At 38.8% G+C, this 144,179-nt stretch overlaps 2 protein-coding genes and 1 pseudogene across 6 annotated transcripts in view; 1 reads left to right on the top strand and 2 right to left on the bottom strand.

The window, feature by feature from the left end:
- LOC135216414 (muscle calcium channel subunit alpha-1-like) overlaps nt 1-23,729 on the bottom strand; it is an 821,008-nt gene extending 797,279 nt beyond the window's left edge. For 2 of the 5 annotated variants that reach the window (XM_064251747.1, XM_064251748.1), the window contains exon 1: nt 22,348-22,760. The gene's annotated coding sequence lies outside the window, so the exon portion shown is untranslated. Of the gene's footprint in view, nt 1-22,347; nt 22,761-23,688 lie in introns of those variants that run through there. The other 3 variants (XM_064251735.1, XM_064251736.1, XM_064251743.1) reach the window with 3 other exon arrangements.
- A 12,076-nt stretch (nt 23,730-35,805) lies between these two features.
- On the top strand, nt 35,806-133,449 carry LOC135216765 (uncharacterized). Its single transcript, XM_064252241.1, has 9 exons — nt 35,806-36,156; nt 43,754-43,864; nt 49,609-49,730; nt 50,528-50,658; nt 80,133-80,358; nt 94,268-97,143; nt 125,291-125,460; nt 126,931-127,080; nt 128,709-133,449. Exons 1-9 carry the CDS (start codon nt 36,127-36,129, stop codon nt 128,838-128,840), a joined length of 3,948 nt encoding a protein of 1,315 aa, XP_064108311.1. The 5' UTR covers nt 35,806-36,126; the 3' UTR covers nt 128,841-133,449.
- A 7,105-nt stretch (nt 133,450-140,554) lies between these two features.
- The window catches only part of LOC135216378 (protein suppressor of forked-like), an 85,223-nt pseudogene continuing 81,598 nt past the window's right edge, over nt 140,555-144,179 (bottom strand).

The following is a 144,179-nucleotide window of genomic DNA, read 5'->3' as shown; positions in this document are numbered from 1 at the left end:
CTGCGACCACCGAGGTGAAAAGCAAACACCATACTAACCACGCCACTGAGGCGCTTTCTTTTTTTTTCATGTCTTTTATCACATTTTTGCAAGGCCTGTGGTACGTTCAACCAAAAGCATTATCTGGGGAATCTATGTGTTTGTTTGTTTAGTGTTTTTACGTTGCTTGGAACCAGTGATTATTCAGCAACGAGACCAACGGCTTTACGTGACTTCCGAACTCGAGAGTGAAATTCTACCACCAGAAATACACATCCCTCACACTTCAGTGGAATGCCCGAGAATCGAACACGCAGACACCGAGGTGACAGGCCAAGACTATACCGATCACGCCACTGAGGCGCTCTGGGGAATCTATTGGGATTCCTTTAACTCTTAATTTAATTGAAAGCTCCAAAATCTCATGGATATTTTAACAGTTTTTTGTCGTATTAGTTTTAATATGTTTCGTATTAAAATCTAGTCTGGTGTGTAATCTATGAAAACTCGTCTCTGGGGCACCTGAGATTCAAAGCAATGTTGTGAAGAGGGTTTATCTTAGAATCAGTTTTCTGTGCAGCGTGTACTGCTGTATGAAACCCTAAGCCACGGCCCATGAAACTCTCACCCACGGCCCGTGAAACTTTCAGCTACGGCCCAGTGGTTGCCTGTGTTGTTGGCACCTTCATCATGGGTAACTTTACTTTAAATATAAATAAAATCAAAACTACCGAGGCTAGAGGGCTGCAATTTGGTATGTTAGATGACTGGAGGGGGGATGATCAAACTACCAAATTGCAGCCCTCTAGCCTCAGTAGTTTTTAAGACCTGAGGGCGGACAGAAAATAGTGCGGTCGGGACGGACAGACAAATAGCCATCTCAAGTTTTCTTTGACAGGAAATAAAAACAGAGTTTAAAGATTCCAGGGGAAACTTTTAAAAAATGGACAAACGAACCACCTACTCGTGAATTTTCGATAAATCGAAGAGGTGAATATTATATCACGCCGATGGCCAGTGACAGTGCCTTCCTCTACGGTGGATTTGACAGTAGGGATAAAAAGTTATTCCAAAAGATTTCTGAACCAAATTCTTGCTAGAATATTTTTTTACCATGAGACTTCCGTGAAAACGTTGCTAAGAGAAAGAGATAAAAGGATTAAGAATTACCACACCGAACTTATACTTAGATTTCTTACTCTTGTCCAATTTCTCAAGGATCGTCGTCATCAGCAGCAGATACATTTGTGAGGAAACTTTACACATTAAAGTCAAATTGATTAAAAAAAAAAAAAAAAAATTAAAAATTCGCCAAAATTTTATCAGTGCAATCCAGTTTTCTGTACAGCGCATAATGATGTATGACACGCGGTCCAAGAAGCTTTTAGCCTGTCCTTTAGCGTTGCCAGACGCACGATCATGACCAACTTTAACCTTGCATAAAATAAAAACTATTGAGGCTAGAGGACTGCAATTTGGTGTGTTTGATGAGTGGGGTGGATGATCAACATACCAATTGGCAGCCCTCTAGTCTACGTAGTTTTTAAGATCTGAGGGTGCACAGTAAAAGTGCAGACGGACAAAGTCGGCACAATAGTTTTTTTCCATAAAACTAAAAAAAAAAAAAAAAAAAAACTGATCGGCAAAATACATACTGCAAAATTCTGCCAATTTAGAGCACATGAGTAATACCAACCCAGGACCCACTAAGATTTAGTGAACAGGAAAGAATACAGAATTTAGACGATAGCTAAGCTGGGACCTATGAGGGCATTCAACTCTGTACCGAGTAAAAAAATAAAAATAAATATCAGTCATTTTCACATTCGTCCTTTAACTGCTGAATAAAAAGCCATAATATCATATATATATATATATATATATATATATATCTATATATATATATATAATATATATGTATATAATATATATATATATATATATATATATATATATATATATATATACACACACAAGACCTTTTCTCCTAATTATACATCTGCACCTCAAACAAACTGCACAAACTCTTTCTTGACTTCACTAACCCTAAGTTTCCTACCCAGCCCACGAATTGCTATATTCATTCCTTCCCCCTGCCCGCCCATACCCGGAACCAAGTGTGTCACTGTCTTGGTAACTTCACCCTTGAACCTTGTATAGTCCTCGCAAACTTCTCCATTTTTGAGTTATATTTAACCATGGACATTTTTCACGGATCTCAGGCTTACTTATTACTTTTATTTCTTGTCTTATTGAATTCTATTGTATCAAACATATACCCAAGCTTGTACTAAACGTATACCCAAGCTTGTATTAAGCATATACACAAGCTTGTATTAAGCATATACCCAAGCTGTCATTAAACATACACCCATGCTTGTATTAAGCATATACAAAAGCTTGCATTAAACAAATACTCAAGCTTGTATTAACCATATACCCAAGCTTGCATTGAACATATATAGCTATACCAAATCGTGTATTAAGCATATACACAAGCTTGCATTAAACATATACCCAATCTTGTATTAAGCATATACCCAAGCATGTAATAAACAGATACCCAAGCTTGTATTACACATATACCCAAGCTTGCAATAAACATATACCCAAGCTTGCATTAAACATATACCCAGCTTTACTAAGCATATACCCAAGCTTGCATCAAACGTATACCCGAGCTTGCATTAAACAATACCCAAGCTTGCATAGAGCATATACCCAAGCTTGCATTAAACATATACCCAAGCATGTATATACTAAACATATACCCAAACTAGTATGATGCAACTTTAAAATGACAAAAACGCCAAGTCACTGCACAAAGTCTTTCATCTGTTCATGTTAACAGAAAAAAAAGAAATAAACAATTCTTAAACCAGGAAATAAAAGAACAAAATTGGATAAATGAGAAAAGCACCAGAATGCCTTTAGTAGACCTTTTTTTTAAAACTGAATGCCCCTATAGAAGAAGAAAGAAGAGCTCGAGAGGGGGGGGGGGGGGCTTTTTTCAACAGGACAAAGGGCGAGAGGAGAGGAATCACGTTCACTTAAGAATAAGCCGTTTCCTTCGCCGTAACTTCGATAAGAATTGGGATATGTAACGGAGCCCTATTGCCCTGCCGTTAGAGCCTGAATTGAGAAAAATACAGAGCCCAATTCTGGGACAGTGGTTTAGAGCCTAATTCTGGGAAAGGGATCAATTAATAATAATAATAATAATAATAATAATAATAATAATAATAATATCAGTGGATCTAGTTTGTCCTCTCTCGGGTGACAGTAGGGGGAGACATGACACCGCCACCCACCCGCTGCAAAACTGGTTTGTCCGCCACTGGTTTGGGATATGTAGGTAGGGAAACGGGAGGGTAGGGGAGTAATCAACCATCCTCCTGCAAATCTGTCTGTCTACCCTGATTTAGGGTAGGGTAGGTTGGGGGGACGGCAGCCATGGGTTCCGGCACGCGTAGCGTGCTCTAATTTCTTCTCGCCATTCACTTTTTTGCAACGCTGATTTCTGCTTATGTGCCAGGCTTGAAAAAAAAAGAGAGAACATGAGAATTGGGGAGATATTGTTTAAAATAATAATAATAATACTCCTAGTAGCTTGACTCTTGAATTCGAGAAACAAATCCACGGTCATGTATGTGTATATCTTACTATAATGGGCGTTATGTCTGTCCGTCCGTCTGTCATTCAATCACGGCCAAACGGCTGGTCCGATGGGCATGGAACATGGCAGGGTTATTAGTGGGGACTCCTAAGATGGTTTAGAATGGGGTTACAGCCTAACCCCCATAGAGATTTACCTTTAAATATAGTACATATACACAACTACTGTTTTGTTTTCCCATCATATAATAACAATAATAATAAAATGTTTGTTTGTTTTTGAGCAGGGTTGAGGATAAAGTTACGCGTTGATTTTTAAAAAACTTTTACTAAAGGTTGACCTTAAGACTTGGGAGCAGCGATAAGTTTTTTATTATTATTATTTTCAGCCTTTGCTTCATCATTCTTAAAGCCAATTCTGTCAAATTCGATCTTGAGGGAACTTATACTTTTCAGGAATAATGTACATTATTTACTTTTTGAGAGAGAGAGAGAGAGAGAGAGAGAGAGAGAGAGAGAGAGAGAGAGAGAGAGAGAGGTCGATTTAATAACCCCAGACTCAGGATTCCTCACTGCCTCCGGAGACCGGGCGATTTGCAACGAAGAACTTTTGCAGATTGGATGTCTCGTCCCCCACAACTCTGGGGGCGGGGGGTTAAGGGTGGGGCGGGAGCTTCATTACAAGTTTTTACAAGGGGGGAATTTTACCCAAAAGTAGAGCTCGATATTCCCAATCGCGAATCACTGAGGCTGAATGAGACGAGGTGTTGCCCCTTTTCAAGTTTGTCTTTTCCAGTGTATTTTTTCCAGTTGCCCTTTTTCCAGTTGTTCCTTTTCCAGTTTCCAGTTTGTCTTTTCCGGTTGCCCCTTTTCCAGTTTGATTTTTCCAGTTGTCCCTATTTTCCCTTTTTTAGTTTTTCCAAGTGTTTTGTTCCCCCCCCCCTTTTCCAAGTTTTGGCCCGTTTTCAGTTTCCAGTTTGTCTTTTCAGTTGCCTCTTTTCCAGTATCCAAGTTTGTCTTTTCCAGTTGCCTCTTTTCCAGTTGTCCCTTTTCCAGATTCTAGTTTGTCTTTTCCAGTTGGCCCTTTCTCAGTTTCCAGTTTGTCTTTTCAGTTGCCTCTTTTCCAGTTTCCAGTTTGTCTTTTCCAGCTGCCCCTTTTCCAGTTTCCAGTGAGTCTTTTCCAGTTGCCTCTTTTCCAGTTTCCAGTTAGTCTTTTCCAGTTACCATTTATCTTTTCCAGCTGCCCCTTTTCCAGTTTCCAGTTAGTCTTTTCCAGTTGCCTCTTTTCCAGTTTCCAGTTAGTCTTTTCCAGTTTCCAGTTTGTCTTTTCCAGTTTCCAGTTAGTCTTCTCCAGTTCCCCCTTTTCCAGTTTCCAGTTAGTCTTTTCCAGTTGCCCCTTTTCCGGATTCCAGTTTGTCTTTTTCAGTTTCCAGTTTGTCTTTTCGAGTTGCACCTTTTCCAGTTCCCAGATTGTCTTTCTCAGTTGCTCCTTTTCCAGTTTCCAGTTTGTCTTTTCCAGTTGCCCTTCTTCCAATTTGTCTTTTCCAGTTGCCCCTTTTCCATTTTCCAGTTTGTCTTTTCCAGTTTCCAGTTTGTCCGGATTCGTATTTTAAATTCATCGTTCGTATATTTTGAAATTTCTTAGCGATATTAGAAAGCAAAAACTGCATGAAAATAGGCTATAGCAAAGATTCAATACCAAAGCACAACACAATATGATCTATGGTTTTATAAACTGGAATTGGGACACGGGACGTAATAAGGTCATTCAGCACTGAAACGACTGTCGAAACCATTGTTAGGAGAGGGTGGACAGCAAGATAGAAGAGAGATAATATGAACAGAGGTATAGTAAAAGAAATGAAATGGGTTGCAGCTAGGGGCCGAAAGGACGCTGCAAAGAACCTTAAGTCATGCCTACCGCGCACCACGTGAGGTGCACTGATGGCAATCGTCTCATCTGGACATTACTTAAAAGGAAAACATTAAAATGATGTTTACAGAGATACAATAAAAAGGCACAACAACGCATATATAGGTAACCACTGACTTCAACAGAAAAAAATGTTGACTGTTCAGCACGGGTAAGAAATGAAACAGACCACTCTGACGATGAGGTAAAAGCACCCATGGCCCTGTGGTGGCCTGTGTTGTTGGCACCGCTAACTTTAACATTAAAAAAAGAAAAAAAAACTACTGAAGCTAGAGGGCTGCAATCTGGTACATTTGATGACTGGAGGTTGGATGATCAACATACTAACTTGCAGCCGCATAGCCTCAATAGCTTTCAAGATCTGAGGGCGGACAGAAAAAGTGCGGACGGACAGACAAATAGCCATCTCAATAGTTTCTTTTACATAAAACTAAATATACAAATTAAATAACACTTCTAAAACAATGAAACTGAGCGCATGTGAAAACAGGACTCGCACAGAGTCGTAGTAAAAAAAATTAATTAAATCCTCTACCGTAGCTAAAAGTCATAAATTATCATCAACAAAATAAAAGAATCAATGCGATTTCTTTCAAAGATACCTTCTTGCTAAATAAAGGCCCTTCTAATATATAATAGATATATATATATCTATATATATATTATATATGCTGATAAGTATTATTATTACCTGACTTATACCCGAAACGTGCTCTCTCAACAGGACAGAAGCCTGCCGTGGTATGGCCATGTGATGAGAAAGGGTGAGACATGTGTAGTAGGAAGGAGAATGAGAGAGAGAGAGAGAGAGAGAGAGAGAGAGAGAGAGAGAGAGAGAGAGAGAGAAAGTGGACGGATGCTGTTCAGGGAGCTCTGAGAGACTAGCAATTGCCAGAGGAATATGTGTCTGACAAAAGTGGGAAAGAAAAGATGCAGAGAAAGAAGAAGAAGAAGAAGAAGACTCCCCCTGTCCAAATAATCGAATACCGTCTGCAAAAGCAGTTAGTGACTGTACAGGTCATGGCTTGACCTGTCAGCTGCTCGCCTCCGGCAGCGAATACATTTTCGCAAAATGTCCATCCATCAAAATAACTCATCACTGGCGAGAAAAATCAACCCAATTCTACCGAACATGATCTGGAATTTGAACTGGAATTGGAATACAGAAAAATTACTGCGTCTCCCGAGAGAGAAATCAACCCACATTCGACCGAACATGACTTGGAATTGGAATAGGAATAGGAATACCAAAAATTACTGCGTCTCCCGGGAGAAAAATCAACCCAATTCTACCGAACATGATCTGGAACTGGAATACAAAATCCAGCCCAAAGACCAGGCACTGGTATCCATGAGGTCATTCAGCACTGAAAATAATGTTAGCACAACTGTTAGGAGAGGATAGAAAGTAAGACAGAAGAGAATAGGAACGGAGGTAGAGTAAAAGGAATGAACGGGGTTGCAGCTAGGGGCCGGGGGGACGCCGCGCTGCATAGAACCTTCAGTAATGCCTACAGTCCACCGCATGAGGTGCACTGACAGCATTTCCCCCCTTTCGGAGAGCATCATTCGAGCTGTGTGACTATGCCTGATTTAAACTGCATAATCTGGCATCGGCTAAACTTTCAAATTAATAACCAAGTAAATTAGTACCAGGATTATACCATTACGTTTATTCTATAAAAAAAACGTTTATTTTTAAAAATTAAAAATTACGTTTATTAAAAAAAATTACGTAGCTTACAAAATATTACGTTGTTTACAATCACACTACAAAAAAATATGTTTATTACATAAAACTACATTTATTAAAAGAATTATGTTGATAAAAAATCACATTTATTTTAAAAAATTATGTTGATTAAAAATATCAGGCTTTTTAAAAAATTACCTTCATTAAAAAGTTTTATAAAAAAAATTACGTTGATTAAAAAATTACGATTATGAAAAATTATGTTGATCAAAAAAATTATGTTTGCTAAAAGATTATGTTGATTAAATAATCACGTTTATAAAAAAATAACTTTATTACAAAAAAAATACGTTTATTAAAGGAATTACATTTATTACAAAAATCGCGTTTATTACCAAAAATTAAGTTGATTAAAAAATCACGTTCATTTAAAAATTACGTTGATTAAAAAATTATGTTGATAAAAAATTATGTTGATTAAAAAATTATGTTGATAAAAAATTATGTTGAAAAAAAATTATGTTGATTAAAAAATTATATTGATTAAAAATTGTTGTTAAAAAATCATCTTGATTAAAAAATTATATTGATTAAAAATTATGTTGATAAAAAATTATGTTGATTAAAAATAATGTTGATTAAAAATTATGTTGATTAAAAATTATATTGATTAAAAAATTACGTTGATTAAAAAATTACAATGATTTAAAATCATGTTGACTGAAAAATTAAGTTTTTTATAAAAAAATTACGTTTTACAACAAAATTACGTTACCAAAAAATTGCATTACAAAAAATTATTTATAAAAAAGGGGGGAGGGGGGTAATTAAATTTTGAGGTTCGGAATTAATTTTCCAAAATGAGCAAGATGTGGAAAACTACAAAAAAACGAGAATTTCATTTGTAGCGTCTGTGTCTGCATGTCTGTCACGGGGGCGGGGTACGGGTTTGAAACCTACCCTGTTATCTAGGCCAGGGGTACGGGTTTGAAACCTACCCTATTATCTAAGTTGGGTCAAATAATGGCCACCTACCAAAATTTTGTCTAGAACGGTCAGGTGTAACTGCGGGGGGCGGGGGCACGTTACCCCCCATTTGAAACTGGTGGCTCCCCCCATTTTGAGTTCTTGAAGCTTGTATTAAAAGACTAAGCTTAATTTTCATATTTTATTATTATTATTATTATTATTATTATTATTGTTGTTGTTGTTAAAGTTTCATACAAAAATTAGATTGGCTGGTTTTTTATACGAAGATAAGTGAAGTTTAACAATATTAACTGTAAGAAATAAATCAATTTTCTTTCTTTATCTCAAGAGTATACGTAGTATTCATTTTCCAAACGTTATGTAGGTGTGAAAGAAAAGTAATCAAATTCTGTACAGAAAACGATTTATGGCCAAAAAAAAAAAAAATCCGTGGATAATGTCAAATTTTGAAATTAAAATAGGATAGAAAATGAAAACCACGATTCATAAATTGATAGGTTTAAATATTTTTCAAATGACCTTAATATCTTTCAATACGACTTAAAATGAAAAGAAAGAGTATTAAAATTTGTGCATGCCCAGTGGCCCCCAGTTGCCCCGCCCTCCATTAATAGACTCCTAGTTACGCCTATGGCGTACAAACATACAGACATTAGAAGTACCAAAGTCTAAGCGAATAGGTCCAAAGATCTGCCTCTACATAAAAAAATATATATAAATAAATAAATGAAAACGAATTCAAGGTAAATGGTTTTGAAGAATAATTAGAACTACTTATAATAATAGAGTTTATTTGACGCACGTTCTTTGCATTAGAGTTAAGCTTGACTTCTAGTATAGGTTTGATTAAAAAAAAAGCTATGTATCTATAGCTTTGACATAATACAGCTAGATCTGGTCATTTAGATGCTTAATACATTAACACCGAGTTTCATGAAAAATTCCTCGTCCTGTCATCCATAAAAAGCAAATGATCAAAATTTTGACATTAATTTGTTTTGACATAATTCCGTAAACATAATAAACAAAGATCTAATCACTTAAATGCTGAAAACATTAACGCCAGTTTCATGAATAATCTCTCGTAATGTCATCCATAAACAACAAATAGTCAAAATTTTGACATCATTTTGTTTTGACAGGATTTCGTAAACATACCGAAAAAAATATCTAGTCATTTAAATGGTGAAACCATAAACCCCCACTTTCATGAATAATTCCTCGTCCTGTCATCTAAAAACAGCAAATGATTAAATTTGGACATTATTTTGACATGATTCCTAAACATAATAAAAAAAAATCTGGTCAGATGCTGAAAACAGAAACGCCCACTTTCATGAATAATCCCTCGTTATGTCATCCATAAAAAGCAAATAATAAAAATTTTGACATGATTTCGTGAACGTAATAAAAACAGATCTGGTCAGATGCTGAAAGCATAAACGCCCACTTTTATGAATAATTCCTCGTCCTGTCACCTATAAACAGGTCATGATTAAAACTTCCATACGCCAATACGGTTCGGTAAATGGAGAGGGTCCTGGAGAGGACTACCTAACTTCCAGCTAAACACCTCATCGAGGCTTCCAGCTGAGGATGTCACCACCGTTTGAAAGCACCGATGATCTTCCAGAACTCCGAGTAGGTGAACCTTTTCAATTTCCATATTCCACTGCAAAGAATGGGATATAAAATTCAGGCCAAAGGCCAGGCGCTGGCACCTATGAGGTCGTTCAGCGCTAAAAGGGAAATTAAAAGTGAAAGGTTTGAAAGGTGTAATAGGAGGAAAACCTCAAAGCAGTTGCGCCACGAAACTTGAGGAAAGTAAGATGGAAGAAAGAGAATATGAACGGAGTTACGGCAAAAAGAATGAAAGGGGGTTGTAGCTTAGGGTCGAGGGGACGCTTGCGAAGAACCTCAAGTAATGCCTACAGCGCATCGCGCGAGGTACATTGACGGCACTACCCTGCTTCCATGATAAAGGACCCGAAGTGGTGGGTGTCATTATTCCGAGGTATAGTACACGAGCTCAGAATTCTTTGTTTTTTCTTTTCGTAACTTTGTTTTTTTAAGTGTTATTTAGCTCTCATTAATTAAGCGTAAATTGGACACACGCTGATTTATAGTCATAATAAAAGCGGGTACGTTAAAAACGAAATACCTGTATATATATATATATATATATATATATATATATATATATATATAATATATCTATATATTATATTATATATATATATATATATAATATTTATATATATAATATATATAATAACGTAGCGTAAAAAAATGATCAGTTAAATGAGTAAAATCTTATTGAAACTGTCATTCATATATATATATATATATAGATATATATATAAATTTAATATATATATATTATATATATATATATGTGTGTGTGTGTGTGTGTGTGTGTGTGCAGCTTCATGATACAATTTACATTACTACAAAATACCAAACAACCAAGATGGAGCAAAACGAAAACAAAAACAAAAAAACAACTACGAACGTAAAGCAGCGTGGAAAAAAAAAAAAAGACAGGGAGAAGAGAAAAAAAAAGTAGTAATGAAAGAACGACTCTTAAAAGCAGCGGCAAGCCACGACAGCGCATCATTAAGGACGACAGACACATTCACAACGACAAATCCTGCTGTCTCATAATGACCACATCAAAAACGTATTTTAATTAAATTGTCTTCAAGTGGAAACTTAAGATTTGACGTCAGTCTGGCAAGTCATGTTATACGGAGATTAGGCCAAAGCCCAAGCACTGGGAAATACGAGGTCATTCAGGGCTGAAAGGGAAATTGAGAGTGAAGAGGATTGAAAGGTGCAACAGGAGGAAAACCTCAAAGCAGGGTAGATAGCAAGATGGAAGAAAGATGATATGAACGGAGCTACAGTAAAAGGAACGAAAGGGGGTTGCAGTTAGGGGCCGAGGGCACACTGCAAAGAACCTCAAGTAATGCCTACAGTGCACCGCATGAGATGCGCTGATGGCACTACCCCCCTACAGATTTTTTTTTTTTTTTTTTTTTTGTATCAAAGTTGTTTACACCGTGAGTTACAATGTCCGCCCCCTCCCCCGGTGACTGCTTGCCGATATTCAAATCAGGTTTGTTTGCATGCATGTTATGGTTTGCATGATATGCAAATACATACACTGGCGCATGCGTAGACGTTTGCAATATCGAAAATACTTGTTGCATTCATTTGAACATTGAGAATAAGTTGCAAATATTCTCAAGTTCTTAGAAATAATAATAATAATTCTGGGTTTAAGGACGAAACGTTGCAAGAAGGAGAGAGAGAGAGAGAGAGAGAGAGAGAGAGAGAGAGAGAGAGAGAGAGAGAGAGAGAGAGACCCTTTAACAAGAGAAATCCAGAATGAGTCATTTGGTAAAATCATAATAATAATAATAATAATAATAATAATAATAATAATAATAAATAATAATAATAATAATAATCCTTTTCGGGTACTAAAATATAAAATTCAGGCCAGAGGCCAACCGGTGGGGACTATGAGGCCATTCAGCGCTGAAAATATTGGGGGATCAATTGTTAGGGGAGGGTGAAAATAGGTGGGATAAAAAGAATATGAATGGAGGTACAGTAAAGGGAATGAAAGAGGTTGCAGCTAGGGGCCAAAGGGACGGTGCAAAGACCCTTCAGTAAAGGCTACAGTGCACCACGTGAGGTGCACTGATGGCACTATCCCTTCTCCAGGAAGTATGATTTTTGAACATCTGAAATGGACAATGCAGCGGAATAGGTTAGAATAGATGGTAGACTTGCATCTGTCAACCAAATGCACCGACCATTCTATTACTGTAGTTAAAATGTCAGTTGCATAATCCCGTGAGCAGCTTATTTTATAATCTTCGATGTATTTTGTTGCAAAGAATCGGTAAACAAAGATGAAAAGGACGTTATCATTGACCAAACAGATTATAAATCAGTAATCAAACATATATCCGCTTTTGTTCTACTCTGGACAGATTACACTCCAAATAATGTCATTTTCATTTTACAAAACGCCAAACTACCGTCCAATTTCATTGTAGTTTTACAATGAAATTGGATGTAGTTTTACAATGAAACACCAAACTACCGTCCAATTTCATTGTAGTTTTACAATGAAATTCAAAATTAGTGCCATTTTATTGTAGTTTTACAAAAACCTGACGGTAGTTATACATAAAAAGCCAAAGTTACCGTCCAATTTCTTTGTAGTTGTACAAAAATCAAAACTACCGTCCAATCCCCGTATAGCTTTAGAAAACCCGACATAAAAAAAAAAGTGAGAAATTCCTTGTAGTTTGACAAAAACCGAAATTGGAAGGTAGTCTCGGTTTTTGTAAAACTACAAGGAACGTAATATTTCGTTACAATTTTCTTATACTTTTACAAAACCGAGATTTTTACTTCCAGTTTTCTTGTACTTTTTACAAAGCCGAAGCTACCTTCCAGTTTACTATAGTAGATTCACATCAACCGTGCATCTGATGTCTATAGGCCAGTCCCTTACAACGCTCCTCACTGGTTGTTGATAAGGCAATCACAGGGCTGGAAACTCTCAGCCTCTCGAGAGAGTTCATATAAGCAGAATGTATGTTCCACTTCTCCTGAGGGATACGTCTTTCAAAAGTATCCCTCAGGAGATGTGGAACATACACCCTACCTATGTGAACTCTCGAGAGAGAGACCGAGAGTTTCCAGCACTGTGATTGGCTTATCAACAGCCAATCAGAAGCGTCGTAAGGGACTGGCCTAGATATCGTATGCACGGTTGATGTGAATCTACTATAGTAGTTTTACAAAAACCGAGATCTTTACCTTCCAATTTTCTTGTACTTTTAACAAACCCGAAGGTAAAGTTTTGTTGTACTTTTACAATTAATTGTACTTTTACAATATCCGAGATCTTTACCTTCCAGTGTTATTGTACTTTTACAATATCCGAGATCTTTACCTTCCTGTGTTATTGTACTTTTACAATATCCGAGATCTTTACCTTCCAGTGCTATTGTACTTTTACAATATCCGAGATCTTTACCTTCCTGTGTTATTGTACTTTTACAATATCCGAGATCTTTACCTTCCTGTGTTATTGTAACTTTTTACAATGTAAAACCCCCCCCCCCGAGATCTTTACCTTCCAATGGGGTTATTGTTATTTTTTACTTTTACAATATCATTGAAATTGTGATCTTTCCCTTCCCAGCCCCCAAACTATTGTACTTTTTACAATATCCGAGATCTTTTTTACCTTCCTGTGTTATTGTACTTTTTTTTGCAATGTCCCGAGATCTTTACTTCCAGTGTTATTTGTACTTTTACAATATCCGGAGATCTTTACCTTTTCTATTGTTATTTGTACCTTTTTACAAATAGCCGAGATCTTTTACCTTCCAAGCACTATTGTACTTTTTTTTACAATATCCGAGATCTTTACCCTTCCTGTGCTATTGTACTTTTACAATGTTCCGAGATCTTACCTTCCTCAGTGCTATTGTACTTTTACAATATCCGAGATCTTTACCTTCCATTGTTATGTAATTTTTTACAATATCCGAGATCTTTACCTTCCATTGTTATTGTACTTTTACAATATCCGAGATCTTTACCTTCCTGTGTTTATTGTACTTTTTACAATAATCCGAGATCGTTTACCTTCCACCTTGTTTATTGTATTCTTTTTTTTTAACAATATCCGAGATCTTTACCTTCCATGTATTGTAGCTTTTACAATATCCGAGATCTTTACCTTCCTTGTGTTTTGTTACTTGGGTACTTTTTTACAATATCCGAGATCTTTACCTTCCTCACTGCTATTGTAGGCTTTTACAATATCCTAGATCCCTTTTACCCCCTTTCCCCCTGTGTATTGTACTTTTAACAATATCCGAGATTCTGTACCTTCCAGAGATATTGGACTTTTACAATATCCGAGATTCTTTAACCTTCAGTTGTTATTGTTTTTACTTTTATTTAATTATTCTAGATTTTCTTTACCTTCACCTTGTATTGTACTTTTACAATATCCCGAGATCTTTACCTTCCAGTGTTATTTACTTTTACAAATCCGAAGATCTTTACCTCCAGCACTATTGTACTTTTCAATATCCGAGATCTTTACCTTCCAGTGCTTATTGTAACTTTTAAAATATCCAGACTTTACCACTTCAGTTGCTATTATTACTTTTACAATATCGAGATCTTTACCTTCCAGTGCTTTAGTGTTACTTTTAAAATATTCCCCCCCCCCTTTCCTTCCGATCTTTACCTCCAGTGCTATGTACTTTTACAATATCCGAGATTTTACCTTCCAGGGGGTTTTTGTTATTGTTTCCTACTTTTACAATTTTAAAATCCCCGAGATCTTTACCTTCCCAGTTTATTATAATTTTACAAATATCCGAGATCTTTACCTTTTCCAGTGCTATTGTACTTTTACAATACGAGATCTTTACCTTCCAGTGTATTTGTTACCTTTTACATATCCGAGGATCTTTTACCTTCTTGTGTTATTGTTACTTTTTACAAATCCGAGATCTTTACCTTCACTGCTATTGTACTTTACATCCGAGATCTTTACCTTCCATTTGCTATTGTACTTTTACAATGTTTTCCTTAGATCTTTTTACTTCCAGTTTTTGCTATTGTACTTTTACAATATCCGAGATTTTACCTTCGGTTTATTGTACTTTTACACTTTATCCGAGTCCGTTTACCTTCCAGTTGTTTTAATATGATCTTTTACAAATATCCGAGATCTTTACCTTCCAGTGCTAGTACTTTACAATATCCGCGATATTTACCTTCCAGTGCTAATTGTACTTTACAAATATCCGAGATTCTTTACCTTCCCAGGTTATTGCATTTTTACAATATCCGAGATCTTTACCTTCCAGTGCTATGGTACTTTTACAATATCCGAGATCTTTACCTTCCAGTGTTATAGTTTTACTTTTACCAAATTTATCCGAGATCTTTACCTTCCAGTGCTATTGTACTCAATATCCGAGATTCTTTTACCTTCCAGTGCTATTGTACTTTTACCAATGTTCCAAGATTTTTACCTTCCAGTGCTATTTGGTTATTTTACAATATCCGAGATCTTTACCTTCCGGTGTTATTGTACTTTACAATATCCGAGATCTTTAACCTTCCAGTGTTTATTGACTTTTACAATATACAGATCTTTAAACCTCCAGTGCTATTGTACTTTTACAATATCATCCCGAGATCTTTACCTTCCAGTGCATTGTACTTTTTACAATATCCAGATCTTTAACCTTCCAGTGTTTATTGTATGTTTTACAATATCCGAGATTTTACTTCCAGTGCTATTGTACTTTTTACAATATCCGAGATCTTTTACCTTCCAGTGTTATAGTACTTTCAAATATTCCGAGGATCTTTGCCCTTCCAGTGCTTATTGTACTTTTACAATATTCGCCGAGATCTTTTACCAATTTCCAGTGTTTTAATTGTAATTTTTACCAATAATCCGAGATCTTTACCTTCCCGTTTTATTGTATTTTTACAATATCCGAGATCTTTACCTCCACAGTTTTTATTGTATTTTTACAATATCCGAGATTTACTTCCATTTTATTGTACTTTTACACTTCCAGTTTTATTGTACTTTTACAATATCCGAGATCTTTACCTCCCAGTTTTATTGTACTTTTACAATATCCGAGATCTTTACCTTCCAGTTTTATTGTGCTTTTTACAAAGCCGAAACCAGTTTACTGATAGTTTTACAAAAACTACCAGTTTTCTTGTACTTTAACAAAGCAAGAACTACTCCTACTTTACCGGTAGTTTTACGCAAAACATAGACGTCGTTCCACGCAGGAGAACTCCAGTTAGTCCAGTCCCTCCCAGGCCAGAAGTGATACGCACAAAAATTTGTATTTCGATCTGCTATTTTTGGGAGCACTTTACCAATGCTTTGGCAATCGTCAACGATTACCTTTCTGCTCTCCTGAACGGCTGGCTGCCTTTTGCAGTAAAGCCGAAAGAACATTTTCACTAGGAACAGTTTACGACATCTTTCTTCTTCTCCTTCTTCTTCTTACTGTGAGATCGCGGACTTCCAGATCTTATCTTTTTCGGTACCTGGAGCCGAGAGTCTCTCTCTCTCTCTGCGGGCTCTTCAACCGAAATTCTATCGCTTTCGTTTTTCGTCTTTTTTTATGGTACTGAAAACTTTACGTGGTTGTGAAGGAATATTATATTCAAAATTTATTCACTGAGAAATGATGAAACGCTTTGAAAAACTGTTGCAAGTATTACTCGGTGGATTTTAGATTTTGTTCTTATATTAACGTCTTGTAATAAAAGATTGGCATATCGTCTGTCTTTACTCATAAAAATATAAATACAGTTATGCATATATAATATATATATTATATATATATATATATATATATATATAAATATATATAATATATATGTGATTATACGGTAATCCCAAACGAGCTTGTACTAAACACGCCACAAAGGTGGTTACATACCGGGTTAATCCCCTTTGATGGTGTGGGGGAGGGGGGGGGGGGGTCACTATCTACGAAACATCCAAAATAAGTAAGAAGAGGTGGGGTTGTATCTACACACCAGCGTCATCGATCAAAATTGGGATTTCTTCAAGATGAGCGTCACATCAAATAACCTGATATGAGCACTCGAGAGAGAGAGAGAGAGAGAGAGGAGAGAGGGATGAGAAGGAAGTGAGAGAGAGAGAAGAGAGGGAGGAGAGAAGAAGGAAGAGAGAGACGAGAGAGAGAGAGAGAGAGAGAGAGAGAGAGAGAGAGAGAGAGAGAGAAGGGCTGTCCAATAGACCAGTGAAGCTGTGAATTCATCCCACATGCTATTAAAACGGCACTTATTAAATATGAATTCTAAACGCCATGACAAGATGGCCACATTTATCAAATCTTGGTTAGGGCATTTTACTTACGTATAAATTCCTCAGTGAGTAAGGTACTGACAATGTACAGTAAATTCGATATCAATGGATTATTGTTCTATAATATTTGAAAGTATAAACGTATCATACGTAAAATTAATGATTAGTGAGAAGTTATCACAAACGTGTGTAAATATGTTACATCAAGATTGAGAAAGCCAGGGATTCATCTACACTCGGAGGTCAAATACTCCCAAGTGAATTGGTGATTCCACGAATTCCCTGAAAATCAAATGCTAGCCCTTCAAAAGGCAGTGATTATCGTCTCGACAAGAAAGATGGTTCGCTGAACGCGTCTATGTTACTTTATACAAGTTTGCTTGTTTGTTTGTTTGTATGGTGTTTTTACTTTGCATGGAACCAGTGGTTATTCAGCAACGGGACCAACGGCTTTACGTGACTTCCGAACCACGTCGAGAGTAAACTTCTATTACCAGAAATACACATCTCTAACTCCTCAATGGAATGCTCGAGAATCGAACTCGCGGCCACCAAGGTGGCAGGCCAAGACCAAACCGACCACGCCACTGAGGTGCTCTTACTTTGAACACCGAAAGAGACGTGACTACTCATGCTTAGAACTGCACCTCACGCGGTGCACTGTAAGCATTACTTCAAGGTTCTCTATTCATTCCATCTAACTTTCCTAACATCCCTTAACGACTGATTCATAGTGCAGCTGCTTTGAGATTTTCCTCCTGTTACGACTTTCAAACCTTCTCTGCTCTTTCAGCGATGAATGACCTAGTAGGCCCTAGCGCTTGGCCTTCTGACCTTTGGCCTAAATTTCAAATTCCAATTTCAATGTTTAAAAAACGAGAACACTCTAAATTTCGATCGGTTAACAGTCGATGCATTAGTACTACATAAGGAGGCCATCTTTGTAAGCCTAATCACATGGTGTCCCCTGTAATTCTATTATTATTATTGCTATTATTATCATTATTATTATTATTATATTCAGAAGACGAACCCTATTCATAGGAACAAGACCCACAAAGGGTCCACTGACTTGAAATTCAAGCTTCCAAAGAATACAATGTTCATTTGAAAGTAGAAAGAGAAGGTGACGGGAACTACAGAAAAAAAACATACCCCACTAAATAACAGAAAAAAAAAATTAACAAATGCCTAAAAATGTATTACAAAGCCACGAGAACAGTACTAGGGTAGGAATGCCTTGCACCTTAGCCTGAACTTCTGAAGAAGTTCCAATGTCACCGATGCTATTTTCACAGTTCCTGCCAAATCCCCCGTCCCCCATCATGAAGACCGAGTTTCAATTCTAAACAAGTCTTTGAACAGGCTGAGATTACAGGCCCTCTCTGCACTTTTTATATATATAAACTGTAGCCTATCTCGAAATAATATAAGGAAAGTTAATTGTTTGGGCTAGATAGGCAAAATCGGCATGCCGCATGCTTGTTCGAAGGAAGGTCTACTACTAGAACTTCTTCCATCTATCGGGTAATATGATGACCTGTCTAAGTAGACCTATGTATGTATGCATGCATTTGAATATATATTACAGACACAAACATATATTTTATATATAGTGTGAGAGCAACTGTCACTACACTTTATACAACCACCATAAAAATCCTAGGCACGCCAATAAAAAATATTTAACAGTTATTTATCATGACAGCTACCGCCCGTTATGTGACGGAGACAGGCGCGTGCAGTTTTGAAATCATCATGGGAACATATGTCGGCGCCTGGGAAGGACATACGCCTTGGCAGCTATATATGCTAATAAAGAAGGACGCTGAAGGCCACTCGGAAATACTAATACTACTTAGTACTAGCCCCTTGGGAATCAAATATGTTATACGCCGTGTTTAGTACTAGCCCTTGTGGCCTTAGTACAATTCCCTCGCGTATCAAATCTCCCTAAGTGAATTGGTGATTTCACAAATTCCCTGAAAATTTCAGCGATTCCGTGAAGTCTCTGGTTTGGTTTCACAGTCTTATCGTCACATATATGCCTGTATAGACATAATATATCTACATGATCACAATTATACGTACGCTGAATCAGGAATAAAGCTCTAACAAAAAATCTTCCACGATGCCGATTTATGAGTCTAGGACCACCCCATCCCCCCGAACACCCCTCAACCCGCAACCCAACTCCTTCACTATTAGACGGTCACATTACCATTATGAAAAATGGGTCGCATTCGTATGTAACAGACAAATAAAATAGAATCAAGGTGCTTTTAATAATATGGTCTATGTCATTTAATACGAGATATTTATTATTAACATTTACATCTAAACGAACATTACGGATCTATACATATGCATTATAAGTTTACATGAAGCATGTATACAGGTGTAAAAATGTACTCTACACAAACACATATATATAATGTGAGAGAGAGAGAGAGAGAGAGAGAGAGAGAGAGAGAGAGAGGTGTAAAAACCACTTCACACATTTACAGCATGCATCCGGTATATAATCATGTTTGAACTATATACAAAAATATTCGCAGACACACAACTAACAATAGCTGCGTATGCCTGATGAATACTTATACATAATACATCATTGCTATAATCGTTTAAATCCATCTTCTCCTCTAAACTGCGTGAGCGACTTGGTACAAACAAAACCTTAAACGCAAAGCATCGAAAATCGCATAATAAATAAAAAAATAAAAAGCACCGGTGTTTCTATGTTGTAAGCAGCCGTTATCTCTCCTCTTACACCAACGGGGTAAAAACATCTGCCAAAAAACAACAACAACAACAACAAAAGGCAAACTGGTTCTGAAAACAGCAGCAGTGTTTTTTTCCAATACGGGGGGAAGCGTTAGTACCATTACCCTTTATTTCTTTTTATCTGAGACTAAAAAAAAATAAATCGAAATTTCTTTCGAAACGTGACGCGGATTCTGATGCTGAACGACTTCGACAAACTTCTGAGGGGAAAAAAGCGCGGGAACTGCACCACAAGACGTCGTGTGGGGGGCAGGGGTGGGGTTGGGGGTGTTGTTAAACGAACGTTCCAAAGCGTTACCTAAGTCGCCACTGCAAGTCAGCAGCTAGCGCGCGTGCAGGTACGTACAAAGACGCATAATATAAATACATAAATAAATAAGTAAACATTATGTAGATTGGTTCCAGTCTATCTTATTTCATTATTGTTTGAGGTGGTGGATTTCAGCATACCGGGAACAAGAGACTTCTGTGTCAAACATCATCATTATTATTATTAGTTATTATTATATATTGCACAACGAGAAGAAGTTCCAGAAGACTGCTGGGCCTTGACCCAGGCTAACATCCCAAACATCTCTTGAGAATGGGCCACAGAAGGGCCTGAAAGTACTCGAGTGTGGAGTAAAACTAAATGTAAATACTTAGAAGTAAACAAGTTACAAATTGAATTTGTGGGTTTCTTTTTCAATTTTCAATTATTATTATTATTATTAAGTTACGATTACTCAATAGGAATAAGACAGATAAAGCCTTAGGTCTAGAATAATATATATATATATATATATTATATATATCTATATATATATATATATACTATATATATATATATATAAAAGAAATGTTAATCTGTATACTTTGTAGGCTACCCATCAGGATCGTGATATCAAAACACGAAGCTCAGTATCCGTGGACTGCTTGTGTTAGACTTAAAATAAATCATAGGGCTTCAAAAAAGGCATTTTATATTATCGTCACTTATACGTAACTATAATTCCCGCTTGGGAAATGACAGCTGAGTTTAAATTAAATGTTTATACAGATGAGATTACCTGGTTAAAACTTTGAGAGGCAAACAGAAAAACTCATGTACAGAATAAGACTACCTGATATCTCTAATTAATTCAACGGAATACAAAATAAATTAATAAATAAATATAATCTTTCTGAGTGGCAACATTATGTGGGAAGAAGGAAATAATGACGGCGCTCCGCCAACCATACCAGTAATTAATACCTATTATACGTAGAGCTTCACGTGGAGTTGATTAGGCCTAATCATTGCACTCCTTTCTCTCTCTCTCTCTCTCTCTCTCTCTCTCTGGAAATGATTAACTTTACCCGTTAGTCTAATTCTCAAGGACAATGATTAAGATTTACCCCTTGGTCTAATCATTGCACTTCGACAATCTTTACATTAATACCAAGGCCTAAGTATTGAACTCCCCACCTCTCTCTCTCTCTCTCACACACACACACACACACACGATGTTTACTCAAATCTGGGTCTACCAGATGAGCTCTCAACCCTCAGTCATTAACACAAATTTTCACTCGACGTCTATAGGCCTAATATCGAGCTCATCCTTCTCAATCTTACGTACGTACATTTTTATTACTCAACTTCTAGGCCTAACAACTGCACTCCTCTCTCTCTCTCCCACACTGGAAAATTATTGTATCAATGTCTTCGCCTAATTGACGTGTCCTAGTACCTTGTCTTACTCTCGATCGCATCTACATATATATATATATAGGTATAGCGCTGCGTTCACCTTTCTACCGGACGTAATTCTTACGTTACTAAATCATGATCATTGCACTCGCTCCCTAGTGTCTGTTAATGAGTAGCTCTCTCTCTCTCTCTTCTCTCTCTCTCTCCCCTAAATCAAACACACAGGAGAAACTTATTGCACTGAAATCTCTCCCTCTCCTAAAACACAAACACACACACAGGAGAAATTTAATGCACTGAAATCTCTCTCTCTCTCCTAAAACACACACACAATGGAGAAATTTAATGGAATGAACTCTCTCTCTCTCTCCTAAAACACGCACAAACAGATTTAATGCACTAAAATCTCTCTCTCTCTTACAAAAACAGGAAGTATTGTATGCAAAGTTCTCTCTTTCTCTCTCTATTAGGAGCAATATCACCATTGTCCTTTGATGGACAGTATTGCCAGAATCTCTCTCTCTCTCTCTATTAGGAACAGCGTCACCATTATCCTTTGATGGACATTAATGCCAGAATCTCACTCTCTCTCTCTCTCTCTATTGGGAGCAGTGTCACAATTATCCTCTGATGGACAGTACTGCCAGAATCTCTCTCTCTCTCTCTCTGATTATTTCTGCATATACTACATAGAATCCAGAAAATAGAAAATAAAAAATACGAAAAAAAAAAATCTAAAAAATCGGACTCACCTTCACGTAGGCCTCAAATCCATGCGGAGTCTTTCCACCTGGTAATAATGCACCTGCCAGTGACGTCAACCGGTTTTCTCCTTTCTTTTTTCTAATCAGTATAGCTTATTTTTCTTCCTTTTCATAAATTATAACGAAATTTTCTATCCTCTTTTAAAACCAAAAATAGCACACCGGCTTCTTCCGACGGATCTGAATAGTAGTAGTAGTAAGCGAATTTTGGCATCCCCCAACGACCTCTACTTGGTCCCCTTGACTACGAGTCTTTGAAAAAGTAGCAGCATTTTATAAAATAACCTCCACGCATTTTTTTTTCTTTCTTCGTTTTATCTTTTAAGTTAAAAATGGCAAAGGTTAATTGAGGAAGATGTAGTACTACTTATTTCTAATGAGGGAAATTAATTCTATGTATTACACTGTCGAGTCCTCAGTCCTCAGCACATATAAAAAAATCACGCATTTTTTATATATTTTTTAACCAGTTTCGTTTGATCCTTAAAGCAAACTACAATTTTATTTAAGAATGCAGTCGTATATAATTCTATACAGAAAATTATTCTATCTTACGTTTCTACACTTTCAAATTGACTTATATCAGTTCATTTATTTTTAAAAATTAAATAAAGATAATAAACTATTGCTCAAGTTGAAGCACACGATCATAACTAAAGCACTTTAGACGGTCATAGTTAATAGTTACTATAATAGAGTTCTATAATGGAAACCCCTATATTATGGTTAAATCCTTGATTTCAGTTTTGAATAAACTGACAAATGAGTTTTAAATATTAATCATTTTATAAGAAAAACCCGGAGCAACTTTGGAAATAGGCCTACGAAGACATTCCTCAGCCTTCAGTGTATAGGTTAAACCATTCTGATTCTTGAGTGTATGAGAAAATATACTAAAAATATATTATTTTTTTTAATATAAAACTAAAATATTATGCAAATTAAGGCACTGAGTGGGAAATTTCGATTTAAACCAGCTTATAAAATTGTCGAACCGTTTTGCGTGATCTTTCGTAACCACGATACATTCGCCAAACGGAAATTAACAGCGCCATTAGTTAATGACACATAATTAACACCTTCTTGCGTAATTAAAAAATATTTTTTTTTGCAAATTTTCGATATTATTCTTCTCTACCTCCAGAGAGGAGGAAATATATTATATATAAATAAATCACATTTTCGAGTTCGCATCCTCTGGAATGCGTCGTCGGCAAATCCAGGAATATTCCGACGGAAAGTAGGAACCCGACCCCCACCCAGCCCCCAACAAAAAAAAAATTAACGATGCCACACGACCACCCCAGTAATTTGGGCGCAAGCACGTACGCACGCAACACACCCGTCAACACCCGACCACAGCCGCCGGCGCACTGAGCCACCACCGTTCCTTTCCCCCCCTCCACACGGTTCATCTCTTCCTCCCCCATACCACCCCCCCTCCATCCACCCTACCCGTTCCCAATCCTTTTTTCCCTCCCTCCCTCATGTCCTCCGATGCCAGGATATCTACTACTTCGTGGTGGTGCCCACACTATATACCTTTTCCCTCTGGCATCCTTTATTCCATACTCTCTCTTAGACGCCCCCAGAGACCCGTTTTCCAATTGGGCGCCAAAGCGTTAAGGGTTGTTGTTCTTCTTCATCTTCTTCGGCGTCTCGGGTTTCGAAAAGAGATGGCGCCCCGGGTATGCATAGGCCGATATCGCCATTACAGCGTGGAGTATATACAAATATATAAAGGTGGTTATCATAATCTGCAGTTATACATTGTCTTTAATAGTTTCACGGAAAGAGGGGGGGCGGGGGGTGGAATCTGCATTGGCCCTTAAATCGCCAATGACGTCATAGGAGCGGCTTGCTTGGCTCTCTCTCTTTCTCTCTCTCTCTCTCGGCAGAACGACTAACAGAACAGGCACAAGCGCAATATAACCCTGACGCCAGTGTTATCACCCAACGCCACCACCCTGACCCTCCCCTTCCCCCTTCCCCTATTCATCGATATCCCCCTCTCTCCCACCACCACCCTAGACCAATGCCTCTCTCATCCCAGAAGAGGAGAGAGAAAGAGAGAGAGAGAGAGAAAGGGCTGGGGTGGGAGGGAGGGAGGCCTTTTGGCGCCAAGCACCGCACACCACTTCGACCACTGGCGACGGTATAGAAGACGGGGAAAATTCAAGCCTCCCTTCCCGACCCACCCCCCCTTTCTTTCTTCCCCTCAAAACCAACGGTATTTTCGCTTCCTCCATTTCTCATTAGGAAGGGGAGATGATTTTCTGAATGGAATCATCCGAGAAAGTATGTGTAGCTTATACCAAAACGACTGACTTTATAAACGCTCCTCCGCCTTCCAGGCGTTTAGCGCGCATGTTACCTACCCTCAACCCCCCCGCCCCCACCTCCCACGGAAGGATTATTACCTGCAAGGACGGGAGGGCAACTCTCCTTTAAGCATTTTGTACTGAAGCCGTTCCTGAGTGCCTTGCTTCGTGAGAGATCAGGCTAACTAGACGCAATTTTACCGTTGGACTTAGACCTATACCTTTGGCATTTGCAGAAGCAATAACGTTGATTATTGGTGGATAAAGATGTTCGATGTACTGATTATTGATGTTTTAATTTTTCCTTTTAAGTTATTGTTTCTACCTAACTGCCTCTTAATATGCTGATATCATTTGACTACCATACCGAGTGACCTCCTCTTAGGCTGATCAACACCAGAGAGAGAGAGAGAGAGAGAGAGAGAGAGAGAGAGAGAGAGAGAGAGAGAGAGAGAGAGAGAGAGAGAGAGCGGAGAGAGAGGAGAGAGAGAGAGAGAGAGAGAGAGAGAGAGAATAATTTGCAACTTTTATAAACATGTTTAAGGCAGTGCTAAAAATCGAGTAATTTAGTTCATAGTAAAACCGTCGAAGTGTTCAGCACTAGATGTTAGAGCAGCTTTTGTGGATGCTGGGAAGACATCTGCGATCTTCGGGAACAGAGGTCCTGTAAATGGCGCCATGAAATTTAGTTGGATGCTTTTAAAAAGGATATTGAATTTAGATAACCCATATTTAGTCCTCTTGCTTCAAAATATACTTTTGAGTAGATATTTTTCTTTTTAAATTTAACTTCCTTGTGGCTCTCTCCGTTGATATTGAATTAAACCTTGACTATACCACTCAAGTAACTCCCAAATAAATAAGAGGTAGACTTCCCTTGCCAAACTTTCTTCACAAATAAATTTTTCAGGTTTATTCACTGTGCAGCAAAATTTCCTACATTTCGCCAGTTCGTGTTATAATATTTTCGTCAAAAATTGGGGGTCGGTCCCATATTCCAGAGTGACTGATTCAGAACAAGGTATTCGTTCTCCGGGGAGACTCATACCTGATTCGTAGGCCGAGTGGGAGAAAATAATCTCTAATTGATTTGTACCCCGTAGGGGGAAGTGCCGACAGTGCACCTCGTGCGGTGCACAGTAGGCTCTATGCAACGTCCCTTCGTCCCCTGGCTGCAACCCCTTTCTTTCCTTTTACTGGACTTCCGTTTATATCCTCTTTCTTTCGTCTTACTTTCCACCCTCTCCGAATAATTGATTCATGGCGCAACCTTGAGGTTTTCCTGTACCTCTATACTGTCATTTAAACTCATTTTCCGTTTGGGCGCTGAGTGACCTAACAGGTGCCAGCGCTTGGCCTTAGGCCTAATTTCTTCTATATTCTAATTGGTTTATAAGTCTCTTTGCTGGAGTGTTAAACAGGAGGCTGGGACCTCACGGGGAGCTTCAATAGACTTCTTTCAGGCTGAAGAAGAAAGTTCGTCCTCTAAATAATAATAATAATAATAATAATAATAATAATAATAATAATAATAATAATAATAATAATAATAATAATAATAATAATAGTAATAAGAATAATAACATTGTAGCGTCGTTGAGGAGTGGGTTAGGTCGTCAATAGACTTAAGTCAAGTTAAGCAACATTGGGGCTGGTCAGTCGTTGGATGGGTGACCGCTCTCCTCGGCGTTGATTCCTTGGGAAAGGATCTTTACCATAATTTCCTCAGTCTACTCAGCTGTAAATGAGTACCTATCCTTGATGGGGTAGGGTCCAGCTATGGGTTAAATAGCAAAACTCAGCAATGATGGAAAGAAATGAAGGAATAAACGACAACGACGTAAATGGAACCTCTGGCAACAGAGGAGCTTCGTCCGGCAACCAGGTATTCAACCCAATTGAAGGGGAAGACGGTCAGGTACTTGGAGGTCGTCATCCAGCAACTGATCACCACAACGACAGTAATCAACAGCCTGAGATTGGAGCTACAGAAGCAAAAAGGAAGAAATGGACAAGAGAAGGAAATATGGAGATGCTACATCAGAAGCAACCCGACGGAGAGAGGATATAGAAGAAGATTGGTCAACATCTGGGATGAGAGGAATAACACCCCCCAAACAGAGCAGAGGCTGGCAGACCAAGTAAGGAACATAAAGAAAAAGAACTGATTCTCCCCAACAGGGGAGAACTGGAAAGGGAAATGTCACACGACAACGAATTACACGAAGACGAACTGAGAGACGATGCCACAGAAGACGACAGGGAGGATGAGGTATCAAACAACGACACACGAAGAAACACCGACGAAGTAACAGAGAGGACGGAATGGGTAGAAAAGATTAGACAATGGATGGAGCCAGATACAGAGAGAACAAAGATCCCCTCCATGAAAGCCTACAACACCAAGAAATTAAGGGAGAAAACAAGTGAGGTCAATGAAATAATGGGCATAATACACACCACCAGTATCACAGAAACAAATAACTTGACATATGCAGGAGCAAGATTAGTAGCAGAACTAATGGGGATTCGAACACCAACACCACCAGCACAACCAACCCAACAGAAACCAAAACAGCAACCTCCTTGGAAAAAGCGCCTGGAAAAGCAAATCATGGTGATGAGATCTGACTTGAGTAAACTGAAAGAGATGGCAGAAAAAAGGCAAAGAAGCAAGAAAACAAGGGAGGAACTCAAGGGGACTAAACAACACAATAGAAGATGTAAAACAGAGGTTTAAGGCCAAAGCACATAAGATCCAACGGTACTTGAACAGGAATAAGGGATACCAACAGAACAAACTATTCGGAACCAACCAGAAAAGACTATACAGCCAACTAAGAGGGGAAGACAACCACCAAGAAATTCCTGAATCAAATAAGAGACTCTGGGAAAACATATGGAGCAATCCGGTAGCACACAACAAACATGCAACATGGCTCCAGGAAGTCAAGGAAGAAGAAACAGGGAGAATAAAACAAAGATTCACTGAGATCACGACAGACACAGTCAGACACCAAACTAAAGAAAATGCCAAACTGGAAAGCCTCAGGTCCCGATGAAGTCCATGGATACTGGCTCAAAAACTTCAAGGCCCTACACCCACGAATAGCAGAACAACTCCAGCATTGTATCTCAAATCACCAAGCACCCAAATGGATGACCACAGGAAGAACATCCTTAGTACAAAAAGACAAGAGTAAGGGAAATATAGCCAGTAACTACAGGCCTATCACCTGCCTACCAATAATGTGGAAGTTACTAACAGGTATCATCAGTGAAAGGCTATACAACTACCTAGAGGAGACAAACACCATCCCCCACCAACAGAAAGGCTGCAGAAGGAAGTGTAGGGGCACAAAAGACCAGCTCCTGATAGACAAAATGGTAATGAAGAAGGAGAAGGAAAACCAACCTAAGCATGGCATGGATAGACTATAAGAAAGCCTTCGACATGATACCACACAATGGCTAATAGAATGCCTGAAAATATATGGGGCAGAGGAAAACACCATCAGCTTCCTCAAAAATACAATGCGCAACTGGAATACAATACTTACAAGCTCTGGAATAAGACTAGCAGAGGTTAATATCAGGAGAGGGATCTTCCAGGGCGACTCACTGTCCCCACTACTCTTCGTAGTAGCCATGATTCCCATGACAAAAGTACTACAGAAGATGGATGCCGGGTACCAACTCAAGAAAAGACGCAACAGAATCAACCATCTGATGTTCATGGACGACATCAAGCTGTATGGTAAGAGCATCAAGGAAATAGATACCCTAATCCAGACTGTAAGGATTGTATCTGGGGTCATCAGGATGGAGTTTGGAATAGAAAAATGCGCCTTAGTCAACATACAAAAGGCAAAGTAACGAGAAACTGAAGGGATAAGCTACCAGATGGGAGCAACATCAAACACATATGAGACAGATACAAAATACCTGGGAATAATGGAAGGAGGGGATATATAGAACACCAAGAGATGAAGGACACGATCAGGAAAGAATATATGCAGAGACTCAAGGCGATACTCATGTCAAAACTCAATGCCGGAAATATGATAAAAGCCATAAACACATGGGCAGTGCCAGTAATCAGATACAACGCAGGAATAGTGGAATGGACGAAGGCAGAACTCCGCAGCATAGATCAGAAAACCAGGAAACATATGACAATACACAAAGCACTACACCCAAGAGCAAATACGGACACGAAAGGAAGGAGGGAGAGGACTACTAAGTATAGAGGACTGCGTCAACATCGAGAACAGAGGATGGGGCAATATCTGAAAACCAGTGAAGACGAGTGGCTAAAGAGTGCATGGGGAAGAAGGACTAATAAAAGTAGACGAAGACCCAGAAATATACAGAGACAGGAGAAAGACAGACAGAACAGAGGACTGGCACAACAAACCAATGCACGGACAATACATGAGACAGACTAAAGAACTAGCCAGCGATGACAATTGGCAATGGCTACAGAGGGGAGAGCTAAAGAAGGAAACTGAAGGAATGATAACAGCGGCACAGATCAGGCCCTAAGAACCAGATATGTTCAAAGAACGATAGACGGAAATAACATCTCTCCCCATATGTAGGAAGTGCAATACGAAAAATGAAACCATAAACCACATAGCAAGCGAATGTCCGGCACTTGCACAGAACCAGTACAAAAAGAGGCATGATTCAGTGGCAAAAGCCCTCCACTGGAGCCTGTGCAAGAAACATCAGCATACCTGTGCAGTTAATAAGTGGTACGAGCACCAACCTGAAGGAGTGATAGAAAACGATCAGGCAAAGATCCTCTGGGACTATGGTATCAGAACGGATAGGGTGATACGTGCAAACAGACCAGACGTGACGTTGATTGACAAGGTCAAGAAGAAAGTATCACTCATTGATGTCGCAATACATGGGACACCAGAGTTGAAGAGAAAGAGAGGTGGAAAAATGGATAAGTATCAAGATCTGAAAATAGAAATAACAGGATATGGGATATGCCAGTGGAAATCGTACCCATAATCATAGGAGCACTAGCACGATCCCAAGATCCCTGAAAAGGAATCTAGAAAGACTAGAGGCTGAAGTAGCTCCAGGACTCATTGCAGAAGAGTGTGATCCTGGAAACGGCACACATAGTAAGAAAGTGATGGACTCCTAAGGAGGCAGGATGCAACCCGGAACCCCACACTATAAATACCACCCAGTCGAATTGGAGGACTGTGATAGAGCCAAAAAAAAAAAAAAAAAAAAAAAAAAAAATAATAATAATAATAATAATATCAGGAGAGGGATCTTCCAGGGCGACTCACTGTCCCCACTACTCTTCGTAGTAGCCATGATTCCCATGACAAAAGTACTACAGAAGATGGATGCCGGGTACCAAACAACTCAAGAAAAGATGGCAACAGAATCAACCATCTGATGTTCATGGACGACATCAAGCTGTATGGTAAGAGCATCAAGGAAATAGATACCCTAATCCAGACTGTAAGGATTGTATCTGGGGACATCAGGATGGAGTTTGGAATAGGAAAATGCGCCTTAGTAACATACAAAAAAGGCAAAGTAAGAGAACTGAAGGGATAAAGCTACCAGATGGGAGGGCAACATCAAACACATAGATGAGACAAGATACAAATACCTGGGAATAATGGAAGGAGGGGATATAAAACACCAAGAGATGAGGACACGATCAGGAAAGAATATATGCAGATACTCAAGGCGATACTCAAGTCAAAACTCAACGCCGGAAATATGATAAAAGCCAAAACACATGGGCAGTGCCAGTAATCAGATACAACGCAGGAATATAGTGGAATGGTCGAAGGCAGAACTCCGCAGCATAGATCAGAAAACCAGGAAACATATGACAATACACAAAGCATTACACCCAAGAGCAAATACGGACAGGCTATACATAGCACGAAAGGAAGGAGGGAGAGGACTACTAAGTATAGAGGACTGCGTCAACATCGAGAACAGAGGACTGGGGCAATATCTGAAAAACCAGTGAAGACGAGTGGCTAAAGAGGCATGGGCAAGAAGGACTAATAAAAGTAGACGAAGACCCAGAAATATACAGAGACAGGAGAATGACAGGACCAGAACAGAGGACTGGCACAACAAACCAATGCACGGACAATACATGAGACAGACTAAAGAACTAGCCAGCGATGACACATGGCAATGGCTACAGAGAGAGCTAAAGAAGGAAACTGAAGGAATGATAACAGCGGCACAAGATCAGGCCCTAAGAACCAGATATGTTCAAAGAACGATAGACGGAAATAACATCTCTCCCATATGTAGGAAGTGCAATACGAAAAATGAAACCATAAACCACATAGCAAGCGAATGTCCGGCACTTGCACAGAACCAGTACAAAAAGAGGCATGATTCAGTGGCAAAAGCCCTCCACTGGAGCCTGTGCAAGAAACATCAGCTACCTTGCAGTAATAAGTGGTACGAGCACCAACCTGAGGGAGTGATAAAAAACGATCAGGCAAAGATCCTCTGGGACTATGGTATCAGAACGGATAGGGTGATACGTGCAAACAGACCAGACGTGACGTTGATTGACAAAGTCAAGAAGAAAGTATCACTCATGGATGTCGCAATACTATGGGACACCAGAGTTGAAGAGAAAGAGAGGGGAAAAATGGATAAGTATCAAGATCTGAAAATAGAAATAAGAAGGATATGGGATATGCCAGTGGAAATCGTACCCATAATCATAGGAGCAGTAGGCACGATCCCAAGATCCCTGAAAAGGAATCTAGAAAAACTAGAGGCTGAAGTAGCTCCAGGACTCATGCAGAAGAGTGTGATCCTAGAAACACCACACATAGTAAGAAAAGTGAGGACTCCTAAGGAGGCAGGATGCAACCCGGAACCCCACACTATAAATACCACCCAGTCAAATTGGAGGACTTTGATAGAGCAAAAAAATAATAAAATAAATGAAAATAATAATAATAATATAATGGCAGATTTCACAGAATTGATTTTATATAAAATCCTTTCAATTCTCCTAATAACTTGTCTTTCAGGCACGCTGGTATTATAAAGCAGCTGTCCAATATTCATTGTGCTGTAGGTCATCAAATGGAGTCGTCAACAGGTATACAGGTGTATCTCGTAGGTCAGGAACAGGCCGTAGTCGTCAGGGGTCTATCTAGAAAAACAAGGCATACTGGATAGACCCCTGACGACTACGGCCTGTTCCCGACCTACGAGATACACCTGTATACTACCTGTTGACGACTCCACCTGATAACCAGTTGCCTTTAATAACATCAGTCCGAAATTCCGTTGACGACCTACAGCACGATGAATATTGGACAGCTGCTTTATAATACCAGCGTGCCTGAAAGACAAGTTATTAGGAGAATTGAAAGGATCTTATATAAAATCAATTCTGTGAATTCTGATACTATTTTTTATAAAACATGTTTGAAAGAAGGTATGTTTCCAGCATACACAATAATAATAATAATAATAATAATAATAATAATAATAATAATACAGTCAGTTCACCGCGACTGTGTAACGCATGAGCGACCACACGAAAAGCATAGAACTGTTAGTGTCAACACTTTCGCAGCAATGGCAACTCCGCTGACTGTTAATAGAGAAAAATTACACAGACAAACAGAGAAGTAAAAAGGAGTAAAGAACACGGTCTAATTATCGATTATTAAAAGAGAGAAGTCTGTTCTCATAAGCTATTAATGAACGCGTTTAAATTAGAACATTCACTAGTAACACCTTTCATGAAAAGGCAGGACACTGGCATAGGCCTAGATCTAAAATATCTAAAAGAGTTTTTATTACTTATAGACCCTACAGCACAGTTTCCATTCATGCCACCAGTGGCATATAACTTGAGATCTGATATTTTCATATAACTCTCGGAAGAATATGGCACATCCTGTCCTACGTATGTAGTATGCTACAATTGCAACCACATACATGCTCAATATGGCGCAACTTTTAGTACCATAAAACAAGTCTGGGAAAATCGCTGTTACATCAAGATAAAAATACAAGAGAATGCTGTTTAAATGCCAAGTGCATTTCTTTTACTGAGGAGATATATAGCATTTCAAATGGAAAACAAATTATTCTGCATCATTTTCCTCCTTCGTGTCGGCGTATACGAGTCTCGAACAGCCACATTCTTGTTAACGCAACAGCGCATGTAGTTCTACGTGCGCACGCTCGATCATAGACAACATCAACTTAGAAAGGCTAACTTCCCGTTGTGATAAATGAAAACAAATTCGTCTCTCCACTTCACCAATTCACCAATTACGGAGGGTATTGCCACTAACGTGAACACCAGAAATTCAACCATTGTTTTCGTATACAAATAAGCACTTGAAATTACAGTTAGCATATTCAGATCGAGTGTCGGCATAGTCGCTACGCCCGCCATGATTACATTCAAAATGGGCGATTATTTTCGTGGCCACCTGGTGTAGTAATGATGGAAATCCTTCATTGACATTCGTGGCAATACCTCGCGGCCCATGCAACTTTAACCACGGCCCACAGGTGGCCTGGCCTTTAGCGTTGCCAGATCCACGAGTATGGGCCACTTTAACCTCAACTTTAAATATATATATATATATATATATATATATATAATATATATATGTGTATATATATATATATATATATAGATATATATATATATATATATATATATATATATATATATAACGAGGCTAGAGGGCTGCAATTTGGTAGGTTGAATGATTGGAGGGTGGATGGATCAACATACCAATTTCCAAACCCCTAGCTTCAGCAGTTTTTGAAGATCTGGGGGGCGGTAGAAAAAAGTGCGAATGGACTGACAAAGTCGGTAAAATAGTTTTCTTTTCAGGAAACCAAATAAATGAATGAATAAATAACAGAAGAGATGTATTTTCCTGGGATAAACCTTTTAGACATTAAAACAATTTTGAATATGAGTATGCCTAGACTCATTGAAAGAAGGTAAAAAAAATGACACTATATCTACTCATTTTCCTACTATATATATTATATATATATAATATATATATATATATATATATATATATATATATATATATATATATATAGATATATTATAATATATTATATTATAATATATATATATACTTATATATAATATATATATGCAATATCATCTTGAAACAATCTCGGACCACATTTTCCAAATGCTCTAAGTATCTCGGATATATACTAGTCCTATCTTCACTTAAGTGTTTAATTTCCATCCTGTCAATATTGAAATTCCACATGCACCGCCCCCAACAATCTTTTGATAAAGCTTTCGTTAATAACATATCACGTCATAGTCTCATGTGCTCTATTCCTTAACCACTATAAAAATTATAATTAGTAACGTATGCTGTGATAATTTTTTATATGAATTTTTTGGGTCGTGAATTGCCCTATATGTTGTCTATAGTATACATATTTATTCATATGAAATCGTATTTGCATCCAAGTGCGTCTCTGTTGCTTATCACGATGATAGAGGTGCCATAACCACATCCGTTCGAGAATGAAGCTTTGGGATTGTTTTGTTTAATTTTGGTATGAGACGAACCTTTTCGTCTGCATGTCAGTAGACTTAATAACTAGGTCTAGGGTAATGTTTATATATAGTAATTCATTTATCCTTATATTTAGCGAAATAAAAATGACAAGTTACTTATGTTCTCGGTGACTGTGATGCAAATATCACATATGGTACCATAGGTTTACTCCTCATATTGTGCGTTTATGTGTTTTCAGAGAGAGAGAGAGAGAGAGAGAGAGAGAGAGAGAGAGAGAGAGAGAGAGAGAGAGAGAGAGAGAGAGAGGCCAGCACCTATCGTCGTACTACAGCAACTTACAATCTGAAATATCAATAGGGACTGCTGAGTAAGCGGAGGTATAATTGTGTACCATTTAGTAATAATATATTGTTGTGTTATTCTTATTATTGCTGAGCCGGGTCGAGAGAGAGAGAGAGAGAGAGAGAGAGAGAGAGAGAGAGAGAGAGAGAGAGAGAGAGAGAGAGAGAGAGAGATACCAATTATAAATCGCAAAGTATAGTGTCGTTGTTTTTTTAACAAGTAACAACACCAAACACACATTTAGCTTTGTCCAAACAATGGAAATTTCACCACACGTTAGACTCATGAAACCTCATGCAACTTATTCATTTCTTAAACGTAGTTAATCCGTTGTCATTTGAATTGCTGCAAAATCGTCTTTTGAAACTTAAAACAAGAAGAAGAAGAAGAAGAACCCCTTAGCCATGACAACAAAAACACAAGGTCTCGGTCTCGGTATTCTACTGATACTCATTTATTGCAATTAGGCGACGTATACGAGACATTCTTCATCTTTACTCGATCATTAGTGAAATTTTTATCCTCTTTCTCCCCAACCCCCAACACCAGTTTAAGAATTCATAATTATTTTCTTCTTGTGAATCTGTTGTCAGTTATTTGAATTCCCCCGCCCCCCACCCCAAGTCTCGGATACGCATTTCTTTTGTTTTTAAACTCCGCACATTGCTTGCAGACTCAACGGTCTTTCAAACCGTCTCATCTATCTCTTCGTCCACCTTTACATAAATATTATAAACTATTTGCTCAAGTGTCAGCCCATATATACATATTTCGAAAGTTTCCACCCACTTTTTTTTTATATTAAAACTATGGCACTGGAATAAGTAACAGGAGGAAAACCTCAAAGCAGTTGCACTACGGAACACATGTTAGGAGAGGGTTGAAGAAAGTAAAATGGACACTGCAAAGAACCCCGAGTACTTCCTACAGTGCGCCGCTTAAGGAGCACTGACGGCACTACCCCCTATTGGACAACAAAACCAATAGATCATTGAATAAAAGAAGGAGTTCACAGATATTTTAACGAGTCGTTCTCGGAGCCACATGCCAGCAGATTATTCGTATTTTGAATAATTGATGATCAGCTATATTTTCTGTACCTTAACTTTACTCTTTGATTAAAAAACATACAAAATGGCAGTTTCATGACTGTCTAAAATGGAATTTGTGCCTGTACGCGGTCTTAAACTGCTCAAGACCTGATGGCGCTATAGGGCTCCCAAGGGTAGAGACAGAGTGCCGGGCACCGGTGCCCTTAAAAGGGGATGAAGAGGGTGATGCCCCGGTCCCGTTAACTATAAAAGATCAACGAAGATTAACTAAGTTGATACAGGAAAAGAGGCGTTATTCTCATCTAGGACTTTAGGAGAGCGGCAAGATGGCGGAAACAGGATGCCACTTCAGCGTGCTGCCTCATCAAATCCGTGTGAATGTCCGTGTTGACAATGTCTTGCAAAGTTGCAGCTCTCGCTGTTTGAAAACAGTGCTCGTCGAGAAGGGCCAACTATTGTGTGTAATTTCTGCGTCCCCATGATTCATTCACCGAAATGTCCGTCAGGCACATAGATTTCATAAAGGTAAGTTTATAATGCTCCCCTGCATCGTGGTTTTTAGGTGAGTTATGACCTCTAATAAGCTGGCAAGCCGTTCGTAAATACCTAGGTAGTACCTAAGGTATGCCTCTCTTAGGTCCCTCTTGTCGTGTTGACAGGTCCAAGGTGTAGATACCTACTACTATTTCTGATAATGGTGGGGGACCTTCCCCCGTCATTCATAAAGGCTGTCTTGTGTTATTTCCTTCGGAAATAATATTTCTCTACCGTCTAACGTTTCTTTGATGATAACGGACCCCGTCCCGTAGGCTAAGTCTTACGATTCGCTGGACCGCTGTGGACCAGGGGTGTTTACGTAGATCCAAGTCAAGGTCCTGGGCGGGGGTTGGGGACAGGACACAAATCGAGTGAAATATATGAATCTGAATCCCTTTTCATTTTCCTATTCAGATCAAAGTCAGTTTTCCCAGTATTGTCTTGCGTTAGGGAAAGGTCCTGATACCCTAGGCTAGGGTAAATGATCGGGCTGCGACATAGCCTAGTGGTGGCCACCTCTCCAGAAACGAGGCCGCCTTCCCGAGAAAGGACTTGAATTCACTGCCTTGATCATCAGTCAAAAGTTGGGGCCCATCCAGGCAGCACACTGAACCCTCTAGCTATGCTCCTCTTGAAGTACCTAAGTGTGGTAATACTAATGCATCGAACATTCCCGTGAATATAACAGCCACTAGGGATTGGGGCGTCCAATGTATTTCGCCATGTTTAGTACTAGCCCCTGATGGTTAATTACAGTCGACCCCCCAAAAGTAATGGTAAATTCTTAATAATCAACCCAAATAGGTAAAATATCACAGCAGGCCAAAGCAGGCCACCTACAATCAACGCTAGCCACCCTCCGAAAAAGTACTTATAACGCGTCCTGACACCGGAGATGGGCATCAGTCGCGACTTCTTGTTGGTGAAACGGAGCTAAAGACCTCTACTCTCCTTTCGAAGTAAGTATTTTCTCCAAAGTTAGAAATTAAGGCCAAATTTTAAGATTTAAACAGAGGGTACTGAAAAGGGTGGCTACGGCAGTGGAAATCTCACCAAAACGCTTTAGAAATTTTTACTTAGGCTACAACTAAAAATGTTTCGAAGATTGACGCTATCTTGATGTTACGGAGTCGCTTGTGTCAACAAACTCCCATTTCATGTGCTAAATGTGCACACACTTGTACCCATAGACGCTGGGGCACTTTCATCACAACAATCGTAAACCACCTCTTACCAGCATTATTCGTACTTATTCAAGGGGACTACGACATTCTTTGCGGCGTTTTGCGCTCTTCAATTGTTTATCAGTGTTGTCAATTGGTATGTGTTTACCCTCCAAACTAGGTATAAGACTTACACAAAACCGGGGAAATAAGTGAAATTAGCGTATCTATTTGTAGTATATATACATATTAGAGCAATTTTATCATCTTACTGCATTACTATGACAACTAGAATTCATCGAAACAGTTTGTAAATGCATCGGCATATGTGTGACGCTCCCACTAGATTGGCAACGATGAGCCATTTTTCCTCACGTCGTCTGCTCGTAAGTATACATCCGAAACATTTGTAATTTTGGGGGGTTAATTTGGTTGCAAAAAAGGGATAATGGACATGAATTAAATAAACATTTTGAAGTAGAGTTAAACTAAATATTGAGTAAAGTAAACAATTAAGGGAATAAAGCTTTGCATCTCATAATCAGTGTTGTCGTCTGCTGCTCGTAACTTGTTTTACGGAGTGAGTGCTTAGGAAACACGAACAGCAATGTGGTTCGAGTGCACTGTGGAGTGAATTAAGACCAAAATGTGTATAATTACAATCAAATAAGCACTGTGGAGTTTCAGTTGTGATGGCAGTAAGGATAAAACCACCAGATTACAAGGTAAGAATGAATTCAGTTCCAACCATAACCCCGGGAATAACAAGTTTCATACTTTCACTAATATAGGCAAACCAAAATGTTGTTTTTATTGTGCTGATTACAACTGCAATCTTGAGTAAGATCAATAAACGTTACATACATACGCTAACATTGTTCAAATGAGTGCTGGGAAGGCTGGGGAAAGATGAGGTGGCCGTCACTGATGAGAACTGTCCATGCAAAACGTAGCCGCCATATTGGATTTCAAAACTGCCTTGAAAACATATTTTACGAAGAGCTCACATGCTTATTTAGTTCGTATGGGGCTTTCATATATCACAATATGTTGACGAAACTTCAGTCTTTTAAATGGTATGCTTAGAGTTGCAATTGTATTCATGTTTCACCAATTAAATATCGAGTGAATAAGACCCGTCCACCGTGATGAGGGTTGGCCTGTCGTGATATTCTACCCCCTACTAGGCTATATAGGAAACTGTATTTTCTAAAGACATAGGTAACCGATGCAGAGTTATTACCTAGATTTACCATAAGTGTTTTCTCCTAAATTATGAATTGATGGTTTAGTAATTCAAGTTCTTTTTTGGGAAGTGGCCACATTCCGGGAGAGGTAGCCGCTATGTCACAGCCCATAGTGTTGGTTTTACAATTAATCCACTACCTAGCTTTATAACTGAAGACTATTGCCTACCCTGTGCTTATACTACTACTTCAGTATAATTTAGGTAGTGGATTAGGTAATTGTAAAACCAACACTATGTCAATTACCAGTTCCTTGGGGTATGAAAGTGAAAATGTGAAAAAAAGATGGGAAATATTTTAAACACAAACAAAAAATGGGAAAAAAAAATTTAATGAATAAGAAATGAAAATAAACAAAAACTTTAACAAAGCACATAGAACACAAACAAAGTCATTAACCAAAGGTGACAAATGTTCTAATTGGCGACTGGAAGGACAGTCTGCAGCAGTACTCTCCAGTTTAACTAAATTTACTTGCTATTGTAACCTAGCCTAACCTAATTTTGGAATAGTAGCCTCAATGTAAGACTTATGGGCTAGGGATGAGCGAGAATCAATGAAGCCTATTGTTAGCTAGCCAATGTTCAGTGTTTAGCTAGGCTGTGACTAAGCAGGGCTTAGGGTAGGCACAACCTGTAACCCTGCATTTACTCCTTTCTTTTTTCGCTAAGAGAAAAGGTTGTAATAGGCATAGCCTAGCTTAGGGCTACGTACCTAAGCTACTGAACGATGTACAGTACATATAGGCTAATGAAATAAAATTGTTATTACTTTTAGTTTTTTGGACTGAAGTACAACAAATCATTTTCTTGCCAAGGCCAAACTAGGTACTACAGATAGGCCGTGTTGAACGTTGATCATTGCACCATTTTTTTCCTTGAGGAGTTCTAAAGTCTTTTTAAAGATTATTCAAACTGATAAATATATACATTTTGATTTCTTGTTCCTTACATTTTTACTATTATTGTTGGGAACTAGATTTTGTCGGTGACAGGAAAACCAAGAGTGAACTTTACAACAGGCATTGTCAAAATTCGGTATGAAAAATACGTTGTTCATATTGGTTACAACATTTAACCATTAACAGTTACAAAGCTAATTACAAGGTAAGAAATTGTAGTAAGGATAATAACAGGGATATATTCTATATTTTCGAGTCATACCTGATAAATGCCCCCTCCCCCCACCCTGGCTTTGAACTGGTAAAGTTTATCTTGAAACCACTGTTGCATTTGGGACTTGAAAATATAATATTCCTCTTGTTTTAATGTGTACTTTAAATGTGTCTGATGTTAGTTTCATTAGCAAGTAAGTAATCTCTGGGATAAAGTACCCCACCCATATATCCTAAAGTTTTGAGGTATCACAGTGGGAAAGAGGTGTTATTTGGTTGGGGAAGACACAAAATGAGTGAAATCCAAGGATTTATTTAACCTAACCTATCTTAGGGAGCTGTTCCTTACCTGGTGGGTGGCGTAAATCTAGGAAGCCTAGTCTTTACTTAGACCTGGACCACTTACCTAACCTAACTTAAGGGCTGCATCCTTACCTAGCCATGCGTACATATCCCCTAAGTAACCTAACTTATGGGCTGTATCCCTAGCCAGGGGGGTTAGAAAGAGACAGAAACACACACACACCCCTCCCAACCTTGCTTAGAATGCTGATTTGTCACCTAGCGCTTGCATAGAATGCCAGTTCCGTACCTAGCCTTAACCCAACTAGTTAGAGTTGGGCTCCTCATCCACCACGTAACCTCTGGCACTGCAAATATAACTTTCAATAAAATTGTTGCCTAACTTATGACATTTGGTCCTTGCTTTAATACCTGATATTAATTTGAAAACATTATGTATGTCAACTTAATCAGAATCAGAACTGTCAGTAGGACTGGCGTTATCTTCATATTTTCCCTAGAAGTTGAAGGTGAGATCTTTTTAAAAGAAGGTAGTACCTTTAAAACAACTGACTGAGAAATTATGTTGCTGTCTTTTCTTTGTCTTGATAAGTTTCATTGTATCGCTAAAATACCATAAGTGCCATTCTTCCATATAAATCAAGGAAGAATTGCTTTTGGGGCACTGCAGAGTATTAGGTAAAATATGGTCGTGATGGTAAATTCTGTGTGAGAAAGAAAAACTATGGTATAAAACTTTGCAATGGAGCCAAAATAAATAAGGTCTTTGACGATGAAGACTTTTTTTTCTTTTGGCAGTGTATGGCAAAAAGACTTGTTGAGCTTCGTGCTTTTTCATCAATTGTGGCAATCAGAAGATATGGTAGTTTCATATTTTGCCAGAATTTTGGGCAAAAACTATAAGTGAAGCCAGACCTCTTCCAAGAAACCAGGGTTAGACATGGTTTTTATGTCCCTGGTCAGGGTTAAATCAGTAGAGCAGAGACCTAGGTCTCTTTTTGTGTTATTAAGAAACAATAAACAATTATTTTCCAAGAATGGGCTATCCTGTTTGCTGAGGGAGATAGTATCAGGGGCTCAGTCAAATAGGCAGAATAACCCCTCTTCGTGTAGGGACAAAGGTCCACATAGTATGTATTGGGGCTATTCTACTTCCTTGTTATTTTGGTCCGATGTTTCTGTGCCGTCAGTTTTAAATACTACTACGTGGAAATCGAATAGTGTTTTTGTTAGTCATTACTTAAGAGATGTTTGATGTGTATACAATTCTGGAAGATCTCTTGGTCCCACTGTTGCTGCTGGCAGTCATCTCAGGCTAATCATTCACTCTCCCTGTTCCTTGTACCTAGAATAATAGAGGTATGTACTACTATGGTCAAATGAGTTTGGTTCACATGCAATATTAGAGATATGAAATCTGTATGAATGAGTTTTTCTCATCATCCCACTAGTGTGCTGGTGTAGAATGCATAAGAAGCTTCATGAATGGGATGTCAGTGAATGGAGGTCTGATACTTGCCAATAGCTGACGGAGAGAGAAAAAGGTTGTATGTCTGTTTGGAAGCCTGATACTAGCAAGTTCACATGACATATCCATACCAGTTACCACTTAACCTTAACTCAAAGAACTGGGGGATTGAGCTTGCAGAGTATGCAGGGGGGGGAATGAGAGCGGTTGTCTCGGGGGTTGGGGTTGGAGCTTAATAGGCCACCTTAGGCAGACAGACTGACATAATGATTGACTAGCAATTGACCAAATTTTTCTGCAACATTGCAAGCCTTCAATGTCAGGTTTGGTAAGTCACTTTTGGGATACATCTAAATCTTAAGGTTGCAATTATACATCCAAGCCAGTTTGAGTGCCATTATTGCATCCTGCCATCCAATTTTCAGTGCTAGGAATCATGCGAATGTTAGTTCTGCAAGTTAGTATGCAACATGAATTTTCAGTTTTAAAATTAACTTTTGAATACTTACCTGCAGATCTAAGAGCCATCCTCCCTCCTCCCAACTTCTAGTTGATGCTCTTGCCTCAAGAAGGAATGGCTTGGTGTTGGAGGGGAGGGGGACATCTGGTTGTTTTAACTTGGAACAATGGAGAACAAGCGACAGCCGTTTAATTTCATAGAGACCAACTGACTTGTTTCCTATTGTTTTGGGTCAGAAGTTCTGCATATATATGTAGTATTTAAAGGGTATATATGTGGCTGTATTATATGTGTACGCATATATCTGCGGTATTTTAATGCTTGTATTGATATCTCAAAGTCATTATCTAGTAACTCTTACAACATTGCTGAACTGTGGATGAAGAGACAGTTACTGTTGAGGAGCACACCTGCCATGGACTTTATGAGTAATCTGTGCTAGATTACTATTATTATCCACCTGTTGTGACCAAGACTTATAATTTTTTATTCCCCACCTGCTTAAATTCAGTTGCATTTTCATTTAGTTTAAATAGCTTAGATTTCATCCATACCATTATCCATAACACTGGCAAGGACATTACAGTATTCAGTTTCTCATTTGTATCCTTGACGTCACCAGTTAGGAAATAAGATTAGGTGTCATCGATAAATAGCTTGAGTAGTGAGTAGCATTGGCAGTCAGTAATATCTGCTTTTCACTCCTGCATCCAGCACTCATCAAACAGTTCTTTGTGATTGTTGTAATTGTTTGGAAACTTGCAGCGACTTCTTAATGGCTAAGGCTAACCCACATCTGTAGTCTACTAATAGAGTCAAAGAATGAAGAGTACAGGCAGTCCCCGGCTTATGATTTCGTGGTTACAACGCTTTTCAGTTATATTTGTCAGAAATTATTTCCAGGTTTACGGCACATGTTCCAGGGTTACGGCACCTACAACACTGATCTGGCAGAAGAAATATGACTCAAAAATGCAAAATAATCAATATTTGAAGGTTTTTTTATGAAAAAGGCAATAAGAATGCAGTTTACATAGTTTTTAATGCACCCAAAGTATTGAAAATAAGGTTTTCTTAGGATTTTTGACGATGTTCCGGCTTACGACGATTTTCGGCTTACAACGTCTCAAGAACGGAACCCCCGTCATAACCGGAGGACTGCCTGAATAGTTATGTATTTTGAATTGCACCAATAGATCCCATTTTGAGTGTCAGGTTTTTGTGATCAATTGTTTTGAGACCATTGATTCACATTCTAGATTCATAGAATTTGTAGATGTAGGATAATTGTACACCCAAGTGGGAAGAAACCAGAGGGAAAAGCTTGGGAATTAAAAGGCGGAAAGCTACGCAGGCGGGGCTGAAGGGAAATGTCATGTGAGGGAGGAGTGGCAAGTCTCTTTTTATCTTTTCATACTTCTCTGACCAAACTCTTCAGCAAGCACTTCATCCTCATTAACTAGATGTATATTCATCATAAAAGAAGTTGTTTTATATCAGTCATGCAAAAAAGCAAAAAAAATTATTTCAATAATTGATTGATTGACAGCCATTAAATATTAACTGCTGTCTTCACAGTTATGATCTTATTTCAAAATTGGATTGATTGACATCCATTAAAAGTTGGACTGCTGTCTTCGCAGTTATGGCCTTATTTTAAAATTTTATTGATTGACCCATTAAAGTATGGACTGCTGTCTTCACAGGTATATTATTTCAAAATTTAATTTACCTATTGACATCCATTAAGATTTGGCCTGCTGTTTTCATAGTTATGATCTAAATTGATTTAGGTTTATACATTACATGTTTTTTTTATTTTATTTTCAGATTAAACCATCAAAGTGTCTGATGGTTGAAATACAACCCCTTCGATGTTACATTCCAACATCAGGTGGAGTTACAAAAACAGCAAAATGGATGTCCTATGAACATTGGAAGGTGTGTTATTTGAAGCATGTGATAATACTACACACAGTTTTGAATTATTATTTCATTTCATTGCAGTCTGAGGAACCATATATTTTTCTGGTAGAAGTCATTAATTTGTTGAACTGTAATTTTTGTTTCTGTTAACATACTTAGCTTCCCTTTTCCTGTAGTATACATTTACCAGAACTATTAAAGATTTGCAGTAAGGAAAGTTTGAAAGTGTAGTAGTGCTAACTTATTTTGATTCACATATTGTTCATATGCGGAACAAACCCTTGTCTTAACAATATGATAATCTTATTGTGCCAGTGGAAGCCAGTTAAAAACAATAAAAGATTGAAAAGTAAGGAATCTACGGCATCTGGCAACTCATGCATATAGCAGGTGGAAGCTGGTCACCGACCAGTCATAGAACCTTGTGATTGTTAATTAGTTCTTTAAATTAAATATTTATTGTTTGGATACTTCAGACTACCTATAGAGAGTTATCCTAATGAAATGCAAAAAACCTCATCTTTTGTTCAGTATTATTCCCCAGAGCTAGCTAGAATTGATTATCAGAAACCCAGAAGAGGCTTGACTCTTACCCTCTGCTTGATATGGGCAGTTACCATTCATCTGTCTCATGTGTTCTGTTGTAGTTCTGGAAGGTATTGAAGGCATTGTAGGCACTTTTGGATTTGAATGCATATCTGTCCTTTTCTTCTGTTGTTGACAACACTGCCTCAGCCAAGTGCAGTTTCCATTCCTGGGACCTTCGCTGGAGACGCCCCAGTTTTTGCTTTAGTCATTGGTGAAGTGCATTTCATTTCGCCATGCTCTCAAAGGAAATGTCTTCAGTTTTGTCTTCATGAACAGGACTTTTCCGATTTTGAATGATTTGTTTCGGTCTCTCAACTGCGCCACAAGTCTTCACTCGAGTATTGGCACTTCAAGGGAAGTGGCTACATCTTCCTAGGCATCAGTGTGTCACTTACCTAGATGACTGGCTTCTCCACTCCTCTTCAGAAAGCTAGTGCATGAAGGACCTAAAGAGGACTTTTGCTTAGCTTGTTCAACTGGGCATTCTTATCAGTGAGGAGAAATCCCAACTGATCCTGACGCAGAGCATTTTTTATTTGGGGATGACTGAATACTCTAGTTTTTCAGGCTTTTCTCTCCCACGAAGAGAGTAGTCTTGTCTCCAGGGTAGTACAAGAGTTCTGACCTGCTGGTCCAGCTCCGCACTTCAGTTGTTGAGTCTGCTGGGCACTTAGCATCAGGAGAAGAATTTGTTAAGCTTGGAGGCTACGCATGCGACCCCTGTAATTCTTTTTCTGAAGAAGGTGTTCTGGTGCAGAAAGTCACAACTGGAGTTGACGGTTTTTGGCATCACGGACGAAATCAAGTAGCATCTGGCGTGGTGGCAGTTAAGAGCAAGACTTTTAGAAGGCTATCCTTGCATCCTCTCCACCAACCCTACAGTTCTACTCCGATCATCCAACATAGTTTGGGGAGCTCTGTCAGGAGAGAAGAAAGTGCGGGAAAGTGGACAGAAATCCCTTCACATAAACATGAGAGAGTTGTTTGCAATCCACCTGGGACTTCAAGCCTTCATTTCGCCTCATGTCGGAACAAGTGCAGCAGTACATGTGCACAATTCCACCGCCTTGTCCTACATCCACAAATGGGGGAACACCATTCCTTCACTCTGTCCCGGAGGCAGCAAGAGATCTGCTCCTTTGGCCAGAGAATAATCAAGTCTCCTTTATTCCTCTTTGTGCAAGGGAAAATAATGTGATGGCAGATGAACTAAGTTGAGGTCACCAAGTACTTCCGTAAGAGTGGACTCTCTATACAAATGTTAGCAGGGATCTTTGGAGACTCAGGGAAGAACTACTGACTATCTCTGTTCTGATCTCACGTGGTCCATCGATGCAGTGTTGCTGGACTGGTCGGGGTGCTCGATGCATATGCCTTTCTCTCATTTGGCTTGATAAGACGAAGTCTTGAACAAGGTAATGTTTCACCAGAATATCTCTCTGACTCTAATAACCCCATTCTGGCCAAGGAAAGAGTAGTTCCCAGCGTTCCTCAATTACTCATAGACTTCCCCAGACTTCTACCTTGAAAGAGGTCTCTACTCAAACAGCCGCATTTTGTAAGACACCATTAAGGTCTGTCCGCTCTGGCCCTGACAGGCTTCAGACTGTGAGGAGCCTTGTCAGAGTGAAAGGTATTTTGAGGAGAGCTGCAGAAGCTATTGCAAAGTGCAGAAGAGCTTCTTCTAATTGACTTCAGTCTAAATGGGGAGTTTTTAGAAGATGATGTAAACAAAATAGTCTCTTTGACATTGCTGAGTTCCTTCTGTTTTTGAGAGAATTGAGGCAATTGGCTCCTACCACAATTATAGGTTATAGAGCGATGCTTGCTTCTGTGTTCAAGCACAGTGGAGTGGATTTGTCCTCAAATACAGTGGTACCTCGAGATAGGAAATTAATCCGTTCCGAGACGGCCTTCTTATCAAGAGTTTTTCGTATCTTGGAACACATTTTATATGTAAAAATGGCTAATCCATTCCAAACCCTCCAAAACACCCCAGTAAATTATATTTTCCAGGCCTAAAACACATGTTCTAGGGTTACGACGGAAGAAATATGACTCCAAAAAGGCAAAATACTGTACATACTTGAGTATTATTCAAACTGCATATAATGTTCAACCCAGTTTTACTGCATATATTAGGACTTTGGCATATGTCCCCTTAGCAATAAGCCTAGCCTATGTTAGGAGTTGCTACTGTAGCCTAGTCTATGATTCTGACATCTAAACCTAAGAGCTAAAAGCTTAGAATATGCCAATAAAATGTATAAATAATCAGTATGTACTCATTTCAAATAATTATTAATTAATCATTAACTATAATACACAAACAACAAAAAACAAACCTTCCAATCGATTGTTTACATTCAGCTCTTACCCGTCTTACGAGTACCGAACGAACGCCAAGCAATCATTTTTCCTAGCACACAGTAAGCCATAAATTGTCATTAGTATCTCTCTTCAACTAATGAAACCACCAAGCAGTATAATAACCATTTTCATTTCTATTCTTTATTCTATCTTTACCTAACGGAGATACCGAGTTACTGACATCTATAATGAAACATATGTAATAGTAATACATAACGTAATAATAAAACAGAAGAAGAATTCTAAAAAATGCGTATTTGTTGGCAGTCTGATTTATTTATATTTTATGATATCTAATTCACGTTTTTTTTTTATTAAATGTATTGCATGTACTCATTTCAAATAATTATTAAGTAACCATTAACTATAATAAACAAACAAACAAAAAAACTTCCAAACGTCTGTTTACATCCAGCACTTATGAGTATCGAACAATCGCCAAGCAATCACTTTTACACAGTAAGCCATAAATTTTCATTCTCTCTCTTCAACTACTGAAACTACCAAACAGTATAATAACCATTCATTTCTATTCTTTATTCTATCTTACCTAATGTTTTTTTTTTATTAAATGTATTGCATGAATACTAAGTTTTCAATTTACAGCAACCTTTTACCAATAGAATACTTAAAGCACAAGGGGTAGATGCTGACCAATAGGAGAGCAGGACCTTATGGGGTGACTAGCATCAGGAACCAATGGGAGAGCGGGAGGATGGTGGCGAGTTTACTCAGTTGGCGGCGCGGGAGTTTTAAAATTGTTCTCGGTGGTCCGGGCGAAATCTCTGGACTTTATAGCAAACACCTTTCGTATCTTGAAAACTTTTTCGTATGTAGAGCAGTAAAATTTTTCGTATTGGCTTCGTACTTGGATTTTTCGTAAGTTGAGCCTTTCGTATCTCGAGGTACTACTGTAGTGACCTTACTGATCTAATTAAATCATTCAAGACTTCCAAGTGTCGGAAGGATTCGGTCACATGGAATCTGGATATCGTACTCAAGGGGCTTTCGAGTCCTTCCTTCAAGCCTGTACGCAATACTTCCTTGAGAAGATTAACCAAAAAGACCTCATTTTTGGTATCTATAGCATCGGCAAGACTGAGTGAGTGAGTTGCACGCTATGGAAGAAAGGGTTGGTTTCTCACAAGGAGATGTGGGAGCTCCCTGTCTTTTAACTCTCTCGCTAAGAACAAAAGAACGAGAATCCACCCAGTCCTTGGCCATGCTCCTTCATTCTCAAAAACTTAATGGATATCCTTGGACCGGAGGAAGAAGGAAGGCTTTTATGCCCTGTGAGGGCTTTCAGGTATTACCTCCACAGGACAGAGAAAATAAGAGGTCAGTCTTTCCAACTGTGGTGCTCGGATAAAGACCCTTCTCGACCTCTCTTGAAGAATGCTGTCGCCTTTTTTTTAATGAGCTAATTACCGATATTCATTCTCAGGGTAAAGAGGAGGACTTCACCTTGCTGAAGATCAAGGCACACAAAGTGTGAGCGGTAGCTACCTCCCTTGTGTTCCCGACATATGTCACTTTCCACTATCCTTTAAAATACATTTTGGAAGTCTAAGTCAATATTTGCTTCACATTACATGAAGGAAATTGAGACTATTTGAGAAGATACTGTGCTTGGACTTCCCTCCAAACAAGTTTAGGCTGAGAGTGGATTTGTATAGGAATGGATTGGTGTTGAACATTTTGCTCTCCATGAAGAGCAAGGTGGAGGCCATAGTGGCAATATGAGAGCCAGGACTCACGAAACCATCATGCAGTCCCTTTCATGCCCTTTGTGTCTTTAAAGAGAACTGCAACCAGGCATTTGGGGTGGATTTGCCAGCATTGGCAGGGCCAGCAAAGGTCCAGTCCTCAACCAGACTTTGATGAGGAGTTCAACCATTTAACCATCTTCCTCAAGTTAAGGGCTAGGAGCCTTCTTTTGTCCTTTCCACCTCACCCTTGGGGCCTTACCTGAAGCGGTAGGAGAAAGAAGACAGGAGGGGGTTCCTGAGCTAGGCAGTCCCCTCTCCAGCTGCTACAAATAGCGGTATGCCTGTCCTGTCACTGGGGAACATGGCAGAAAAACAGGGGATGTAGATCTAGGTAGTTTTTTTTTTTTTTGTGGGGGGGGAACAGTTACAAATTACCAATCAAGGGCCACTAACCCCCTTTCTTGTCAATTGATACCCATTTCCTGCCTACCTTTTTTTTTAACCAAAGCTCTAACCCATCTGGCGTAGGTGAGCAGTGTTGAAGAAGAATACGCACGTTGGAAGTCAGAGACAACCTGTCTCTGGGCTTCCACAATATACTTTCCTGGTGTTGAAGACAGGTCATCAACCCCTCACCATTGAGTGAGTATGTTGGAAACTTCAACCTCTGCACAAGTTACTTCAGTTTATTATCTTGCTCTTCTTCTCTTCCCATGTCTATTTTTTCTCATTCTTATACAGGCATTTGCTCTGTGGGAACTTGCTCTTTGAGTTAATGACATATTTGGTTTGCCCTCTGTATTTGTTTGTGCAATGTAAATACATAGTATTATTGTTAATTTTATAATTATAATGTTTATAAAGTAAATGATGTTCTGTATAAGTGCTGATATTTTGTCATGAAAGTAGCTATTCGTACTGTTTTCTGAGTTTAGAGTTGTGTCCCATCTGTCCCTGTTAAAGTCGCCTAAAAATTTATGCCAATAGAAGCAGTAATTTTGCTGATAGTTTTTGATTGCTTTTTAGCCTTGTGCATCTTTGAATGATCATTTTACGTAACATCCTCACATATAAATGATATTTACCTTACAGGAGTTGCATTTATTACTTCGTGACGTAATAACATCGTATGAAGAATCAGAGCGAATTGGGTCTTCCTTACAAGCTGACTGTCATGAAACTAAAATGAAGGATGGTCATCTTATTAAAATTGGGTAAGCTTTCTGTTCAATACCATAAGTTATTAACAAATAGGGTTGTTAACTTACATCCTTTTCTTTAACATGCAAATAAGTAAGTTTTTACAAATTATTTACTGACAATGATTTTGTAAGTTCTCAGTTGATGTTCTAAACATATGCACTGAGTAAATTACTTATCAGAAATGCATCTTAGATTTGTAAGTAATTAAGAAAATATGAACTGGATGAAAATAATTCCAGGTCGCCATCATTTTCACTATAATGTTATCCTACACTGTCACTTTTGTCTGTAAAAAAACAGTCCTGTATTAACTTTGGGTCAAGAATCAAATGAAATCATTCAGGTCAGTTAGAACATAATTAATCTTGGGGCTTGTTCGCAGGCTGTTGATATTTACTAAACAGAGCTAGTTACTGCAGATTTAAAATTTTAATGTGGTTTCTTTCGCTGGATTCCATTTATGAATCTGAATCGTGTTTATTCATACGCGGAACAAACCTTCGGTCTTAACAATGGGATTATTTCCCCCGCAAGTTGGTAACCGGTCGGATCAATCTAAGATTGAAAGCAAGTGAAAAGCAAGGAATCTTGTTGACCTCTGGCAGCCCTGATCGTCACCGATGCATTGTGAAGGCTGGAAGCCTTGCATGTAACGGCGTGACTGGTCAGGTCTTCTCCCAACCGCCTTGGAGATATGTGATTGCTTGATGAAGAGACGTTTTTCATGATAAATACTCTATTGAAGGTTTACTGTTCATGCTAATTTGTAGATTCATTTCTATATTGAATGATTGTTTCTTTTTTTCAGGTATATGTTTATGGTCAGAAATACTTTCAAGTGTCACCTTATAAGGCCAAGGGATGGTGCCACTTGGACTGATGATGATGAAGATTATGATGAAGAGGAGGAAGAGGAAGGTCAAAAACCAAGAGACAGAGGTATGCAAATTACTTTATAGTAAACCTTACTGACATTTTTTTTTTCATCAGTATTGGAATGTTAATAATCAATCAAATGTGTATATACACAAGAGAGACTTGCTATTTTTATGTATAAGTACTTGAACTGTGGGAAGGTGAAATCAGCCAAATGCTGAGTGTCTGTGCCCATGTTTATTTTAGGTTTAAAGGTTGCCAATAAACCTGAGGTGCAGTGGCAGGTCATTGTTCAAGTTGCAATGCATAGAGACAGATTACAGTGGACCCCCATATTCGCGGGGAATGCCTACCAGACCCCCGCGAATACTTAGAACCCCCCTAAAAACACTCATAACTGCCTATCTTGAAAGTTCAAATACCAAATGTATACCTTAACCTCTTAGCGGATTGGACGTATTAAATGTCGACATAATTTGTCTCCCGGGTGCCTATTGGACGTATTAAACGTCGACATAAAAAAGAATTTTTTTTAAATTCTCGGAAAAATACTTATAGGCCTACCAGCTAAAAACTTTTTAATCACGTGCCTTGGGGGATGCTGGGAGCTCATGGATCAAGGCGTTGTTTTGTTTACAATCGTTACGCAGGCGCGCAAGCGCGAATTTCTTTCTTAACACTAAAAAGTATAAGTGACACATCTCAGAAATTATTTCGTCACTTTGACATAATTTTTGCACCATTTTAAATTAGCCGTTACATGGAATATTATATATGAAAATGTGCGCAATTTCATGTAGAATATAGAAAAAAATACTCATGATTGTAGCTTTTATCAGTTTTTGAAATATTTTTCATATAAATAACGATGTGCCAAAATTTCAACCTTTGGTCAACTTTGACTCTACGGAAATGGTAGAAAAACACAATTGTAAGCTAAACTCTTATATTCTAGTAATATTCAATCATTTACCTTCATTTTGCAACAAATTGGATGTCTCTAGCACAATATTTTTGATTTATGGTGAATTTATGAAAAAAACTTTTTCCATACGTCTGCGCGGTAACTCTTCTGATAAATTTTTCATGCGATTGTCGTAATGTTGGCACCATTTAAATTGCCGTTACATAAAGTTTTATATGTGGGAAATGTGCGCAATTTCATGCACAATACAATTAAAAACAACCCATGGTTGTAGATTTTTGATATCAGTTTGAAATATTTCATATAAATAACGATAAGTGCCAAAATTTCAACCTTCGGTCAACTTTGACTCTACCGAAATGGTCGAAAAATGCAATTGTAAGCTAAAACTCTTATATTCTAGTAATATTCAATCATTTACCTTCATTTTGCAACAAATTGGAAGTCTCCGGCACAATATTTCGATTTATGGTGAATTTATGAAAAAAAAAAACAAAAAAAAAACATTTTCCTTACGTCCGCTGTGGTAACTCTTCCGAAAAAATTAGAAATTTTTTGTCCGATTGTTGTAATGTTTACACCATTTTAAATTAGCCATTATATAAAGTTTTATTTTATATGAAAATGTGCACAATTTCATGTAGAATACAACCATAAATAATTGAAGTTGTAGCTTTTCTCATTTTCGAATATTTGCATATAAATCACGATAAATAGAAAAAAAACCACGTTCGGTCAACTTTGACTCGACCGAAATAATCGAAAAACGCAATTGTAAGCAAAAACTCTTACAGTCTAGTAATATTCAGTCATTTATCTTCATGTTGAAACAAATTCAAAGTCTCTAGCACAATATTTAGATTTAGGGTGAATTTAAAAAAAAAAAACTTTCCTTTCCCTTCTGCGCGCGGTTATTCTCGCCGCAAATCTCCGAAATGCGTACGTCGCATTATCGTTATATTTGCTCCGTTTCATATTAGGCGTTTCATAGAGTTTTTTATATATGAAAATTGCACAATTTCATGTAGAATACAACAAAAATAATTGAAGGTTGCAGCTTTTCTCATTTTCGAAATATTTGCATATAAAAAAAAATATAAATAAAAAAATTCGACATTCGGTCAACTTTAACTCGTCGGAAATGGTCGAAAACTGCAATTGTAAGTAATATTCAATCATTTATTCTTTCATTTTGAAACACATTGGAAGTCTAGAACAATATCGATATTTATGGTGGATTTAAAAAAAAAAACTTTCTAACGTCCGCGCGTTACGAATTCATGCATCATTTTGTGATAATATTTTCTGTGTGTTGCTTTGATCGTTTTTACAATGTGTTATATAACAAAATGATCAAAATTTAGTGTACAGGTACAACGGAAAAAAAAACTCGTTAGCTTTTAACCGTTTTGCTCACAGCGCGATTTGAATACAATTATATATGAAATTTTGTTTTCGCACTTTTATATATCGCTTTATTATATATGATAATGATATTTTTTTTCATTTCTGATGGTTGCATACTAACTTCAGGCAGTGAAAAAAAAGGAGCCAAAAAATGAACTCTTAATCTTGAAAACTAAGCATGCTGTGATTTTTTGAAAAAAATATATTTTCTGCTTCGGCGCTCACTTCGAGACCGCCTCGGTATACGGGAGACGATTTTTATTATACCTCTTTGGCGTAAGAGGGTTTAAATAACATCCTACTTCAAATATACCTTAAATTACTATCCTATTACTGTACTAATCTTTGAGATTATATATTATTATTATAATTTCTAAGTTGTCTTAAACATTTTACCATTAAAAATATATGTATACGTACAGCCAATAACAGAGAGAGAGAGAGAGAGAGAGAGAGAGAGAGAGAGAGAGGACCATTGAACTTGCTTCATCACATATCTGACCATCAAGGTGAAATTATGAACTATTTCTGAGACATAGAAAATAATAACAATGAGAGAGAGAGAGAGAAAAAGATGAGAGAGAGAGAGAGAGAGAGAGAGAGAGAGAGAGAGAGAGAGAGAGGAGAGAGAGAATAACTCCTTATGATTCCACACCCCTCTGCCAATATGTGTATCAATTGTCATTTACTCCCCCGCCCTCCTTTCTTGAAGTGGATAAAAAGACTACTAACTATTTCAAGGCCCATAACACCCTCCTTTTTCAATATAACTAATGAACTAGGCTTCTAATTAATGTGAAACCAAAACCACCAGAGTTTGAGACACCTACCTAATTAAGAAAAATGGATTCAAGCATCTACTCCGCATTATTGTCGTACTTTATATTGAGAAATGTCATCTCAATTTTGTGGGCATTGTGAGAACGGAAATTAAGACCTGGCAACTAGGCGCAGAATGTCGTGTGTCACCATGACGTGGGGGGCCCTGTGACATTTACACCTGCCACGTCCCATTTCTGTATGGTTATCAAATAATATATAAGTTTGTAGTGAATTATACTGTTCTTTGATGGAATCTAAAGATACTGATTAGTTATTGTTTGAATAAACTCATTTCTAACCTCACTTGTGTTTATTATTTAATTAATAGGTAATCCTTACGAAAAAGAAGACAAAAAATAAAAATCTTGGATGGCAGTCAGAGAGGTAATCATGCCAGGGAAGGTACGTATCTCTGTTAGATACAGGCATTGACAAGGGCTCTTGCTGACACCTGGCTTACTGCCTACTATTTGACATTTTATATCATGTCTAGAATGCTTCACCATTGTCCACAAGGTTGTAGTAATGCTTTTGTGTTGCGACTCTTAACATACTACAAGAGGGAACAAGACAGCAATTAACTGAAGATTGGATTGAATAGGTTGTATCATGTTGTCATGTTGTAATGGTGTCACCCTCACAGACATGTACTATAGTTAAATTATTATGCATTATCAGATTCTCTCTCTTTTCTCTCTCTCTCTCTCTTTATATATATATATATATATATATATATATATTATATATATAGATATATATATATATATATATATATATTATATATATATATATATATAAAGAGAGAGAGAGAGAGAATCTGATAATGCATAATATTTAACTATACATGTCTGTGGATGGTACGCCATTAAACATGACAACATGATACCAAACCTATTCAGTCCAATCTTCAGTTATTGTTGTCTTGTTCCCTCTTGTGGTATGTTAAGAGTCACAACACAAAAGCATTACTACAACCTTGTGGACAATGGTGAAGCATTCTAGACATGATATAAAATGTCAATAATAGGCTGTACGCAAGGTGTCAGCAGAGCCCTTGTCAATGCCTGTATCTAACAGATGCGTACCTTCCCTGGCATGATTACCTCTCTGACTGCCATCCAAGATTTTTATTTTTTGTCTTCTTTTTCGTAAGGATTACCTTTTAATTAAATAACAAACACAAGTGAGGTTAGATATGAGTTTATTCAAACATAATAACTAATCAGTATCTTTAGATTCCATCAAAGAGCAGTATAATTCATTACAACTTAAATATTATTTGATAACCATACAGAAATGGGGACGTGGCAGGTGTAAATGTCACGGGGCCCCACGTCTTGGTCGACACACGTCATTCTGCGCCTAGTTGCCAGGTCTTAATTTCCGTTCTCACCATGCCCACAAAATTGAGATGACATTTCTTGATGTAAAGTAAGACAACAGAGTAGGTGCTTGAATCCATTTTTCTTAATCAGGTAGGTGTCTCAAACTCTGGTGGTTTCAGTTTCACATTAATCAGAAGCCTAGTTCATTAGTTATATTGAAAAAGCAGGGTGTTATGGGCCTTGAAATAGTTAGTAGTAATTGCTATTTCTTATATTAATCTTATCATTAATGTTTGAAAATTAGTTATTAGGTAAATCATTTATTTATCTTACTACAAAACAAATAAACAAAATACGTGAAGAGAGAGAGAGAGATGACGACGGAGAGAAGAGAGGGAGAGAGATGAGGAGAGACGAGCCGAGAAGACGAGAGAGACGAGAGGATGAGCGGGAGAGAAATTTACTATGAACAGTAGTTGGCAACACAACACTCGCTCCCCTTCCTGTCTCATTACTTGACATATCTGACTGTTGTGGACCTCTTTTAGCACCTGGATAAATTAAAATCTTACTAATTCAATATAGTGTTTTCTTTAATGAATTGATATTATTGCTGTTTACATTAATATTATTTGAAAATTAGTTAATCATTTATTTATCACACAAAAAACATACATTTCTGTGAGAGAGAGAAATTATTTATTTCTAGGGCTCAGCTCGTGTCGCGGGCCTATGGAAAGTATCCTTAATATCAATTCTTTCTAGGCAAAAGTTAATCTAAAATTACCAGAGAAAAACAAAATTAAGAAAATGTCAGTAAAACTGACTCGCTCACTCTATAAAAGAAGTGTCGGTATGAGAATAGGGGCGAGTGGGATCACTACCACGAGTCATTCACCATTTAGACCTTCCAATCTAAAATCCCCACCAGAGAGAGCTGATACGAAAGGGTGACGCGGTCCGCTACTACTACTACTACTGACGCCACAGACAGCAGCGCCCCTAGCGGTCATCCTTAATCTTTAGACATACACGTTGTGCGCATTTTTCTCTCGTGCCGTGTTTTCTTCGGATTTACCACTTTATTCATCATGGAACGTGCTGCCATCGCATCGGCTAAGTTTAAGTGCCTCATAAGTAGTATTTTTGTATTTTAGTCTTCCAGGGACCAGTATTTTCCTTTCTAATAGGTCATATACGGTCTCCCGGTTGACTCGTGGCGGCGCCATGCCGCCTCATGTTAAGAATTCCCGGTCTCCCATACTGGGACTTCTTATACTTATGGGCTTTCAATATCACGTTCATCGTTTATTACATCGTTTTTTATAGCTAGGACAGCCCTTTACCATTTCTCTTAGTTTGGTATTTAGGGCTATTCTGTGTTTTTATGGCCCAGCATCCCAGCTCTTGCTCTTCATCGGCTATCGCTGGCTCCGAGTAGTCAACTGTTCCTCGGAACAGTTTGCCTCCTCTGGGCTTCTTTTTCTTTTACTAAAAGTGTCTTTTCCCTCTTTTACGATGTATTATTAGTTTTATTTAGGGTGTTAGGCTAGCCTAGGTGCATGTCCCATGTGTTGGTACAGTCTGGTTCACGTGGCCCTTCCATGGTTGTGTTGCTATCGCGGCTTAGGCCACTTGCGGTCACGTGTTCCATAGCACCTTACCCTTCCCCTTCCCTCACCCTACCAGGTATAGGGAGGGGTCTGGGGGACTCCTGGGTTACCATGACAACCACAGTAGCCTTCCTCCCTCTTTCTCTGAGGAGGCCAGGAGCTCCCTCCCAGCTGGGGTATAGGGCGACCACTTGTCTCGGGTACCGGGTCACCGAGCGGGTAGTTGTAGGGACGGGGAGGGGTAGGCCACCCCCCCCCCCTCTCTCTCCTGCCGCGTTACGCCGGGAACACCCCCCCCCCCCCCCCATTGCTCAGTCCCACCCTACCCCTACTGTAACGAATGGAGCCTCCGCTGCAGCCGGGGCCCCTTTGGTTATAGTTCGTCTGGCTCCGCCAGCGGGCGGGGTGGTCACTACTAGTGGTCTGTTGCTTGCCTACTATATCCTCCCTTTTTCCCGCTACCAGAGGAGAGCTTGCTTCTTACCCGGGCACTCTTCTAGTAGACGGGGAAAAGATTTATATATATTTCGTTATAAAATATAAGGATGTACCCTAATTTTACGGTGAATTTTAGTATTAACTAACTTTGTGTGTACCATCTCCGTCGTTCTCCGTCGTGGTTTCATGGCTCACCACCACACCTGGTTGGATATTTTCTCCTGTCTCCGGCGTAGCCTTAGACAACTCCAACCGCCTAGTTACCACACGTATTATGGCGGGGCTCTGGTTTAATCTAACTTTCACGCTCCGGCATGCAGCGGAGCAATTGTTAGGCTGTAAGTGTTCTCCTGATTACTTATGTATCTTTTCCACTTACAGGCTACCAACTGTCAGGTCCTGGGGTGTAACGCGACGCTTTACAACCCCTGCGCCCACGATGAGTTGCAGGATCTCAGCCCCATGTGCCACGACCCACAACGCTATGATCGTGTCTGGCACCCAGAAGCCTGCACCATTTGCTATGACCTTGTCAGTCAGCTGTTGGGGGGGGTAAGTCGACTTTTAGACTTCTTGATCGTATCACTAATAACACTTAGTCATAAGCTTGTTAAACCCCGTCCCCGCCGCTAGAAGCTTCATTTCGCCTTCTCTTTCAGGCTGCCGCCGTGAAGGAAGTCGCCTTAGCAACCCTGAAGGCTTGGGTGGGCGGCTTCGGGAAGAACGCCGCCAAGGGCCAGCCGTTACATCTTAGATAAGAAGCTGGCGTTCAGATCTTCCCCGGCGGCAATTCAACAGGTTTAACGTTGATCCCATCTCGGCAGCCCCTCTCATCGCTTCCATACAACAGAGGTGCAGCAGTCGTTCGGGTCCGCGGCCACGCAGGAGCCGGTCCCAGACGTCGCAAACTTTGGACCTGAACATTGAACCTATGGCGGTAGGGGCAGAGGATTTGTTGGTTGAGGTAAGTGTGTCGGCGCCCAAGGTCTTCCTTGGGCACTCCTGGATCTCCTCCTGTCCTTCTACTGCTTCTTTCCAAGGCTTTACGGGATCTGAGATCCCTACCCGCTCTCCCCGCTCTCTCTGTACCCCCAAAGGTGAAGGGACAGAGAGAACAGAAGACCCTCCACAAGACGACTTCTAAGAAGTCGTCGTTGTCTTCTTCAGCAAAGAAGTCTTCGACTTCCTATGCTGAGCTGACGCGGTGAAGGCAAAGCCGAGCTCTTCGTACTCTAAGAGCTCTAGAAGCAAGGCTTCTAAGGAGAAGGCTCGCGCTCCAGCCGAGCCAACGCCTTCTCCGGCCTCCACCGCATCCACTCCGGCAACACCCGGTTGGAGTAGCGGGACCGAGCTCCTTTGATCCCACTGCCTTCTCAGCAGTGGTGATGCAACAGGTGGGAGAGATGGTCGGCTCGCAGGTCTCCGCCCTCGGAACCAGGTTTTGAACAGATGTTTGCGCAGCTGTCAAACACCCTCAGTCAGTCGGGCCAATCCATCCAAGATCTCTCTAACAGAGTTAGAGAGAATGAGGACGAGTAGCTGGGCTTTCTCAGGCTCCTCAACCAATCTCCCCAGTAGCAGGTACTGGCATTCTTTCAGCTACCTCCATATGAGTCACTACCAGCCTTCTCCATGGATAACCCATGGAGAGTGGCCGCTTACGCTCCATTCAAGGACGGCATGATCTCTGTCCCGGAGTGTGGAACTCGAAGGATTGAGGACTTCGAGTTTTATCATCCGGGATTAACTCAGCCTTTCATTGGATATGCTAGGCTGACCGTGGCGGCCCTCACTAGAGAGGCAAGATTTCCCGAGAAAAACGTGCTGTATAGTAGAGAGCACGCACAGCGGGAATGGGTTCACTGCCTGGAGGACTGGGAGTGTACCAACACTAAGCTCCAGGCTTTCAAGAGTCCTTTCACTATTTTTGCGACGGAGGAGGAGGCTTCTCTTCCGTTCGCTACCAAAATAGTGGAAGCGACTCTTCAGGCAGTCCTCAAGGATGAGCCCATGCCACAGCTGAGGGAAGCTGATTCTACTTCTCTGCTCTTTCCAGCCTTTGGAGAATTGTGGAGAACTTGCCTGCCACGTTCACGATTGGTAAGCTTAAGCCAGACTGCGCAATGGACCAGTTTGGCGAGAAGCTTCCAAGGCTGCCTGATACTTTGATTCAGGCAGAGTTCGATGCTCGAACTAGGTTTGGGAGGTCCCTCAACTCCTTGATTATCACGGAAATGGCGGCACTGTCTTATGGCACAGAACCGCTATTCAAGATTCTGGCCAAGTCTCAGCTCCAAACAGTTAGACGGATGCTTTCGACTTCTTCCAAGCTAGGAGGAACTGCCGAAAGCACGTTCTGCAGGAGTGCACTGTTAGGCACGAACCTAATAGACTCCTGGCTTCCAGCATGTGGGGTGGGGGGCGGACTCTTCCCGAGTCCGCTGTGAATGAAGTGCACCACGAGGCTGCTAGGCTCAACCAGAGCCTTAGGGCTAGGTGGGGCATCTCTTCTAAGAGGAAGCAAGAATCCGCACCCTGCTGCTGGTAAGAAACTCAAGAGTCTGGTAGAAGGTTCCAGCCTTACCAGAAACATCAGCAGCAACACCAGTTTGTTCAGGCCGTCCCAGTTACCCAACAGGGACAACCATCGACTTAGAAACAAGCCCAACCCATCCTCCTGTTGTCCCCTCAGTCGCAACCCTCAACCTCCTATGCAGTCTCGCCGGCCTTCAAACTCTATGTATGAAGGTCAGGCTTACCCAGCCTTTAATAGGCTTTCGAGAGGTTAGCAGGGCGAGAGGCCACTTTCGCCAGCGTGGCACAGGGAGAGCGGCAAGGGGAGGCAATTTCAGAGGAGGGCGCGGAGGTCAACCCGCCCAACAACAGTGAGGCTCCCCAGGTAGGAGGGAGGCTGTTCCTCTTCCGTCACAGGTGGGGGTTCAGCGAATGGTGCACAGAACATCGTGTCCAAGGGATTGGGTTGGAGTTGGAATCAAAGGTCCCCCCTCCCCCCCAATCAAATCATTTTATCAGGAACCATCAAAGGAGACAGATTATGCGGAGGAACTCCTTCAGAAAGGAGCTATTGCGAGAGTCAAGCATCTAAAATTTCAAGGTCGCTTATTCAGCGTGCCAAAGAAAGGCTCAACAAAAAGAAGGGTAATCTTAGACTTGTCAAAGCTAAACTCTTTCATTCGTTGCGACAAGTTCAAAATGCTTACCATCTCGCAGGTAAGGACCTTCACTTCCCGTGGGGCCGTCACATGCTCCATCGATCTTACAGACGCATACTATCATTATCCCTATAGCCAGGCACTTCCGCCTGCCCATTCCTGGCTTCAAACTAGGAAATCAGACGTTCTCATTCAAAGTGATGCCCTTCGTCTGAATGTAGCCCCCAGGGTATTCACGAAAATAGCAGAAGTAGTGGTGCAACAATTGAGAACTCAGGGGATAATGGTAGCAGCATACCTCGACGATTGGTTGATCTGGGCACCAACGGTCGAGGAATGTCCTCAAAGCCACAAAAAAGGTAGTTCAATTTCTGGAACATCTGGGGTTCCAGATAAACAAGACAAAATCCAGACTTACTCCAGAGTCTCGTTTTCAGTGGCTAGGAATCCAATGGGATTTGTCTTCCCACAATCTGTCAGTTCCGGTGGTCAAAAGGAAAGAAATAGCCAAGTCTGTGAAACAATTTCTCAAATGCAAACAAACATCAAGGAGAAACCAGGAAAGAATCCTAGGTTTCTCTTCAGTTTGCCTCAGTGACAGACATCCTCCCTGCAAAGCAAGGCTGAAAGATATAAACCGAGTTTGGCGATCGAGAGCAAACGCCAAATCTCGAGACAAGTTGTCAGTAATTCCACAGATCCTTCGCAATCAGCTCCGTCCATGGACAAAGTGAAAAGAAGAACCTGGCCAAACTAGTACCCCTTCAATATCCCCTTCACCAGTGTTAACCATTCACACGGATGCCTCCCTGTCGGGTGGGGGGATATTCTCAATTCAAGCAAGTTCAGGGGGACTTGGTCAGTTGAGTTCCGCCAGCTTCACATAAACGTCTTGGAAGCAATGGCAGTATTTCGTTACCCTGAAGAAGACTTCTTCCCCTAAAAAGTCTCATCTAAGACTAGTTTTGGACAGTGCAGTGGTAGTTCATTGCATCAACAGAGGAGGGTCCAAATCAAACATGTGAATCATGTCATGATAGCCATCTTTGCCCTACAGACAAACACAAATGGCATCTGTCCGCCACTCACCTGGCGGGGGTAAGAAATGATAGCAGACGCTTTGTCCCCACGGTCGGTCCCTCTGGAATCAGAATGGTCCTCTTGCTATGTGGCCCCCAACCTGGACCCTCTGGCTTATGCCACGGACGGCCCTGTCGTTAGATTGGAATCAGTGGAGAAAATTTATGTTTTTCCTCCAGTGAATCTTCTTTGAAAGTCTTGAGCAAGCTGAGGACTTTCAAGGGACTAGTAGCTCTGATTGCTCCAGACTGGCCCAGAGCAACTGGTATCCTCTGCTTCTGGAATTGGTCTCCGACCTCAACGGATTCCCAATCCCAAGCTGTCACAATCAGTTACAAATGAGGACTGTGTTCGCTTCCTCAGGAATTCTTCAGACCCCTAACTTTATGGACTTCATGACGTTTGCGGCTAACAAAGATGCTAACATTGATCCACAAAACATCCTCTTCCTAGAATCAGATAAGAGAGAGTCAACTATTAGACAATATGACTCAGCTGTTAAAAATTAGCATCCTTCCTGAAAGAATCAAACACTACAACCATGACAGTTAACTTAGCTATATCCTTTTTCAGATCCTTGTTTGAAAAACAAAAGGTTTAGCAGCTAGCACTATTACTACCTCATAAATCGGCTTGAGGAAGATCTTTCAGTTGGGTTTCCAGATAGACCTAACAGAAATCTTACTTTACGTCTATTCCTAAGCCTGTGCTAGACTTAGACCTTCTCAAAGGCCTACTGCAGTCTCATGGTTTCTTAAATGATGTCCTCAAACTAGCCTCAGATACTGACAACTCGTCTTGTACATTCATAATGCTTCTTAGAAAGACGTTATTCTTATGAAGCCTAGCTTCAGGAGCTAGAATTTCAGAACTGTCGGCTCTATCCAGAGATGCGGGTCATGTGGAATTCCTCCCCTCAGGAGAAGTTCTACTTGCGCCGGATCGTAGTTTTTTGGCTAAAAAATGAGGATCCTCTTGCAAGGTGGGCTCCTTGGAAAGTCATCCCACTTCCGCAAGATCCTTCTCTCTGCCCAGTATCAACTTTAAGAGCCTTTCTATCTCGCACATCCTCAAGATCCTCAGGTTCTCTCTTTATGAGAGAAAAGGTGGTACTTTATCAGTAAAAGGAAAGAATTAGACAACAGATCCTTTACTTCATTAAACAAGCCAATCCTGATTCATTTCCAAAGCACATGACATCAGAGGAGTAGCCACCTCAATTAGTTACTTTCAACATATGAACTTTGAGGATCTTAGAAGTAGTACTGGATGGAAATCTCCGACAGTCTTTAAACGTCCACTACCTAAAGTCCTTGGAATCTTTAAAATTTTCTGCAGTAGCAGCGGGAAAACATTGTTTCTCTGATACTGTATAGTAGTCGTAGTATAGATCAAGGTCTCCTTTCTACCTACCTCGTCCAACATGCCTCACCCTATTGCCATGCTACTCGGATACTCTAGCCTTAGCCGCTGAGATCATATTGGTGGATTGTCCCTTATTTTTTTGCTAGGGACATCACACTATGTACTTATAATGTACTCAGTGTTCCTACCCTTATTTTTATGCTAGGGTAGGACACAGTGTGTTTGTATAATTATGTAAATATTTACTTAAGTGAATCTATTTTGTTATTTTGCATTGCATTACTGGATATTACTATGTTTAATATAAGTTAATTTTAAGTACTTTATATTGTTTGCTTTCTTTATCATGTCATTGTTTAGGATAAGTTAGCTTTAAGTACTTTGTTTGTATACTGTAATGTCCCTGATTCACTTATATTATATACCTCTTTTTTTACAACTGATTTTCATTTGTCCTTATTCCCATCTTGTCTGTTTCTCTGGTTACTCTTTCATAGGCCGACACGAGCTGAGCCCAGAAAATGGATTTTGACGTAGGAAAAATCTATTTCTGGGTGATTGGCTCGTGTCGCCCTATGAAACCCACCCTGTCTTTGTTTACCCACCCTGCAGGACAAGATGTTCATAGATTAAGGATGACCGCTAGGGGCGCTGCTGTCCGTGGCGTCAGTAGTAGTAGTAGTAGGCGCCTGCATCACCCTTTCGTATCAGCTCTCTCTGGTGGGGATTTTAGATTGGAAGGTTCTAAATGGTGAATGACTCTTGGTAAGTGATCCCACTCGCCCTATTCTCATACCGACACGCTCTTTTATAGAGTGAGCGAGTCAGTTTTACTGACATTTTCTTAATTTTGTTTTTCTCTGGTAATTTTTAGATTAATTTTGCCATAGAATGAATGATTAAGGATACTTTCATAGGGCGACACGAGCCAATCACCCAAGAAATAGATTTTTCCTACGTCAAAATCCCTTTTTTTATTATTTGATATCATTTAATCTTATTAAATTTACTAATACAGTATTGATCAGTATTAGATTTGAAAGTTGGTAAATAATTTTTGTATTATAAAAAAGGGATTTTGACAATGAACGTGGCTATAACCTTCTTCAGGACTTTGTTCGAACAAGCTTGGCAGCTGCCGCAATAACAAACCACTAAGTCAGCTCTGAAAAAGATTTTTCTTCTCGGGTTTTGGGGTATAAATCTAACTGAGTCTTATTTCACCTCAATCCTGAGGGCATGTGCAACGCCTGGGGCCCATTCACAGGCCGTCGTCAGTGTCATTGGTTTCTTAACGATGTTTCCGCTTCTGCAGGATCCATCTTTATGTGCTGTTAAGACTCTTAAGGACTATTTATCTAGAAACATCTACCTATTCCGAAGGCCCCTTTTCATTAGAAAACGGTGGTGGTACCATATCTCTAAAGGGCATTAGGCAGCAGATTTTGTATTTTATCAAGAAAGCCAGCCCAGGGTCATTTCCCAAGGTGCATGACATTCGGGCTATAGCAACTTCTGTAAATTTCTTCAAATATATGAACTTTGATGATCTGAAGAAGTATACTGGGTTGGAAGTCGCCCTCGGTTTTTCAAAAGCATTACCTTAAGTCTTTGGAGGATCTTAAATATCATGCAATAGCTGTAGGGAGACCAGTGTCTCCTGCTACAACATCAATATAGTACTGTCCTTGTGTCATATGAATCTTTTCCATTATGCCAGCCTCATTAACATTCTACCTACCTCAGCAAATGTCTTTGTTATTAGAATTGGTGTATAGTGTTATGTTTATACAAATTATTGGTAATTATTTTATTATGTGTGTGTTTTGTTGACACATGTTATTGCTATATGGTGTTTTTTTGTAAATAGTAAATTGTATTTTTCCAATTCTAGACTATTTTTTTATTTCTTTAACCCTTCTGAGTTCAAATTAATATTGTATTTCATTTCAGAGGGATGTAGCTTGGTGTTTCTCTGGTACAATTTCACGGAGCGACACGGCTGAGCCCAGAAAAGGGATTTTGACGTAGGAAAAATCTATTTCTGGGCGAGGAAGCCGTGTCGCCCAGTGAAATCCCCCCCTGGTTTTTTTTTCCCCCCCTTGCTGTGCACCAAGCTTCAATGCTATCGATAAGTATGACGTCACGGACGCCTTCAACGGGGTAGCTAGGTGTGACCTATGGGTCGGCTCCCCGTATTTAGGGTCTTTTGATGAGGAAAAGGCTAATTGGAGGGGTTGCTGTGGTAGTGTTTAACAGTCGCCCAGTTTTATACCGACACATTTTATATAGGTGAGCGAGTCAGAAGCTTCTGAATGTTCCAATTTAGCAGTTCTCTGGTATTATAGCAATATTTTACTAGAAATAGTGCTAAAGAAGACACATTTCACGGAGCGACACGGCTGAGCCCAGAAATGTATTTAGTCATGAAAATAACATCAAAATACACTAATTAGTGAATATTTATTGTTGGAAAAACCCGCAAATAGGTGAATTTCCTGTTAGATATGCGGCGTTGACTGTGTAGACCAAACATATGTTTATCACCCAAACTCCCTCACTACCCCCATTAGAGCTACTATATGTTCAAAAAAATTCAGACAAAAGAGATACTTGAAAGGCAGGTCAGGGAAAGAAACACACGTCCATATCAGATGGCGACCAAAAGTAACTGCGTAGAATTGAATGCGCACCGGCTGTATGGGCGGTACGTGCTGTCAGGCTGTATATAACTAGCACAGAACTTTAAGTTACTTGAATGTGAGGCACAAAAAGATAACAACATTGTGGCATAGGTAATCCTTGAAATTAGAAGAATGCAGATTTTGACTTGAGTGGTTTTTGTATGAATAATTTTTGTTTTCAAATGGATATATGAGGCTAAGGCCCCACCGAATCTGTCGCGGTGCGTCGCGTGCGTCCAACATGGCTATCCGTCTACAAGCGTCTCCGTCTTCTGCGAGTGTGGCCCAACCAGACAAACGAGTGACGGTTATAAGACGGACATTTCAAACTTCAGCAGTACTTGCCGTTATGAAGGGAGAGCGCGAGGTTTTAATGTATGGCACTTACCTGGCAGGTATATATATAGCTATATTCTCTGTTCCACCTGGCAGAAATTTTCAAATCTCGCGGCAAACGCTAGTAACCTATTAGTAGTTCAGGCAACCACCACCCTGTTACCGTGGCGCTAGCGCCAGGAACCGTTCCCACTTGGGCCAGATTTTCTCTGCCAGCCGAACCGGCAACATTGTTGGTGGTTCCCTGCTAGGATTTTCATTCTCGTTGCTGACTTTTCATGGATTTTTGGTATCGTACTTGGAAACGTTAGCTTGGCATTCGCTTTGGATTGTTCTTTAAATATGTCTGACACTGGTAGTATGTTTAGAGTTTGTGTGAAAGAGGGGTGTAAGGTAAGGTTGCCGAAGGCTTCGGTCGACCCTCATACTATTTGCAAGAAGTGTAGAGAGAATGTGTGTACTTGGGAGAGTAGGTGTGTTGAGTGTGAGAATTTGTCAGAGAAGGAGTGGAAGATATTTATGAAATATGTTGAAAGGTTAGAGAAAGATCGAGTGAGGAGATCTGTTTCTCGTAGTGAGAGGTCGAATACTTCTAGTAAAAGGAGTGAATGTGTTTCCTCTCCAGCTCCTTCTAATGTAGAGTTGGTAGTACCTTCTCCCCAGGTATCTCCTGCGCCCGCTGTTGTATCGGAGGAGCGAACGATACACAGATTGTTAAGGTCGCTTCGCTGCCCTTGCGTCCATGGGTGACCAAATACAGCACCTTACAGATAAAGTCAGTGCTTTTGATGTGAGTGAAAGTGTAGTGGAGGGGCCGTCTGATCGTCTCTCTCGTGCTCCTAGACCTAGACCCAAGGGAGAAGGCATGTCGACAGTCGAAGGGAGGCGAGAGAGGTTTTGTCACGGTCAGGCGTCCCTTCGAACAGTCCTGTTGTAAGATCCCAGGCTGTTGCAGTTCGCCGCAGAAAAGCGTAACTGGGAAGTGTGGCATCCTCGGATGGTTCGACATCAGAGCGGGAACATCGGTATTCGGTAGTGTCTCACCCCCTCAAGAGGACTTTAAGGACATCGACCACAAGAATAGACGTTCTCAAGATCGTGAGGCTTGGAGTAGCCCGGAGGTTATGTCCTCCTCGGATGACGGGGACGTGGTTCCGATCAAGAGGAAGAAGATCGTTTGTTTGAAAGAGGACTCGTACGGCCCTTACGTTCCTGGATTTCGACAAGAGGACTCTCCCCCATACCTCTTGCTTGTCTTCTCCTCTCTCTCTCCGTCGGGTAGAGTTCAAGATCGCTCTCCTTTACGTCTAGTCCTTCTCGTCATCCTCCTCCTTCTACGGCTGTCCGTCAGGAAGATAGTACTAAGGATTTCCTTAAGGGAAATGCAGTCTAAACTTTCAGTTCTCGTTAGTTCATGTGCGCCTTTGCATGGACCTTCGAGGCGTAAGGACGATTTCCTTCCCGTTAAGTCTTCCAAGAAGACGGAAGACAAGTATTCGCTTGCTGAGGATTAGGACGCACTGGCTCTACGAGGACGGGTGATCACGTTAGTGTTTCAGGACGCAGGAAGAAGAAGATCGTTTCTGAAGAAGAAAAACAGGACGCGGAAACCGCTTGTGGATGCAGGACGCAGGCGGCAGGAAGCAGATGTTCTTACGATGGACGCAGGACGCAGACGGCAGGACATCGATACTTCGTTTGGTTGCAGAACGCAGACGGCAGGACGCCAATACTTCGTTGGTGGCAGGACGTTAATCCGTCAGCAAAGCGTCAGAACGATAGTGATCTGCAAGACATTTCTTCAGCAGAAGAAGAATTGGACTTTGTTGAGGAGAAGAATGTGGAACCGTCTTCGGATTACAAGATCCTCACTTCACGTCTTCTTTCTATTTTCGAAGGGGAATTCCAACCTACGGCGCCTTTATCTCCCCTGTCTCAGTTTTCCAAGACTAAGACTCCAAAGAAGTCCCCATTTCTCAAGATGACTCTGTCGATTTCGGCTAAGAAGCTCTTCAACGACTGAATAACTGGCTGAAGGACAAGAAAAAAGAGGGGAAATCCTCTTTCGCTTTTCCCCCAGCCAAGTTAGCATCGAAGTCGGGAGTATGGTACGCTACTGGAGAAAGTCTTGGCCTGGGAGTACCTGCCTCCTCCCAGGGGGACTTCTCCAGTATAGTGGACAGCTCGCGCAGACAGGCGTTGCAGTCTGCCAAGGTCTGGTGGACTTCGTCCGAGTTTGACCATCTTTTTAAAGGAATTTTTAGGACTTTCGAAGTCTTCAATTTTCTAGATTGGTCTTTGGGAGCGTTGGCGAATTCCTTAGAAGACGAGAATTCTCAGGATACGGAAGTGGCTAAGAGCATTATGTCCTGCATGGACAAGGCTCTGAGAGATGGAGCGAATGAACTGGCATCATTGTTCACAGCAGGAGTACTGAAGAAGAGGTCGCTTTTGTGCTCTTTCGCTTCAAAAGGTGTTTCCAACTCTCAGAAATTGGAGTTGATGTTCTCTCCCCTTTCAAACCAACTGTTCCCTTCAGAGTTATTAAGGATATAGCGCTGGTGCTTTCTCAGAAGGCCACTCAAGATCATCTCTCTTCGTCAGTAAGGAAGTTTTTTACCATCCAAGTTGGTTAAGAAAACTCCAAAGGAATCAAGGGCTTCACAACAGCCCTTTCGAGGCAGAACTTTCGCTCGACCCGCCTTTAGAGGCAAGAGAGTACCCGCAAAAAGAGGAGCCAAGACCACCTCTAAACAATGAGAACTCAGTCCTCCAGACAGCAGTAGGAGCCAGACTTCAAGAATTTTGGGAAGTTTGGCAGAACATGAAGGCAGATCCCTGGGCCATCAACGTAGCTTGGGAAGGGTACAAAATTCCTTTCTTAAAGAGACCTCCTCTCGCAACATCTCCGAGAGCCCTAGGGGCAAATTACAGCGATTTAGTGAAGAAAATGGCACTGTGGGATCAAGTCTCTTCCATGCTAGAGAAGGAGCCATAGAACTTGTTCTGGATCACGAATCTCCGGGATTCTACAACCGGTTGTTTCCTGGTTGCGAAGTCCTCGGGAGGTTGGAGGCCAGTTCTGGACGTAAGTCAACTGAATGTTTTCGTGGAAAATGGAGACCAAATTCACTATGGAGACGAACGATTCAGTACTGGATGGTTACCCTGGACTTACAAGACGCATACTTTCATATTCCGATTCATCAGGAAGCAGGAAGTATCTAAGGTTCGTGATTCAGAACAGGGTCTTTCAATTCAAGGCCCTGTGCTTCGGCCTTTGCACAGCCCCCCAAGTGTTCACGAGGATGATGTCCAATGTAGCAAGATGGTTGCACTTAAGAGGGATCAGAGTGTCGTTTTACTTGGACGACTGGTTGATAAGATCCCAATCGAGAAGTCAATGTCTGGAGGACTTGAAACAAACGTTGGATTTAGCAAAAGAACTAGGTCTTGTGGTAAACCTAGGAAAGTCTCAGCTGAATCCCAAGCAACAGATAGTTTATTTGGGGATTCAGATATCGTCAGCGACTTTTCGGGTTTTTCCGTCCCCCGAAAGGCAAGCCCTATGCATTCAGAAGGTGCAGGACTTTCTAGAGAAAGGCGATGCTCAGCAAGAGAGTGGATGAGTCTACTGGGCACACTCTCTTCGCTAGAGAGGTTCATTTCTCTAGGAAGACTGCACATGAGACCTCTACAGTTTTTCCTGAAAGAAGCATGGCCAAGAAAATCGCAACCGGATTCCTTCCAGTTTCTAATTCCTGCCAAAGTGAAGGAGGAATTAAATTGGTGGCTAACCCCAGGCAGGTTAGCAGAAGGGATGTCGCTCCAACAGAAGAGCCCAGACCTCATCTTGTATTCCGACGCGTCGGACGCAGGTTGGGGAGCGACATTAGGCCCTCAAGAGGTGTCGGGTCTTTGGAACGGGGAAGAAGCAAGTTGGCACATAAACAGGAAGGAACTGATGGCGATTTTCTTGGCCTTGAAGTACTTCAGCGAGTTGGTACGCGACAAGACAGTGCAGATCAACTCGGACAACACCACGGCTCTGGCATACATCCGCAAACAAGGAGGGACTCATTCTTTTCCCCTCTACATGCTGGCAAAGGAAGTTCTACTTTGGGCGGAAGAGGAAAACGTTGTTCTGCTCACCAGGTTCATCCAGGGGGAGAAGAATGTCAGAGCGGACCTGTTGAGCAGAAGGGGACAACTTCTTCCGACAGAGTGGACGTTGCACCTGGAGGTATGTCAGAGCCTGTGGAAATTGTGGGGCCCCGTCCGGTAGTAGATCTTTTTGCAACAGCCAAAACAAAAGACTACCAACCTATTGCTTTCCTGGTTCCAGATCAGGAAGCAGTGGCGGTGGACGCCTTCCTGATGGACTGGACAAACCTAGACGTATACGCTTTTCCTCCATTCAAAGTACTGGGGAAAGTTATGAAGAAATTCAGGGAGAGCCAAGGACGAGGATGACCTTAATAGCTCCATTTTGGCCGGCCCAAAGTTGGTTCACAGAGGTACTGGAATGGACAATAGATACACCAAGAACTCTTCCTCTAAGAGTAGATTTACTCAGACAACCCCACTTCGACAGATTTCACAAGAATACCCTCGCTCTGGGTCTGACTGCGTTCAGACTATCGAAAGTCTTGTCAGAGCGAGGGGATATTCTAGAGAGGTGGCCAGTGCAGTGGCTAGAGCCAGAAGAACCTCCACAATCGCAATATATCAGTCGAAGTGGGAGAATTTCCGGAAGTGGTGTAAGAAGAGGAAAGTGTCTTCATCCAGTACCTCTGTGACCCAAATCGCAGACTTCCTCCTATACTTGAGAAAGGATTTAGGCTTATTGTCAGTGTCTACAATCAAAGGTTATAAAAGTATGTTGACCTCAGTGTTTAGAACACAGAGACCTAGATAATCTCTAATAATTTGGACCTTAGAGATCTGATTAGGTCATTTGTACCAAGAAACAGCCCCAATGCAGGCGACCTGCTTGGAACCTCGATGTTGTCTTGAGGCATCTAACCTCTAGTAAATTTGAGCCTTTAGAGAAAGCCTCTCTGAGAGATGTATCTAAGAAAGGCTATCTTTTTTAAGTCGCCTTGGCAACGGCTAAGCGAGCTAGTGAGCTTCAGGCCATATCGAAGAAAGTGGGATGGAGACATGGTAACGCGGTGTGTTCATTCCAGGAAGGTTTTTTGGCCAAGAATGAGAACCCTGCTAATCCTTGGCCAAGATCCTTTGATGTCTTGGGTCTTTCTGATTTAGTGGGACAGGAACAAGAAAGAGTTCTCTGCCCAGTGAGAGCATTACGTTTTATATTGAGAAAACAAGAGAGATCAGAGGGAATTCTGATGCTCTTTGGTGTTCAGTCAAAGACCCCAGTAGACCCATGACAAAGAACGCTCTAGCTTTCTTTATGAGAGAGTTGATTAGAGAAGCTCACATGTTGTGTCAAGAACAGAGCTTCGGTATTTTGAAAGTGAAGGCTCATGAAGTCAGGGCAGGCATTTGCAACTTCATTGGCTTTTAAAAAGAATTTAGCCCTCAAAGAGATTATTGAATCTACTTTTTGGAGAACTAATTCAATATTTGCGTCTCATTATCTTAGGGATATTCAGACAACCTTTGATAATGGTCAGACGCTAGGTCCATACATGTCCTCGGGTACAGTATTGGGCAAAGGAGTTACCACCCCATAACTTTCTTTTAAGCTAAGTAATTTTATCAGGTGATGGTGTTTGTGTTTGTTGGTCGTCTGAGAAAAGTGTTGTTTACTTTTATCAGTCTGGTTTGTATTATCTTGGTGTGGTGTGTGTGTAGTTCAGGTAAATGATCTATTACTAGCTTAAATGCCGTGGCATAAGAGGGCTGTAGGGTTCTGTCAACACATTGGTCACGCCCAGTTGTCAGTTCCAGTCTTAGCTTCTTCAACATACAGGACACTTCCTTGTTGAGAGCTCCTAAGGTTTAAGCAGGCTTAGAAGCAGGACCTATGAAGTCAGCTACCTTAGCAGGTAAGGAACCTAGAGTAAATTGATAATTTTAATTATTTATACTCTAATAATGTTGCTGTCTTTGACCCACCTCCAAAATGTGTCAATCAGCTATTATATATACCTGCCAGGTAAGTGTCATACATTAAAATGAAGTTTTTATGTTAAAACAAAGTTTAATGTATACTTACCTGGCAGGTATATATAATTTTAATGCCCACACCCTCCTCCCCTCAGGAGACAGGGTTCAGAGAAAATCTGGCCCAAGTGGGAACTGGTTCCTGGCGCTAGCGCCACGGTAACGGGGTGGTGGTTGGCCTGAACTCTATAGGTTACTAGCGTTTGCCGCGAGATTTGAAAACTTCTGCCAGGTGGAACAGAGAATATAGCTATATATATACCTGCCAGGTAAGTATACATTAAACTTTGTTTTAACATAAAAACTTCATTTTTCTCTAACTCGGTGCTGTCAACCAAATTAGAGGTGTTGAACAGTAGGAAAATCTGGACTTATGACATAACTTTAGATGAGGAAAGAGTGGAGAATATGCAAAACTCTTTCATAAGTAACGATAGCGTCCAGACAAGTTGTTTTTTAATATTGTCGGATGCTGCCGAAAACCTTTGACTTAATTCACGAGCAGCTATCTCGAATATCAAAATTTGATACCAATTACAGAAGATCCGTATCAACGTAAGAAACTTGTAGTAACTCTGATTTCGAAATTAAAGTTGCTCTTTATTTTATTTAATACAAAAATTAAGATACGTAGAATTGTGTGTGAACTGAACACTTTGATACAGGAACTTCTGAAACAGAGATATTTACATAAGTGTATTCATTAGAATATAATAAAAAAAATACTTTAATCCTTTATCATAACCACAAATCATCACATTTGATTATAACTCAAAGTTGGGCAGGTGGTTCAAATGCAGGTGTTGTAGGTCTACCATAATTTCTTCCTTCATGCGGACCCCAGCTCGGAGACGCACGTCCACGTGCGGCTAAAAACAAAATGTTTGGTTCCTTTGCGCGTCTAGTCCGGTAACGCACCTGACGCCACGCACGCTCATGCGCCGTGTGGGGCCACTCGTGTTTGAACTATGATAGTTGATTGAAACGCACAAAACGCGTAGCCGTGTTGGACGCACGCGACGCGCCGCGACGGATTCGGTGGGGCCTTAGCCTGAATCTGCATTTCTGTGGTATGCTGTATTCTCCAAGTGGCACATTTGTTCTGGCAACAATTTCTCATGGAAAGCTCCTTGTCTGCCATAGGTGATACTTTGCTCACAAGTATATTTGCTTTAATGATGAGGCTATCCAGCTTCTGTAAAACAATCCAGTAAGAGGGTATACTTGGGTCTTTTCTTTGTGCTCTTATCTGTTATCTTATTTTTCCGTTCTAAATGGCAAGGGGCAATATATGGTTATGGGTTTTGAATTGATAAACAGTATTTTTGCCAATTAAAACTTATTTTTTATATATAAACCATTAATCGTAACACTTAACCCTTAAACGCCTAAGCGGTATTTCAGAAATCGTCTCCCGTATGCCGGCGGGGTTCGGGAGTGAGCGCCGAGGCAGAAAAAGTTTTTTTCAAAAAATCACAGCATGCTTAGTTTTCAAGATTAAGAGTTCATTTGTGGCTCCTTTTTTGTCATTGCCTGAAGTTTAGTGTGCACCTGTCAGAAATGATAACAAATATCATTATCATATATAAATATTAGAATATATGACAGCGCGGAATATATGACAGCGCAAAAAATATTTCATATATAATTGTATACAAATCGTGCTGTGAGCAGAACGGTTAAAGCTAATGTTAATTATTTTGTTGTTGTATTGTACACTAAATTGCGATGATTTTGGTATATAAAAAATTTTAAAACTATCATAGCAACACAGAGAAAATATTATCAGAAAATGATGCATGAATTCGTAATGCGTGGACATAAAAAGTTTTTTTTCAAAAATTCACCATAAATCGAAATATTGTGCTAAAGACTTCCCGTTTGTTGCAAAATGAAGGTAATTGATTGAATATTACTAGCTTGTAAGAGTTTTAGCTTACAATTGCATTTTCGACCATTTCGGTGGAGTTAAGGTTGATTGAATGTCGAATTTTTTAAATTTATCGTGATTGATATGCAAATATTTTAAAAATTATGAAAGCTACGACCATGAATTATTTTTTTTTATTTTACATGAAATTGCCACATTTTCATATATAAAACTCTATGTAAAGCCTAATATAAAATGGTGCAAATCTTACGACAATGTGACTCAAGCATTTCGGAGGTTTGTGGCTGAGATTCCGTGTGCGGATGGAAGGAAAATTTTTTTTTTTTTTCCAAAAATTCATCTTAAATCGAAGTATTGTGCTAGAGACCTCCATTTTCTTTCAAAATGAAGGTAAATGATTGAATGTTACTAGACTGTAAGAGTTTTAGCTTACAATTGCGTTTTTCCACCATTTCGGTCGAGTCAAAGTTGACCGAATGTCGATTTTTTTCTATTTATTGTGATTTATATGCAAATATTTCAAAAATGATGAAAGCTACAACCATGGGTTATTTATTGATGTATTCTTCATGAAATTGCACACATTTTCATATATAGAACTCTATGTAACGGCTAATATAAAATGGTGCAAATATTACGACAATGTGACTCAAGCATTTCGGAGATTTGCGGCCGAGATACCGCTCGCGGAGGGATGGAAAAAGTTTTTTCAAAAATTCTCCATAAATCAAATTATTGTGCTAGAGACTTCCTGTTTGTTTCAAAATGAAGGTAAATGATTGAATATTATTAAACTGTAAGGGTTTTAGCTTACGATTGTGTTTTTCAACCATTTTGGTCGAGTCAAAGTTGACCGAATGTCTATTTTTTTCTATTTATCGTCATTTATATGCAAATATTTCAAAAATAATAAAAGCTACAACCATGAGTTATTTTTTGTTGTATTCTGCATGAAATTGTGCACATTTTCATATTTAGAACTCTATATAATAGCTAATATAAAATGGTGCAAATATTACGACAAAGTGACTCAAGCATTTCGGAGCTTTGTGGCTGAGATTCCACGTGCAGAGGGAAGGAAAAAGTTTTTTCAAAAATTCACTATAAATCAAAATATTGTGCTAGAGACTTCCAATTTGTTTCAAAATGAAGGTAAATGAATGAATATTACTAGAATGTTAGATTTTTTGCTTACCCAAAAATACCATATATATATATATATATATATATAAGATATATATATATATATATATATATATATATATATATATATATATATATATATATACAGTGGTCCCCCCGTATTTGCGGGGATGCGTACCAGATCCCCCCCCCACGAATAGTTAGAATCCGCGAATGTTTGGAACCCCCCTCTAAAAATGCTCATAAACTCCTATCCTAAACATGTAAACACCAAAGTATCCCTAAAAAAAACCATCCTTCATCAAATATACATAAAATATCCTATTATGGTTCATATTAATCTTTGAAATATTATTAATACTGTTTTAAAGTAAATCTTACATTTTATGTTTATACATAAATACATACTATGTACGTACTGAATGACTTAGTTACGTATGTGAAAATAATTCAGTCCCCCCATAAGTATTCAGTCATGCACGTTTTTCTTTCATACTATTACTATTTTGAGACATCCATTTTCTTTTTGTTACAAACTGATCGACTTAAAGTATTATCCTACATCAAATATACCATTTGAAATTGGTATTAGTTAATATCATTTTAAAGTAATCTTATTACATATTACCATTAGAAATAAGAAAAACACAATAGCACAGAGAGAGAGAGAGAGAGAGGGTTGTCCTTATTTAAAAGAGTGAAATGGATAGATTATTGTACTTCTTTAAAATACTATCACATGTGAATTTTGAGATTAGTTATATTATTATTATTATGTGAAAATATTAATAAACATACACATGTACCATAGAAATTATCTCATATATATCAGCAAAAGAGAAAGAGATGGCAACACTGGATTTGACAGTTGGAACCCAGCCAACAAAGCTGGCTACGTAACAAGACACGGGGTTACATAATTCTTTTTTATTTATAAACTAAAACTTGCTAATTCACTTTAGTATTTTCTTTAAATGAATTTATTATTAGCTGTTTACATTAATATTGATATTTGAAAATTAGTAAATCATCATCCAAAAAAAAATAAAAAAAACAATCGCTTTAAAGAAGAGGAGAAGAGAAGAGAAGAGAGAGAGAGAGAGAGAGAGAGAGAGAGAGAGAGAGAGAGAGAGAGAGAGAGAGAGAGAGATTATCGTAGTACGTATTTGTAAAATACTTTCACATATGATTTTTGTAATTACAGTTATTAATTATTATTAGTTTATTGAAAATATTAATAAACATATTACGCATATATGTACCATAAAAATCTCTCATCTCAGTAAAAAGAGAGAGAGAGCAGAGAGAGGGGTGGAAATTTTATGGCCCACTTAATGACAGCAAACAAATCAGCTCCTTCCCCCTGCCGGTCACTTGATACGTATATCTGAGTGTTTTTTAGAAAGAATCTGACTGGGATTTCCTTCATTCTTCCATAATTTTTTAAATTTATAAGCTAAACATCTTACTAATTCACTATGGTATTTTCTTTAATGAATTGATATTATTGCTGTATAAATTAGTATTAATATTTGAAAATAGTAAATCATTTATTTATCATACAAAAAAACATACATCTTTGTAGTAGAGAGAGAGAGAGAGAGAGAGAATTATTATTTTTATTATGTGATATTTAAATTTATTAAACTTACTAATACAGTATTAATCAAAATTAATATTTGAAAATTAGTAAATCATTTTTGTATCATAAAAATGTATTTAGTCATGAAAATAAACATCAAAATACACTAATTAAATGATTATTTTCGTCGGAAAATTCGCGAATAGGCGAGTCCGTCCGCGAATAATTCCTAGATAGGTTCCAAAGAAAAATCCACGAATGTGAGAGTCTGCGAATCCGGAGAACGCGAATACGGGGGGAACACTGTATATATATATATAATATTAAATTTTGTTTTATTTTGGTACGAATACATAACTAAAAGGAATGCAGGTGAAAACTTTTCTTTTTGCATAAAATGAAATAATATAAAAAACATAAAAAAATACAGATATATAAAAACTTGTAATAAATATAAAACTAAATATAAAATCAATGCAGAATACTCATTCGTAATCCTTACTCTTCATTCTATTCTTGTTGTCTCCCTCCTCCATTGAAGAGTTTTGCATTTTTTCCTCTCGACATGACGAGGTACAGGTCAGGTGGAGGAGGGAGACGCACGCCCTTACTGTTGATGGGCGCCGGCCCTCTGTGCCCTCCATTGTCCCTTGGGCAGGCACACTCCAGTATATGACCGTAGTCTGGTACTTGCGGTCACACTCCCCGATCCTGCAAAGAGCTATATTGCAGGTGCAACAGAAGAACCTGGTGTCTCTCCTTCTGCCATTCATATGGCACACCCGGCAACGTTTCTGCCTGCGCCCTTGTAGGAGCTCCAGTGTGTGATCCCCTGGCTGCAGCTGACACACAGGGTCCACTATCCGACGAGAAGTCAGAATCTGAGCGCAGGTGGGATCATCAAGGGCAGCAGCAGCAGCAGGGGCGGTGGCAGCAGGGGCGGCGGCGGCAGCAGTGGCGGCAGCAGCAACAGGGGCAGTGGCAGCAGCAGGACGACCGAAGTTGGCCCTACTAACATCTGCCCTTTCCTCTAGGGGCAGATCTGGAGCTCGGGGCAGGGGGCCAGTGATGGAAGGCCGCTCATCGGGATTAAAGTTGATGAGGGCATTCCTGGCCACTCAAGAAACTGGATGTGGGACAACCTCCAGAGTTCCGAATTGTAGTACCCACAGTAGAGAATGTAGGCATTCTGGAGGGCCAATTGAAGTATGTATTTGAGGAGCTATGTCCACCTCCTGGTTCTCCTGGTAAAGGGATAATACTGGATGACTTGATCAAAGAGATCAACTCCTCCCATGTGCCTATTGTAGTGCCCAATGACGGTAGGCCGCTCAACACAAAACTCCTCATACGTAACTCAGCCCTGCTGACATGTCTTCTTCCGCTGGACCCCCTCTTCTTGGATGGGCTCATGACTCCTCGTAATCATGGGGATGAGTTGGACCCCCTTCCAACAGATGACGAAGACAGCTCCCTTCCACCGCCATTCTGTCTCTCCTCTTGCCAGATGTTGCGGCTGGCTAGCGAACCTCTTAAGGACATTTGGGGCCCCACGCACCAACCGAAGACCCCGGAATACACTGAGAAATCCACGACGTATCCAGTGTTGGACTCTAATAAAAAATAATTTCACACCATATTTCTTTGGCTTCTTGGGGTTGAACACTTTTATGCTGAGACGTCCTTAGTAAGGCATCATCTCCTCATCCAAAGAAAGGTTCTTGCCATGAACCACAAGAAACTGGCACCGTTCACGAATGTAATCCAACACTGGGCGGACTAAGATGAGGCGATTGGGGTTATTCCGGGGTATGACCCTTCGGTTGAAGGCGTTGAAATACCTGTCCAATGCCAGGAAACTATCACAGGCCATAATGCCGGGCACATTGGGCAGGAGGCATCATTCCCAAAAAAACGTTGAGCCCCAAAAAATGCGCCATATCCATGAGGTTGCAGCCCCGCCAGCGATACGACAACGTTGTCCACAGTTCGTCACGGCAGTACCAAGCGTAGTCTGCCATCTCTGCTACCAGGTATTCCAGCAATTCGTGCGTCAGGAACAGCTGAATGAACCCCAGAGCAGTGAGAGGAACAGGTATGGTGACCCCAGGTGCTGCCGTGAATGGGTGCATGTTAGGTGAGGTGGGGTCCTCCGACCACCCCTCGTCGCTCTCGGACGAACTGCCTTCACCTAGGCTGGTGCGACGTTCCGCCTTCTACGTGCCCGCGCGCATGCTCAGGCACGGTTTCGCACTTGAACCCCCCCACTGGCCCATCTCCCTCACTTAGGCCCTCGCTTTCTGTGTCATCCTCAACAACAAAACTAGATGACGACAACTCCTCCTCCTTCTCAGACTCCCCCTCATAGGCACTAAAACCACTAAACCCCAACTCACTTTTAGCCTGTAACCTCGTATGGACATTGGGGGCAAATATTCATCATCACTAACATCGGGAGCGATGTCCTCGTCATTAGATGACCAACAGCCATCAAAATGAGGACTTGCGAGCTGTTCCCGATCAAGCTCCAACAAGTAATCGTCTATGTCCTTTGGTTCGAGGTCTCCCAAATGCCTACGAATGCCCCTCAGGACACCCTGATGCTTCCTAAGGGTTGTAAAAGGGACACAATGTGGTGCTTGAACACTTTCAGCCACACTAGGCCACACGGAACGGCGTTGAGGAGCTAGGTCATCTTGGTTGGTTGGTCCCTCTCCTGCATCCAAGTCCAAAATACGTCTCGCACAATCCCTACCGAGAGGCAAAACGTGCCTTTCGCGCTCCATTTGACGTTCAGACATCTTTACGTACGTCTTGTACCACCACAAATACTCAAACACTCGCAAAAGTTTGGCAAAACACGATTGTGGCAAAGATCGCTCTCGGGCGACGCGTCGCTGATGCTCGCTGGTGCGAGAAGAAAGCAGTTCGCGCATGCGCACCTGGGTAATGCTTGTAAACAAAACAACAGCTTGATCCGTGAACCCCCAGCATCCCTCAAGGCGCGTGATTCAAAAGTTTTTGCCAAGTAGGCCTATAACTATTTTTCCGTGAAGTTTGAAAAAAACTTTTTTGCGTCGACGTATCACACGTCGATTAAGCACCCAACAGACAATTTTCATCGACGTTTAATACGTCCAATAGGCGTTTAACGGTTAATACCCTCCTTCCTTTCCCTCTTTATGGTTGATATAGGCATGGAAGAATAAAGAGTGTATTGGGGCATGTGGAGTGGGAACCTTTTCTGCCAAGATGTAAGAAGTGTGTGCAGCCTGAGAGCTATGTGCATGTAATGAGGCTATTTATAACGAGTGGATTTGTATGAAAAATCTCATTAATTTGTATATTCTTTGTGTATAGATTTATGATTTGTGTATTTATAGATTTGTGTATAGATTTATAGATTTTTATGAAGATGAGACATTGTGCTGAAGAACCTTGATATTACAGTGTGAGATTATATGTCAATAGAGTTTCAAGTTATTGAATATATTTATAGATTTATGTATAGATTTATAGATTCTTATAAAGACAAGTCATTGTGCAATAACCTTGATATTACAACGTGAGATTATATGTCAACAGAGTCTTAAGTTATTAAGTATATTTACCCTTCAGATTGCAGATATGGAGCATTAATACCATGTGAGGAAAGGCTTGTAGTAAGTGTTCAACTGAAAAAGCAGCATTCCATTCCTAGGAAAGATAAGACCCATTGCCAGGCACTGGACAGTTCATTTGTGGTAATAAATACTTTTCCAGATCACATTCCCTCAACAGAGGCAAACTTTGTGGACTCTTCATTGTTGTTGTTACAACATGGACAGAATGATCTAAAAAGGTGGTAAGTGAGAATGTTTCTTTTTAATCCTTTAAGATTATGGGATGTTCAGAAGTGTGTGACGATGAACCTACGAGTCAGTAATGGAAATAGGAATGTTTTTCCTTTATTGTATTGCTCACAGTGAATTTATTTTTATGTTGTGTAAACTTGGGTTAGGTGCCATTTTAAAGTTGAATACCTGTAATTTTCTGTAGTGTTCAAAAAGGGAAAGCAGCAAAAGTAAAAGTAAAAAGATACTTTGAAATTTGTCAAAATTTTATGATGATAATGTCATCTGATGTCAGTTGTCTTTGATTGATGAGAATTTGTTTGTATAGGGATACAAACCACCTAATTTTATGCAGATTGCTTCAGAAATATGTAATATTTAAATATCACCATCTTTGATTAATTTCTGACATGACTTCTCTTCATATTTATAGTTTTTATATAAGTAACTTACCCAGTAATCACATAGCTAAGAGTTTCACTCACCTGGCAGCTAAAGTTTTGTAATTCAAAGGTGACTCTAGTTTTTGTTTTGGGTAGTGACAGTGGCCCCACCCATTTTTTTGGAAAAAAGGAACAATTTGGCAAAGAGAGCTCATTTTGTTTCTGCTGGCTGATGGCTATGTACCAGTTGTAGGCTAGAGCTTTGATTTTGAAATTCTTGACTTTTGTGGTTGCTTTTCAACATTATTGGTGAAGTCGTGCCTGAAGAAGGTAACTGAGATTTGGACTCTTGACAAATTTTCAAGCGCCTCAATGGCGTGACAGGTTTCGATTCTCAGGCATTCCATTGAGGTGTGAAAAATGTGTATTTCTGGTGAAAGAAGTTCACTCTCGACGTGAAGTTGCGCAAAGCAGTTGGTCCCGTTGCTTAATAACCACTGGTTCCATGCAACATAAAAACACCATACAAACAAACAAATGTTCAGCCAACAGATGGTGAAGCTTCTAGGCACAAAGTCATCTATAGAACAGTTCATCTCCCTGCAGTATTTTTTAAGGGTCAGTTGGAACAGAAAGATCCTCCTGGACTCGTTCATGTTTCCTGTTATTCTGGAGATAAAGGAGGATTTACTTTGGTGGAACTCCAAAAGAAGATTGTATTTACTGCGCCAGGTAAGAAAAAATAAATCAATGTTATCCCTGAGGGGCAGTGGTTCCTGAGACATTGGAGTCTTACCTTTACCTCAATAGACCTGATTTTTTGACACTTTAGGAGGAATACCTAATTAATTTATACTCAGTTTTAAAGTAACTTGAGCAGTTTTGTTCATATTTATCTTACAAAAGTAGATCCAGCCTAGTGGTCATTGTCGCCCTATCCCCAAAGTGTGGAGACCAGTATTGGTCATTTCCAGTCTCAACAAGGTAATTAAATGTGGCCTAAGTGCCCTCCCAGGAGGGTGACTGGATGCTTCCTGTTGATATGCAGGATCTGTACTTCTTTATCCCAATCCATCTGCAGTCAAATTATCTAAATTCTGTCTTCAAAGGGAAGGTCTTCCAATCAGAGCTTTGTGTTTTGGTCTGAGTGATGGCCAGAAAATTTGGTCTCAGAAGACTTGATCTCGGAAATTTGTTCTTGGAAAATTCTGTCTCAAGCTACTTTTCTATAACCATAATGCAAATAACTTTTGAATATTTGTTGTCTTCATGGTGTTTATAATATTACAGTAGTACCTCGAGATACGAAATTAATCCGTTTCGAGGCGCCCTTCGTATCATGAGGTTTTCGTATCTTGGACCACATTTTACATGTAAAATGGCTAATCCGTTCCAAGTCCTCCAAAAACACCCCAGTAAATTATATTTCCAGGCCTAAAACACATGTTCTAGGGTTACGACGCCGATCCGATGGAAGTAATATGACTCCAAAAAGGCAAAATACTGTACATACTTGAGTAATATTCAACTGCATGTAATGTTCAACCCCATTTTTACTGCATATATTAGGACTTTAGCATATGTCCCTTAGCATAGCCTAGCCTATGTTAGCGGTTGCTACGGTTAAGCCTTCTATGTAGCGGTTGCTACTGTAGCCTAGTCTATGATTCTGACATCTAATCCTAAGAGCTAAAAGCTTTGAATATGCCAATAAAATGTATAAATAATCAGTATGTACTCATTTCAAATAATTATTAATTAATCATTAACTATAATACACAAACAAACAAACAAAAATCCTTCCAATCGATTGTTTACATTCAGCTCTTACCCGTCTTACGAGTACCGAACGAACGCCAAGCAATCATTTTTCCTAGGACATAGTAAGCCATAAATTTTCATTAGTATCTCTCTTCAACTAATGAAACTACCGAACAGTATAATAACCATTCATTTCTATTCTTTATTCTATCTTTACCTAATGGAGATACCGAGTTACTGACAGCTATAATGAAACATACGTATACGTAACGTGATATTAAAACAGAAGAAGAATTCTAAAAAATACGTATTTGTTGGCAGTCTTATTTATTTTATATTTTATGATATCTAATTCACAATTTTTTTTATTAAATGTATTGCATGTACTCATTTCAAATAATTATTAAGTAACCATTAACTATAATAAAAAAAAAAAAAAAAAAAGCTTCCAAACTTCTGTTTACATCCAGCACTTACAAGTATCGAACGATCGCCAAGCAATCACTTTACACAGTAAGCCATAAATTTTCATTATCTTTCTTCAGCTACTGAAACTACCAAACAGTATAATAACCATTCATTTTTATTCTTTATTCTATCTTTACCTAATGTTTTTTTTTTAATAAATGTATTGCATGAATAAGTTTTTCAATTTACAGCATCCTTTTACCAATAGAATACCTAAAGCACAAGGGGTAGATGCTGACCAATAGGAGAGCAGGACCTTATGGGGTGACCAGCATCAGGAACCAATGGGAGAGCGGGAGGATGGTGGCGAGTTTACTCAGTTGGCGGCGCGGGAGTTTTAAAATTGTTCTTGGTGGTCCGGGCGAATCTCGGGACTTTACAGCAACAACCTTTCGTATCTTGAAAACTTTTCGTATGTAGAGCTGTAAAATTTTTCGTATTTGCTTTCGTATCTCGAGTTTTTTGTAAGTTGAGCCTTTCGTATGTCAAGGTACCACTGTATATGACATTTATAGACTGCAGAAAAAAAGGAAATGTTAAGTAAAACAATATTATAATAAACATGCTTAATTATCCTGTACATTCTCAAAATTCATTAAACTAAAAGCAATAGCTTTTAAAAATTCAGTTTGGTTGTTTCCATCTTACTTTTCTCCTAACGTCTCAATTTTTCATATTTTCCTTTTTGCTTTTGTATTTCTCCCAACTGCAAATGTAAAATTTTCCTTTGTGTGAGTGCCTCTTCCTTTTCAGAATGTCAATGAATTTCTAGAATTTGGGATTATTGTTTGCTGCAGAGTATCTTAAGGCTGGGTGAAATCCTTCCAAGACATTATCAGGGTGAGGTATTTATCCATAACACGGCTTCTTCAGATGTTCCAGAATTCTATAGACTATAAAGGAGCTTCTCTTCAATGGCACTGAGCATGGATTGCACCGATGTACTATGTTAATTCAAAGTAACATAAAATCCATCAGTATTGATTCAGCTTCACAAAGTTCCTCATATGCAGTAATCACTCCTTCAGTGGGCAAGAACACCAAAGCATAAAACATTCTGACTGTTAGCAAAATATTATTGTCTGTTATACTGATGCTTATAACCAAGACCAATATTATTGTCTGTTATACTGATGCTTATAACCAAGACCATAAATTTGGCGATACACACTTGGCACGTGGAACAAGTGTCCAACAGTTATGCAACTAGGAAAATGCTTTTGAATATTATTACTACAAAGTGTTCTCTTGAAATAGATTACTTCTGTGGGATTGAAGTATGAGAATACATCTTTTAGTTTCATAAAAGCTTGATCATGTGTAATGTGTACCTTTGTTTTGTCAGGTCATAATATAAATGCTTGAGGAAAGACTTTCCCAGAATCTGGTACCTCGGTTAAACATATATGAAAATATATTCATTCCGAGGTAGAGCGAATTAGATATTAAAGGACATTTGTAGTTCGATATATGTATATGAATCACGGTAATGTGATAGACTTATATAATGACTACGTGTGGGCAAAAGCACTACCAAGCAACTGAGAACGAGATGGGCTGTATGCAGTCACCAAAACAAAAAATACCTACATGCGGCCGGTATTTGAGGTGGGAGGCGGCATATACTTATATCTCTTGCGTTGGCGGGGTGGTCTGGGGCTTCACTGCCAGTCCTGGAATTGAGAGGTCGATGGTTCGCGTCTGTCGATCGCCAATTCTATTATCGCTTAATAAATTCCCCCTTGGTTAAACATATATGAAAATATATTAATTCCGAGGTAGAGCGAATTAGATATTGAAGGACATTTGTAGTTCGATATATGTATATGAATCACAGTAATGTGATACTTATATAATGACTACGTGCGGGCAAAAGCACTACCACACAACCGAGAACGAGATGGGCTGTATGCAGTCTCCAAAACAAAAAATACCTACGCGCGGCAGGTATTTGAGGTGGGAGGCGGCATATAGTTATATCTCTTGCGGTGGCGGGGTGGTCTGGGGCTTCACTGCCAGTCCTGGAATTGAGAGGTCGATGGTTCGCGTCTGTCGATCGCCAATTCTATTATCACTTAATAAATTCCCCCTTGGTTAAACATATATGAAAATATATTAATTCCGAGGTAGAGCAAATTAGATATTAAAGGACATTTGTAGTTCGATATATAATATAATATATATAATATATATATATATATATATATATATACTATTTATATATATATATATATATATATATATATATATATATATATATACTATATATATATATATATATATATATATATATATATATATATATATATATATATATATATATATATATATATATATATATATATATATATATATATAATATATATATTATATATATATATATATATATATATATATATATATATATATATATATATATATCAATTCAAGCTACAAATGTCCTTTAATATCTAAATTCACTTTACCTCCAAATGATATATTTTCATATATGTACCGAAGGGGAATTTTTAATTGATAATAATTTCGTCCCCCCATGGGATCGAACCACCGTCCAAGTGGACGGGGACGAAATCAGGACAGTCAGTGACGCTATCCAATCAGCCAACAGAGACGTCTCTGTTGGCTGATTGGATAGCGTCACTGACTGTCCTGATTTCGTCCCCGTACACTTGGACGGTGGTTTGATCCCATGGGGGACGAATTATTATCAATTAAAAAAATTCCCCTTCGGTACATATATGAAAATATATCATTTGGGAGGTAAAGTGAATTTAGATATTAAAGGACATTTGTAGCTTGAATTGATATATAAATGGATCACGGTTCGATGTGATAATTATCTATATATATATATATATATAGATAACATATATATATATATATAGATATATATAGATAATATATATATATATATATATATATATATATATATATATATATATCTATTATATATATATATATATATAATATATAATTATATATATATATATTAATATATACATATATACATATATATTAACACAATAATATATATTTACATATATATACAGATATACATAAACCAGATATAAGACATACCATACAATACATACAACAACATACACACATACATATACACACATACATATACACACAGTGGTACCTCGACATACGAAAGGCTCAACTTATGAAAAACTCGAGATACGAAAGCAAATACGAAAAATTTTACAGTTCTACATACGAGAAGTTTTCAAGATATGAAAGGTTGTTGCTGTAAAGTCCCAAGATTCGCCCGGACTACCGAGAACAATTTTAAAACTCCCGCGCCGCCAGCTTAGTAAACTCGCCACCATCCTCCCGCTTTCCCATTGGTTCCTAATGCTAGTCACCCCATAAGATCCTGCTCTCCTATTGGTCAGCATCTACCCCTCATGCTCTATGTATTCTATTGGCAAAAGGATGCTGTAAATTGACAAACTTATTCATGCAATACATTTAACAAAAAAATAAAACATTAGGTAAAGAAATTTGGAAGCTTTTTTGTTTGTTTGTTTATTATAGTTAATAGTTACTTAAAAATTATTTGAAATGAGTACATGCAATACATTTAATAAAAAAAATTGTGAATTAGATATCATAAAATATAAAATAAATCAGACTGCTATCATCGAAGCCAACAAATACGTATATTTTAGAATTCTTCTTCTGTTTTAATATTACGTTACGTATATGTTTCATTATAGCTGTCAGTAACTTGGTATCTCCATTAGGTAAAGATAGAATAAAGAATAGAAATGAATGGTTATTATACTGTTTGGTAGTTTCAGTAGTTGAAAAGAGATAATAATGAAAATTTATGGCTTACTGCGTGCTAGGAAAAGTGATTGGTTGGCGATCGTTTGGTACTCGTAAGTGCTGAATGTAAACAGAAGTTTGGGTTTTTTTTTTTTTTTTTTTTTTTTTTATTTATTGTTTATTATAGTTAATGGTTACTTAACCCTCTTACGCCGATTGGACGTATTAAACGTCGAGTCAAAATGTCTCCTGTATGCCGATTGGACGTATCATACGTCGGCTCAAAAAAGTTTTTTTAAAAAATTCCGCGGGAAGGAAAAATACTTTATAGGCGGCCTACCAGCCGAAAACTTTTGTATCACGTGCTTTGGGGGATGCTGGAGTTCACCGATCCAAGGTGTTGTTTTGTTTACAATCGCTACGCAGGCGCGCAAGCGCGAATTTCTTTCTTATCGCACTAAAAAGTATCAGTGACACATCTCAAAAATTATTTCGTCACTTTGACATAATTTTTGCACCATTTTAAATTATCCGTTACATGAAGTATTATATATGAAAATGTGCGCAATTTCATGTAAAATACAACAAAAAATACTCATGATTGTAGCTTTTATCAGTTTTAAAATATTTTCATATAAATAACGATAAGTGCCAAAATTTCAACCTTCGGTCAACTTTGACTCTACCGAAATGGTTGAGAAACGCAATTGTAAGCTAAAATTCTTATATTATAGCAATATTCAATCATTTGCCTTCATTTTGCAACAAATTGGACGTCTCTAGCACAATATGTCGATTTATGGTGAATTTATGAAAAAACTTTTTCCTTACGTTCGTGCGATAACTCTTCCGATAAATTTTTTCGTGCGATTGTCCTAATGTTTGCATCCTTTTAAATTTGCCGTTACATAAAGTTTTATATATGGAAATGTGTGCAATTTCATGCACAATACAACAATAAACAATCCATGGTTGTAGCTTTTATCAGTTTCGAAATATTTTCATATAAATAACGTTAAGTGCAAAAATTTCAACTTTCGGTCAACTTTGACTCTACCGAAATGGTCGAAAAACGCAATTGTAAGCTAAAACTCTTATATTCTAGTAATATTCAATCATTTACCTTCATTTTGCAATGACTTGGAAGTCTCTAGCACAATATTTCGATTTATGGTGAATTTATGGAAAAAAAAAAAAAAACATTTTCCTTACGTCCGCGCGGTAACTTCTGAAAAAATCAGAATTTTTTTTGCGCGATTGTCGAAATGTTTGCACCATTTAAAATTAGCTGTTACATAAAGTTTTATATATGAAAATGTGCGCAATTTCATGTAGAATACAACTAAAAATGATTGAAGGTTGTAGCTTTTCTCTTTTTTTGAAATATTTGCATATAAATCACGATAAATAGAAAAAAAATCACGTTCGGTCAAATTTGACTCTAGCCGAAAATAGTTGAAACAAAAACGCAATTGTTAAAGCTAAAACAACTTACTTACGGCCAGTAATATTCAGTCATTTTTCTTCATTTTGAAAACAAATTTGAAGTCTCTAGAACAATCAATTGTGATTTATGGTGAATTTTTTGAAAAATATATTTACCTTCACTCCGCGCGCCGATTCGCGGCCGTAAGTCTCCGAAATACGTACATCGCATTATCCTAATATTTGCTCCTTTTCATATTAACCGTTTTATAGAGTTTCATATATCAAAATGTGCGCAAATTCATGAAGAATACAATAAAAAATAATAAGTGAAGGTGTAGCTTTTTCCATCTCCGAAATATGTGCATATAAAAAAATATATATATAAAAATTTCGACATTCGGTCAAATTTAACTCGTCCGAAATGGTCGAAATCTGCAATTCTAATCTAAAACTCTTACAGTATCATAGTATTAAATCATTTGTCTTAATTTTGAAACAAATTGGAAGTCTCTAGAACAATATTTAGAATTACGGTGAATTTTTTAAAATAACATTTTTTTACGTCCGCGCGTTACGAATTCGTACATCATTTTGTGATAATATTTTTCCGATGTTGCTTTTATTGTTTTACTATGTATTATATATCAAAATGATTGCAATTTAGTGTACAATACAACGAAAAAAAAAGTAACTCGTTAGCTTTGACCGTTTTTTGCACAGCGTGATTTGAATACAATTATCTATGAAATGTTTTTTTCTACCATATCTCGCATTATTTACATATGATAATGATATTATCATATGTAAATAATGATTGCATACTAAACTTCAGGTAATGATAAAAAAATGAGCCAAAAATGAACTCTTAATCTTCAAAACTAAGCGCGCTGTGATTTTTTGAAAATATTATTTTTTCCACTTCCGCGCTCACTCCAAACCGGCGCCGGCATACAGGAGAGGTTTTGATTTTTAGGGCTTCGGCGTAAGAGGGTTAATAATTATTTGAAATGAGTACATGCAATTTATTTAATAAAACAAATTGTGAATTAGTTATCATAAAATATAAAATAAATCAGACTGCTATCATCGAAGCCAGCAAATACATATTTTCTAGAAGTCTTCTTCTGTTTAAATATTACGTTACGTATATGTTTCATTATAGCTGTCAGTAACTCTGCATCTCCATTAGGTAAAGATAGAATAAAGAATAGAAATAAACGGTTATTATACTGTTTGGTAGTTTCATAGGTTGAAGAGAGATAATGAAAATTTATGGCTTACTGTGTGCTAGGAAAAGTGATTGCTTGGCGATCGTTCGGTACTCGTAAGTGCTGGATGTAAACAAATGGTTGGAAAGTTTTTTTTGTTAGTTTGTTTATTATAGGTAATGATTAATTAATAATTATTTAAAATGAGTACATACTGATTATTTATACATTTTATTGGCATATTCTAAGCTTTTAGCTTCTTAGGTTTAGATGTCAGAATCATAGACTAGGCTACAGTGGCACTAACATAGGCTAGGCTTATTGCTAAGGGACATATGCTAAAGTCATAATATATGCAGTAAAAATGGGCTGAACATTATATGCAGTTGAATATTGCTCAAGTATGTACAGTATTTTGCCTTTTTCGAGTCATACTGGGGTGTTTTTGTAGGGCTTGGAACGGATTAGGCATTTTACATGTAAAATGCGGTTCAAGATACGAAAAACTCATGATAGGAAGGCCACGTGGAAACGTATTAATTTCGTATCTCGAGGTACCACTGTACTTGGTTTTTTTAATAGTTTTATCACAAAAAGTGCATTTTATGTTGAAATTGATAAAAAAAAACAAGAATTTGTGGATATTTCTCATGGAAAAATATCGCACTGCAAATTTTCTGCAAATAATGCGGAGAAACGTTCCTGAGAGAAATCCGTGAATCCGGTCCACTGTATATATATATATATATATATATATTTATATATATTTATAGATTTAATATATATATAAAAATTTTATATATATATATATATAGATATATATAATATATATATATATATGTATATATATATATATAGATATATATATCTATATATATATATATATATATATATATATATATATATATATATATATATATATATATATGTATATATATTAAGGTTTTTTGCCACAAAGGAAAAAATGAAAAAGCGAGATAGCCAAGTACTTTTGGTCCTGTTCGGACCCTTTACTGAGGCAAGGGTCCGAACAGGACCGAAAGTACTTGGCTATCTCGCTTTTTCATTTTTTCCTTTGTGGCAAAAAACCTTTATTTATACATAGCATCACGTTTTATAAAAGGCGGTCCCCGGGTTACGACGGTTCCGGCTTACGATGCTCCGAGGTTACGACGCTTTTTCTTAAATATTCAATGGAAAAATCCGTCCTGGGTTACGACGCTGACGCTTCTGACGCTCCGAGTTAACGACACTTTTAAAAAACGCATACTATGATAAAAATGCTTTATAGTTTAGCTCAGTATATTAATAAAAATAAGTTTCTGGTTAGATTACAACAAAAATTTTGAGGTTATGATGATTTTCGACACTTTTTATGTCGTATTTTTCTATGTTTTTTAGTGACGCCTCATATGCGGAACTAGTTTCCGAGCGAATGAATACATACTAGCTTGCAGTGCGCAAAGTTTACATATAACAGTCCAAAAGCGCAAATAATGGAAAAATCATTGCTTGTTTCCAGTAATAATAACTAAATGAAGTTTCTGGTTAGATTACAACGCAAATTCCAAGTATCCAAAGAGAGACATTATCCAGTAATTTGATCAGAGAGAGAGAGAGAGAGAGAGAGAGAGAGAGAGAGAGAGAGAGAGAGAGAGAGAGAGAGAGAGAGAGAGAGAGAGAGAGAGAGGCGTCTTCCGACGCTCCGAGTTAAGGACAGAGAAGTGTTCGTTTCGTTAAACGGCCTCTGACTCATGCCAGTAAATGTTTGGTTGATACTAATAATATAAGCCTATTTAAAGATATGTTTACTTTAATTAGTCTATATGATACATAAATAGTAATCAACTGTTCTTGTAGCCCTCAAGATTTGGCAAAATCGAAGTATCCAAAGAGAGACATTATCCAGTACACTGGAACCTTGACATACGAATTTAATTTGTTCCGTTACCATCGTCGTATATCAAAACAGTTGTATCTCAAAGCATTTTTTCCCATTTAAAATAATGTAATATGTATTAATCCGTTCTAGCGGTATGAAACCACACCTAAACACAGCTAAATTACATATAATATACACAATTTATGCTCAAATAAATGAGTAATAACACATATAATGATAAAATAACATAGCAATGTGATAAATGATAATAAATGTTAATAAAATCAATTAAAAAAAGAAAGGAATTTTACTTACCACAACGAAAGATGACGTGAGGCCAGCAGGGGGAGGAGGTAGGGAAGGGTGGCAGGGAATGATTTGTTCTCTTTTTATTTACGTATGTACACTAATAACTACGTAATAAACACAAATGAAATAACATTGCTAAACTAATTTTTATTTATTTTTTTTAATCAGTTCGTAGTTTAGAAATAATGGTGATACCTTTGGAAGGTTTTTATAGCTTCCTTCTGCTTGATGATCGTGGATATTGTAGAAGGATTTCGACCATACTCGTTTGCCAAATCGACGATACGAACGCCACGTTCATGCTTTGCTATAATTTTATGTTTTGCTTCCATCGAAATCATTTTCTTGGGTTTTTTCTTATCACCTGCTTTGTCTTTAGCTTTGAGACCCATGGTTAATAATAAAATAGACAAAATAACACGAAAAATAGGTGCAAATACAACGAACTAAACAACGACGTGTTAACATGCAGCACCAACAAACAAACAGACTGAACGCCATTTATCGGTCGCCTATACAACTAACACTCATCGCAAAATCGTATCTCAAATATTTCGTTGTATATCAAAGCTTATATTTTCGCAAATTTTCTGTTGTATCTCAAAACATTCGTATATTAGGGCAATCGTATGTCAAGGTTCCAGTGTAATTTGATCAGAGAGAGAGAGAGAGAGAGAGAGAGAGAGAGAGACACGCCTTGGCAACAATGGTCTCGGGGATTGACGTAACGTTTATTTTCTGAACAGATAGGACAGAGAAGTGTTCGTTTCATTAAACGGCCTCTGACTCATGGCAGGAAATGTTTTGTTGATACTAATATATAAGCCTATTTAAAGATACGTTTACTTTAATTAGTCTATATGATACGTAAATAGTAATCAGCTGTTCTTGGACGAGTTAAAGTTGACCGAATGTCTAATTTTTTTTAAATATTTTTTTTATATACAAATATTTTGAAAATTAGAAAAGCTACAACCTTCAATTATTTTTTTTTGTATTTTAAATGAAATTGCACACATTTTCATATATAAAACTCTATGAGACGCCTAATATGAAACAACAAATATTATGAGAATGCGACGTACGCATTTCGGAGATTTGCTGCGGAGAATCCGCGCGCGAAGGGAAGGAAAGTTTTTTTTTTAAATTCACAATAAATCTAAATATTGTGCTAGAGACTTTGAATTTGTTTCACAATGAAGATAAATGACTGAATATTACTAGACTGTAAGAGTTTTACCTTGCAATTGCGTTTTTCGACCATTTCGGTAGAGTCAAAGTTGACCGAACGTGGTTTTTTTTCTATTTATCGTGGTTTATATGCAAATATCTCGAAAATGAGAAAAGCTACAACCTTCAATTATTTATTGTTGTATTCTACATGAAATTTCACACATTTCCATATATAAAAATTTATGTAACAGCGAATTTAAAATGGTGCAAACATTACGACAATTGCACGTATATGATTTTTTCGGAAGAGTTACCGCGCGGACGTAAGGAAAATGTTTTGTTTTTTCCATAAATTCACCATAAATCGAAATATTGTGCTAGAGACTTCGAATTTGTTGCAAAATGAAGATAAATGACTGAATATTACTAAAATATAAGAGTTTTAGCATACAATTTGGTTTTTCGACCATTTCGGTAGAGTCAAAGTTGACTGAAGGTTGAAATTTTTGCACTTATCGTTATTTATATGAAAATATTTCAAAACTGATAAAAGCAACAACCATGGGTTGTTTTTAGTTGTATTGTGCATGAAATTGTGCACATTTCCATATATAAAACTTTATGTAACAGCTAATTTAAAATGGTGTAAACATTACGACAATCGCACATATGATTTTTTTTGGAAGAGTTACCGCGCGGACGTAAGGAAAATTTTTTTTCATAAATTCACCATAAATCGAAATATTGTGCTAGAGACTTCCAATATGTTGCAAAATGAATGTAAATGATTGAATATTACTAGAATATAAGAGTTTTAGCTTACAATTGCGTTTTTCGACCATTTCGGTAGAGTCAAAGTTGAGCGAAGGTTGAAATTTTTGCACTTATCGTTATTTATATGAAAATATTTAAAAACTGATAAAAGCTACAATCTTGAGTATTTTTTTTGTTTATTGTATTCTACATGAAATTGTGCACATTTTCATATATAATACTCCATGTAACGGCTAATTTAAAATGGTGCAAAAATTATGTCAAAGTGACGAAATAATTTCTGAGATGTGTCACTGATACTTATTAGTGCGATAAGAAAGAAATTCACGCTTGCGCGCCTGGGTAACGATTGTTAACAAAACAACGCCTTGATCCGTGAGCTCCCAGCATCCCCCAAGGCGCGTGATTCAAAAGTTTTCACTTGGTAGGCCTTTAGGTATTTTTCCGCGAATTTTAAAAAAACTTTTCTATGTCGACGTAAAATATGTCCAATCGGCACCCAACAGACAATTTATCTCGACGTAAAATACGTCCAATCGGCGTTAAAGGGTTAATCAGGGAAATTCTGTATTTATGTGGCTCCTATAGACTTGGTTTGTTCCAGTTTGGTTATATTGTACCATAGCTAGTAATTTAAGATTTATTCCATGGAGAAAAGGATGAGCATGAACTATTATTGAATTTACTGTTATGCTACTGTTAACTGTACAGAACCAGAAAAATATTTTTACCTTATTGACCAATATTTTCCTCTTTTCAGGATTCATAAATCCCACATGAGACCCAAACGACTGAAATCCAGAATTCTTGCTCAGAATTCAGGTTTTTATTTTCACCAGGAAGATTCAGTATTGGACACTGCTTCTGATGACTCAAGTGATCAGAGTCAGGAACTTTTGATTAGAAGATTTAGCCAGGATGCAGTGCATTTGTGTATGAATACAGTTAATCAATACCCATCATATAGAAAAAAGTATATTCATGATAACAGACACACAGAAAGTGATCAGTCTTCTGTCCAGCAGTGTATAAAAAATTGCAAAAATTTGAGTTCGGACACTTTGTGTGAGAAGTGCTTTGGTTGTAATGTTAAAGTTGAGAAATATTTAGATGATAATGAAATGAAGACTGTTAACTCCAGAGTGGTAGACAGTGTTGATGGTTCAGGAAAAAGCAAGTGTATTTCACGTCTGAATCTTGGTGGTAATTGTGACATACCAAATAATTATCCATCGTGCGGAAGAGGAAGCTCTGTAGATTGCGCTTCAGTGTCAAATAATAAAGAGCTGGTAATCAAAAGTTCTTTGCAGTGTAGTCAGAGTAATACTTTTGTAAATGAGTCTCTGAAGGAAGAACATTTGATTTCATCCCAGAAAAATAATAGTGACAATGCAAATGAGAACCGTGGTATTGGAATTGTGAAAAATAATCTTTGTGAGACGAGAGATTCCTCCCCGACCAATACTACTTCTGAAGTGGTAACAAGTATTCTAGAAAGCATAAAAAAGGAAGATGCTTGTGATGGAGATAATAACCATGATGATAATGTAAGTGCTTTTCCAAAAAGCAGTTTTCTCAAGTCAGGTAATAGTGATGTGGCCAAATCCCTTCCCAATTTAGGTTGCTTGGAGGATTTAAATAAAAATGTTCTACCTCCCATTCAAAAAAGGGCATCTTCACAGGGTAGAAGGAAGAAGAATTTAGAAGAAAAACGGAAAAAAATGCAGCAGTTGTTTGGAAATGAGGGATCCATCACTGAGCAAATAGAACCTAAGGTACTAGTAAAGGAGGAGTACCCTGAATTAAGTTCAGGAGAATACACACCACCACTCAAGAAATCCTTGGCTGCAGAGAATGTTCACTCCCCTTTTCCAGATTACACACCTAGTCCTATTCATAGGACACCTGGATCTTGTGAGAGAAATGCTTCCAATATGCCAAATGATATAGAACACCTTGATAATGATAGGTTGCATTGTAGCGACAGTACATTTGGTGAAAATAAAGGGGAGATCTATTGTAGGAGAAGTGAGAGACTGCAAGATAAGATGACTAAAGTGATTTATGACCTTAATCTCATATATCCAAGTGATGAGATGAGTGACCAAGATATTAAACCAGATCCGGATTCAAAAAAGAACACTAGCAGTGAAAATGTAAATGACAGTTCTCATAAAGTTGTTGGGAATCGTAGAAGAGCTTGTAGCAAAAGAAAAAAGCCCGTTAGCAACTGCACTGATGTGTTAAATAACAATAAAGATAATCAAGAACACAATTGTCAAAGTGAAGATGAAAATAAGTTACCACAAAAAACCACAATTGGCAAAAGACAAAAGACAGTGGCAGATGCAAAAAATAAACAGGAGACCAGGCCAAGAGGAAGGCCAAAATGTGGAATTTTGGAATCAGAGAAAACTCGGGAATGCAAAAGAGTTCTACGAGAGGTTATGTTGGAAATAGAGGAAGCACAGAAAAGAAGGCTAGAAGATTGCCCCTTACAAGTTGCTGTTTCTGAAACTGGTTTATTGAATGATAATGAGACTTCAAAATGGATAAACAAAAATAGGAAATCTGCAGAATGCAAGAAAGCAGTTGAAGGTAGAAAACAAGCTACTCCAAGAAACGTCCTTGTAAAAGAGAACATTAGCAGTGAAAATGTAAAAATCAGTTCTCAGAAAGTTGTTGGGAATCGTAGAAGAGCTTGCAGAAAAAAGAATGAGCCCATTAGCAGTTGCACTGATGTGTTAAATAACAATAATGATAATCAAGAACACAATCCTCAAAGTGAAGAGAAGTTACCACAAAAAAGTACAATTGGCAATATCCGAGGCAAGGCTGTGAATAGAAGACAAAAGACAGTGGCAGGTGCAAAAACTAAACAGGAGACCAGGCAGAACAGGCCAAGAGGAAGGCCAAAATGTGGAATTTTTGAATCAGAGAAAACTCGGGAATGCAAAAGAATTCTACGAGAGGTTATGATGGAAATAGAGGAAGCACGGAAAAGAAGGCTAGAAGATTGCCCCTTACAAGTTGCTGTTTCTGAAACTGGCTTATTGAATGATAATGATACTTCAGAATTGATAAACAAAAATAAGAAACCTGCAGAATGTAAAAAAGTAGTTACAAGTAGAAAACCAGCTACTCCAAAAAACTGCCATTCAAAGAAATTAACTGACACTATACCAAAAGAATGCCAAGCAGAAAAATTAGACGAGGCTACTTCAAAAGGTGGTCAGTCAAAAAAATGCAATAGCACTCCTCCAAAAGTCTGCCAGTCAAAGAAATTTACCATCTCTGCTTTAGCAAAGAAGCAGTGCCAAAAAAATTCAAGTGGGAATGTTAAAAGTGCAAAAGTGTTAAAGACTTTGGAGGAAAAAAGGCCTCAAGAACACAGGAAAACTACAAAGAGAAAATCCAACAAAACACCGAGTATTGGCATTTGTACTGATACATCAACAGCAGCAACTTCTGATTGGAAGTCTAAAGAAAAGCAGTCAAGTTTGTCAAATGAAGGCATGGAAATTGGAAATAAAGATAAACTCGTCTCTGTACTAGACGAAAGTATATCAGGCCAAGAAAGCGATCATCCTTCTTTTATGTGTATTGAGGAACCTCAGATTGAATCTTTTGTTGCAGGTCAGTCATTTCTTTCACACAAATTTATTACAGTCCATTACTTATAATTTAGCCAAAACTTAGCTAATTTTGAGACTTCATATCTGATTCCAAAGAACATTCTCTGCAGCATTACCTTTGCACCTCAGACATCATCAGACTCTACAGTGTGGGTAAATTATTAGGTCAATAATTACTGGGAAAGTCTCAGGTACAAAATAAAATTTTTATATATACTTACCTAGTAATTACTTAGCTATGATGGTAGGAAAGAGGAACAATTGCACTAACAGCTCAATTTATTTATGCTTAAACATCCATGAGTGGGGAGGAGGGTGGGTTCCATTCTTAGAATTACTGGGTAAGTGTACATGAAATTTTATTTGATCATAAAAATGTCATATTAATAAACATTACCTTAATATAATTTATCTAGCCCTAAATCCCCAAAAACCGCACCAAAATTTACCACATTGGCAACCCTGTTACCTCCTATTCTGTCCGCCAGTTGGCAACACTGTCGTTGACAGGTACAAAACCTTCCCTTGAAAATCAGTTGTTAACGAGTACCTGTGCTGTTTACATCACGGCCGCTCTTTATAAATTTCCTAAACCTTTTTGTGCCTTTAAAGCTCTCATTAATTGTTAATGCGACTTTATGTTAATTACCACTCACGTATTACATCCACGAAATAGTGAATTAACTTTTATTTCTATTGTGGTATTTATATTGTATTAAGAACTTTTGCGACCCGGAATTACGTGACCTGCCCAACAGTCCAATGGATAGCCTAGATGATTTGATGCTTCCTTCTGCCAGCAACATCAGGAATTGCCCGGCTTGTGAGACAAGGATGAGTAGCAGGGAGTATGAACCCCATGACATTTGTAGCTTTTGTCATGGACAGGTTTGTGACTTGACTTCTCGTTGTGACTTATGTAAGCCTTGGTCTGACGAAGACATGACGACTTAATATGAAACATCAAAGAATCTTGCAGCGAAACAGATTGATTAAGGAGAAAAAGAAATCGGTAGCTAGACCTGTATCTAATGATTTCCTTGATTTGTGCGCTCATGGTTCTGGCTCTTCGGTTTCGGTATCATGTGATTCCGATTCCGAATTAATTGATGTTTTGCCACCTGTACAACCGGTAAATAGTGAAGTCGTTTCTGATGTTGATTCAAAGTTTTTGCGATGGAAACTAGTTGGAAAGAGAAATTTGAAAAATTACAGCTTAGTTTAGATAGACATATTTCAGCCAAGTTTAACAAGCTGTTAGAGAATTTTAAAGAAGCTTTTACTAGAATGTCTAAGACTCTTTTAGATTCATTTTCAGCTCCTCGTCAGGTACCTGTCGACAGCACCATGGGTAACGGTGTGACAGATACCCAGGCTTGTGAACCCCGTCGTGGCGACGGCCTAGGGGGGATCCAGTCCGGCCAGGTGCCTGACGATTCTTTACCCAATGTGTCCCCTGTTAGTCCCGTAACATTGCCAAAGGGCGCTTATTTAGGAGAAGGGGGGAGGGGTATTAGTGTTAGACCTAAGATAGATAGTCGTCAGGATCTTACTTCAGGGGAAGTTTCTCAGTTAGGATCTGACGATGGTGATGATGACGTGGATTCGTGTGATATTAATGTTTCTTTGAACGATGGTCATGATGTCGAGTTCAAGAAACTTTTTGATTTAATTTTGAGTTTTCTTCCTCAGGCGAGGCCTAAAGAGCAGAGGCAGCCTCCACCTCGTTGTATTACAGAAGGGATTTTTCTTGATGGTCCTTCCAAGTCGCGGGAATTTTTACGTTTTCCCTTTGCTCAAAGGTTCACGAGAGTGAGGGCGGACGTCGCCGCTAAACTTTCATAGGTGATCGGGGAAGGGAAGAGGAAGCTCTCTTCTCTTCTACGACACCAGAGAGGAGTTTATCAGGTGGCAGATGATACTTCATTCTCTCGATCCCCCAAACCAAATCCTGATTTTGTCCAACTTTCGGGTCAACCTTTGCTTTCCAAGGCTTCGGTCTCGGTCTCAATCGAAGGCTTTATTGCCATGGAGTCTGTTATGAGCTCCTTACAAGAAGCTCAATCCTTCAGTATGTGGGTTCTCGGAGGTCTTTTAAGGGGGCCGGCCGGCTAATGCCATTTGTAAGGAGAGGACTTTGATATTCATACCACTTAATAAGTTGACTTGGGACATCTCCAAACCGCATATGATTTTCGCCTCTGACCTTCGGTTTTGTGATGCCAGGGCGATTTATCCCGAAAATAACCATTTTTCAAATTCTATCTCCTCCCTTGATATATAATATTAAGACCTAGGATTACTACCATATACAGACCTGATGTAGACCTCCAATCGAATGAGGAGTTTTTTTTTCTAAGTTATTTTTTTTGCTAGATATGAATTTTTCAACATGGTAAAAAAATAAACCCTATAAATCAGGAGAAAAAAATTTATAAAAAAAAGACGAGACAAAAATTGAAAAAAAGGGCTCTATTTGATTGTTCTATAATGTCTTTCTTAGTTATATACCAAATTCCAATGTTATAGCTTTAAAACTAAGTGAGAAGATAGATTTTGAAGGTCAATAAGTATAGTTTTGGGATACGGGAATTCAAAGTTTTACTTCGTATTTTTAAAAAGACAGTGTTAATAAATAATGATTATTATGAACGTATTTTTAAAAAGACAGTGTTAATAAATAATGATTATTATGAATGTATATTTCTTTTTTGTGTAGTAATAAACCAAAACTATTTTATTTATCATAATTTAATCATAAATGATGGTCCCTTTGCTCATATATCATAGCCTGGGGCACTGCTTGAGGCAAGATGGGGCACTCCTTCCTATGCAACCCTCTCTCTCCCCTTCAGTAACTCAGCTTATTACAGCGAATTTTCTTCTTCTGTATGTTAGCGAGATGTTTTCCTTGTATTTTCCTCTTTGGCATGATGAAATTCTTGCCAAAACAAAGATAAACAAAAGTAAATTCAAGAGAATGTCAGAGGTGGAACTCGAAGGTGTACTCTTTTTACAAAGACAATTTAATAAATCATGATTATTATGAATTTCATATTCCATTTTGGATATTAGAAAACCAAAACTTTGTTATTTATCATAAATGATGATCTCTTTGCTCAAAGATCATAGCCTTGGGCACAGTGTGACGTGTGCTGTCAGGCAAGACGGGGGCGTTACTACGCAACCCTCCCCTCTCTCTTCTCTAACTACGCGTATATTATGATATTCTGTAATAATACTTGAGCGATTTTTCTTCGTCTGTATGTTAGCGAGATGTTTTCCTTGTCTTTTCCTCATTGGCATGATGAAGTTCTTGCCGAAACATACATAAACATACGTAAAAGCAAGCGAATGTCAGAGGTGAAATCGAACGTGTAGACTACTTGAAGTTTGTGCTCACACTGATGGTTGGATTTGGTAGCTGACTGAAGTGAAGTCTCCCTTCTCGACTCGGGGAATGTCTACAGATGCCATTTCTCCCAATTTCTTTGGCAATAATTATCAAAATTTACGATAATAGAAGAAATATTGCATTTTCTTGTACGGATCAATGTTTTAGGCTTATTGAGTTACATTAACTAATTACCCTGTAACTACGAAAGTAAGAGGAATTTTGACGAAATATTTCGTATACGTATTCTCAATTGCCATATGAAGCTCCGTGAATTTTTTCATGACTTTGCATTTTTCGCCCTATACCCCCATATAAAAGGGTTCTGGCCGGCCCCCTTAATGTATATCAAGGACTCCGGGTTTGTTCCTCCCGATGCTCCTCTTTTTTAGAAATTCTGCTCGTCTATTTCAATTGCTTCTGTACATCAGAACAAGCTTGCCGCTTCAATGCAGGCCTTTCTTGTTTCTCTAAGGCGTAGCCTGTATTTGTCGCAGTTACCCTCCTCTGTATCAGAGATTCAGAGAAACCGTTTGTTGTCCTCTTCTCCATTTGGCGATTCCCTATTTGATATGTCTGTGCTTTCTGAGGTTTTGAAGGAACATCAAGGTGATACCTCTTCCCAAGCTCACTGGGCCTTATCAAGAGCTTTTTCCTCTGGTCTTCCTCCAATTCCTTCAAGGAGTAAGCGTAAGTTTAGTGCCAGATCCGTGCCTTCTGCTCCAGCCCAACAACCTCCTCCTTCTGGCTCGTTTTTTCAGAGTGCATCTCAGGTTTCTGGCGCCTCAGCTTCCTCCTCTGGTGCTCACTCTTTGAAATGCGGGAGAGGTTCTTGGCTTGGCTCTAAGGGCAGGGGAAGACCTCAACCTCCAGGAGGACCTTCTTCTTCTTCTTCCTTGTCTCTGCGTAAGAATTTTTGGAAGTAGGAGTCATTACCTCACCCGGAGACCGCAGTAGGAGCTTGTCTCTCTCGCCATTGGTCAGCTTGGCAGGAGAGAGCAGTGGATGCTTGGGTAGTGGAGGTCCTGAAGGTAGGTTATGAGATCCCTTTTGTTTTGAGACCTCCACTTTCCAATTGTCCTCTCGAGTTCAGCAGTTATTCCCCTCACTCAATCAGGGGTCAAGCCTTGGAGAAGGAGCTTTTGGCTCTCTTGGAGAAGGATGCCATAGAGCAAGCTCCTCCTCCCGGGTTTTACTCACAGGTGTTTGTAGTTCTAAAGGCCTCGAGTGCTTGGCGCCCCATCATAGATCTTTCGGTCTTGAACAAGTTCATTCTAAAGTCCAAGTTCTGGAAGGAGACAGTTCAGACTGTTCTTTCATCCGTCAGGATGGGGGACTGGATGATTTCCATCGATCTTCAGGATGCTTATCTGCAAATCCCCATCCATCCGAAGAGCAGACCTTACCTTCGGTTTTTTGCAGACTCGGGAGTTTTCCAGTTCAAGACCCTTTGTTTCGGCCTCACCACTGCTCTACAGGTCTTTTCTCGAGTGATGGCTCCTGTTTCGGCTATTCTGCATCAGTAAAATGTAAGTATGCTTCGGTATTTGGACGATTGGTTAATCCAGGCCGAATCTCTAGAGAAATGTCTCCGGTCGAGGGAAATAGTTCTGTCTCTTTGTGTCGAGTTGGGCATTCGTATCAACTTTGACAATTTGAGTCTAATCCCTTGCCAGATCATAACTTATCTGGGGATTTTTTTGAATTCCCAGATTTTGAGGCCTTCTCCCACTCCGAAACGGATAGACAAGCTTCTAAGTCTGGTCGAAGAATTTTTGTCCTCCATAATGCAGCCAGTTTCCCTTTGGAGGACTCTCCTGGGCCATTTGTCATCCCTCATCCAACTGGTTCCCGGAGGTCGTCTCAGAATGAGGTCCCTTCAGTCGACACTTCGCCAGTCAAGGGATTTCGTGTCCGAGGACACGATAGTCGCCTCCTCTCCACAATGTCGGAAGGATCTCCATTGGTGGATGCAAGTTTACCGCCTCAAGTCATGGACATCTCTTCTTTCAGTTCCGCCGGACCTAATGTTTTGGTCAGACGCCTTGGATCAAGGTTGGGGCGCACGTGCACCTGGGCTCCGAAGTAGCTTCAGGCCTTTGGTCAGAGGAAGAGAGGATCATGTCAATAAATTAGAGGGAACTAAGGGCAGTGTACCTAGGCCTTTTTTCATTTCAGGATCAACTGTTAGAGACGGTTGTCGCGATCTTCGTCGACAACACCACAGCAGTCTCTTACTTAAGAAACCAAGGTGGCACACAGTCGGACCTTCTCACTCAAGAAGCGCGATCAATCCTGTGTTGGGCAGAAGAGGGGATTACGTTGGTCCTTCAGTTTATCCTGGGCCATCACAACGTCTTAGCAGACGCCTTGTCGAGACTGAACGAAGTTCAAGGGTCGGAATGGACACTTTGCCAGGAAGTCTCGGGAAGAAGTGGCCTGTCACAGTTGATCTGTTTGCCACCCCACTGAATTTTCGGTGCCAGATCTTCTTCACCCCTTACCAGACTCCTCAGAGTGCTGGGACAGACGCTCTTTTGCAGGACTGGGAGGGCCTTCAAGCATATGCATTTCCTCCGTTCGCTCTGGTGAGGTCAGTCCTCAACAAAGTGAGGGCAACCAAGCATCTGGATCTCACCTTGATTGCCCCCTTCTGGCCACAGAAGGAGTGGTTTCCCGACCTACTGGAAGCTCTGGTGGAGCCCCCATTCGTCTGACAGAGAGACCAGATCTTCTCAAACAACCCCATTTTCATCGGATCCATCAGAGGCTCCACATGCTTCGTCTTCGTGCCTGGAGACTGTCAGGAGATTCTCCAAGCACGAAGGGTTCTCCAGAGTGGAGCGACATTTGGCTCTTGCCAGACGGCAATCAACCAGAGTAAATTATCAGGCTAAATGGTCGGTTTACAGACGTTGGTGTAAGTCTCAAGGACATTCAATTTCTAGACCTTCCTTACCGAAAGTAGCGGAGTTTTTAGTTCATTCACATCATGACAGGGCCCTGTCGCCTTCGTGCATTAAGGGTTATAGGTCGATGCTTTCCTATGTTTTTAAGGCAAGGCTCCCTGAAATCTCTTCATCTTACGTCATTAGAGATTTAATTCGTTCCTTTTCCCTATCTCAACCCAGTCCGCAGTGTTCTCCTCCAACATGGGACGTTAATAAAGTCCTTCAAGCCTTAAGGTTCCCTCTGTTTGAGCCTCTGAATAAAGCCGATTTTAGGGACCTCTCCTCTGAGACACTCTTCCTTGTCTCGCTGGCTTCAGCCAAGAGGGTGGGTGAACTGCAAGCACTCTCTTTTCTGGTTGCCAGATCTGGACAAGACATGATTTTGTCATACCTTCCTGAATTTGTCGCAAAGTTGCTACATCAGTAGCTTTAATGAAGAACGTCTCAGTCGCCAAGGTGCTTGAGGCAACGACTTGGCGTTCTAATTCTGTTTTTGCCTCTTTTTACTCGAGGGATATTTCTCTAGTTCTAGGCAACCTTCGTTCTTTGGGCCCGTTGGTGATGGCAGGACAGGTCGTCAGACAGGAGAATTAGGTAGTCTTCCTGTTTTACGTTTGGTTGCTACCTGTATATTATCTATTTTTTGTTGTATATATTTTTTATTTTTACATTATAACTTATGGCAGTTTTTGGTTTAGTTATAATGGGAATTAGGCAGTTTGGTATTTAGGTGTTGTTGATGACAAGGACTAGCTGCTTGACAACTCATGCTGCTTCCATTGTCATGTGACCAGCCACTGGGTTGTCGGCACTGGCGACTATGCTTCTCCCAAAGTCGATGCCGACCTAGGACTAGCCACTGGTTCACTTGTCCTGACAACTCACGCTTCTTCCATTGTCCTTCTGGATAGGGAATTAGTCAGTGGATCGTCTGCTGTCATCTGGTGACATTTAGTAGCCCTGAGTTTCTTGTTGACGAAGTCGGTTGCGTTGATACACCCTCCAATGGTCGTTTAACATGAGACTAGGTTGGACTGCTGGCACTCGTCCTTCGGGACTGAATCACCTTTTTGCTCCACGCTCATTTCTCTTGGCACCAGAAAGCTCGAGTCAGGAGTTGCTCATGAGCCGATATCGCTGCTGGTGGTGTTGGGTTGCGTTGATACACCCCCAATGTTTGCTTAGTTTTTAATCACCCAGGCAGTCCAGGCACTCATCCTTCAGGGAAAGAGTTGTCAATACCCTCTCTCTTGACGCCAGACATTCGTGAGAGAGCAGGTGTCGTTGTAGTGCTTGATAAAGTCATCAGGGTGCAGCCTTGCTGTCCTCATTTCGTCTGACTGGTAACCTGGTCGATCACCTGACTTTAGTACAGACAGACTGATTATGCACTTACTCCTTGTCCTTTACTACCGCAGTTCGGCGGCATAATGGTAGGAGACTTTGAGTTCTTAGTATCTTAGACCTCGGGTTGAGTTTTTAACTGCCTATGATACGTATATATTTCTTTGATTGTTTTGTGTCCTATTCTGCCCGAAAGGGAAATTGTACTCAGATTCCCTCCTTTTCAATGTTGTTAATCGGGCTAGATAAATTATATTAAGGTAATGTTTATTAATATGGAATTTTTATTATAAAATTAATATTAATAATACTTACCCGTATAATTTATTTAGTCCCACCCATCCTACCCCACGATCTGCCTATCACAACTGATTTTCAAGGGAAGGTTTTGTACCTGTCAACGACAGTGTTGTCTTGGCGGACAGAATAGGAGGTAAGAGGGTTGCCAATGTGGTAAATTTTGGTGCGGTTTTTGGGGATTTAGGGCTAGGTAAATTATACAGGTAAGTATTATTAATATTAATTTTATAATAAAAATTCCATTTTTATATAAGTAACTTACCCAGTAATTACTTAGCTGATTCCATATTGAAGGAGGTGGGGGAAATGAACTCAACTACTAATATAACACCAATTATAAGAGTAAAATAGTTAGCAAGAGTTTCCAAACGCCATTCAGAACGTATGATAGGCTTGTTTAAATTTGCATCAGCATTAGATCCAATACTCAGATTACAACAAATGAATATGAACAAGTTCTAGCTATTGCATGCAACAAACAAGATGAGAGACTGACCTCATTGAAAGATTAAAAAAGGTGGGGAGATACTTCGGCCTTGATCCTGGAAGGAATCTCTGCAGATGGAAGTCACCTGACTCCTCAGTCTGTATGAATGACAATACACACAGTTGCCTTGTTGACAGGTTGGGAGGATGTTAGGATGATCGTCAGGTGGCAGGGAGGTGCTCAGCTACTCTGAGGAATTGTCGTATCAGTTTTCTGGAGCTGATGGCTGTCTTTTTGTCTCTGAAAAAACTCAAACCTCCAGAAGAGAGAGTTGTTCCGATACGTAATACAAACCATTGGTCCTTTAACAATAGGAATGTACTTAGCGGCAGCTGGAACCAGTCGTAAGCTTCGAACAAGGGGGTTCGGTAGTTAACTGCTTGTCTGACAGTCAGCGGGCCGCGCGGCTGAGAGGTGAAGAATCACTTTGCTTTCGGCTGCGCTGAGTGTTAGACGTGTTGCTGCTCTGCCCACTTCTGTCGTATGCTGAGAATTCTCCGTCGTCATTGTGAAGCATTATCCTACTTTTTCTTATACTGTGTGCGTGTGTGGAATAACGTGAGTGCATGGTTTATTCTTTTGTCATTATTTGTGATTGCTCGTGTAATGGATTCCCACGAGCCGGAGAGACCCCTCCCCCCCTTCAGCCGCAGATTGTGCCCTGTTGTGGAGGGCCATAAGTGTGGGGCCTTTCGATCCCTTATTGAGGTTGACCCTCATGAGTTTTGTGCTCGGTGTCGAGGGTGTGAGTGCTCTCGCGCTGAGCCGTGTGATGTTTGTGTATTTTGGTCGGAGGAGCAGTGGGAGCGTTACGAAGGAAGTCATCGGAGGGTTCTCCAGTTACTCCCCTGGTCTCGGACACATCTTCCTCTTTCCTCCCTCCATCACAGGTGACTCCCGCCAGGCCAGCGATCGCTCTCTTGGTGAGCCGCTGGTACCCAGGGTCGACGCAATGGTCCCAGACCGGCTGCCGGTTGAGGCGAGGAAGAGGTCCCTTCAGTCGCCTGGACCAGCCTCGGCTGGTTCAGTCGTTGTGGCAGGCTGTGAGGACAGGCCTCGCTCCCACCGCGACAGCGGACTCTGCCGGTCCCCTGACCGCCGCTACCACCGGGACCAGGCGGAGAGGAGGACCAGCAGTAGCTCTTCTGACACTCAGGACCGTCACCACTGTTCTCAGTCTAGCCGCTCTCCCCCGGAGAGCCGTGTGACCAGGCCTGCAGCTCGATCACCACCACAGGTTGGCAAGCGTCTGCAGCCCCCCCATCCCTTCAACTTCCTCGGGTTACACCAGGAAGAGCGAGGCGATCAGGAGTGATCTGGAGAAGTGCGCTCCTCGAGGTCCCACCATGAGGGCGCGTTCCTCGCGGTCCCGCCATGAGAGCCTACGAACCTGGCACGTCCTAGGACCGACTAGATCGTACGCACAAGTGGCAGGAGAAGACCATGAGGGGTCTGTTGTGGTTCCTCCTGTGGAAGGAGGAGGGTCTCGGGAGGCGTTCTCTCTGGATGGGCTCGACGGTCCATCTCCGCAGGACGCAGTCACTCCTGAGATCCAGAGGTCGTTTGCTGAGGTTATTGCACTGATTTGTCAGCACAATGACCTTGGGGAAGGATCGCCGCTCCCACCTTCCGAGCCTACATCTAGGCTGGAGTTGTTCTGGGGACCCAAGAAGGAACCCAGGACTATGGTGAGTCTGCCGCGATAAGCCTTGGCCGACAGTGTGCTGAGCCAGGTGGATGCTCTCGTCTCCGGACAGGAGGGTTCGCTTTGGTCCGGCAGGTCGTCCAAGCTCCTTCCCCCACCTCTACTACGACAGAGGTGATTTTATGTGCCAACGGAGGACCCTCTGCCGCCCAAGCAGGTTAACCCGGAGCTGGCTAGGCTAACTCTGGGGGTGTCTCTTCAGCATCTGCTGTCAGAGAACCTCTGGTTCTCGCAGCAAGAGGCACTTGCATTAGAATCGACTGCCATGGCAGCATTCCAAGCAGTCTCCTGGCTAGACCTTTGGTCCCTCACAGTGTCTAAAGTCGCGGCCTCTTCGGGAAACATCACTCATGAAGGGGACCCAGCTTTCGGGAGACTGTGTCAGTCTGGAGGTAGGATTATCTCCTACCTGGCCTACCAGATGGCCAACCTGTGGGCCAACCTGGTTCTGAGGCGTAGGGACGCTGTCCTCACTCGAGTAACCAGGTCAGCAGCCTCGAGTTACAGCAGCTAAGCCCAAGAACTTAGCTAGCGCTTCCTCTGGGGCTAAGACAATTGCCTTGTCGAAGCCAAGAGGAAAGACTGCCTTCAGCTTATACTGTAAGGAGTGATCATAACCAGCCCTCCTCCCAGCCCTCCTTCTCTCGAGGAGGAGCCGGGAAGAAGAAGTCAAAGAGAGGAGGGAAACGCTAGGGACGGCATTCCCCCTCACCTGCTGCCGGAAGTGGGGGGGTGCCTGGCGAGCCATTGGGCAACTTGGCAGCACTATGGAGCAGAGACCTGGATAGTGAATGTCCTTCGGGAGGGATATCTACTACCCTTTGAGGTGCAGCCACCCCTCACCTCCAACCTGGTCCATCTACAAACGTACGCTCCCGGTTCTGCCAGGGATGTGGCGCTTCGGCAGGAAGTGGAAGCCATGCTGAGCAAAGGAGCTGTGGAGATCGTATGGGATCAGTCACCGGGCTTCTACAGTCTACTTTTGTCCTGGGGGGGCTGGTGCCCGGTGATAGCTCTCTCCCTTGAACCAATTCGTTCGCCAGACTCGGTTCACGATGGAAACGACACGTTCAGTGCTCGAGTCCATCAGGGAGAACGACTTCATGCTTTCTGTGGACCTGAAGGACGTGTATTTCCAGATACCCATCCATCAGTCCTCCAGGAAGTAACTCCGCTTCATCCTCGACTGGACAGTGTACCAGTTCAGGGCACTTTGTTTCGGTCTCTCAACCGCCCCACAGGTGTTCATACGCATGTTCACTCTGGTGTCGGCTTGGGCCCATTCGGTAGGGATACGTCTTCTGGTTCTGGGGTATCTTGATGATTGGTTGGTTCTGGCAAGCTCCCGCTCACAGTTGCTACAGGACAGGGATCGACTCCTTAAGTTTTACCGCGATCTAGGGATCGTGGTGAATTTTGAGAAGTCGGATCTCGAGCCCAGGCAGAGGATGAAGTATCTGGGCATGCTGATCGATGCGGTAGCAGGGTGAGTCTTCCCGGCAAACTCGCTGATCAGCAGGTTCAGGGAGGAGGCCAGATGGTTCCTGTCCCTACAGGAGCAGCCAGCTTAGCAGTGGCAGGTCGTGATCGGTCACCTGTCGTCTCTCAAGAAGTTAGTCCCTCAAGGGCGTCTTTACCTGCGGTCTCTTCAGTGGAGGCTAAAGGAGAGTTGGTCACAGGCAAGAGACCCGCCGTACTTCCCCGTGTCTCTCACAGAGGAGGTGAGGCAGGACCTTGTCTGCAAGCTGGCCGACAGGAACCTCGTAAGAGGAGTGCCTCTTCGCACTCCCCCTCCCCCCTGAGATGTTGCTGTTTTTAGACGCGTCAACCGAGGGATGGGGCGCACACCTGGAGGAGTTTCTGGCTGCGGGTGTGTGGGATCATCACAACAAGCACCTTTCACATCAACGTCCTGGAGCTCAAGGCAGCATTTCTCGCTCTCCAAGAGTTCCAGGACTGTCTGATGGGACACTCAGTGGTGTTGATGAGCGACAACAACACAGTAGTGGCGTACGTCAACAAACAGGGGGGCCTAGTGTCCCTCCTGTTGCATCAGTTGACATTGCAGGTGCACGAGTGGGCTGTGGCACACTTGGTATAGCTGTCAGCCCGCTACTTTCCAGGCAAGAGGAATGTAGTAGCAGACAAGGTCAGCCGTCGGGATCAGGTGATAGGAACCGAGTGGTCCCTTCACCCAGACGTGGCGGAAAGGCTCTTCAACCTGTGGGGGCATCCAGTCGTGGATCTGTTCGCCACCCGGCACAATAGAAAGCTCCAGGTTTTCTACTCAGTTGTGCCGGGCCCATGGGCAGCTGCAGAGGACGCTCTTCAACACCCGTGGGAACACCCCTTCGTCTACGCCTTTCCCCCATTCTGTCTGATTCACAAGGTGATCAGCAGGGTGCTGGTCACCGCGAATCTTTGGATGAATCTGGTGGTGCCCAAATGGCCTCAGGCTGTTTGGTATCCGGACCTGCTGGCTCTGCTCGCCGAAGCACCGAGAGAGATTCCCCCTTGGCACAAGCTCCTGTGCCAGCCACACATGGAACGGTATCACCGGTCGGTTCGGTCCCTGTGTCTTCACGGCTGGCTTTTATCCACCATCTCTTTTGAGTGAGAGGCTATTCTCGCCTAGCAGCAACAGAGATGGCTGGGTACTTCAGGCAGTCTTTTGCAGCTGTATACCAAGGAAAGTGGTCCTTCTTCTGTGGTTGGTGTCGTGGACAGGGTCTATCTCCTCTCAGAGCCACTCTTCAGCAGGTAGCGGATTTCCTCGTTTTTCTTCGGCGAGAGAAGCTCCTCTCCGTCTCCGCAGTTAAAGGATACAGAGCCACCTAGGCCCTAGTCCTTGAACTGCGGGGAGTGTATATCTCCTCTTCCTTCAAGATCTCCCTCCTTTTGAAGAGCTTCGAGAGGTCTTGCCTACCCAGGGAACTCAGACCCCTGGGTTGGGATGAGACTCTCGTCCTTAGAAGTTTGACTCTAAGTCCCTTCGAGCCACTCCAAGAGTTGTCAGACAGGGATCTGACCCTCAAGACCCTCTTCCTGCTGGCCCTGGCATCGGCAAAGAGAGAAGGGGAACTTCATGGTCATTCCTTCGATGTTAAACATTTGAGGGGATGGGGATCTGTGACGCTCGATTTCGTCCTGAACTTCGTGGCGAAGACTCAGAACCTGTCGGTCCCTGATGACCGGTTCGAGTCCCTCACGATCCCCTCCTTGAAGGATTTCACAGATAACGATGCGGATGAGATGCTGCTTTGTCCTGTGAGGGCGCTACGGGGCTATCTGAAGAGAACTCGGCACCTCAGGCCTGAGTGTCAGTGCCTCTTCGTTAGCACCGGGGTTACCAAGAAAGAGGTATCGAAGAACACTCTCTCTTTCTGGCTTCGTGAGGTGTTCAGGAGGGCGTACGACACGGATGATAGTGACGACACCCGTACCCTTTGTCTGAGAGCCCACGAAGTCAGAGGTATTGGTCTAACCCTTGCGTTCCGCAAGAACTTCTCCGTGTCTCAGATTCTGAAGGCAGGGGTTTGGGCCAAGCAGACCACCTTTACCCCCTTCTACCTTTGGGATATTGCCCACAGGTCCTTGGACACCTTTTCCTTGGGACCCGTGGTGGCTGCTCAACAAGTTGTGTAGCTTACCCAGCACCCAAGCGGACAGAACAGCATCGCATCCTTGTGTGACTGCATGAATGGATGAGTGAAAGAGAGAGTGACTGGCTTCTCTTCCTCCTCTTTTCTTCCCCTCTACCTGTGGGCAGAGGGCCGCGGTCTTCACTACGCTGGACAGGAGGCAGATGCAGGTAAGCTACACGACCGAGCTCCAGCCTATCCCTTTCAGTAGGGATAGAAGTGGTTATCCACCACTCCCCTAACAAAGGGGGGAGTAGAGGCCAACAAGAGACAAACCCATAACTTCATATTGGCTCTTGAAGTAGGAACTAGTTCTTGCTTGCTAATTATAAGAGGTACGCTTGCCTCCCTCTTATAAATTTGGTCCAGAGGTCTGACCACTGATCCTGCAGTGCACACCCCGATCAGCTGGGCGGAGGCTAGGATCCCTCCCTCTGCTCTTACGACCAGGAAGGGAACCAAGGTCGGATGAACACCAGTCTGTTCATAAGACTCAGATTCCACCCACCAATAAGTGAGTCTTCCTATTGTTAAAGGACCGATGGTTTGTATTATGTATCGGAACAAATCACAATTTGTCGAAAATTGTATTTTTCCTAACTATACAAACCTGAGGTCCTTTACACAGAGTCCCACCTCATGCCACCCCTCACTCTGTTTTTTCCTGGGCCTAAAGCAAAGTGATTCTTCACCTCTAGTCGCGCGGACCACCGACTGTCGAACAAGCAGTTAACTACTGAACCCCCTTGTTCAAAGCTTACGACCAGTTCCAGCTGCCGCTAAGTACATTCCTATTGTTAAAGGACCTCAGGATTGTATAGTTAGGAAAAATACACTTTTTGACAAATTGTGATATTTGGTTGGTTCTAGACAACATGCTTGCAATGTCCTACATTAAGAGGTTGGCATGATACTCGCCTCCTCTCAATATGGTAATGTTAGCCATCCTTCAATGGGGCAAAAAAGGAAGTGGTACTTGTCTGCAATTCACCTTACAGGGTCTCTCAATATATTAATAAGACTCCCTATCAAGGAAATTGACAATCTCAACATAGTGGAGTTGGACAACCTCTCTTTCAGAAAATAGCCAATATGCTTCCACAAATGGAAGTGGACCTGTTCGCTACATATGAGAATCACAAACTACTAGGCAAGCAACAGCAAGAGATGCCTTCCTACAAAGCTGGAACAAATGGAGGACAATATTCCCTTTTCCTCCATTGTTCCAGATTTCAGGTGTGGAGCAAATGCCTAACCTACTAAGGAACAGTTTACTTAATACATAACCCCAAATTGGCCAAACAGGCATTGGTTCTTGTTACTATAATAATGAGTGAAGAGATAAATTCCAAAACTGTCCACTGTTTTATCCCAGTCAGTAAGAGGGAAAGTTGTTTAAGGATCATCCTTTCTAGGCCAAGACCTTCACGGGTGGGTTTTCTTGAATATATGTACCATGAAAATTACTCGCCCAACATTGCTAGGTATCTATGTAGTGCAAAAATTATAGTTTTCATATATGGCAATACCAGTGTGTATGGAAGATATATCCATACTGAGAGCCTAGCCCAAAACTCCAGGGAAACAATTTTAAAATTTCTTATCCCTTTTTGAGGACAAATGCCATGCAGTTATAACAATCATGGAATACAAAGCACCATTAAAGGAACCATTGTTTTATGATTTCATGATTTGACTCTAGTATATAAGATTAATAAACATTACCTTAATGTAATTTATCTAGCCCAAAAACCACGCCAAAATTTACCACAAATCAGTTAACGAGTGCCTGTGTTGTTTACATCACGGCCACTCTTTATAAGTTTCCGAAACCTTTTGTGCCATTAAAGCTCTCATTATTTGTTAATGTGGCTTTATTTTATTTACCATTTATGAAATCCATGAAGTTAGTGAATTAACTTTTATTTCTTCATTGTGGATTGTATTTTATTTTTACGAACTTTTGAGTGACCCGGGTTTACTCCCCGTGACCTGTTCAATGGATAGCCAAAATGGTTCGACTATTCCTTCTGCTAGCAACATCAGGAATTGCCCGGTTTGTGGGACATGGATGAGTAGCAAGGAGTATGACCCCCATGACATTTGTAACTCTTGTCATGGACAGGTTTGTGACTTGACTTCTTGTTGCAACTTATGTAAGTCTTGGTCTGAAGTAGAAATGACGGCATATGTTAAGCATCAAAGAATCTTGCAGCATAAAAGATTATCTTAAGCGTTCCTTAAACGCCTAAGCGGTATATTAAAAATCGTCTCCCGTATGCCTGGGGGGGTCTCAGAGTGAGCGAGGAAGCGGAAAAAATATTTTTTTTCAAAAAATCACAGTGCGCTTAGTTTTCGAGATTAAGAGTTCATTTGTGGCTCCTTTTTTTTGTCATTGCCTGAAGTTTAGTATGCAACCATCAGAAATAAAAAAATTATCATTATCGTATATAAATAATGCGATACATATGATAGCGCGAAAACAAAATTTCATATATAATTGTATTCAAATTGCGCTGTGAGCAAAACGGTTAAAGCTAACAAGTTAATTTTTTTCTCATATTGTACACTAAATTTTGATAATTTTTGTATATAACACATTGTAAAATGATCAAAGCAACACAGAGAAAATGTTATCACAAAATGATGCATGAATTCGTAACGTGCGGACGTAAAAAATTTTTTTTTTTTAAATTCATCATAAATCTAAATATTGTTCTAGACACTTCCAATTTGTTTCAAAATTAAGATAAATGATTGAATATTACTAAACTGTAAGAGTTTTAGCTTACAATTGCAGTTTTTGACCATTTCGGATGAGTTAAAATTGACTGAATGTCGAATTTTTTATATATATTTTTATTTATATGCAAATATTTCGAAAATGAGAAAAGCTACAACTTCAATTATTTTTTATTGTATTCTACATGAAATTGCGCACATTTTCATATATAAAACTCTATGAAACTTTATGAAACGCCTAATATGAAACGGAGCAAATGTTCAGAGAGTGCGACGTACGCATTTCCGAGATTTGCAGCGGAGAATCCGCGCGCGGAGGGAAGGAAAGTTTTTTTTTAATTCACCATAAATCTAAATATTGTGCTAGAGACTTCGAATTTGTTTCAAAATGAAGATAAATGACTGAATATTACTAGACTGTAAGATTTTTAGCTTACAATTGCGTTTTTCGACCATTTCGGTAGAGTCAAAGTTGACCAAACGTGGTTTTTTTTATATTTATCGTGATTTATATGCAAATATTTCGAAAATGAGAAAAGCTACAACCTACAATTATTTTTAGTTGTATTCTACATGAAATTGTGCACACTTTCATATATAAAACTTTATGTGACGGCTAATTGAAAATGGTGCAAACATTACGACAATCGCACGTATGATTTTTTCGGAATATTGCGCTAGAGACTTCCAATTTGTTGCAAAATGAAGGTAAATGATTGAATATTACTAGAATATAAGAGTTTCAGCTTACAATTGGGTTTTTCGACCATTTCGGTAGAGTCAAAGTTGACCGAAGGTTAAAATTTTTGCACTTATCGTTATTTATATGAAAATATTTCAAAACTGATAAAACCTACAACCATGGGTTGTTTTTAGTTGTATTGTGCATGAAATTGCGCACATTTCCATATGTAAAACTTTATGTAACGGCTAATTTAAAAAGGTGCAAACATTACGACAATCGCACATATGATTTTTTCGGAAGAGTTACGCGCGGACGTAAGAAAAAGGTTTTTTTCATAAATTCACCATAAATCAAAATATTGTGCTAGAGACTTCCAATATGTTGCAAAATGAAGGTAAATAATTGAATATTACTAGAATATAAGAGTTTTAGCTTACAATTGCGTTTTTCAACCATTTCGGTAGACTCAAAGTTGAGCGAAGGTTGAAATTTTTGCACTTATCGTTATTTATATGAAATATTTCAAAACTGATAAAAGTTACATTCATGAATATTTTTTTTTATATTCTACATAAAATTGCTCACATTTTCATATATAATATTCCATGTAACGGCTAATTAAAAATGGTGCAAAAATTATGTCAATGTGACAAAATAATTTCTGAGATGTCACTGATACTTTTTAGTGCAATAAGAAAGAAATTCGCGCTTTCGCTCCTGCGTAACGAATGTAAACAAAACAACACCTTGATCCGTGAACTCCCAGCATCCCCCAAGGCGCGTGATTCAAAAGTTTTCGGCTGGTAGGCCTATAAGTATTTTTCCGCGAATTTAAAAAAAAATCTTCTATGTCGACGTAAATTATATCTAGTCGGCACCCGACAGACAATTTATCTCGACGTAAAATACGTCCAATAGGCGTTTAAGGGTTAAGAGAAAAAGAAATCGGTAACTAAACCTCTATCTAATGATTTCCTTGACTTGTGTGCTCATGGTTCTGGTTCCTCGGTTTCGATATCATGTGATTCCAATTCCGAATTGATGTTTTGCCACCTGTACAACTGGTAACTAATGAAGTTGTTTCTGATTTTGACTGAAACTAGTTGGAATAAGAAATGTGAAACATTACAGCTTAGTTTAGATAGAGACATTCCAGCATTACAGTGGGGCCTCGCTTAGTCCCGGATTAGCAATCACGGATTCAGTTAATCACAGGTTTTTCCTTGGACCACTTCTCAGTCTATATCGCTGGTATGAATCCATGGTAGGCTAAGCCTTGTCCGGTTCCAATAACCAACAAATGCTTGAACAGATTCACATTATGATATTAACTGACAATAAAGGTAATAAAACCATTCTCACTTTATATATTATTGGCATATCTTCATAATATATAGCCTATTCATGGAATAATCCCACATCATTGAAATCAACTTGTAGTTGAGCGGCCAGCAGAAATGTAAACATTGAGTTACACTTAACCCTCTTACGCCGACTGGACGTATTTTACGTCGACATTTTTTGTCTCCCGTGTGCCGACTGGACGTATTTTACGTCGACTTACAAAAGTTTTTTTTAAAATTCGCGGAAAAATACTTATAGGCCTACCAGCCTAAAACTTTTGAATCACGCGCCTTGGGGGATGCTGGGAGTTCACGGATCAAGGTGTTGTTTTGTTTACAATCGTTACGCAGGCGCGCAAGCGCGAATTTCTTTCTAGCCGCACTAAAAACTATCTGTGACACATCTCGGAAATTATTTCGTCACTCACATAATTTTTGTACCATTGTAAATTAGCCGTTACATGAAGTATTATATATGAAAATGTGTGCATTTTTATGTAAAATACAACAATAAAATACTCATGATTGTAGCTTTTATCAGTTTTGAGATATTTTCATATAAATAACGATAATTGCCAAAATTTCAACCTTCGGTCAACTTTGACTCTACCGAAATGGTCGAAAAACGCAATTGTAAGCTAAAACGCTTATATTCTAGTAATATTCAATCATTTGCCTTAATTTTGCAACTAATTGGAAGTCTCTAGCACAATATTTCGATTTATGGTGAATTTATGAAAAAAAATTTTCCTTACGTCCGCGCGGTAACTCTTCCAAAAAAAATCATACATGCGATTATGATAATGTTTGCACCATTTTAAAATTAGCCGTTATATAAAGTTTTATATATGGAAATGTGCGAAATTTCATGCACAATACAACTAAAAACAACCCATGGTTGTAGCTTTTATCAGTTTTGAGATATTTTCATATAAATAACGATAATTGCCAAAATTTCAACCTTCAGTCAACTTTGACTCTACCGAAATGGTCAAAAAAAAAAAAAAAAAAAAAAAAAACAAAAAAAAAAACCCAATTGTAAGCTAAAACTCTTATATTCTAGTAATATTCAAGCATTTACCTTCATTTTGCAAAAAATTGGAAGTCTCTAACACAATATTTTGATTTATGGTGATTTTATGAGAAAAATAACATTTTCTTTACGTCCGCGCGGTAACTCTTCCGAAAAAATCATACGTGCGATTGGGGTAATGTTTGCACCATTTGAAATTAGCCGTTACATAAAGTTTTAGATATGAAAATGTGCGCAATGTCATTTAGAATACAACAATAAATAATTGAAGGTTGTAGCTTTTCTCATTTTTTAAATATTTGCATATAAATCACGATAAATAGAAAAAAAACCACGTTCGGTCAACTTTGACTCTACCGAAATGGTCGAAAAACGCAATTGCAAGCTAAAACTCTTACAGTCTAGTAATATTCAGTCATTTATCTTCATCATGAAACAAATTCAAAGTCTCTAGCAAAATATTTGAGATTTATGGTGAATTAAAAAAAAAAAATTTTTCCAAAAAAATTTTTCCCGTCCCGCCGCACGCGGATTCCTCCGCCACAAATCTCCGAAATACGTACGTCCCATTCTCGGAATATTTGCTTTGTTTCATATTAGGCATTTCATAGAGTTTTATATATGAAAATGTGCGCAATTTCATGTAGAATAAAACAAAAAATATTTGAAGGTTGTAGCTTTTCTTATTTCTGGAATAATTGCATATAAAAAATATATATATAAAAAATTTGACATTCGGTCAACTTTAACTCGTCAGATATGGTCGAAAACTGCAATTGTAAGCTAATACTCTTACAGTATAGTAATATTCAATCATTTGTCTTCATTTTGAAAGAATTTGGAAGTCTCTAGGACAATATTTAGATTTATGGTGGATTTTTGAAAAAAATATTTGTTTACGTCCGCGCGTTACGAATTCATGCATTATTTTGTGATAATATTTTCTCTGTGTTGCTTTTATCGTTTTACAATGTGTTATATACCAAAATGATCGCAATTTAGTGTACATTACAAAAAAAAGTAACTTGTTACCTTTAACCGTTTTGCGCACAGCGCGATTTGAATACAATTATGAAATTTCGTTTTTGCGCTATCATATATTGCATTATTTATATATGATAATGATAATTTTTTTCATTTCTGATGGTTGCATACTAAACTTCAGGCAATGACAAAAAAAGGAGCCAAAAATGAACTCTTAATCTTGAAAACTAAGCGTGCTGTGATTTTTTGAAAAAAATATTTTTTCTGCTTCCGCGCTCACTCCGAAACCACTCCGGCACATGGGAGACAATTTTTTATTTACCGCTCCGGCGTAAGAGGGTTAACAGGACCTATGTCATTCTTAACCTTTTAGAAATGTTAATAGTAATAGTGTAATTACAGTAGCAATAACATTTAGGAAAACATTAATTTTCAATTCGAACTTCATTATTGTTTTGGTATAACGTAATCAACTTCTCTGAACACTGCAGTCTTACAAACGATAATTGTCATAGATTATCGTATTGTTGTTTGCGATCGGCGACGAAGCGTAAACGTGATAAAACCATTTTTACCTTTATATTATTGTTATATATTCATAATAAAATGCATATCTTATATATTATTGGCATATCTTCCATAATAAAAAGCCTCTTCAAGGAATAATTCCTTGGGGAATGCATTTTTCAAAAGACAAAAATACACTTTACATGTTTACAGCATGCAATGATTACTTTATTTTGATGTGATTACATTAATATTACAGTATGGTACTCTAAGCAGTACAGTAACTGTTTTTTTTATCATAAATGTATATTCATTCACGAAAAAAATACGTATGACCACCGTGACGTCACCAAACCTAGTCTCGTTCGTACATACTATCTTTACATAATGTGATAGTGGTTACATCGTTCAGCAAACTACCGATGTATTTTTACGTAAGTATCCTCTAAATTCTGTCATAAATAACTTTACTTACTTTTTTGTGGAGCCCAAATACTACGTATATCCCGGAAAATTAACGAATTCGCGATTTTTATCATAGAGCAAGATTCACTAATTACTGTATTTTCTTCTTCTTTTCATGACTAAATGCATTTTTAGGATACACTCATTTACAAATTTTCAAATACTATGAAAGTAAATAGCAACATTCTCTCTCTCTCTCTCTCTCTCTCTCTCTCTCTCTCTCTCTCTCTCTCTCTCTCTCTCTCTCTCTCTCTCTCTCTCTCTCTCTCTCTCTCTCTCTCTCTCTCTCTCTCTCTCTTACAGAAAAAACTATAATACTAATCTATTATTATCGTAATAAAAGAACAAAATTATCTTTTATTCTTTCTGTGATTTACGAAACTGCTTCAATACAACTTTTATAGTTGACTCAATGATTATCACATTATAACAGTATACAAGAGAATATCTTACCACTATCCATGTTTCATTTCTTATCACCATAAAAATATTTAAAATACAAATTTCATTGTGTTATTCTCGAGCTAAGCTAGTAACAGTATGCTCCTAAGCTGCTCTCTCAAGCTATTCAACAGTTACTCATCATCGCCCAACTTGCTCTCTTCTCTCTCTCTCTCTCTCTCTCTCTCTCCTCTCTTTCTCTCTCTATCTCTTCCTCTCTCTCTCTTCTCCTCTCTCTCCTCTTCTCTCTCAATGAAATATGAATTACTGTATCATAATATCAAACTATGTACCATGTTAAAAATAATAATAATTCCATTAATAAATTAGTTTCTTTAGCAACTAAATAGTTTTCCAAAATAATTCTTTCGTTAATAAACGTCCATCAGCTGATTCTAAACGTAAACAAAAGACAAAAATATATTTTTATTGCTGTATTTTGCTGTTTATACATTAATATTATAGTTGGGTGCTGTCATCTTTACAGTAAATCATGTTTTTTTTTATCATAAATATGTTCATTCACAAAATAGATATACTATGTACTTTTAGTTTGGTGCAGCAGCCAAATCATGAAAATAGAAAGGAATTGTTAGGTAATATACTTTTGTTTGCTGATCTGATGAAGGGGAAATTGAAGATAGGAAAGAATAACTTTGAAACTGTCTTGAATTTAGTTTAAGGTGATAGTTGAAGACATATTTGGTGCTTGAACTAAAGTAGGCAGTTATAAACATTGAAATAGTGGTCTTGGGTGGGTTAATTATTAAAGTAGGCAGTTTAAAGTAATTTTTAGGGGGGGTACCAGGATAACATGGGTATTTACTTATCAAGGGGGGTTCTGGGCCCTATCCCCCGCGATTATCGAGGCCCTACTGTACATTGCTAAAGGAAGCACAGGATGTTCTTCTGTTATCTCTTTAGCTTTTCAGTAAGGTGCTAAATTTGGAGAGCACCTTACTATCAGTGAATGGGTCATGACTTTATTTCAGTGTAGGTGTCAGTGTTTTGTGGTTGTATTTATTTTGGTGCTGCGCCCAGGGCAAGGGCGGATATCTATCATACTTTGTTAGCCATAGGAGCATTCCTCTCACTGCAAAATTCCCCCTAAGTAGGAAGCGACCCTTGGCTCTACTGCCAAGCCACTACGCGTTAAGGTGAGCACCAACCAGAGGCAGTATTATCTACAATGGCTCTCTTAACTGTTAGAAATGACAAGTATTGTTTATTCAATGCTAGCAACTTTTCTATTTCAAATTCATTACATGACTTAATGCTGATTCCACATTAAAATGATCCCACCTCATTTTAATGTAGCTGATTCCACATTAAAATGATCCCACCTCATTTTAATGTGGAATCAGCTACATAATTACTGGGTAAGTCTCATATACAAAAATATACTTTTACAATAAAATAAGGTTTTGTATAGACTTTACAAGTTATTATATGGTTAGAGCCCACCTGCCTCCCCTCTGATAGGCATTATACATAAAACAGAATGAAGTGCTTAGCTAAGTTGTTCCGGGTACAGTAACACCCCAAACTTACGCCAGGTTAGGTTCCAGACCCCCTCGCGTAAGGGGAATTTTCACATAAGTTTGGCACCAGAATGAAGTGCTTAGCTAAGTCGTTCCAGTACAGTAATACTCCAAACTTATGCCAGGTTGGGTTCCAGACCCCCTTGTGCAAGGGAAATTTTCATGTAAGTTTGGCACAGTCCCTGAAAATGACCCTAATCATGCTCCTTAAGTATTAAGCTAACTTTTAAATGAAATTAAAGTTACTGTAATTTCATTTAAAAGTTAGCCTAATACATTACCCTTAAAAAAAGAAATAAATGGTTGGTAAAAATATAGGAGTTTGTGAAGATTACATATGTACAACATATTTCTCTCTTCTTCTCCCTTCTCTCCCCTTCCAACCAGCCGATCTATTTTTAAAAGTCTTCTCAACCACTTTTAAGAAGTTCTTTATTGTGTCTCTCTTTCTCTTTATTCTGAAATTCCTTTTCATGAACAAACTGCTTTTTATTAGGACTGATACAACTCTTAGTTATGTTTCTATGTTTTAGAACTGCATTTACAGTTCTGGATGGTAAAGGAAAACAGATCAATTAAAAATTATCTACCACTAACTACAAATGAGAGAGAGTTGTCTTTATATAGGTATTCAGCTAACTTTTGAATGTATTTACAGAACTTTAATTACATTTAAAAGTTAGCCTAATACATTTCCCTTAAATAAAGAAATCAATGGTTGGTAAAAATATAGGAGTGTGTGAAGATTACATAAGTACAGAGACAGAGAGAGAGAGAATTATGTAAAAATCATTGATCGGCTAATCAGCAATACTCCTCTTCCTGTTACATTATTTGACATATTTGACAGTTCTGGACTTCGAGCTTCTGGTGGAGTTAAAAAGAAAGATGACAGGAAAGAATTTTTCATGCGCATCATTTTGTAATTACAGTTTTGTGTGTGTGTGTGTGTGTATCACAGTCCTCCTATTCTACTGGATGGTATTTATAGTGTGGGGTTCCAGGTTGCATCTTGCCTCCTTAGGAGTCCATCACTTTTCTTAATATGTGCGCCGTTTCTAGGATCACACTCTTCTGCTTGAGTCCTGGAGCTACTCGCCCAGAAATAGATTTTTTCTACGTCAAAATTTTTTTTTCCTCTAGTTTTTCCAGATTCCTTTTCAGGGATCTTGGGATCATGCCTAGTGTTCCTATGATGATGGGTACAATTTCCACTGGCATACCCCATGCCCTTCTTATTTCTATTTTCAGGTCTTGATACTTATCGATTTTTTCCCTTTCTTTCTCTTCAACTCTGGTGTCCCATGGTATTGCAACATCAATGAGTGATACTTTCTTCTTGATTTTGTCAATCAACATCACGTCTGGTCTATTTGCATGTATCACCCTATCTGTTCTGATACCATAGTTTCTTGCACAGGCTCCAGTGGAGCGCTTTAGCCACTGAATCATGCCTCTTTTTGTTACTGGTTTTGTGCAAGTGCTGGACATTCACTTGCTATGTGGTTTATGGTCTCATTTTTCGTATTGCACTTCCTTCATATGGGAGAGATGTTATTTCCATGTATTGTTCTTTGAACATATTATTATTATTATTATTATTATTATTATTATTATTATTATTATTATTATTATTATTGCTCTATCACAGTCCACTAATTCGACTTGGTAGTATTTATAGTGTGGGGTTCTGGGTTGCATCCTGCCTCCTTAGGAGTCCATCACTTTTCTTACTATGTGCACCGTTTCTAGGATCACACTCTTCTGCATGAGTCCTGGAGCCACTTCAGCCTCTAGTTTTTCCAGAGTCCTTTTCAGGGATCTTGGGATCGTGCCTAGTGTTCCTATGATTATGGGTACAATTTCCACTGGCATATCCCATATCCTTCTTATTTCTATTTTCAGGTCTTGATACTTATCCATTTTTTCCCTTTCTTTCTCTTCAACTCTGGTGTCCCATGGTGTTGCGACATCAATGAGTGATACTTTCTTCTTGATTTTGTCAATCAACGTCACGTCTGGTCTATTTGCACGTATCACCCTATCTGTTCTGATACCATAGTCCCAGAGGATCTTTGCCTGATCGTTTTCTATCACTCCTTCAGGTTGGTGTTCGTACCACTTATTACTGCAAGGTAGCTGGTGTTTCTTGCACAGGCTCCAGTGGAGGGCTTTTGCTACTGAATCAGGCCTCTTTTTGTACTGGTTCTGTGCAAGTGTCAGACATTTGCTTGCTATGTGGTTTATGGTTTCATTTTTCGTACTGCACTTCCTACATATGGGAGAGATGTTATTTCCATCTATCGTTCTTTTGACATAACTGGTTCTTAGGGCTTGATCATGTGCCGCTGTTATCGTTCCTTCAGTTTCCTTCTTGAGCTCTCCCCTCAGTAGCCATTGCTACGTGTCATCGCTGGCTAGTTCTTTAGTCTATCTCATGTATTGTCCGTGCATTGGTTTGTTATGCCATTCCTCTGTTCTGCTTGTCTTTCTCCTGTCTCTGTATATTTTTGGGTCTTCGTCTACTTTTATCAGTCCTTCTTCCCATGCACTCTTGAGCCACTCGTCTTCACTGGTCTTCATATATTGCCCCAGTGCTCTGTTCTCGGTGTTGACATGTTGACGCAGTCCTCTATGCTTAGTAGTCCCCTCCCTCCTTCCTTTCGTGTTATGTACAGTCTGTCCGTATTTGCTCTTGGGTGTAGTGCTTTGTGTATTGTCATATGTTTCCTCGTTGTCTGGTCTATGCTGTGAAGTTCTGCCTTCGTCCATTCCACTATTTCTGTGCTGTATCTGAGTACTGGCACTGCCCGTGTGTTTATGGCTTTTATCATATTTCTGGCGTTGAGTTTTGACTCGAGTATCGCCTAGAGTCTGCATATATTCTTTCCTGATCGTGTCCTTCATCTCTTGATGTTTTATATCCCCTCCTTCCATTATTCCCAGGTATTTGTATCCTGTCTCATCTATGTGTTTGATGATGTTCCCATCTGGTAGCTTTATCCCTTCAGTCCTTGTTACTTTGCCCTTATGTATGTTGACTAAGGCACATTTTTCTATTCCAAACTCCATCCTGATGTCCCCAGATACAATCCTTACAGTCTGGATTAGGGTATCTATTTCCTTGATGCTCATACCATACAGCTTGATGTCGTCCATGAACATCAGATGGTTGATTCTGTTACCTCTTTTTTTGAGTTGGTACCCAGCATCCATCTTCTGCAGTACTTTTGTCATGGGAATCATGGCTACTACAAAGAGTAGTGGGGACAGTGAGTCACCCTGGAAGATCCCTCTCCTGATATTAACCTCTGTGAGTCTTATTCCAGAGCTTGTAAGTATTGTATTCCAGTTGCGCATTGTATTTTTGAGGAAGCTGATGGTGTTTTCCTCTGCCTCATATATTTTCAGGCATTCTATCAGCCATGTGTGTGGTACCGTGTCGAAGGCTTTCTAATAGTCTATCCATGCCATGCTTAGGTTGGTTTTCCTTCTCTTACTGTTCTTCATTGCAATTTTGTCTATCAGGAGCTGGTCTTTTGTGCCCCTACACTTCCTTCTGCAGCCTTTCTGTTGGTGGGGGATGGTGTTTGTATCCTCTAGGTAGCTGTATTATTATTATTATTATTATTATTATTATTATTATTATTATTATTATTACATATTGTTATTATTGTTATTATTAATAAACATACATGTACCATAAAAATTCTCTCATCTCATTAAGGGATAAAGAAGAGTTGTTCTTACTTAAAAGGGAAATGGAAAGGTTATTTCTTTAAAATACTATCACATCCAAATTTTTTAATTACAGTTATATTATTATTATTATTGTTAATACTTGAAAATATTAATAAACATAGTACACACATGTACCATAAAAATTCTCTTATATCAGTAAAAGAAGGGAGGGAGAGAGAGAGAGGGAAAGAATTATTATTTTAATTATTTAATATTATTTAATTAACTCATAAAAGCTTGAAAACTTATAAATTACATAAAAAATTAAACACTTTTGCAGGGTTTTCCGGGATTCAAAAATGTTCCGTTTGCGCTCACGTGTCTGTGAAATACTAATGTATGATAGTTAGGTTCCAATGAGAAGTTCGTGCTATTGTGAATTCACACAACTCGAATCGCTTAAGATTGAGGTATTAATTTATTGTCGTTGGATGACGGGACTGTATAACTACACTGAGCAATTGAACTGCTACCCGCAAAATTTGAATTTAGGCTGCCGTACGTAGAAAACTATAGCTTTATAATTACTACTGGGTAAGTATATACAAAACCTTATTTCATAAAGATGTTTTCCACTATGTATATTTTTATTGTTCAGTAGTTTTTGTTTCTTCTTACTAACTGGCTGATCTCACATTTTGTAAGTTAAGATATGAGAAACTTGACATCCAAATATTCTTACTCCCTTTTTTTATGAAGAAATTTTAGTGATTTTTTCTATATTCAAGTATAATAGTGAAAGACATTGACCCAGACTAATGATCTTCAGATGTTGGTGATAGATTTTTAAGTTAAGCAGTATAAAAGGAAAGGTCTTGGAAGATAATCATGAAATATTTTTCAGGTGAAAACTCCAGAAATTTAACGACGCCCAATCCCCAAATGGACCACCTCAGTAAATGCAGGTCCATGCTTACCAAGGTGCCCCTTTCAGAGCTCTCTGAAAGGTTAGAGCAATCCCATGAATACCTGAGAGGAATCATAAATGAGGAAATTTTTAATGAAAAACATAAGGTAATTATTGAACTGTTTCCTTTTTGCAAATAACAGTGCATTTTGGAATGTAACATGATAGAAATCAAATAGTATGGAAATAAAATATTGGAATTATTCTGCTGGGTTAGTCTCTAGTTTGCTAAGGTTTGTAGCCAGGTATGAAAGAATTGCCCTACCTCTGCGCCTGTTGCCCACTAAATCTTAAAGCACCTGTGCCTTTATGTGAAATAACTTTTACACATACCTACATAATCTTTACTGGTATACAGTGGTCCCCTGTATTCGTGGGGGATGCGTACCAGACACCTCCCTACCCCCCTCCCCCTGTGCTTAAATAGAATCCGCGGATAGTTGGAACCCCAATAAAAATGCTGAAAACAGCCTATTTTGTTAGTTAAAACTCAATAAAAACCCACTAAAAATTTATAATGTTTTTTTCAAGTTTTATCAAAAAAGTGCATTTTATGATGAAATTGATAAAATAACCAAGAATTTCTGGATATTTTTCATAAAAAAATACTGCGAATAGGCAGATTTTCCGCGAATAATGCAGGGAAACATTCCCGAGAGAAATCCGCAAATGTGTGAGTCTGCGAATCCGGAGAACGCGGATACTGTATTGTGTAAAAATAAAATAAATTAAATATTAAAAGTCTTGGGGCGTTGAGTGTGTTTGCAGTTGTGGTATAAAAGAGAAGTAATGTTGGATGTAGTATTTAGTTTGCTTGCAGAGAGATGTATACTAAGGGATGGGTAGCACTAGTAGTACCAGCAAGACTAGGGAATGATGAAAAAATACAAATGTGCTATTTCAAGATTGCATGGAGAAAGTAGAGTGTGACCATACAAGAACTGTGTATTTTCTGGGAATGAAGAAGAACATGTGAATGCTGTTTTTCTCAGCATAAGTAGCATAAAATGAAGTGATAGGGTGAACCGTTTGGAGATATGTAAAAAGTGATTTAAAAAGACTAGCTTTGTCAAAATGATGGATCATTCATTTTAGACGGTTTATTCATAGAAGCAATTAATTCATGTGAATATTTTGGGAGGGAGACATTTCAAGTGTTGGGTCAATGGAGCTGGAGAGTTATTGGAAAGTGGGGCCTTGATATTCAAGAAGCAGTGTTCGACATAATAGGCTAGTTGCAAGTGTGTGTAGGTAGTTTATTTTTTATGCTAGCCGGAAAAGATTCCAAGTCAGCCCTTCCAGAAATGAAAGGTGCCCGAGTAGCCGATGGAAACTACAAGTCTTCATGGATCATTAATTGGGGAAGGGGGCTACCAAAGGTCATCGATGTATCAATGTATTTGATAGCTGTTGGTTTGGTAATGAGCTAATTTCAATATTAGAAGTAATTTATCGCTGGAGCCCTCATTTTATCTATGTTTTGTTTCCTTACTAATGAACTCCATCCCACCCCACTTGCGCAAGAATATTTCAAGTCAGGTGTATCCTTATATTTCATGCATCTCTTTTTTTTTCAGATTTTCAAAGAGCAGGGTAAGGCTTGTGCAAGTCTGCTAAACATAGGGGTTTATGCCGTATTCCAGGAAGAGCAGTCAGAGTTCATTATAGATTTGATGCGAAAGAAATATTTTGAAAAGCTACATTTAGCTATCAAGGATAGATGCATGGTGAGTAATATGTGATTTTTGTACTTGGAGAAACAGTTGTAGTCATATTTTTTTATTGAGGGATTTGCAAACTTTTTAGAATGCTAAAAAGGTTGGATGGAGCTTAATTTTTTCAGGAAATAATTTATAAAGAATTATCATTATTAAATTTTAAAATAGTACATACTTTTTATTTAAAAATATACTTTTCTTATTTTTCTCATGTTAGGTATGAAGTTTTGTCTCTTTCTCTATAGATGATGGAAACATTTTATTTGCAGAACAATTAATTAGTGGATATGGTCTTGACTTGCTTAGAACTGCTTTTAATGTATTTGTCAAAGTATTACAAAATTAAAATTTACAAATTTCTGAAGCAAAGAATAACTTACATAGAGCTAAGTTAATAGGTTAAAGTATTATCTCCTACATGTCTACCTTTCCGAGATTTTAGGAAGCCCAGTTTTATGAGAACGTGATCAATATTAGTAATATTGCTTAACCCTTCTTCATGAGAAGATATGCTCTCATTATTAATTTTTGCTGGCGGATGATAGGAAAGGAAATAACTCGTGTATTGGACAGGCTTTCAGTTAGATTCTGAGATGAATTTATTTTAAGACCATTTAATTCAAGATAATGAAGAATGATTTAATAGAAATGCCCAACTTGAGATGGATTAGTAAATTCCATCTTTAAGACATCTCTAAGAGATTCCTCTTAGCATAGGTTGCAAAACCTCGGTTAATCTGAATCAGTTTTCATTCTTTTCAAGTTATTAACAGCTTTTATATCTAAGATGGCCTAGTTCTCCACCATGGTAACTTTTCTAATAAATGTCTTTGTAATGCTGTCATTACATATATCTCCATACGAGATAAAAGGGATTGTTAGCACTTGCTCTGGCAAATATTGTATTAAGATTTTTTTCTGTTAGTTGCATGCAAATTACTAGTTGTTGGTTTTAGATTTTCAATAGTATGTTTCTTAAGCCAGTCTTGGATTTTCCTTCATTTCACGTAATAACTCAGCTGGCTGTGGTGACTTATTACACACCTTATCACACATGCAGAAGATTAATGACAGCTTTTAAATTATGTTCTTAAAAATAACATATTGACAGAGCCCAATCTGCACCACAAGATGAATGATGCAGTGCTTGATGTAATTCAGTATAAGGAAACACCACACTGAATAAAAAAGGCAATTTAACTCATTATAAGTAAAACAACTGAATAATATTACAATATTTTACAAAATGAAATAAAATTATTTATTAGAAAAAACAAACTTAGTAAAATTAACAATTGTCTGGTAATAGGAGTTGCGAGTAGTCATTTTCAACTTCTCGTAGAGGGTAGGGAAAATTTTTTAGAATTTTTTTCTTACACCTTGTGCATTTGCATATCTTCCTCTTTCCATTGATGTGTTTTTTCTCAAATTGACTGACCTCAAAGTTTCCCCCCAGCTTAGGGTGCTACATATTGATTTTTAAGCCCAACTCTTAAGGTTTAACCTATTGCTTTCATCACCTTATTTGGATGTGTCTAAAAATCCTAAAATGTCGTGCAATAGAAGAATTTATGCTTTTTATAAAGCTATAAGCATTTGATTTCAATAATAATTCTTAAAGCGTATTTTCTTTCCAGAGATCGCGGTATATTATGAAGGTTCTCGTCCCATGTTTCTTTATTAAATTAACGATGGACCTCTTAGATGTTGAAAACGAAAAGCAAGCAGAAGAAAAACTTATGCAGATATGCAGAACCTTTGCTGACTAATGGTTTTATTCACATATTTCTTTTAATTAACAGAGCTACTGTGAAGGTTGGATTTAAGGAGAATTTATTCAGATTTATATTGTTTACCTAATAATTTGTACATCTTTTGATTGTATATTTGTGAATATAAGGTACTATTTGTTTCTTAATATGTTCATATGCTATTATTTTAAGGAACAAGCAGGATAATGCTTCTGGATATACGTACAGTATTATAAGTTGAAAATGAATTCCCTAGATTTTTTTTCTGTCTCTCCGTTGAACTGCATCAGTTTATTGTGCTACTTTTCCAATTACTGTGAATAACTAACCTGTGTTCTAAAGCATGATCTAGGTTAATTCACTTAGCCTTGCCAAGGTCTTAATAATGAATTAGAGGACCCCTGTATTTTGGGAGGGGGGGTTGCGTACCAGGAACCCCCCCCCCCCCCCCAACACACACACACTTAAGGACATTTACATAAAAATTCTATTGAATACTAGTAAAGTTGAAATTGTTTAAGGAATTTAATAATATTTAGTAAGGAAACTCAATGGTTGAATTTATGAGAAACATGCTAAACTGCTAAGTAAAGTGCCCCCCCCCCCATCTTTATGCTGTGGTAGGTTCCAGAGCCTACCCCGGAAATGCAAAAATCCCCTCTAGAAATGCTTATAACTGCAATGTAACTCCCAAATACCTTGTACCCCTGAAACTAAAATGCTTACAACTTCCTGCAGCAAGTTCACAACAGTCCAGGGAGGTAGTGTTGCCATATATTTTGCTTTATCTGATTCATTGTTCTGTATTTCATTACAAGTTTAGTTGACTATGATTATCACACTTATTATAACAGTACACAAGAGAGTATTTTATCACTGTTGATGTTTCATCTTTAACCCTTAAACGGCGGCGTTCGCGAGTGAGCGCCTAAGCGGAAAAAAAGTTTTTTTCAAAAAATCACAGCACGCTTAATTTTCAAGATTAAGAGTTCATTTTTGGCTCCTTTTTTTTGTCATTGCCTGAAGTTTAGTATGCAACCATCAGAAATGAAAAAATATCATTATCATTGGAATATATGACAGCACGAAAAAAAAGTCATATAATTGTATACAAATTGCGCTGTGAGCAAAACGGTTAAAGCTAATGTTTTAATTATATTTTCGTTGTATTGTACACTAAATTGCAATGATTTTGGTATATAACAAATTGTAAAACAATCAAAGCAACACAGAGAAAATATTATCACAATATGATGCATGAATTCGTAACGAGCAGACGTAAAAAAAAAAAAAGTTGTTTTCAAAAATTCACCATAAATCGAAATATTGTGCTAGAGACTTCCTGTTTGTTGCAAAATGAAGGTAATTGATTGAATATTAGTAGACTGTAAGTGTTGTAGCTTACAATTGCAGTTTTCGACCATTTCGGTTGAGTTAAAGTTGTTTATATGAAAATATTTCAAAACTGATAAAAACTACAAGCATGGGTTGTTTTTGTTATATTCTACATGAAATTGCGCATATTTTCATATTAAAACTTTATGTAACGGCTAATATAAAAAGGTGCAACCATTACGACAATCAGACGAAAAAATTTCTGATTTTTTCGGAAGAGTTACCGTGCGGACATAAGGAAAAACTTTTTTTCATAAATTCCCCATAAATCGAAATATTGTGCTAAAGACTTCCAATTTGTTGCAAAATTAAGGTAAATGATTGAATATTACTAGAATGTAACAGTTTTAGCTTACAGTTGCGTTTTTTTACCATTTCGGTCAAGTCAAAGTTGACCGAAGGTTGAAATTTTGGCATTTATCGTTATTTATATGAAAATATTTCAAAACTGATAAAAGCTACAATCATGGGTTGTTTATTGTTGTATTCTACATGAAATTGTACACATTTTCATATATAAAACTTTATGTAACGGCTAATATAAAACTGTGCAAACATTACGACGATCGAATAAAAAATTTCTGATTTTTTCGGCAGTTACCGCTGGGCGTAAGGAAAGTTTTTTTTTCAAAAATTCACCATAAATCGAAATATTGTGCTAGAGACTTCCAATTTCTTGCAAAATGAAGGTAAATGATTGAATATTACTAGAATGTAAGAGTTTTAGCTTACAATTGTGGTTTTCGACCATTTCGGTCGAGTCAAAGTTGAGCAAAGGTTGAAATTTTGGCACTTATCGTTATTTATATGAAAATATTTCAAAACTGATAAAAGCTACAACTATGGGTTGTTTTTTGTTGTATTCTACATGAAATTGCGCACATTTCCATATTTAATACTTTATGTAACAGCTAACATAAAATGGTGCAAACATTACGACAATCGGACAAAAAAATGTCTATTTTTTCGGAAGAGTTACCGTGCGGACGTAAGGAAAAAGTTTTTTTCAAAAATTCACCATAAATCGAAATATTGTGCTAGAGACTTCCAATTTGTTGCAAAATAAAGGTAAATGATTGAATATTACTAGAATGTAAGAGTTTTAGCTTACAATTGCGTGTTTTTACCATTTCGGTAGAGTCAAAGTTGAGCGAAGGTTGAAATTTTGGCACTTATCGTTATTTATATGAAAATATTTCAAAACTGCTAAAAGCTACAACCATGGGTTGTTTTTTGTTGTATTCTAAATGAAACTGCGCATATTTCCATATATAAAAGTTTATGTAACGGCTAACATAAAACGGTGCAAACATTACGACAATCGGACAAAAAAATTTCTGATTTTATCGGAAGAGTTACCGCGCGGACGTAAGGAAAAAGTTTTTTTCAAAAATTCACCATAAATCGAAATATTGTGCTAGAGACTTCCAATTTGTTGTAAAATGAAGGTAAATGATTGAATGTTACTAGAATATAAGAGTTTTAGCTTACAATTGCGTTTTTCGACCATTTCGGTAGAGTCAAAGTTGAGCGAAGGTTGATATTTTGGCACTTATCATTATTTATATGAAAATATTTCAAAACTGATAAAAGCTACAATCATGGGTTGTGTTTTGTTGTATTCTACATGAAATTGCACACATTTTCATATATAAAACTTTATGTAACGGTAACATAAAATGGTGCAAAAATTATGTCAAAGTGACGAAATCATTTCTGAGATGTGTCGCTGATGCTTTTTAGTGCGAGGAGAAAGAAATTCACGCTTGCGCGCCTGGGTAACGCTTGTAAACAAAACAACAGCTTGATCCGTGAGCTCCCAGCATCCCTCAAGGCGTTTGATTGAAAAGTTTTCGCCTGGTAGGCCTATAACTATTTTTCCACATTTTTTAAAAAACTATTTTGCGTCGACGTACCATACGTCGGTTCGGCACCCGAGAGACAATTTTCGTCGACGTTTAATACGTCCAATTGGCGTTTAAGGGTTAATCAATATAAAAGTATTTAAAATTTATAAGTTAAAAAATCACCTGCTAGCCAAGGAGACTTAGTCAATAAATCATTTTCTTACTGATTGTATGACGTAGTAGTGAGTGTAATAATTTGTACATAGTATATTGACTAGTGCTAGCTGATATGTACATATTTATATTGCTTTTATTTTGTAAACTAGTTTGATATATCAATTTTTATGCAAATTCAAACAGATGTTTTGATAGACATAGTTTGCCTGATATATTAATTTTTATGCAAATGTAGCCTGACTAGCATGGACAGATACAGGCGGTCCCCGGGTTACGACGGCTACGGCTTACGACGTTCCGAGGTTACGACGCTTTTTCTTAAATATTCATTGAAAAATCCGCCCTGGATTACGACGCTTGTTCCGAGGTTACGACGCTGACGCTTCCGACGCTCCGAGTTAACGACACTTTTAAAAAACGTATACTATGATAAGAATCCTTTATAGTTTAGCACAGTATATTAATAAAATAAGTTTTTGGTTAGATTACAAGAAAAATTTTGAGGTTATGATGGTTTTTGACACTTTTTATGTCGTATTTTTTATTTTTTTAGTGACGCCTCATATGCGGAACTAGTTTCCAAGCGAATGAATACACTAGCTTGGGATGCGCAATTTATAACAGTCCAAAAGCGCCAATACTGAAAAAATCATTGCTTGTTTCCAGTATACATAATTAACAAAACTAAGTTTCTGGTTAGATTACAACGCAAATTCCAAGGTTACGATGGTTTTTTATGCTTTTTAACGATACCTCATACGCAGAACTAGTTTCTGAGCGGAGGGCGCATAAATTAATTTACGCTATTAAACTGTATGGTAACCATAGTCAAGGATAAGGAACGCATTCTCAAACAGTATACATATCCTTTAATACAAAACAGCAAAATATCATTGAAACATTATTTCATTTATACTCTACTTAGACTTGGATATAAAAACCATAGTTTCTCTCTCTCTCTCTCTCTCTCTCTCTCTCTCTCTCTCTCTCTCTCTCTCTCTCTCTCTCTCTCTCTCTTTGTATTTTCCGACGAAAATAATCACTAATTAGTGTATTTTGATGTTTATTTTCATGACTAAATACATTTTTATAATACAAAAATGATTTACTAATTTTCAAATATTAATTTTGATTAATACTGTATTAGTAAGTTTAATAAGTTGAAATGATATCACATAAAAATAATAATTCTCTCTCTCTCTCTCTCTCTCTCTCTCTCTCTCTCTCTCTCTCTCTCCTCTCTCTCCTCTCTCTCTCTCTCTCTCTCTACTACAAAGATGTATGTTTTTTTTGTATGATAAATAAATGAATTTACTATTTTCAAATATTAATATTAATTTATACAGCATTAATATAAATTCATTAAAGAAAATACCATAGTGAATTAGTAAGATTTTAGCTTATATATTTAAAAAATTATGGAAGAATGAAGGAAATCCCAGTCTTCTTTCAGTAACCTTTCTTGAACTCCAGGTACTAAAACTGTCAGATATATCAAGTTCTGTGACAGCCAGGAGGGGGAAGAGCTGCTGTGTTGCAATCAAGTGGTCATGTAATTCCCCCCCCCCCCCCCCACCCCCCCCCCCCCCCCCCCCCCCCCCCCCCCTCTCTCTCTCTCTCTCTCTCTCTCTCTCTCTCTCTCTCTCTCTCTCTCATTTACTGAGACTCGAGATTTTTTATGTACTTGTACTATTTGTTTTTAATACTTTCAAATAATAATAATAATAATAACTGTTATTACAAAATTCAAATGTGATAGTATTTTAAAGAAATACAATACTAATCTATCCATGTCACTTTTAATTAAGGTTAACTCTCTCTCTCTCTCTCTCTCTCTCTCTCTCTCTCTCTCTCTCTCTCTCTCTCTCTCTCTCTCTCTCTCTCTCTCTTTTGCCACACAAGATAATAATGCGTCATAGTGGTAACTCCCTCCCTCTCTTTCGCTGGAAGCGTTGTAAGTATTTTTTGAGAGAACAGAGAGAGATAAACACTCTCTCTCTCTCTCTCTCTCCTCTTTTACCGAGATGAAAGAATTTTTATGGTACTAGTATGTAAAATGTTTATTGATAATTTCGTTATTTAATATAATAATAATAATAAAACTTTAATTACAAAATTCATAATGGTCGTATTTTAAAGAGATGAAAATGACCTTTCCATTTCACTTGTAAGGATAATTCCTCTTTCTTACTGAGATGAGAGAATTTTTATGGTAGATGCACGTGTTTATTATATTTTCAAATAATAATAATGATAATAGAAGTAGTAATAATACGATAACTAATTTCAAAAGAAAATTCTTTCCTTTGTCTTTTTCTGTATCAGTTTCCCTACCTCATAACTCCAGTGACACTTGGAGCTGGGAAAGTAACAATGCCATGCAATGGTCAACGAATTTAATGGTTTTCTCTCTCTCTCTCTCTCTCTCTCTCTCTCTCTCTCTCTCTTGTATTTTAATGAAAATATACAGTAATTTGTGAATACAGTGTTGCACATGAAAAAAGTAAATTAGTGATAATTTCAGAGATACGGCCCTAAGAAAAATTGCAAATTAGTGAAATTTTCCCTGTGGACATGTTTTCAACAACGTCGTTCCGGCTTACGACGATTTTCGGGTTACGATGCGTCTTAAGAACGGAACCCCCGTCGTAACCCGGGGACTGCATGTACATCAGGCTCAAAAAGTTGCAGAAACTCTATATGTACAGGCAGTCCTGGGGTTACGGTTACGACGGTCTCGGCTTACAACGTTCCGAGGTTACAACGCTTTTCAATTATATTCATCAGACATTATTTCCAGGGTTACAACGCATGTCCCAGGGTTACGACGCCTACAACGCTCATCTGGCAGATGAAATATGACACCTAAAATGCAAAATAATCAATATTTGAAGGTTTTTTGATGAAAAATGCCATAAGAATGCAGTTTACATAGTATTCAATGCACCCAAAGCATTAAAAGTAAGGTTTTCTTAGGATTTTTGACGATGTTCCGGCTTACGACGATTTTCGGAGCCCCCGTCTTAACCTGGGGACTGCCTGTATTAGGGATCTACTGTCAAGGAGTAGGCCTATTATGAATGGTCCATTGTATTCCACCTTTCTTGCAACCACACCAGTTTAGCCTAATTACTTGCCAGTGAGATAATTCATTCTTGAATTAAGTATCTCTTATTGCATGTACGAACTTTTTGTGCTCATATCTGTATTGGATAAAGTGCCGATTCAGACATTTCTTTGCCACATCTCCTTTTAAAATGAGTAATAAGGATATTTTCCTTTTCGGTAACAGATACATTTGTAAGGGTTTCTTTGCTCCTGCCTACGGTATCACTTAGGTTTTGCTAAGTGTCTGAAGGTGGGGGATATGAACCTGAGCTGAGTTTTTGTCATGGCACAATTTGTCTGCTATGTACGATTTTATTGGGATTTCAGTGTGCTTAACATTGCAGATTCTCGGAATGGTTGAGAGTCTCTGGGTCTGGATGAGTGGTGCAGCAGTCATGACTTATGTATAAAGAGAAGGTGAATGGTGTCTTGTACTTTACTTCCTTTAGCAGTGCAGGTGCTTGAGTGGCCAGTTTGCCGCTGTAATAGTGGCTGCACTGTGCATTTCACATGATGGATTGTTATTGCAGTTTCCCATACTTGATGGGTTTAGAACAGTTACAGACAATTTCGGTTTTCCATTTTCATTTTTAGGTCTTGGATTGCTGATTGAATGAGATTCCATCACCTGCTTGATTGTGATGTTTGCTCGCTTCCCTCGACTTCTTCAAGGGATGATAAGTAAAGTGTTTCTAAGTCCTTCTTTTCTTGGCACTGGCAGTTCCTCATTGGTCTCTGGCAGAGGTGTTTTCCAATTTGCTGTTTCTCTGGTTGAAGTACCTTGAGAGTGACCCATCTTTCTTCCTTTGTCAGCCTCTCATATGCCTTTTCCACTGAATTCACTTTATGCTGGAATTCTCCAGTGGCTCCTTAGAGATTAAGTTTTTTTACAGGGTAGCAAGGAATTTATTGTGTACCTCTTAGTTATTTGACAAACACGCATCAAGGGCAGGATGTCTTTCATGAATCTAGCCTTTGCCTTAGCAAGTAGATAACCAAAATGCAGATTTTCAGCCAAGGTGACTTATTGTAGAGGATCAACATCAGTAAGACTTCCATTCACAACTGCTTTACTGAGTAATCTAGTGGATCCAGGTCATCATCAGACTATTCATAAATCATTAAATCAAAACTTTTATTGGCTGACTAATACTAGATGGTGGTAGGTGAAAGAATGTTATAACATCACTTGCCATCTTAACCTTGTGGATCTCTGTGGGGGAAGACAGATATAGAATTTTGAGAGTATGGGATTGTGTAGATGTACATGTAAGAGAGTTTTCAGTGTATCAGTGCTCTAATTACAAGAATTGTGAAGAACCCCATACCCTTCTTAGTTAAGTGAAAAGACTCGGTTGTACAATTGGATGGGTATCCGATGAAACATTTGCCCATTCATAATCTGTAGCTCTTTGATGTTTCCAAGTGTTAGTGGATGCATATGCAATGGTGAAGGCTGTATCTGAACACCATTTCCTTTAGGACACAGGAGGCGATCTTGAAAGCCTACTGGTTCCCTAGTAATACAGAGGACCCTCCAATCTCCCATAAACTCATAACATTAGGGGCGTTGGGCTCTGTCTCACCTTCTGGGAGAACTCGGTCCAACAGGTAATAAGGGCGGCAGCCTGGCACTGTCAGACTACCTTAACCCCCCCCATTCTACTTGAGAGATGTCACTAAGAAGTCCCTGAACACCTTTTTGTTAGAGCCTGTGGTGGTGGTTCAACAAGTAGTGTTAAAATCAGGAACCGTCCCATGATTCATTTGAGTTTGTGGCTCCAAAAGGGAGATGTTTTGTGCATAAACCCATTCTCTCTCTTACTACTCATACCCATGAACATTCGTGCCGTAGCACAAACTGGACTTGAATGAGTACGTACAAGTAAATGGCACTACGAGCCACTGTTCTACTAATCTAGAATGTGAGCCCTTGTCTCCCCTTCTGTAACAAAGTAGTCTTTTTATTCCTAACAAAGACTGCCAACAATGGTTCCCACCTCTGCACAGAACAAGCTCTTCTTGATTAGGCTGATGTGACTGGTTCATAATATGTGGAGCAGGGATAGAGAGAAACATTGCAGTACCTCCAGAGCAGTGCCAGCAGAGCGGCACTGCCCCACCTTTGCAGCAGAGCTAACAAAGCATTGCTGGTGCATTTTTTTTCTGCAGGGTGTTACTCCAATCTGCCCGCAAAGATGCATGGCTCTACCTTTGGGTACTACCTTTCTCCCAAGTAGTGAGTTGCCATATATGAAAGGCATATAGTGTTTGTATCCTCACAGAAAAAGAATGCCAAATTTTTTAAGCAATTTGTATTTTTTCCAGGTAACCCACCTTGTCCACCCTGCTTTGTTTTTTCATTCAATTTTTTTTCTTATGCAATTCACCACTGTTCCAGCACATGTGCAGGATACTCCATGTGTGGTTTTTATCCCTAGGAAAAATACAATTTACTTGGAAAATTTGGCAATTTTTTCCAAGTCCATAATTGCTCTAGCTGCCTGCCAAGCTGTGAATTTAGGTTTTTTGCCTTTTCTTACTGCTGTTCTGTTTTTGTGTTAACAAACTTTAGGTAAAGCATTGGCTTTTGTTGTTGTCATTCTTTTGTATCTAATTATTTTCAATATGTTTATATGGAAAAGTCTTTCTCCAGAGTAAAAATTATTCCAAGGGGAGTTACTATCATTTCAACTGAAAAGGCTTACTTCATATCTATTTTTTTATATATATTTTGTTATAGTTCATATCTTTTATATTGAGGTATAAAGAAGGCTTTCATTATCAGTCGTTCCATTGTACAGTAATGTCTATGAGTGGTAAGTAAATCCTAGCTTTGTCATTTTCATGTTAGGTTAAACCCTATGATTATTGTACATCCTTAGTATTTACTTCTCAAATTGTGTAAGCCAGATTGTATTCAGGCAGAAAGTGGACAAGACAAGAGTGAGAACTCATTTCATGTTTAACTCTGGTGCAAGTACACAATGATTATAAGATAGAAACATTCACATATACTATTTATAGAACACATGCAGAGAAGCTTTCTTTAAAAAAAACATGCGGTTCTCCATTTTTTACTGTTTTAGATTTGTTTTAACACTCATTTTGAGTTTTTCCATGCAGTTTTGACTTCAATAAATCAGCATTTATCTTTCTGCTTACCATCTAAGGATTTGATCACAAGTATGAAATTATGGTGTAATATTTAGTCAGTAATCCATTGGTATGGTTAAAATACTGTATAATAGAGTGACAGTAATGTTTTGTTGTTATTGTGATATTATTTTCATATCACTGCTTTGGTATTTAGTATGCCTACATATACGTTAACACTACATGCAGATGCCTCGGTAAATTTCGTAAATTGTCCATTTAAATTATTAAATGTATTCACAAAACATTATTACTGTATTGAATGTGTGTAAAGTGTATTTATAATTTATGCACAGGTGCATTAACAAAACACTTTAGGCTAACTGTAAGTTAGCTCAGCCATGTGTCTTGATCAATTCATGACAACTAGTACTGGTAGTAACAGATAATCTCCCAAGAACTCTGTTGCCCTTGCAAACTTTTTGATAGAAAAAATCTCAAAATGAACGAACCATTTAAAGATGCTTTCATTTGTGAACAGGACAGTGAATTTTGCAGCTAACCTGATAACTTATATCATTCTCCAAGTTACTTTACCTTTAACCCATCAGCAGTTCAATTGCTAGATCAGATGAATGTCTTTGCTTATCTCTCATTCTTTGAAAAGATTCTCTTCCTCATCACGTGGCGCTGAATCCACAAACCTATTTTTGCCTCATATTGTCATGAAGACCAGCTAGGTCTGTAAATATGTACTTCTGTACTTTCTCTCTTCAGGTATCACTATGGAGTTGTTGATTTATTCTATTTCCTTGGTTTTGCACATTATGTTCCAAGGGGTTTCCTTGGTCCTCTATTGTTTCCTTTATCAAGTCAGTGAACTGCAGAACCTCCTTGCTCGTGCTTTTCTATATGCCATTCAGTCAAGAGAGAAGGGACTGCCTGTAATTAGGCAGTCTCAGGCATATACCTATTGTGTTCTTGTGTAACTGCCCATTTAGGGCAAATAACTTTAGTTGTAATGCTTCCTTTGTTATAACAAGTTCTTCCCTTGTTATAACAACGCTTCTTTGACCAAAGGTTTCTCTAGTTGGAGATATACATTTTTCAAAAAGTAAGCTTATAAACTATTCATGTAAACTATAGATTGTATTTCAAATCCTACCTGCACAAGTAGTAAAAAAATGAGTGAGGCGTACACTGAATTGGGATGGTTTAGCTATATACCTCTTTGTTTCTGTTTGTAAATTTTTTGCTGTTTGTGTGTCATGTAAATATTGTACAGTATATAGTATTTAGAGCACAGGATTTAATTTTTGAAAGAAAGTATTTCTATGTACAAAATATGAATTTTGATTAAAAGTATGAATCCTTGTTTCTTATAATTTGAGTTATTTGAAATTCCAGCATTTTACTTAATATTATTAAGTTTAGTTTTCACAATAAACCCATTACTTTCCAAGATACTTCATAAAAGAAAGAAGGAAATCTTTCCAGTTCCATAAGATGGTGAATGCCCTTAGTTCCTCAGGTCTGTGGACCTCTTTATAATTCGGTGTCTTTGAGATGATTTTACTGTTTTTTCGAGATTATTTTTGCCTGCATATTTCTGCATCCAGAACTTTCACTCTTCATACGATTCATGATACACAATTATATTTAGTGCTTTGATGAAGGTAATCTTGCACTGAAATCCTGTTAAAATTTATTTTGATCATTATTTTACTTTGTGTTTTGTTAGTCATTTTGAAGTACTTTCAAAGCTGCCAATCACTAAGGTTCTTGTTAAACCTGAGGCTTTCCTGTATAGTATAGTACATCCATATCTGAACCAGTACTGCATTTTTTTCTTCCAGTCATAACACATCTCTTATATTAACATCACAGCTCTTTCCATTAACTTAATTTGTGGTTATAAGTCGTTCTGGGTCATCTCACTTGAAAAAAAAAAATCTTATTACTATAAGAATGTTTATTTCAGCATTTTCAATATACAGGATGTTGTCATCTAAGTCCCAAAAGGAATTCTGTTAATATCACAGCTCTTTCCATTAACTTAATTTGTGGTTAGAAGTCTTTCTGGGTCATCTCACCTTAAAAAAAATCTCATAACTATAAAAATTTTTATTTCAACATTTTCAATACACAGGATTCTATTGGTCTTACACTATTTGGTATGTATCAATTGCACTGGTCACTATACAGCATTTCACGGTGAAACTTGAGCTGACCTTTAAAAAATAAGTAAAGTTTGGCCTGACATACATGTGTATGGATATAAAATATGTGTAGCTTTGCAAGACATAAAATCTTTTTTCATATTTAATAAGCTGTAATACAGAAAATATGTAATACTTATGAGAAACGACCATTTAATACATTAAAACAATGAAATTTGGTGAGCAATATGATTGTGGTTGTCTTCCATGCTAACAAAATTATTCCATTATTATTTTAAACAAGTTTGATACAATACTTACGACCCTCGATAACTTAAAAAATATAAAACAAGATAGTGTCCCTAAGTATTTTGTCTTTTGCATAAAAATATGGCTGTACATTCAATAACTAATCTATTCATTGAGATAATGAAAATGTGGCATTTTATAAATTTCTAAATTTTAGAAAATAAAAACTCTATACATCATTGTCTTGCACAAATACTGAACTCTCCTTATACTAATCAGGTAACAACTTATCGCTACATTACTTCATTTTCTTCTGTTGTCTAGCCCTATAAATATCGCTAGTAAGAAGAGGTTTATTACCATCTTCATCATCTGAGTCATCACCAGGAATTAACTTCCTCTTACGGTCTCCACTGGGATCAACCACCCAATGAACTGATTTTGAAAGTTCAAACAGTCTCACATCATGACCACCGCTAGTTGACCACTGACCACCTGAAATAAAGAACAGCATATTATATAATGGTACGAAAATTTTTACTTCTGATTGTGGAAGTCATCTTTACAGGGTTTTTAGAGATTATTCTTCTAATAATCCTCATTCCTACACTTCTGATTCATAAATCTATAAACATACCTCTATTCGCTCCGTTTCAATCCATCTTTTTATATTCTAGATTTTTACCATGTTACATCTATATTTCTCACAATTTCGTCCATCCTCATTCCACATATACTCTATGCAGACAAATGACCTTGACAGCAGTCTTCCTTCATCCACATTTAATAACCCCAATTTAATTCCATTAAGAGTTTTATCAATTATTCCTTTACACATCACAACCTGCATATTGATTAACTCCATTGCTACCATGTTTTACCTCCTGTCAAAATTAAATGAGGGCATGGCCAAGGTCATCAAAACTCTCCTGCCAATGGTAATTTTGTCTTGCAGCTGCTCCACCTCACCAATGAATTTCCTTAATACTGATAAACCAGCCCGAGAAGTCTACATAGGACTCAAGGTCTGGAAAAACTAATCATTCTTATTAATATTGTTATATATTATATATGTTAACACTGATCTCAAAAGCAGAGATTGCTTGCTAGACCTATACCAACCAAAAGGCAACTCTGTTATTCCCTTGCAAACCTATGAGCAAGACCACAATAATTGTCACTTCTTTCCTAGACTATCCTTCAACTTGCAACTGTAAGTATGTAATGTTACACAATCCCATTTCCAACCATACAGAAAAACAAAATTCCTAAATCAATGTAATTTTCATAACTAACAAACCCTTTGTCTTAACATAAGGATAAATCTAGCACCAGCTAGAAACCAGTAAAGTTAATAAAATTGTGTATGCTAGGGAGTATTGGTATCTGTACTTGGTCATGAGCTATGTGCGACCAACCACACACCCCTCGGCAACCCACGACCACGCCAGTTACTATTTTACCATCTTTAAGGGATAAAGTTTTTATTCCTCTTTAAAGCCGATTTAGTTTGCCCGTTTTTCTTTTCTTTCTGGATTTTAGTGTGTTTTTGGCTATTGTGTGTATCGAGTGGTTGGATATTAATGGATACCTTTATTCCCCTTGCAAAGATTTCTTCAGGATCTAGCAAGAAACAAAGGAAGTGTCCAGGCATCAGCAGCTTCCCTTGTTTGCGATTACTTCAGTGTTTACAGATCCTCACCCAACGTGCAGTAGGTGCAGAGAGAACATGTACAATTTGTCATTTTTGGTTGGTGGAACAATGGAAGAAGTTTTATGAGAAGAGTCAGTACAAGAGGAGGGAGACAACTTCATCTTGGGAGTTTGATTCTTCTTTCTTTGTTGTGCTTCCTCGTAACGCTGTCTCTTCTCTAGAGAGACCTATTCCATATGTTTCTCCTTTTCTAGAAACTTCCCATACCCCTTCTTGTTCGTCCAACAATTATCACTGGATGCATCAGGAGGGGTTTTGGGTAGTGTTTAGCCTAATTTTGCTTCTTTCCCTTTTGGGGGGGGTAGGTCGCCATCTGTCTTTTGTTCCAGTATCAGATGCGCAGAGGATGGAGGGTATGCAGGCCTCACTAAATATCAGGGGTACCAACTTTGGATGCCTTTTGTCTCACTACATGGCGTCCCGCTTCCCTCCGATGCCTCATGCTATGGGTGTTCCTTCTCCCCCTGGTCTACACTACATGGGATCGAACACCATGACACATACATGAACACACATGGTATACACCATGATGCCTACAGGAACACACATGGTACCAATACCACATCACGTTGGAACGCACTACTGCGCTCGCAGGTGTACCAACACCCTCCATGCATATATAAATGAGTAATTCATACAGGCGGCCCTCGGTTAGCAGCAGGGGTTCTGTTCCTGGCCGCTGATGCTAAGTGATTTTCGACGCTAAGCGATTTTATAAAGCCTACGGCCGCTGCATACCTTCTTTCGAAACTCTAGACCAGTCAAAGGCGCCATAATCCCACAATGGCCAATACGTAAAATTATATTTATGCAGTATAGTACTATAGAATTTACTGTACAGTACATTATAGTATTATAAATACTGTAAAGTGAAAAAAAGCCTAACTTTAATCCTTTGGGTGTCTAGAGTATGTAAAGATATAAGGTTTATTCAGTGTACAGGTAGCTGTTGTGTTTAAGTTTCGATAATTCGTCTTACGATAGTCCGACTTTATGAGAGACCAAATTACAATAGCCTAACTTTATCCATCTTCTAGTTACATAAGTTCAAAAACAGCAAAAGAGAATGATGAAAGTGTGGTTTTAACGTTATACTCGTTGCATGAACGTGTGCAGCCATGAACGACCGAACAAGAATTTTTTTTTTTTTTTTTTAAGTGCAACCGAATTGGATAACATCCATTTGGCTTGTATTTAAATGATCGTACTACAGCACACTATTACCGTAGTTGTTATCTCAGTTCTATTCTATACATAACGCCATTTATATCTTAATGTAATAACTTTATTCGCCATAGATCAAAGACCAATCGGGAAATATACTGTTAATATAAACCTAGTTATAACTGAAGCTGAGAAAACTTTTCAGGCTGCTAATGACTATTATCGTACATCGGCAACAAGGATAAAAGTAAACGTATGGCATCAAACACAACCGTAGATAAAATTGAGATAAAATAATTTTAATCAAAACTACTGTGCTTGAAGGAACACATTATACTGTTGGTTTCACGCCGATATAAGACAAATAATGTAAAGTTCGTATTACGATTATATAAAGGAGAATTGCGAATGGAATCACGTAATTTTATTACACAATAAACATGCTGCC

Source organism: Macrobrachium nipponense, chromosome 6 (genome assembly GCF_015104395.2).
Source record: "Macrobrachium nipponense isolate FS-2020 chromosome 6, ASM1510439v2, whole genome shotgun sequence".
Lineage (NCBI taxonomy): Eukaryota > Metazoa > Arthropoda > Malacostraca > Decapoda > Palaemonidae > Macrobrachium > Macrobrachium nipponense.
This window is presented reverse-complemented; position numbering and strand designations above follow the sequence as displayed.

Excerpts from the sequence above, each read along its gene's own strand:
- LOC135216765 (XM_064252241.1), top strand. The coding sequence starts at position 36,127 with ATGTCCGTCAGGCACATAGATTTCATAAAG. Across the intron at positions 36,157-43,753 it reads GGCACATAGATTTCATAAAG|ATTAAACCATCAAAGTGTCT; the intron begins GTAAGTTTATAA and ends TTTTATTTTCAG. Across the intron at positions 49,731-50,527 it reads GGTCATCTTATTAAAATTGG|GTATATGTTTATGGTCAGAA; the intron begins GTAAGCTTTCTG and ends TCTTTTTTTCAG.